Consider the following 110,019-nt stretch of genomic DNA (forward strand, 5'->3'; position numbering starts at 1 on the left):
AGTGAATATCCACAGGAGTCACACTGTCAGAAATAAATGTCTGAAACTACTTTTTCTGTAGCTGGGCTGCTACCATAAGTTTCTGTTTTGTACCATTACACATTTTGGGTAGATTATTGTGTACCTTTAAAGGTACAGTTAAATGTTTTGTACCCTTAACCTTTAACTGATAGGTTTTTATAGTATAATATTGCACTCCAAAAGGTATAACATTTCGATGTGTTGTATACCAAGGTACAAAAAAGGGTACCACAGAAGAGGTTAAAACCTTTTTTTTTTTGACAGTACTCTTAAAACTAAAGGTCCAAAAAGGGTTCCATAGAAGAACCCTTAAGGAACTTTATATTTAACAATTCCCTTTCACACATACAGTCTTTACTGGTAATTTACTGGTAAATTGCAGTTAAAAGATCATGTGTGAACAGAACCTTTCCGATAAATCAGTGCTCCCAATTTACCAGTAAGACAGGTTGTAAGATTACCAGTAATTTTCCGGTAAGCGCTATGTGTGAACGAAAATTATAGGATTACCGGCATTTAGAACGGACGACGTCAGACCGTGCTGACAGCTTCGGGCCAATCATAGCGTTTTAATACAGATGACGCGTTTACCCCCGCACTGTTTACTGATGTTTCCACACACATGCTGCTTGAAAGTTGAGCACACCTGAAGTTTATGTCCACATTTCTTCACCAAAGTTGTTTAAAACAGCTTACCGCCGAATTGCCGACGTCCTTAGCACGCCCTCTGTGAAGCAGTAGTGTTGTTAAAAACGCATTTTCGGTTTGACGTCGTCTCATTCAATGTTGTTTGGTCATGAGCAACTTCGCGACTGTTTACCACAGACGTGAAAACAGCAAAATACGGACCGTTGATATGAACGACGTGGATTGTTTACAAATACAACACTGAGCTCGCTGCGTGCTACAGGTACTTCCGCTTTCTCAACGAATTTACCGGTATTTTGATACTGATGTGTGAATGATGTCTTACTGGTAAAATAACGGAACGCCACTGCGTGTGTGAACAGCACATTTTTGTATTTACTGGTAAATTCATTCTGGTAAATTCATGGTAATTTACCAGAATTACTGTGTGAAAGGGTCATCTTTTGTATGGGGTCTCGACAATACTCTCCTTAATGCTGTGTGTAGTAAAGGTAAAGCAACTTTCCTGGTTTACTGTCACTCAGCAAGAGAGATTAAATGACTGGGAAAATTTGCCATTACAGCACCGGATGACGCTGAATAAATCTGTGCACCAGGGGTTAATAGCACAGTAAATCACCAGAAACATTGTTCAGGTTGCTTGACTTTATTTCTTTCTAATTTTGTTTTTCCCCCCTTTGTTTCCCGATTCTTTGCTCGGTTCCGCCGAAGATCCCCCCTCCCGTCTTAAACCGATGCTTTGTTGCATTCCAAGAGGTTGATAAATCAATCCATCAAAAAATTCTTTGCGGTGAAACTCAATCAAGAAAGGTCATGTCGCCGGGAAAAGAACAGATTAAATTAGCATTGAATTAGACATGGAAAGTGAGCTCTGTCAAAACCATCACAGAGCTCAGCACAATTAGAATATGTTAATTATGCATTTCATTAAGGGCCCAGGCGCTCTTTGAATGTGCGATGAAATGTCACTGGTGTAGGCAGCCGAAAAATGGAAGATTGCCAGGCACAACTTTCTTTGTGCAGTGTGTGACACCTTCATTAACATCAGGGATTGCTTCTCTGATTAGACTTTTTGTGTTAGTCAAAGTCTTAGGCCTTCGAGTGCTCCGGCTTTTTTACGCCCTGACTGCGGAAAGGCCATTGTCTACGGACGCTCGAATTTACCCACCACGACACCCGTCGCAACAATGCCATTCCTGCGCTTTAATGGCCACGGCCGTTCCTTCATCCGGACCAGTTTCTTATGATTAGCTTGCCGTGCTTTTGTCACGACTGATTTTAAGCTTTCCACGTGAAATTAAAGGTGCATTCATTTGGACAGCTGGAGGTTGCCGAGTCCCTGTTGGTGGCGTTCCTACTCGATGGCTGACTGTATCTGGATTGTGTGAGCTTCACTTCTCAAACATTATTAGATTTTTATTTTGCATCTATTTTAGGAATATCCTCAAAATTACAACCCCAGAAATGATTATTTCACTTTAAAGTCTTTTTAAGAAAACAATTTGTCTGTGATGATTCATACTGTATCCAGAAGAGTCATTTGAGTCAATACCTTTTCTTGAGCAACCAAGTTTTTGAAAGGCTAAAAAACATGTTGCTCGTTTTATTAAAGGTGATGTTTATTTCTTTTTAATTTATAAATGCTTTCTATCCCAGTATGAGTTACACTATAGGTAGTCATACTGTAGACTGTAAAATTATTTCATGCAAGTTGTTGTGCTGTCTGTTTCTTTAAGCATCCAGACTACACAAAAACACTCAATGCCATAGATCAGGGGTCTTCAACAAGGGGTCCAGGCCCTTTGGGGGTCCGCGGTGGTATTACAGGGGGTTCTCCAAATATTGTTTGAATTCAAAATAATTTTTATTTTGTAAAATGAAATTAGGCATCAAGCAAAAATGCATTATTATGCTATAATGAAAAGTAAGTATGTAAATCCAGTTTTAATTTGATACATGGGGTCTCCTCTTCTCCTCTCTATTTATGATAAGGGGCTCTTGGCCTGAAAAATGTTGAAGACCTCTGCAAACCATTTAAGGTTCCTTAAAGAACCGGTTAAAAATCTGAAAAGCTCAGATGCAAGTGCATCTGAAATGGGTTTTTTTTTTTTTGTAAATGAGCATTTTTTTCAGACTCTTAAAGGGGACATATCATGAAAATCTGACTTTTTCCATGTTTAAGTGCTAAAATTGGGTCCCCAATGCTTCTATCAACCTAGACAAAAAATCAACTCAGTGTGAAAAAATATGTCATTCAAATGTGGATCCCCTTGTGATGTCAGAAGGGGATAATAGCGCCCCTTAATCTGCACTATCCAACCACGACACTGCTTTTTAGTGCAGAGATCAGCTCATTTGCATTTTAAAGGACACACCCAAAAACGGCACATTTTTTTCACACCTACATAGTGGCAATTTTAACATGTTATAATAAATTATATGGTATTTTGAGCTAAAATTTTACGTGCCTTTTATAGGGACACCAAAGATTTATTTGACATCTTACAAAAGTCTTGTGAAATGTCCCTTTTAATGGATTCTGCCAACAACTGGTATTTCTGAATGGCATGATTCCAAGATTAAGCAGATTTGAAACAAACATATTTGATGAACGTATAATGCCGACAGCATTCAATCAATATCATTATCTAATTTTTTTATTTTTAAGAGTGAATGTTATCCTACCTGTTGTCATGACTTTGATGTGGGACCCTCTTGTTGGGCCAACGTGATCTCACAAAGTTACATGGGATAGTCACATTTGCACATTTTTCCGTGGCGTTCTCACGGATTGGTTACTCAAATGCTTTTACCTATTTTCAAACCATTTTCGCTTCGGTTTAGGGTTAGATTTGGTGTTTGTGTCACTTTAACTATTGGTTTATACTATTTTTTCTTTTATATTTTCTAAACTTTAAACAATTGTCACCTGGCGTTGGGGTTAGAGTTGGGTTTGGGTAAGGATATCATTTTATGTAAATCTAACCCTAAACCGAAGTGACAATGGTAAGAAAATAGGACAAAACAGTTGAGTAACCAATCCGTGAGAATGCCATGGAAAAAGACAGTCCACAGGGCCACAGAAAAATGCGGAGGTCCGTGAGAATGCCACGGAAAATTGAACAAAAAATTCCATGACTATTCCACGGAAATTCTTGAGATCAGATTGGTTGGGCAATATGTTCTGCAAAGTTTCCCCATCTGTCATGGGACTGCATTGAAATACTTAAAAGAAAAAAAATGTGTCATTTTTAAAAGCTAGTGGCAAAAAAAATAAAATGCTTTACCTTTAAAAATGATATCTAATAAACTCGACCTCTTTAATAATTTCAAAATATAATATAAATCTATTGACCCCTTTAAAAAAGAGGCGTATGGGTGAGCCTAAAAATCTGCTGTGAGGAAAAGCCAACAGCACGATAGACGCTCTGACCGTGAACACCTTTCTCCATCCTTCATCACAAAATGGCAGAGAGGCACAGAAAAACGTAACAGAGAGAGAGAGAGAGAGAGAGAGATAATGAAAAAAGAGTGAGAACCTGGAGCAAATGGTCCGGCAATCTAGATGACTTACACTCAATATCAGTCAAACTTTAACTTTTAAAAACTTCATTAAAGCAAAATGAAAGTGCTCCATGGCACATAGAAATTTAATAGAAGATGCTTTGAAATGGGAACAGCCTGCCAATTACAGCTTTCACAGCCTTTTCTCAGGGTTTCAATGACTGTCTGGGTTCACAGAAGGAAATAAGCATGCAAGCGTGTTTGTTCGTTCCTCACTCGGCACATTTAAGCTGATGTTCATAACACCGCTCGATCACCGCTGGTTAATCTTATTCATGCTAAGATCTGGAGGGAGAGCTGGTAATATCAACCCCATTATTTAAAAATATATAATTCTGTGTTTTGCGTTGGTTTAAGGATGTTGGATGTCTCTCATCTGTTTTGCTCATGTATCTTGATATCACATCGAGTCAGTTTGTGCCAAGCGGTGCTTGCGTTCTGTTGTCTGATACAACATGTAATGAATGAGAAGCTGCATTTGCCAAAATGAACCTACGGATGAAAACGAATTTGAGCTGAACCCTGTGAAAAGAACATATAAACATATATGTTTTAATATAGGTTTTGATATAGGTTTTTAATATATGTGACATATGTAATTTTCCTATATTATATGTACATATATGCACCTATATGTTCACCTTTATATTAGTAAAATTATTTAAATCCATAGCTGCTAGGCAACATAAATAAAAGTCAAACCAATGACAGTCTGCACCTGCAGGAGCCGGGATTCAAACCCCCGACCTTCCAATCATGAGACAACTCGCTATAAGAGATATTTTGTCTCTTATCTTGTATGTATTGGTCTTATATGTGGATATATATATATAAGCAATACAGGAGACCTATATGGCCTGTATATGCACATATATGCATCTCATATATATGCAGATATGCAGCATACATAGTATCATATAGGGGCATATCTGCTGTATATATGTAGAATATATGTCCAAATAAGCTGCATATAGGTTTCATATATGCGCATATATATTATCGTATATGGGCATGCTGTATATATGCAGCATATATGTTCATATAAGCTGCATATATTTGATCATATATGGGCATATGCTGTATATATGCAGCATATAAGCTGCATATAAGTTTCATATATGTGCATATATCCTCAAAGGTTCTCATAGGTTCTTTCCATGTGGGCAGCATTCTTAGGCACACTTGTAAAACATGTCCCTAAATGGTACATTACATTGAAATTTATGCATTTTTCTTTAGTACTTCTTAAAGGTGCAGTGTGCAGATTTTAGTGGCATCTATTGGTGAGATTGTAAATTGCAACCAACGGCTCAGTCCACAGCTCACTCCTTCCTTTCGAAAGGCATAGAGAAGCTACAGTAACCAGCACTGGACAAACATGTCGTCATCTGAGACAACATAGAAAACACGCTCTGTCAACCAATTTGTCTGTTTAGGGCTACTGTAGAAACATGGTGGCGCAAAATGGCGACTTGGGGACCTGCGGTGTATAGCTCATTCTAAGGTAATAAAAACATAATGGTTGATTATATTTTTTATAGACCACAGATAATATAGTTATGTATATTATATTATATTGCATTTCTGTCAAAAGACCCTCCTCAAATTTACACACTGCGCCTTTAAAGGATTAAAAAAATCCAGATAATTTACTCACCACCATGTCATCCAAAATGTTGACGTCTTTCTTTGTTCAGTCGAGAAGAAATTATGTTTTTTGAGGAAAACATTTCAGGATTTTTCTCATTTTAATGGACTTTAATGGACCCCAACACGTAACAGTTTTAATGCAGTTTAAAATTGCAGTTTCAACTGAGTTTCAAAGGACTCTAAATGATCCCAAACAAGGCATAAGGGTCTTATCTAGCAAAACGATTGTCATTTTTGACCACAAAAAATAAAAAATATGCACTTTTAAACAACAACTTCTCATCTATCTCCGGTCCTGTGACGCGCCAACGTGACCTCACGTAATTGCGTAATGCAGTGGAAAGGTCACATGTTACATATATGAAACACCCATTTGCGGACCATTTTAAACAATAAAATGACACAAAGACATTAATTAGTATCATTCCACATACAACAAAGTCGGAACGGTCCTCTTTCTCCACACTTGTAAACACTGGGGCGGAGTTTCACATACATCATCCGTGACCTCTTGACGTGATGACGTATTGCGTGAGGTTGCGCTGGCGCGTCACATGACCGGAGATAGACGAGAAGTTGTGGTTTAAAAGTGCATATTTTTTATTTTTCTAGTCAAAAATGACAATCGTTTCGCTAGATAAGACCCGTCCTGTATGCCTCGTTTGGGATCGTTTAGAGTCCTTTGAAGCTGCTATTTTAAACTGCATTAAAACTGTTACATGTTGGGGTCCATTAAAGTCCATTGAAATGAGAAAAATCCTGGAATTTTTTCCTCAAAAAAAACAAAAAAACAATTTCTTCTCGACTGAACAAAGAAAGACATCAACATTTTGGATGACGTGGTGGTGAGTAAATTATCGGGATTTTTTTTTATTTTTTTTTTAAAGAAAATTTACTAATCCTTTTGATACACCATTAATTTGAATACACTAAAATCAGTATTATTGGTATTTAATATGCTTTTTTCAAGTGCAAGGTACTACTGAAGTAGAACTACACTTTTTTAGTATATTGTATAACCTTAACACTTTTATTTAGCACAAAAATAACAATGTACTTGCTGACATTTAAGTACATTCCAGTATTTTTACCCTTGGATCCTCTTAGTTTTTAATGCATGTCAATGGGCATTAGCTGCCTGTTTAGGTTGCATGCTTATAAGTTTATGCTTTTTTCCCTTAGTAGTATTAATATAAAACCTGACCCCCTAAAGATTTCAGACGGTCCATTCATCAAAGAGATTCATGCTTTGCTTTTCCTTCAAAAAAAAAACGACATTACTTGAGACCTCCATTAAGCGATACAAAGACTCACTGTGTATGATACGGTACATCTGACCACAATAAATATCAAACAAATGCACTGCTGTAAAATCATTTACATACATCTACAGGAAACAGCCAATCGGAGGAGAAATATAGAGGTCTTGGTCTGTTGTAAATGTATTCAGTGGCCTGAGGATGAACTCGGAGGCCATGTGACGTATGATTTACACACAACAGACCACTGACTCTTTACAATGATATATGGTTGCCTCTGACATATAATCTTTCTCTTTAAACGCTGATATAGAGATAGATAACAGAGTGTTCTATTGATTCAACTGTTTTAGGTTTTTTTCACTGTCAGCTATCCACCCCAGGCCCTGACTGCTTTTTTAAACAGTTATGCTTCTTTCTGTATCTTTTTTGTTTATAGGATTCAAAGCAAAGTTTATGTCCTATTTTACGCATGATATGTCAAATCAACATATATTTCAACCCATTCTCATGACTTGCGTATAAATAACACGCATTTTGAAAAGCCGTGCAATACAGGCCAAAGTCCAATTTTGCGTGCATATGAAAAATTACTTCAATTGGTTACCTCCCAAAATATATATATTTTTTTCAAATTAAATTTTTCACCTAAAGTGAAACAAAAAATTTTACTTCAAAAATATAAGTACGTTTTTTAAGTTGATTCAACTTTTTACAGTGTGCCAGTCCTTACCCTTTACTTAGATTACGCATCTTTTTGTGTCATTTTATATATTGGTTTTATTTTTTTTGTCTAATTTTAAACCATGATCACTTGCAGTTGGGTTACAAAAATTAGGGTTTGGGTAAGGATGTCATTTAAAGGGGCCACGGCACAAGACTTTTTTAAGATGTCAAATAAATCTTTGGTCTCCCAAGAGCACATATGTGAAGTTTTAGCTCAAAATACCATATAAATTATTTATTATAGCATGTTAAAATTGCCACTTTATATGTGTGTGCAAAAATGTGCCGTATTGGGTGTGTCCTTTAAAATGGAAATGAGCTGATGAAATTCAAACACTGATCACAATGATGGTGGTTTGTTGCAATTAAAACTCAATTGTGCTTTTCTCTGCACTAAATGGCAGTGCTGTGGTTGGAAAGTGCAGATTTATTATATAAGAGCTCCTTATGACATCATAAGGAGAGCCAAATTTCAACGACCTATTTTTTCATGTGCTTGTAGAGAATGGTTTACCAAAACTAAGTTACTGGGTTGATCTTTTTCACATTTTCTAGGTTGATAGAAGCACTGGGGACCCAATCATAGCACTTAAACATGGAAAAAGTCAGATTTTCATGCCATGGCCCCTTTAACAGAAAGTTGCTCTAACCCCAACCCCAAGTGAAAAAATTTAAAAAAGAGAAACCATTACATAAAACGACACAAAAAGATGCATGGTACTAAGTACACGGGAAGGACTGGCATATCACATGCACACAAAATTGGACTTTGGCATATGTATTGCAAAACTTTTTAACTCATTCCCAAACAGCCTGTTTTTTTAAAAGTTGCCCGCCAGCATTTTTTGTAATTTTTTACAAAAGTTTCACAAAATGCCTTCCAGGAAAATTTTCATCTAAAAATATATAAACCAACAAATATATCAAATGAAAAGAGCAGACCCTCTGCTTTCAAACAAACAAACAAACAAACATTTCATTTTATCTATATTTTTTCTCTGCTTATAAACTCTTAAATATGGGTATTTTTTAGCAAAAAGCTGTAATAATTGCACTTTTCCGAAGAAATTTTGTTAGAGATCAGATTCAGTACGATTATCAAAACAAACACGGAGTGTAAAATTAATAAAAAAAATTGCTTCAGTTTTTAAAAAAATTGGTAAGTTGGCCATCTTGTGGATAATCACAGTATTACAGATAACAATAAAAACTCACAAGGAACACGTTTTTTATGCAAATGTTTTCTCTTAATTGACGAGATAACTCGTCAATGGCGGGAAAAGACTTAAAAGACTATTAATGAGAATGGGCTGTATTTTTTCATGTTACAATTTCGACTTGTTTTTCTAAGTTATTTCAACTTATCACAGGTCAAAACTTTAACTATTAGTTTGAATTGACTTGCAAAACCAAGTTGCTTTTACTTCATGTTGCATTTTTTTTACTGTGTGGATCAGTTGCGACCGGTGACCCGTCACGTGTGTGTGCTCGTCATTTCACAATTCTGCACCATGTGAACCTATGTGCATCATACGTGATGTCAAAATACGAGCCTGCTGCAGACATTTCGAAGAGGTTTATGATAAAAGAGACCCTCACATTTGCCAGATACTCACTTAATTTCATGTGTAATCAGAGTTAACTGTTAAGTAAGTGTCTTGCGATTATTTTGTGAATGTGAGCGTATCTTTTATCATAAATCCTTTTGACGTGTGTGCAGCAAGCACGATTTTGACAAGACACGTGATGCACATGGTTAACATGATGCAACAAACACATATTTTGAATTCGCGCCCCTTGGAAGAGAAGTCACCGGCCGCCACTCGTGTGGATGTAATTATAACATGATCCAGTGTTCCTATAGCTATTGAATTCAGGTAAGTTGCTTTGGATAAAAGCATCTGCATAATGCATAAATGTAAATGTTATCATATACCAGGGTACTTTTGTGTCCCGGTTATTTGCCAATGTTGCGATTATCATCGTCATGATTAATAAGTCTGTTTTAAAAATAATTATCATCATCAACACAGGCCATCACGAATCTTACTTTGCTGTCTGTCTGAAGATCTGGCAAGCAATTTATCTCCAGCTTCATGTTTATTCATTTCAAGTGTTTCCATATTAATACAGTTAATCTAATATCTAACATGTCCACCTTAATTACAGCCTTTCTTCTTGTGAACCCTGATCTGCAACGTTATGCGCAAAGAGCATGATTAAAGGAATCCTGCATCTCATTTGCACATTCGCTCTGTAGGGTGCACACGAGTCGGGCGCTACCTCCGCAGCCTCCTGAATCAAAATGATGTGCCGAAATGGCAGAGAGTTTAAGACAGATCTGTAGATACAGTACTGTATGTCAACCCTTTCATAGGGAGGTTTTAACATTAGGGCCACAAATTACTTGGTCACGTTGCTTGATGATTTTGCGAATGATCAAAGCCAGCAGCTCGGCCGTACTTTTTCTGACTCTCTGTGAAATTGTTTTGAAGCATTTACACCACTTTAAGCCTCCTAAATGTCATAATTCTTATTATTCATCGTCTGATGGGTTCAAAACATCAGAGCGTCTTAGATTCACCATGCACGGGGCGTGGAGTTTCTTTTTATAAAAACGTACTAATAAATCCACTGCAAAATCGAATTATACACGTAAGTATGCTTGCATCAGTACAAACCCAGCTCTGCGAAATCGACGTCAGCTCGCATTTGCAAATCCTCTGTCAATCTGTCATTAGACATGTTATGAAATAATGATAAGTGTACGCTTCTCGCATGCTTCAGAGTGCCGCTCGCTGATGTTGATTCGGCGTAATGGGGGAAATGTGCATTGAAATTTGTCTGCTTGAATACACACGAAACAATTTTTATCTGTCTCTCTTTGTATTTTCCTGATGAGGATGTGTTCTCTGGATCATAGACTCAATGAGAACATAAAAGGGTCAGCGAGCTCGAAATGATAACGTGGGTGCCGTTCCATTAGGAAATGCTAATAGAAATGTGTGGTATCAATACTGAAACTACTTAGAAAAAGTGCCTACATCTGATTTGGTTTCTATTGCATTTTCAATCTCAGTTTTTTCAATCTCAGGATTTTGTGTTTTACTTTCGTTTCGGGGGGTCTGGGTGTGGATCGGCCAGGTTTAAATGAATCATCGTCGGTTGAGGACCACACAAATGTTGTTGAAGATGTTATCATCTGAGCAGATGTTTACTGGGCTGACGAATGCTTGACGGCTCAGCTTTTCCTGTGAACTTTAAGACACAAACTGCCATGTTGATCATCCAGCTGTCTGATTTCCACCTACGGGACTTTAGAATTGAGGTCAAAGTTGAAATGAGCCTGGTGTTTATCATGGGAATAACCAGAATAAAACATATTAAAGGAATGTTCCAGGTTCAAAACTAGTTTGTATCAACAGCATTTATGGTATAATGTTTTAATTTGTCTTTCAGTGGTGAAACATTGTGTTTGCGGTGCAAAAGGTTATAAGCTCGAACTCAAGGAGCATGCTGCACTTTGGATAAATGTGTCTGCCTAAATGTTAATTTAAAAAAATGAACAAACACAAAGGGTGCTAATGCATTTATGCAATGGAGATAAATGGGGACAACATACACAAAGGGTATAAAAGCATAACATATGGTGGGTAAATAGTTAACAATAAGTTAATATAAGTATTTAATTATGTTTCTAAAGAGCATGTGGTAGAGCATTGCATCAGCAGCACAAAGCTCATGCGTTGAATCCCAAGAAAACACACAAACTGATAAAAATGTATGCACAGTAATTTACTTATAATCCTCTGCTTTACTTAGAAAAAGTGAGGAAACCAATTGCCTTACAAATTCTAAGTTACGTTAACTTATTGTACAGTAAATGTAAAAAACATTCAGTAAAAAATGAAGAGTTTGGTTCCAAAACGCAATAAATCCATTTTGACAAATTTTGGTAAAAACGTGTTTTCTATACCAAGAAAGTGACAAGATGAAAACAACTATTTTCTGTTACAAACTTTCACATAGCATCTTTAGGTTATAAAAACATAAAAAATTCAAATCCATAAGTTGATTTTCAAAGATTTATTATAAAAACGGATAATTTTTTCCACAAAATGCAATAAATCCATGACAAGTTTTTATTCAAAATGCTATAAATCTATTGAATCAATAGCCTATATAAATGTGCATTCATCTTTGCCATGTTATATTCATTTAGTTGACTAGTTGTACACACTAATTAAAAATATAAACATTAATGTCATTAATCAAAACACTTACTTTGTCATATTAAGATCACTGTCATTGCGGTTACTTGACGTCTTCGCTTAACGTCTTTCACAGAGATCAGCTGTAAAATGTTTTTGGTCCTGCTCGATTTTCGTTGACTTTGAGTAAAATTATGGAAAGTTTTTCATAGGATCCTCTGGGGTCAATGTGTTAGCATGAGAAGCTTGATGCTGTCGGGAGAAAAGATGACAGAATAACACGGCGGATATTGGATTTTGCGTAAAATTAATTATTTACTTTTAACTACTGACCTGATATAATACTGATTTTGGCAGTAACTCATTTTTTTCAAAAATGGCGTTTATCGCGTTTTGGAACCAAACTCTTCAAATATATAAATATAAAACATAACCTTTATATCTTTATTACTAACTGAGTAAGATCATGTCAAAGATTAAAATCAATGTGAAATCAGTTATTGAAATCAAAATTTGATGCTGATCATTAGATTATGAGACTTAAGTCTGGATTTCAAAAACGGGAACACATATATGTGACCCTGCACCAAAAAAATAAAGTTTAATTGAGATTTCAAATGTATGGTTTGTAAGGATAGGACAACATTTGGCCGAGATATTATATATTTGAAAATCTGGAATCTGAGGTTGCAAAAAATCGAAATATTGAGAAAATCACCTAAAGTTGTCTAAATGAAGTCCTTACTAACACATATTACTTATGATAAATACATTTTTTATTTATTTCCGGTAGAACATTTACAAAATATCTTCATGGAACATGATCTTTAGTTAATATCCTAATGATTTTTGGCAATACAAATCTATCATTTTTGACCAATACAATGTATTGTTGGCTACACTGAAAAAAAGTGCTGTAACATTAAAGACTGTTTCAACGGACGCACTTGCGATGACACGACTACTCGTCTGGTCCAAACGTTACTTCCGTTTTCAGTTTCTTTAATGGTCTGACTAGTTGCTAAACCGAACTCCTGAACAAATACCTTGTCGGAAATAACAAATGTTTTGGCTTCCTATAATCTATGTGTTGTTTATTTTGCTTGTTATATAAATAAACTACTTTAAAAGGACTTAAACTGTTATTTATTCTTAGTGGAGTTTAACGGAAATTACGTGTTGACCACGAAAGCCGCTTGTTTACGTTGTTACTACTGAAACTGTCTATAACATAAATGTAAATTTACAGGAAGTTACTGGCAAACAGCTGCATAACTATCCAAATGATAGATAACTATGAAGCTGTTTGCCAGTAACTTACTGTAAATTTAAATTTATGTTATGCTTTGCGTGAGGCTGTTATTTTAGTTTTATTCTGTAAAGATAAAGACTCGTTAATGTTTAATGTTCCTTTAACTTTGAACGAATTGTGGCCAATAAATATCATCAATTTAAATCTACAGTAAGTTACTGGCAAACAGCTGTCAGTAATACTGTAATTTCTACAGAAATGTTTATGAGACTTTAGACTGGATTTTAGAGACAGTATCATATATATATATATATATATATATATATATATATATATATATATATATATATATATATATATATATATATATATATATATATATATATATATATATATATATATATATATATATATATATATATACATAAATGTATGGTTTGATGTATGGTTTATAGAATAGGACAATATTTGGCCGAAATATCATATATTTGAAAATCTGGAACCTGGGTGTGCAAAAAATCTAAATATTAAGAAAACCACAAAGTCGTCCAAATAAAGTCCTTAGCAACAGGGTCATTCTACGGAAATGTCCATTTTTCTATCCCTAGCTTTTACGAAATATTACACTTTAAAAACACTTTAGGGTTAAATTTTTTATACTTTAAAATGAAACAATGTTATTTGAACAATTACACCTCCTTGAGCCATCAATATGCCAATATTTGATTTTTATTAATTCATTAGAATTCCACAGTCGTGTACAGAGGGAAAATGCTTTATTTTCAGGTCAAAAACAGTGTTTTCTTCCATTTAATGTACCATAATATGTCCATAACTTTCAAACATAATGATTTAAATTACATAAAAAAAACAAAATGCTAAATAAATATTATAAAATATATAATGAAAGTAGTGGTCCCCTGGAGTTGTGTCACTGGTGTTACCATTTAACAAAAGCTCTTATTTTGAAATGAAAATTGCACTGATGACATCACTTGACTTCCTTCTTTCAATTTCCTGGAGATCTATGAAGAGAAGCCAATGGTAAGTCTCTTTTCAGAAAAATCTTCTCATTTATCTCATGATTTCATATGAAGCTTTTAGTTTAAGTCACTGGTATGACCTCCTTTATTGTTTGGGAATTGTAAAAAACTAGAATACAAATGGATTAAACGACTTAATTTAGTGAGTATACAATGATTGACAACATGTGGTTTAATTGCAGCAGCCATTTTGTCAAATGAAAATTGTCACTGGTGTTACTGTCATCGGTGTCACCTTCCTTATGGGTAAAACCAGTAAAGATCAGTAACACCAGTCACTGGTGTTACTGTGTTTTTTTTTTATATTTCACATTAAATAAAATCTGTCACATGTGACATGATGATCATTTTAAATTCATTGAATTCTGCTACACTTAAGAATTAAGGTTAAAAGAATTGTATCATTGCTTGTTAATAACTGTTTTTCAAATATTTTAATTGTTATAGCAAATACATGGTTGCGAAATTGAACTAACATCATTCATTCACACTTTTAATAAACATGATTAAAATACATAAAACATTATCTCCTTATTAGTTAGATTATCATTAATTTTCTCTACCTCTGACTGCATGTACTGAAAAAAATAAAAAATAATATTTCATAAACACTTTAGCTAAAAAAGTAAGGTAACACCAGTGACAAAAAAATGTGTATACGGTCTTTAAGTACATGCACACAAAAAAATAAAAAATTACTAAGCTGCCATTTATGTATACTCATAAAGTCAAAGGGATCTAATAATGTGGTCTAAGTTTAAATGTTAGAAAAAGAAATACATTTTACAACATCTTGCCATACCAAAAGTGGACGTTTCTGTAGAATGACCCAACACATATTAGGCTACTAATGATAAATACACTTTTTATATTTTTACAGTAGGAAATGTACAAAATATATTCATGAAACAAGATCTTCACTGTAAAAAAATGCCGTAGAAATGGCAGCTGGGTTGCCGGTAACTTACCGTAGATTTAAATTGATGTTTTTTACTGGCAATATTTTGTTCAAAGTTTACAAATTTACAAGTCTTTGTCTTTACATAGTAAAACTAAAAAAACAGCATCAAGCAAAACATTCCGGGAAACAAAATCTGAAGCAAAAAAACAGAAAAAGGTTGATGATGATTTCTGGTTCCCAGAATGCTTTGCATGAAGCTGTTATTGTATAGTTTTATTCTGTAAAGATAAAGACTTGTTAATATCTAAAATTTATTCAACGTTGAACAAACTCTTGCCAGTAAATAATATACATTTAAATCTACGGTAAATTACCGGCAACCCAGCTGCAATAACATTGTAATTTCTACGGAATTAATACTGGTTTAGTGGTCCAGGTTCACAAATATTGATGATTCACTTTTAAATGTATCTGCTATTATAAGTATACTGTACAATTAAACATAGACGGCCTCAAATCTAAAAACAGTAAAAGCCACCAAACTCCGCTTTTTTATAGTCTCCCGCACTTCAAAGCTCCTACAAATGCATTTCTAAAAGCTCTCACAACATTTGAACTATAGACGGCTCGTTTAAAAAACAAAACTGACAGAGCTGACAATCTGAAATCTCACTTTATAAAAGTTTCAGGTAAAGGAACTCGCACACTTTAAATAGCTCTTTGGCAGACTGCGGTATCTAGAACAGCCCTCCATCAAACTACACACCTCAGACCAACAGACACCGTCATCGTTTTCAGGCCAGTCGCTATTTTCCTCCCTTCCTTTCCATTTCTCTGTCTTCCTTGTGGCAAGCTCAACTTGTAATGGCTGTCTTTAAATATTCATTCTGTTTCATTTTTATGTTTGACGTCGGGTCGGCCCTGGAAAGACATGCTCGGTGATTGAGCAGCATCTCTTTTCTACCTGCGAGAGAACGTTTTGAAAGGTTTTAGCAAAGCGTCACTCACTTTCAGTCACCGTTTCAAAAGGCCGGCTGAAATAAAGTGTTGCACAGTCAGCGATACAGAGAAACGCACGGGAGAGACAGACGCGCTTTCAAGGATAGATGAAGTGTCGCTCTTCCAAAAAAGAAAGAAAGAGTATCTTAGCAACTCAGCATTACCCATCAATACATGTTACAGTACATATACAAATATGCAGCATACAAAACTATGTGTAATATTTAACATTTTATTTGTAGTGATATGCAGTTCCTTTGAATTTGAAATGAGGTAGCAAGCAGGACACAAAATTTTAAAGGAACATGCCGACTTTTTGGGACTTATTCACCTTATCCCCCAGAGTTAGATAAGTCCTTACATACCCTTTTCATCTCTGTGCGTCCCGTAGCAGTGCTTCACCTTCTCAGAATATAGTTCCCAGTATACACAGTAAATAGATGTCTGTGTCTCATATGACCTTGTTATTTGTACACACTGTGACTATACAAATCACAACATATAAATAGGAAAATGTTGGCATTATTTTGTCACTTATTTGGAGCAGTATGCTAGATGAAGCCATTTACTTCCAGTCTTTGTGCTAAGCTAAGCTAGCGGTGGGTGCGTCAGACAGAGTTATGGCTGTGTCGCATATGACCTTGTTGTTTGTACACACTGTGACTATACAAATCACAACATATAAATAGGAAAATGTTGGCATTATTTTGTCACTTATTGGGAGCAGTATGCTAGCTGGAGCCATTTACTTCCAGTCTTTGTGCTAAGCTAGGCTAGCGGTGGGTGCGTCAGACAGAGTTATGGCTGTGTCTCATATGAACTTGTTATTTGTACACGCTGTGACTATACAAATCACAACATATAAATAGAAATATGTTGGCATTATTTTGTCACTTTTTGGGAGCAGTATGCTAGCTGGAGCCATTTACTTCCAGTCTTTGTGCTAAGCTAGCGGTGGGTGAGTCAGACAGAGTGTATGTAGATAAAAACGTCTCATTCAAAGGTAATAAATACATAACAATACATTATGAAAGGTCTTTATGCACCACTAATAATATAGTTATTTATATTATACTGCATTTCTGTCAAGAGATCCTTTTAAAAGTTACACACTGCACTTTTAAAAGGTCAAATGTGTTGTAATGCACTACAAGAAGCTTTCAATTAAAGCATCTGCTAGTGCTAAATGCATAATGTTAATCAATCGTTTAACTATTAACAAAAAAACCTTTCATTTTGTTTTAGCGTAATTCGTAGGGTGGTTTAACCATATCTTCTTCATTTGAGATATATATCAGTAGAATTGCAGGTCAGTCGATTCCTAATTGAAACATCCAAAAGCTATATCTTTAACAAAGATGTGTATAGATTAAAAACAAACTAAGCTAATCTCAAATGAACCTGAAGATATCTTTTATTACACTTTTATCTGTATCGCTGACAATTTTAGTAGTTATTGCGGATTTCGAAATATCCACTAAAATACTCATCTTTATTTATCTTTATGTAAATATCCTCTTATGTTAACAGTGTTGTGCCATTGTTTGTGCCTCAAAAACTATCATCAACATCTAGAGGCACTTGTTATCACTTCGGCATTGTTCGGACGCCCTTAAATTTCTCTCTTGAGAAGTAACTGGAGTGGATGGGAATGAGTGTGCAATGGTTTAAAACACTTCTCCGGTGTCAGTGTTGTGACACAGCGAAAGCCCAGAGTCCGTAGAGTTGCTTCAAACTAGAGCTGACATCACCAAAATATAAAAGCAACAAATCACACATTTTCATTGAGTACTGATCTCCTGGCCAGGCCCTTTGCAGCCGTCAGCACAATCCCAGCCGCCACGCTGATACTCGATGACTGTCCGACCGCTCGCCCCAGCTGTTCCTAACCAGCAAAGCAGAAACGTGATGAACCGTTGCCATAGATGGCGGTCCCGCCCCAGTATGCACTCTCGACACGACTATACCCAGCGATGCAATGATGAGAATTATGTTAGGAGTGGATGCCACCCTTGTTGGTTCATTTGGCTGCCATCTTGGTAATGTTCCCAGGCAAGCAAAGATGCTGTAAGTTTTAAAGGAGAAAGAGAAAATCGTCAAATGTGTTTTGCAAAATTACATTTCAATATGTTCAATTAGCTCTCAATTGCAGAGATGTGAGTAATGTTTACCTTTGCAAAAATCACTGCCATTGGATGGGTGGTTGCCAGGTTGTGGCTCTGAGGTTGCTCGGGTGTCCTGTGTGTCTGTTAGCATGCTATACAATAATAATATATATCATTTTTTCTCCTTTGCCGAGATAATCCATCCACCTCACAGGTGTAGCATATCAAGATTATTATTACACAGGTGTGCCTTAGGCTGGCCACAATAAAATAATGTACAGCACAAATGCAAGCATGCATCTATAGGTTATGAATGGCTTTAATCAGTGACATCCTACTGCAAAGAGGAAAAATTAAAGTTATGTTTCCATTTAATGAAACATCATCTAACTCTATAGTGATGAAAAGCATGCTACTGTAGGCTACATACACTGACCAAAATTATAAACGCAACACTTTTGATTTTACCCCATTTTTCACGGGCTGAACACAAAATGCCCATTTCTCTCAAATATTGTTCACAAATCTGTCTAAATCTGTGTTAGTGAGCACTTCTCCATTCCCGAGATAATCCACCAACCTCACAGATGTAGCATATCAAGATGATTATTACACAGGTGTGCCTTAGGCTTGCCACAATAAAATAATGTACCGCACAAATGCAAGCATGCATCTATAGGTTATGAATGGCCTTAATCAGTGACATCCCACTGCTAAGAGGAAAAATGAAAGTTACGTTTCCATTTAATGAAACTCAAAAGCCTCAGGTCTCTGTGGTTGGTACATCTCAATCTATTTCGACAGTCATGTCTATTGGCATACGTGCGCGTATTAGCATGTGTGCCGGCCACGTGCAGCCCATCTGTGAGCTTCCTGGATGATGTTGATCCGTGCTGTGTGAGGCTGTAATGGGTCCTGCTGTCAGACCGGTAGCCCTCAGGTTATCTGTCACTCACACAGATATGAATTAGTCGCGACTCCATCAGGATTCAACTTTCTCTCTCCTCCTGTAAACATAGCCGGGTTCACTGACACAACGCTCAAAACACAGGCCATATGCCCTGGCCAAACGCTTTCTGCGTATCAAGTCTGCATGCAACTATACAAGCCTTTAGAGATACAGTATATACAGTACAGCCTTGTTGCTCTTTTTCATTTAAGGATCCCAGCTTTCTTTTTTAGGCGTTCGCTTTGTCTCGGATGTTAGGAGAAATAAAAAAACACTCGACAGTTTGAGATGCAATCATTGATTTAGAAAACTTTTTTTTCATTTATGTCAAATAATTTTTATCTGTATAGGTAATGTTTCATATCATTATGCAATTCATGGTACTATTTTAATGTTTGTATGTCCAGAGTACATATGTGAAGTTTTAGCTCAAAATACCATATAGATCATTTATTATAACATGTTAAAATTGCCACTTTGTAGGTGTGATCAAAAAATGGCGTTTTTGGGTGTGTCCTTTTGAATGCAAATGAGCTGATCTAAATGGCAGTGGTGTGTTTGGATAGTGCAGATTAAGGAGCGGTATTATCCCCTTCTGACATCACAAGGGGAGCCAAATTTCATTTTTTTCACATGCTTGCAGGTTTACCAAAACAAAGTACTGATGTTTTTCACATTTTCTAGATTGATAGAAGCACTGGGGACCCAAACATGGGCAAAGTCAGATTTTCATGATATGTCCCCTTTAAAGAGATTATTTTTATTTGGGAACACTTTACAATAAGGTTGTATTTGTTAATATAAGTTAAAGCAATGGCCAACATAAACTAACATGATTAATACTTCAACAGCATTTATTAATCTTACTTCATGTTTTAGCAATTATTAATACATTTATAAAATCGTAAAGTTGTTAACATTGGTATGTATTGCTATTAACTAGTATTGAAGTACTCGAGATCGGTCTTGGCCTCAAGACCACTTTTTAAAGGTCTTGGTCTTGTCTCTGAATCGACCGCATTCGATCTCAGACAAAGAGGACTTGGAATAAAAAAAAAAAAGAAAATGATGGCATATCATGAAATTATTTTTAGTCATTAATTATTAAGTAATTATTATAAATTACAGATTTTTACGGTGCCAATATATATTTTTTTATTTTATCAACATCTCTCATGGCATACACACACACGAGAAGTTCACAAAAAATAAAAAAGCTAAAAAGTATGTTGCTCATTGTTAGTTCATGTTAGCTAATGCTAACAAATTCAACCTTAACCCCTTCAGACCCTGTGTCCAATGGAATGGACATCACATGTTTTGTGGTTCAAATCAATCAAAATGGCAATCAATCAAAATAAGGCACACTGGTTAAACATCTGAAAATCAGGTCTGAAGGGTTAATGTCTGTTTTATTGCAAAATCTTAGTCGTGACACAAAACCAATTATGAACCAACTGGAAAATAATCGCAATCTAGAAAAACAATTTAGATTGTATGCTAAACGATGTGACGACATTTTAACCCATCTTTCAGATTCCGAAACAATGAAAACGTTCCAAAGCACTAGTCATTTTCCGAACATTTCACTCCAGGCTTTCCCATTATTTTGCTGCTCATTTGACATGTGACACTTAACCACTCGCTGGCATTTTTGCCCACAAATTTGAGTTTATTTTCAGTCCAGTTAGTGCACTTTAAATGTTTTATTTCGGTGCGGTTTAAAATCAGTGTCTGGATGCGCACGACTCTTTTCCACGGCTGTGACTTAATTAGGCAGACGAGTGACACATCTCAAGTGTCTGTCTGACAACCCCATCCACACGGGCCTGAGAAAGACACAAGCACATTTGCTGGATTAAGCATTCAGAGGGAAGTTTTATGTAGATGTGTTTTCTAAAAAACCTAAGATTTTAAATGGTTTTGGACCCCTAAACTCTTTGTCATGTGCGGTGCCAGATCTCTGCAGCGCAATGAAACATTTGTTAGGCCCTTGCCGGTGCCTAAATTTGTGTTTACCCTGCGCTTATTGACATCGCAGGGGACTGTGCTGTAAAACGAGACACACCCCGAGGTCTTCGAAAGATGTTATGTGCAAATTACCCAGCAATATTTATCAGGACAATAACATCATAATCAACATAATCGTTCGTTCATTTGCTCGCCGCTTATTGTTCTTTTAGCATGCGGTTTTAATTTTTTCTCTTTTTTTCCCGCCATCCTGTATAAACACAGCAGACACAGTTAATTAATTGCGAGGTTGTTTAAAGCCCTGATTGTGTATCCGATTTCAGCCTTCCTTTAATGTGGCAATAAATCTCAAATGACTTTGAATTATTGTTCTGAATTAATATTAGAAACAGCTAATTTCCTCCCCCTGATTACATTGAAGAAAAGTACCCAGGTCCTTAATGTGAATCTCTGACATTGAGGCGCTACCTCGAAAACCATTTCAGATGTTCCCCCGTCATACGTGCCCATCCGGTGGCAGGGTCATTTCAAAACCTCGCCATTAACCGCAAAGGCTAAATGACTCAATTGTGAGTTACCGCGGCCACGGCACGCTTCAATTTGACGAGCCTCGATTTGACTTTAGAGGCACGCTCTCAATTTTAATTAAGAAACACAAATGACCGGAATATTGCGTTCGTTTTGTCATATTGTTCGGCCTATCTTAAATCATCCTCGGGCTTCCATTTAAAGGAAGTTGGTATTCCGAGGTTTAATGGCTCGGCGGAGGGAATCAAGAATCCATCGGTGAGGCAAGACGCTAAATAATTTATGACTTTAATCTGTGCACTGAGGTGTGAGCTCTATGGCTGTAATTATAAATGCAAGGAGGAATTATTGCAGAATACTTTAACTGCATTAGGAGTCATCCGATGAGCAATCGTGATTGCCTGCTCGTTTCCAACAAAGGAGGGCACGTCCGTGTCAGGATGCACAAATCAACGGACGCTTTCTCCGGTTTACAATCAAATGTCAGTTTGCTGTTGTAAAACAGATATGATGGGGAGGGGTAATTGCTGACTTGATTGCTAAAAAATAAGGAAATGGCAATAAATTGTGCTTAGTTCAAAGGTTGATATTTTTAGGATAGTTTTAAAAATGAAGGTCGATGTTTATGTAGCGCAGGTGCATCATACGGAAGGACATGTATTGTAGATACAATTTAAGTTGCATGAATTGGTAGAGCATTGCATCAGCTGCATAAAAGGTCAAGGGTTGGATCTCAGGGATCACACTGATAAAATGCATAGCTTGAATGCAATTTGGATAAAAACGTAAAATGCATAAATGTAAATGCATCTGTTGATTAGTAATAGTGGCACTTGTCAACTGAATACAGAGCATTCGGATATGAATTTGAGAAATGGAGATTGCATGTTTGGACCAGCAAATTTTTGTCGCCCCTACGAAAGAGTCTTCCAGTAGAAATATATAATGTAGGCATGGGCCGGTATGAGATTTTGGAGGTATGATAACCTTAAGCAAAAATACCACGCTTTCACAGTATTGTGGTTAGTGCTGCCTCACGATTAGTCGCGACTAATCGTTTGCAGAATAAAAGTTTTTGTTTACATAATATATGTGGGTGTATTGTGTATAATAATTATGTATAAATACACATACACACATGCATGTATATAATTAAGAAACATTTGCATGTGTATATACATGTTTATATTTATATATAATCTATATCATATATAAATATAAATATTTATTATATAAATATATTTTTTTCTTAAAATTATACATTTATGTGTGTGTATTTATATAAACATAATTATTATACACAGTACACACACATTATTATGTAAACAAAAACTTTTATTCTGCAAACGATTAGTCGCGACCAATCGTGAGACAGCACTAATTGTGGTTTTGCCATTTGCAAAAATGTGTTAATTTCAGACGTATACAAACAACAACTTTTTAACTGGAACCAACACATTTCATTTTTAGGCAACATACATGTATGCTGGGTGAAAAAAACTTTAAATTATAATTTTCATTCAAATGTCAAATGTTTTTTGTAATATATATTAAATGTAAATTACATGACTTAATGATTTAATTGATTTTGTGTAAACCCAGCTCATACCTTGCAAACGGCATTACAGAAAATGTTAGTGGTTTTGAAACTTCGAATGTTTAAAACTTTGGTATACCTTGAAACTGGTAACCAGCCCATGCCTAATATAATGTAATTTTTTTAATCACTGGTAAGGAGTGGTTTTCAGAGTAAGAAAACCTTAGATAGATTACTTTATAAAAAAGTAAAAACGGGGTTTCGTGATATAGTCACATCATTTTTTTATTATTTTTCGTGATATTATCACGAATTTCCATATTTTTTGTGATCGTATAACGAATTCCTGTTATTGTGTGATTATCACGTATTGGTTACTCAACTGCTTTTTCGTATTTTTTAAACCATTGCCGATTTGGTGCTTTCATTAGAATGTCACTTTATATATTGGTTTATACAATTTTTTTCTGATTTATTTTTTTTATGTCGCCTGGCGTTGGGGAGGGATGTCATTTTATGTAAATCTAACCCTAAACCGAAGCAACAATGGTAAGAAAATAGGACAATACAGTTGAGTAACCAATACGTGATAATCATACGGAATCAGGAATACGTTATATGATCACGGAAAACGTGGAAATTCGTGATATCATGAAAAAGAATAAAAAATTACGTGACTATATAATGAAATTTCGTGGGCTGGGCTGAAATAGGGTAGAGCAAAGTCTATTATCATATGCAATACCTAATATCAGGTTGACATCATGGTGAAATAACGTACATAAAAATATAAAATTCTTTCATTTTTTTTCAGACAATGATGTAATTACAGCCCAAACTGATTTTGCCAAGTGAGAAAACATATTGTGTTGATTCAAGGACAACATTTTTGTAAATCAAACCTAAACCCACCCCAACCCTAACCAAACCCTAAAATCAGGCAAACAATGGTCTAGAAGCAGCTAATCCTGGTTGTAAGCTTAAACTTTAAACAAACTGTAAACTTATTTCTGAAATCTGATTGGTTGATTGAATAGTTGTCAACTTAATGTTGCCCTGAGGACATCAACCACTTGGCAAAATCAGCTGTATTCCATTCATAACAACAGATCTGAAGTAAAGACTTGTAGACGGATAGAAAATGTTAATGCTTTATTTGTATTGGTATAAAAGGTGCAGTGTTTCTTTGTCCCACAACGCATTTTCCAATGAGACCCTTATTTTCTGCAATGCTAAATATACATTAACGTGAGACATCCTTGGGTCAAATCAGTCGGGATCTGTAAGCCCACACACTGAACCTGCGCCTAAACGTGTGATTAAACTTTTATTAAAGTGCTTTTCTGTTCTATCGTCGCGACACAAACATTTTACAGAGCAAATATACTGTACATTTCAGTAAATGTTTTTAATGCGTGTCTGGCCACCTGTCCGAGCGCCCGCGTGTTCACGCGAGGACATTTTGCCAATTACAGTTAATGCATCGATCAAATTGTTTTTAAACGTAATACAGTTAAAACTTGCCATATCATACAAATAAATAGTAGTCATAGCCAGAGCTATTGCATGCAAACATCAGCATTTATGTCTCAAGCAGTAATACATTTCCTTACTGGTGTGGTGCATTTGAACAGGGTGCATGTATTTATCTTTTATGATTATTTATTTTCTAACAGCACGCTTCATTCTATCCCAGCCACAGTGCACCCCTTTAGTCTTGAGTATGATGAAATGTTGATTCTGAAGTTGAAATTTAAGCATACTACATAATGTAAAACTTTAAACATTATGGAAAAAAGGGTAAAACAAAACAAATTAGACAATCTGACCCGTGTTTTATAAAAGCAGAGCAATTACAGTTATTTATCAACAAGATTACTACAGGTATTAAAAATCATCAAATCTACTCTTTGTCCATTTCGACAAACTGCGAATGATTCTCCGGTGATTTACTGTGAGTTTTACTCAAGTGAAGTTTGACGGCGTGATTGCTGGCAAATGTCCGACTGCAAAGCTTGCATTTGAACTTGGAGTCGGTTTCCTCTTCTGTGATCTGCGAGTCCGTCGGCCTGACGGTGAGAGCTTTTGAAAGTTCAGGTTCCGTTACTTTAGTCGGATGTTCTATGGGCAGTTTGTTCATATCCTTGATCTGAAACCCGAGATGGTTCTCGAGGTGGGATATAAATGCAGTGGGCGTTCTGAATTGTGAAGCACAGTCATTGCAGTAGAAGACCGGATGGCCCGTGTCCATGTTCTTCAAAAATTTGGTCCCTCCTGTTTTTCTAAGTTGGTATTTTACATTGGCCAGCCAGTGGCTGATGGTGGTCATTGAAAGCCCTGTGAATTTTGAGATGTGCATCCTCTCCTGAGGACCAAGGTCCGACAGAAGATACTTGCCTTCGGAAGTCAGAAAAAGGCTGGAGGCGAACTGAGCTTGAAGGATGAGCAGATGCTGGGGATTCCAGTTAGACTGTCGACCTTTACGTTTGTGGACCGAGTACAACTCGTTGGACACGTCTTCGAAACGCCGCACGTCCGTCTCCAGCTTCATGACGGGCACTCTCGTCGGCATGGAAGGCTTTGGCGTCGTGGCTTTCGGAAGAACCTTCACCATATCCGCGATGTCAGAGAGTGCATGTTTCTGCGGGACTGGGGTGGATGTCCGCATTGAGAGAGAGGGGGTCGTTTTGTTGTGTCTGTACTTTGTCAGGTCTATCGGCTGGTCGTTGTTTGTGTACATGAAACTATTGCTGGCCCTGATGGCAGCGGCTGTTGAGAGCGCCGATATGGGTTTCTCTAAACCTCTACTCAGTTCGGAAAATATAGATTGCGTGCGGTGGGAAAGAACACTTTCCGGCCTGGGCTTGTTTGCTTTACCCAAATGATTGTTCAAGACAGACTGCAGTGCGCTGAGAGGGTTTATGCTAAGTACTTCCTGGGAGTCGTTGACAAGTTCTGAAGAACCGCTGTGACCGTTGCTGGCAGGGGGGCTGGGTGACGGGTTCCCTCTGTCAGAGAAAGCCGGGCTCAACTTTCCTTTGATTGTGTCATTCTCATCACTTACACAGTCTGCATCCAGCTTTGAAGAGAAAGAGGAGTCATCCTGACAATCACTGTCGTCATTCTCCGCCAGATCAAACCTGCTGCTCTCGCTCTCTTTGCCTTCGATTGCGACGCCCCTCTCCTTTTTGATGTCCGAATTGTGATGTCCCTGGAAACTTTCAAGTGCGTGAAGGCCCTGATAGAACTTCCCCTTGGGAGTGATAGATCTGTGCTTGTGGTGGAGACTTTGCTTCAGTTGGATGGGAGGAGAAGAGGAAAATGATGTGGACTTGATCACTCCTGAGAGTTGGTATGCTGCATGAATGCTAGGATAAGCGCTCCAGCTGGGGGTTCCTGTTTGAGCTTTATTAATCGCAGATGCCACCGTGTTTGCTAAAGACTTAAGAATGTCCCCCCCTCCGCTGGACCCTTGCTCAAGGTCCTCTTCTCTCAAATATGGATACTTAAAATCACCCTCAGTTGACTTCTGATCCTCATCCTCTTGCTTGTCCTCCTTGTCTCCATCTTTCTCTGCTTTTTCCGGTGACCTTTCTCTCGGAGTTACCCTATCTGAGTCACCTGATGCTGTGCTCTTTGGAGAAACTTTCTCTCCTTCCAGTTCGTTCATTGCTGGTTCAGCTAATGTCTGCATTTTCTCTATAGCCAGAGGGTCTAGGGCTAGCTGTTTGCCTTTCTTGGAAGCTGAATTTGTGACTTTAATGAAGTGGCCGGTGACCATCATGTGAGTGGTGAGCTGTTGAAGTGTATCGTGTGAGCTTCCGCATTCCATGCACTTTAGGATCTGAGACTTGCATGTTTCAAACTGCCACGTGTAGCTTGCACCGTTCTGATAGCCGTAGCGGTTGTTGGGAGCACTGGCGGCCCCTGATGCTCTTTGGGCCTCGCTGTAACCCGGGACCCCTGTGGTGGAGTCTGGCGAACAAGGCCTTGTGGCCTCAAATGCACGTTTCTTTGATGGTGGGACTAATTTGGGGGTAAGTACTGGAATAGGTTCCTTCAAAGGCACTTTCTGGTAATGCTTCGTTTTGATCATGTGGACACTTAGATCTTGCAGCGAATCAAAAGAGTGGCCGCAGAACATGCATTTGAGCACTTTTTGGGCATCTTCCTTGCCCTCCATGTCTTGAAGATTCCTCTTCCTGTTCTTGGATGATGAAGTGGAGGCAATGTTTTGCCTGCTGTGGTTGTCATCCTGGTAGTGGCCGCTCTTGTTCATGTGCACCGTCAGTTCTACCAGTGTGTCGTATGCCGCGCTGCAATCTTTGCAGCGGAACCTGCTGGCTCCGGTGAAGACCGCCCCGCACGCCTTGCTGCTTTGTCTGTACAGGTGCACGGAGCTGAATAGATTAGGCTTCGACACAGGTTTCGGGGACAGCGTTTGCTGCAGGGTTTTTGAAAGTGCGTCCTGGTGCCAGTCAAACTCACTCTTGGCACTCCCGTTGGTGCTGTCACAGTTTGTTTTACTGCCTGTGTTACCAACCTTCAAATCTAGTCCAATTTTGGACCAATAGGAGTCTGACAGGAAGTTGGCATAGGCGGCCCTCATTTTCTCCAGGCTACTGTGCATGTCATCCTTCAGTTTCGGGCCGTTGCTCTCCGTGTCCTTTTGACTTCCTGGTGGTGAGGTTTTAAAGTCAGACAGTCTTTCGCTGCCATCGCTCAAACGGGATTCAAGCTCGACCTCCTGGTTGGACACAACACTGAGTGGAGAGTTCTGGATGCTGTAGCTGCTTTTATTGTCTGTCTCTTTGTCGTCTTTGTCCTTGGACGTGGGTTTCTCTGAGTTCTCATCCTCTGCCTGCATGTCATTGTCACCCTCTTCTTCTGCGATCGAATCCTGGGCACCGGCATCCTCATCCTGCTCATATGCTGAAGAACAGAGGAACGAGAAATAAAGACTTAAAATCTTGCATGTATTTAATGTATAGTTTTTAAATGCACTGTGAAATTTACTCAGATGTAATTAAAGAAAAAACACCAGTTATATTAATTACAATTTATTATTATAAACCATTACATGTATCTTCTACTGCAATCCTTCTTTAAGAATAGCACTGTTATCTTTTACTCAAGTCTGTGTGTCTTGTTATTGATACGTAACAACCCACTACATTTCATCTGTTTACATAAACTGAATATGTGCAAAGTAACAAGTTTTTTATCTAGGCTGGTCTAAGTGTTATCGCAATAGTCCCACTGTAAATCTATTACAAGTGTAGGTGACCCCTGCACCCACACACACCCTCTGAATTATACAAACCTAAAGATGGCAAAGTTGATCTGAAGATATGTTTTGCTTTTTAAGATACAACGTAAGTTCACAATGTCAAAAAAGTTCTCATTTACTGTCAATCATTTTCATCTGAAAGGAAGCACGCTCGGAAGATTCAGATACTGTGGCATAAATTCAGTTCAAATAAATACAAGCAACTTGACATCCTTTTGATCGCATACTGTATCTTGGTTACAGATTAACTGTTATTAACTACATTAAGAATCATTTCCTAAATCTTTCATGGCTTCTTAAACCTTACTTTATTATTCACTTAATAAAACATGCCGTAGTCAGTCAATTACATCAATCGTTGCGGTTAGGAAAAATCATGATTATCTATATTTCATAACCACATATTTGGATGGCACTTTGAATTTCAAGAGCTGTTACGGCAGATGTGCTCGGTTAAATATACATAGGACCTAACAGCCCGGACCAGGCACTTGCTTTTCATGTGGTTAATATTTCTTTTTTCGAGCTAGTAATGCTCAATGAGGGGAACTCTGGCTAAAAGTGCTGCACTATGTAGCTCTTACTTTGTCCTGAGACTTTGGATGCTGAAAATAAGACTTTTTTTATCAATATTTAAGAGGTGCCTCGAGAGCAAACCTGGAGGTGAACTGCTGCCAGCAAATGGATAAAGATGGAGCTGGGATTTAACCTCTCCAAACAAACCCGGAAAATGCGGTCCTTTAAACAAGGGGCCATGCCGTGACCTTGATCTTCAGCAATGATGATCTTTCATATATCATGTATTTCAGAATGTGCTTATGCACTCGTAGTGATGGGGGACAATCATGTTGCATGTACTGAGATGTTTATACATAGTTTGGCCATACAAGAAGTGATCCCGATGATTTGTATGTTTGGAGCGAAAACTTGAAATTGAACTTCTTGCACAAACGATTAAGTCATTGCAATGTATTTTTTTCGTCAACCGGCATGTTTTTGCCCGTCTCGTTGTTTACAAGACTTTTACGATAGTTGCTAATGGTGCTCCGTGAAAGTATTTACTATATAAGCAAGCAAAGTTACCATGACACCCTACACCTGGAGGGATCAATCGGGTGCTATTTGTACTGCGGAGGAAAGACAGACGGCTAAATGCGAAATGCATTAGTCAACCGCATTGCATCTTAGTGAACACGTAATACTTTTCAACCTAATAAAAGATTACGGCAGGTCTGAGGAGCGTCTCATTCAAAGCAATTAAAATGTTTTAATGCAAGTTTTATTACTTTGACATTCTGTTGGATCTGCTAAGCAATCTTACACTTTAAGAGACTCTAAAGAAATACTTTCTAGTTTTGCTGTATTTTGTATCCTACCATATTATTTTTTTCTAGAGATGAGGTTGGGATAGCAGCACACACATTCGTTCCTCCCTGAGCTCCAGTATAGCTCCTCCAAGCACCCAGGATAGACATTAATACAACCACATGTTCGCCCTCTAGGCCCAAATCTCTCCAAAATCCTTTCATGAATGGTTACATTTCCTTTCCTCACCCATTTGTAACAGGGAGCTTGTTGTTAGCCAACATGATGATCCTTGCCAAGTGCCGAGACTCAGAAGCATGAGATCAAACACAAAGACGCCACTCCTCCAGACATGAGATCTTACCCATAATACACTGCAGTAGCCACACGAGCATGACTTGTGCCCTACCCCCTGCTTTCGTTATTAATCTTTTAGCCAATACAACAACCAAAGCATAACTTGATCTTCGACGTGCATGGGCCATTTCAGTAATATACATTATTTTGATTGGGTCTAAGCAGTGCATTCAAGAATGATCTTTTTGTAATCGCACCTCATTTATTTAAACTCCGAAAGAAACGAGGAACGCTTAGCAAACTCTTACTGTACCACTGTGGATGTCGGGCACTTTGCGTTATATCAGAGCAATGAAAACAGCTGTCCGGCCAACTAGACTTACGAAATAAGGTGCTGGCACGCTTGCGCTGAGATTTAGCATGTCATAAACTTCTGTAAACCCTCCAATCTGTGTCACAACAAATTTATATCTTCAGACAGGGATATTCAAAGGTCAAAAAACCAAAGCTGTCCATCATAAATCAGGCACTAAGTGTTTCGAACATTAATCCGCTGGGAAAGACTCCTGGCATAACACAGAAGCAGCTGGATTTCAAAGAAGTGCCTGATTCTCAGCCAAACGCCTGCTGAAGAGCGAAGAGAAATCGTGTGCATTAAATGCGCTTTTCACATCTGATTCATATATACAGTAGCGGCATTATTACCGTTTTTCTTACGAGTCGGTTCATATTACTGTAAACGTGATCAAAGGCTTGGAACAAAGACACTTTTAAATGGTAAAAGAAACAGTGATATATTTCCTTTTTTTTGTCAGACGTTTTGATGAGCCGTATTCTAAACCTACAACAATTGTAATGAGTTAAAGATTTCGCACTTTGACGGATCAAAGTGAGAGTAATCTGTATCATTTCTTCTGGCGCCGTCATTTTAATGTAGTCATGTAAAAATGTGCTGGTTGGAAATTTCACGCAGCTAAAATTAAGTTACGCTGTACTTTTTATGGAGTTTTAAAAAGACAGTTGAAAGTGTGATATTAAAAAAGATGGCAAAAAAGTTGAGCCTTACAAAAAAGCAATGAAAATGTAATGTGCGTGTGCAATTTAATACAGCACTTCAAAGATGAGGGTACATCAGACGTCTCTCTTCAACTCTAGCTTTAAAAATCAACCCTGAAATATAGTAATGACACAGGAAACACATCATAAATGTAATGTCTTTTCATTTCAAATAGGCCTTAAAATTATATTTTATATATACATATCACTAGACAGACATGAACCTACATCACCCACGTGAGCTGGTGGGTCAGGCCTATTCAAAAAGACCAAAGACAAAAACCTATATAACTGAACATAAGTACACTCTTAGGGGGTGTTTAGACGTGTAACACATCCATATGGATCAATACATCGATTTTATTTTTAACGATCCGATGCATCGATGCCACACGTTAAAAAACAATTTGAGGTACCTTTATTTTAACACTGTTCATGTCTTCATTCCTTAATGTAATGTCCATCTATGCATTTCCGCATTTAGCAATGAAATGCTTTTTACAGCTTTATTAATAAATTTTTTTCATTTAATAAAATTTTGATTGGGAATGTTCATGCTATACTGTATATTATGGTTGCATTTGTAAGTAAAATGTAACTGCTTAACTTAGCATGTAATATAAAAATATCGATAAATTAATTGAATTGGATCGAATCGTAATCGCATCAAAAAAGCGTTTGATCGTATTTGCATTGCTGGCGGAGAAAACCGAATTTTTGTACTACTGCTTTGTTTATCAGTCGTTGAACTATGCACAAGTTGGTTATTGTGGCATTTGTCCCACCCCTCCTCCACTGTGATTGGACGGCCGAGTGAAAAGTGACATTCACATGCTGAGGGTTTCACCCAAAGTTGAAAATTGTTCGCGAAAAAAAAACGCTAGCTGCTGGCATTTTTGAAAAGCACAGCACTTCCATTGGAAACAATTTAAAACATACGCTGGCATAAACGTCTTGGTGACACGCCCCCTAATAATAAAAAATGTGCTACATGATGGCATAATTAAAGCATTTTAGTATAGTTCCTTAAAGAACCGTTAACATCCAAATAACCTTTCTGTTTCACTTAAGACTCTCTGTAGTGGAAAAGTGTTCTTCTTCTTTACACAACAAATAGGTAATAAAGAATTTTTTTTAAGAACCTTTGACTAATGCTACAAGAGGTTCTACACAGCGATGCCATAGAAGAACTGATTTTGGTTCCTTGAAGAACCATTTAGTCAAAGGTTCTTAAAACATTTATTTTTCTAGTCTAAAGAAGAAGAACCCTTTTCCACTACAAAGAGTCTTTAGTTAAACCAAAAATGTTCTTTGTATGTTAACGGTTCTTAGAAGAACCATTTGTTTCATGCCTTTTTAATAATCTAATGAACCTTTTTTACTTCAAAGAACATTTTTTAAACAGGTGTTAAATGTTCTTTATGGAGCTATTCAGTAGGGGTGTGACGAGACACTTAATCCACGAGACGAAACACGAGATAAGGTTAACAAGAACGAGACGAGACAATATTTTTACACTTTTTAAGAAACCCTCAATGATAAAATAAATGAATAAGAAACTGAAAACGAATCAAGGACTGGCCCTAACAATTACTTTTCTAACTGATAATGAAGTAATTTGTTATTTTGGGGTAATAAAAATAGACCCAAGTGTGCAGTAGCATTTAAAATTACATAATAACGAAGATGCAATAATAATTGGTTCAAATAAAGTATTAAAACCAAGTTACATTAAACAACATTAACAAACACATTACATTTGTGCCCTATAAAAGCATTATGTATGTATTATAACAAATGCCTGCAAGGGGCGATAGTGGACTCGTCTCGCGGACGCCATCTTCGCTTTCACTTTAGACGGAGAGAAACGCTTATTTTTAGCCAAACAATGTTTAAATCCATATTAATATTTAAAATATGTTCATTTCTTTACACTAGAAATGATACAGCTACTGTCATTTTTTGAGCAAGAACATGCGGACATTAAATCATGTAAACTCTGTGTGAGGGTTTAATCTGCTGAGACTTCACATCTGACACTGATTAACATACAAATACAACGCGTCTCAGACTTCACATGAGTTCCCAAACGAACATTATTGAAAACCCAAACAAAAAAAGCAAACGCAGTAAAAGACAAATATAATGCATCCACTGTAAAAGGTTCAAACAGAAAGCTGCATCCCCGGAGGTCGCATATGCAGGCTGCATACGTCATCAAGGTTTATTTCAGATCATTAACTGAGCATTACATTCGCAAGTCGTGAGCATATTACAACAATTTGCAATTAACTAAATAATTAGTAAACTTTATAATTGTTAATAGTCTCTGATAAGACAGTGATGAAGTAAATGCAGTTTAAAAATGCGACCTCCGAAGGATGCAGTCTTTTATTTGAGAAACGGCCAGCACCTCCACAAGAAATCTCACGAGACACATGTAATCTTGCAAAGCACATTTAATTTCGCGAAATCTCGTCGCACGAGATCTTGTAACACCCCTACTATTCAGACAAAAATGGTTCTTCTACGACATCATAAAGCACCTTTATTTTTAAGTGTGTTCTATGAGATCGCTGTAAAGAACCTTTCATAGCATTTTTAAGAGTGTAGGAGAAAAAAAGACTTTTCGTCACCATAATTTATGATTCCTGTTCTTTGTTGTTTGTTCTAAAGTTATTTTGCAATGGTGAATCGGCTACTTTTCTTCACCTGTCATATTTTTTAATGTACTGTAAATGTTGCAAATCATTGCTGCCCTGATGGCCTGGAAGAGTAATAATTTGAATAGGACATCATTTTGTATTGCATATGTGTCAAACACGGCCATCCGCACATAGACGCAGTGAGTATACACTTTGAAAACTCAGCGGATGTGTGCGCAAGCCGAACCCGGAAGCGGAAAATAGGTATACCTGGCCCTTAACTCGCCTTCATGTAGCGCGCGCCTTGTTGCGTACTTGATGTAGGCACGAATCACGATACAACAATTTTTCCAAAAAAGTGGATCGTTGAGACATTTTAATAGTTCACAATCAAATATCGATATATCGCACACCCCTAGTCGGAGGTTCTTTGTAGTGGAGAAGGTTTTACAAACTACGAAAAGGTTGGAAAGAAACTTTTCCTTTAACTTTTAACTAAAGTTTTTGGGGAAGCAAAAAAAGCATTGAAAAGAACCCTTTAAAGCACCTTAATTTATGAGTATACCTCACATAATAAAAATTATTCATTCAAAATCTGGGTCTTACACTGTACATGTACATCAGGTCAAAAAAATTGCCACAGGTTCGGGTTGGACACACGGGTCTAATTTTATCGTGTTTGGTCTTAAAAAAAACAAACCAAAAAAAAAAAACAAATGATATATGCATGTCCGGTTTGGGTAAAAACTGATTTGGGTCATTTCGAGTCAGGTAAATATCTTTGGACCTGAGAAGACCTCTTGGTCAATGGTACATACCTGTACCTAATGGTACTGTACATATTAGGACCTTTTTAAAGGGTACCATCCCAGTGACAGCTTTTGTACCTTTATTTCTGACGGCGTAGAACAGCTAGTCAAGAACCACAGGTTCTAGATCATGTGCTCTAACAAAATGATTTGGTTTTAAAACAAGCTGAAACGGCTCTAATATAATACACAGAGCAATGGTAATGATAGCGCTTAAAAATGTGGCGAATGAGACATTTGAGTTTTCTCGGTGGACGTGTCCTTTCAGCGTGCCACTGCAGTGGGCTAATAACCCCCTTTGAGACGTGTGAGCTTCTGTTGGGGGTAAATCTGTCAGTCAGCATTCAGTCAGGGGTGTGATTTGCATTAGTTCAGAGCCACTATGAACTAACGTAACATTCAGGCAGTCCTGCTGAAAAAACTTTTCCTGTCACTCTCGAATTTTCCGTGCCACTGAATTGTTTTCAGTCCAGCGCCAGCCTTCCCGTCTGCCCTTCAACCGCTAATGCTAATATTTCTATCAGCACATCATCAAACATTTACCCTCGTAGCGGTAACATTTCTATCATTGATCGGTTGGCGGGCCGACCGCCGGCTGGCAGGAGTTGGACGAGAAGACAGCCGTAACGCGTTCAACCCTTCGCAGATACGCTAAAGGTAACGTTGGCGTCGCGGGAGACCCTGTAATTCTGAGACGTTGTTGACAGGTCCAGCGGCTTGTGCCACTTTCTCCACACGTCTTCTCGGCGTCTCAGGCTACAGTTTTTCGCCGGACGCGGATCGATAGCTCTTTTTACTTCTCATTGATTGTCTAGCAGCAGGAGAGACCTAAGCAGAGGCTGTTATGACATTTCTAGATTTCCCCCTGTCCTTGGAACAATCAATTACACGCGCATGGCAATCAAAACCTCTTTGCAAAATAAACCTGCTCCGTGACATTTTCATCTGCCGGATTTATGCCACGCTTTAAAAAAAGAGAGAGGGAGAGAGAAACAAGGGAAAGGCAAGATTTTCGTGTCCCATATAAAACGGCTGTGCGCACACACAAGCGCTAATGAAGCAGGTCATGCGAGTGCTGTAATCTCCACTGCAGTCAGCATTACACAGACGGGCCTTTGTTGGACACACTGGTTTGGCTATTGATTTTTGTCATAAGTTATGACAGCCGAGATCACTGTGGGTTTACCTAACTGTGCCCTAAATAGAGTTCAAGAGTCTTGCGGCATGCAGAGACGTTGATAAATCGCATGCAACAGAAAGACGTTCTCATTTACCAGCAACAATGCCGAGCAGGAAATACGGAAAACGGAAATGTGCTTCAGACTGTTCAGACTTTTGAAGTTCTGGTTTAGAATATAATTTGCCCACTTTAAACAAATAAGCACAGACACGTTGTAAATTTTAAAGAGTTATTTTGCAGACAGCATTAGATAGATAGCCACTCAGCTTCTGCAGAGCAAGAAATTATTTTATTATGGTTTTACATTTAAATAAGCATGTTTAATATCATTATAGATGGCTGTAATAAGCATGCCATAATCTGATGTTCGGTAAATCAGTTTAACGGATTGCGATGCGCCAATAATACTGTAGGTTCTACTGATGTGACGTCAATTAATACTTAACAGGCCCAATTAAATCATTTCCCATGCGGTGCTGAGCCCGAGGCGCACAGAGAGCGGTGTTAACATGCTCAAACATCGAAATTTACATTGACCTGCAGTGAGAAATACCAGATTTCAGCATTAAGCACAAGTAGTCTACTGTTTTGCCTCTGCTAAATATTATTTAGAAAGATTTAAAGAAAAAATGTATCCTTAAAAAAGAAACATTAATTATTCAGACAAATTCTGTGATCTATCTGACTGTACAGTAAGTAGATATTACAGTATTTTGCTGTTTGCATCTACGCATCTATAGCATTAACTATTATTGTAAAATACACATTACAGTATTGTGTTGTTTGCATCTGCATGTGTGATATTAGCTATTGCTATAAACCAGACAAAACATTACTGTGTAGTTTGCACCTATGCATCATGACATTAGCTATTACTGTAAAATAGATATTACAGTATTGTGTTGTTTGCATCTATGCATGCATGATATAAGCCATTGCTATAAAACAGACACAACATTATTGTGTAGTTTGCATCTATGCATCATGACATTAGCTATTACTGTAAAATAGATATTACAGTAGTGTGTTGTTTGCATCTATGCATGCATGGTATTAGCCATTGCTATAAAACAGACAAAACATTACTGTGTAGTTTGCACCTATGCATCATGACATTAGCTATTACTGTAAAATAGATATTACAGTATTGTGTTGGGTGCATCTATAGGATTAACTATTATTGTAAAATAGATATTACAGTATTGTGTTGTTTGCATCTATGCATGTGTGATATTAGCTATTGCTATAAAACAGACAAAACAGTGTTGTGTAGTTTGCATCTATGCATCAATAACAATTGCTGTTACTGTAAAAATACATATTACAGTATTGTGCTGTATGCATTTATGCATTTATGACATTAGCCATTACTGTAAAATAGATATTAAATTATTGTTTTGTGTGCATCCAAGCATGCATGACATTAATTATTACTGTAAAATATACATTACAGTATTGTGTTGTTTGCTTATATGCATCAATGAAAATAGTTATTACTGTAAAATATACATAACAGTATTGTGTTGTTTGCATCTATGCATGCATGGTATTAGCTATTGCTATAAAACAGACAAAACAGTATTGTGTAGTTTGCATTTATGCATCCTGACAATAGCTATTACTGTAAAATATATATTTCAGTATTATGCTGTTTGCTTATATGCATCAATGACAATAGCTATTACTGTAAAATAGATATTACATTATTGTGTTGTTTGCATCTATGCATGTGTGGTATTAGCTATTGCTATAAAACAGACACAACAGTATTGTGTAGTTTGCATCTATGCATCATGACATTTAGCTATTACTGTAAAATATATATTGTTCAGTATTTTGTTAAGTGCATCTATGCATGAACATTAGCTGTTACTGTAAAAATACATACAGTATTGTGCTGTTTGCATTTATGCATTTATGACGTTAGCCATTACTGTAAAAAATATATTAAATTATTGTTTTGTGTGCATCTAAGCATGCATAACATTATTACTGTAAAATATACATTACAGTATTGTGTTGTGTGCCTCTATAGCATGAATTTTTATTGTAAAATACACATTACAGTACTGTGTTGTTTGCATCTATGCATGCATGGTATTAGCTTTTACTGTAAAATATATATATATTACAGTATTGTGCTGTTTGCTTGTATGCATTAATGACAATAGCTAATACTGTAAAATAGATATTGCAGTATTGTGCTGTTTGCAACTAAAGCATGAACTATTATTGTAAAATACACATTATTGTGTATTTGCCTCTATGCATGCATGGTATTAGCTATTGTTATAAAACAGACATAACAGTATTGTGTAGTTTGCATCTATGCATAATGACATTAGCTATTACTGTAAAATATATATAACAGTATTGTGTTGTTTGCAACTATATTATTAAGTATTATTGTAAAATACACATAACAGTATTGTGTAGTTTACATCTATGCATCAATGACAATAGCTATTACGGTACTGTAAAATATATATTACAGTATTGTGTTGTGTGCATCTATGCATTATGACATTAGCTATTACTGTAAAATAGATATTACAATATTGTGCTGTTTGCATCTATGCATGTATTACATTAGCCCTTACTGTATAATATACATTATTACAGTATTATGTTGTGTGCATCTATGCATCCATATTCATAATGCAGTATTGTGGTGTTTGCATCTATGCATCATGACATTATTACTGTAAATATATATTGTGCTGTTTGCATCTACAGTATGCATCCAAATACATATTACAGCATTGTGTTGTTTGTTTACATGCATCCATGACATTAGCCGTTACTGTAAAATATAGAATTGTTTTGTGTGCATGTATGCATAACATAAAAATTAAAAATTATCATCTGTAACATTAAAATAGATTTTACAACATAACAGTAAAGTATTTTGTGTTGTCTGCATGCTCAAGTAACTCTGCAGGGCTCTAGCTGTAAAACAGGCAGCGGAGAGATTAGCGTTAATTTCTGTATGCATGACAGAGATGTTACTTCAAGCACATTACTTCCTTGACTAAACCGGAGCTATTCATGCAGATAAATGCCTTGCTTCATAAAGCAGGGTGTTTAATATTTAATGCTATAATATAATCAAATAGAGTTTTACAATTCGGCAGGAGAGGGGAAAAGTTGTGTCAAGTTCAAATCATGCTTCCCAAACTCAGAAGGGCATCAAAACCTAAACTAAGATGCAAATAATTGCACAGTGCACACGCGTCAAATTTTTGAAATCTAAAAATAAAATGTGCTTACTAAAGGCTTGTGTGTTATATACACTGAACATTTAAGTCAAACATTTGTGGTCATCAGACTGATGTTTGATCTTCAGTGCTCCTCTGAGACTTCACGACCTCAAACATACAGATTCAGACCGGCTTTAACCTTCTGCACCACCACACAAGACCTAATACTTCTGTGGTCACAGTGAACAATATCACTTTACAAGGCAATCATCCATGAAGCCAGACAATGACAGTCTTATGAAGTTAGCTACAAGCTACTAGGGCTCAGCCTGCTAACAGTGGCAAATACTGTGAGATCTTTTCAACTTCTCCATCACTGATGATCCACATTTCATTCAAAAGATACACGATCTAAAGATCGCCTCCATACTGTATATCTTAATAAAAGCAGAAAATGTATGAATTCCTCGGTAGCAAAAGTCCTGCCACTGATGAGGATACATCGTCATGCTTTCAGTAAAAAAGCCCTGAACATTCTTATAAAGCAGTATATGTCATATAAAAAAGATGTGTTGTTTTCAGAGAATGAATCTCTTTTCAAATATGTCACCCTGGACCACAAAACCAGTCTTAAGTCGCACTGGTTTAGTTATAGCAATAGCCAACAATACATAGTATGGATCAAAATTAAAGTTTTTTTATGCCAAAAAAACATTGTTATTCCATTTAAGATATTTTGTAAATTTCGTTTATTGGTAATATGTGTTGCTAGATTTGGACAACTTTAAAAGTGATTTCTCAATATTTTGATTTTTTTTTGCATCCTCCGATTTCAGATTTTCAAATAGTTGTATCCCGGCCAAATATTGTCTTATCCGAACAGCTGAAAAGCTTACTTATTTAGCTTTCAGACGATGCATAAATCTTAATTTAAAAAAAATGTACCTTTATGACTGATTTTGTGGTCCAGGGTTACATTAACTTTAATTCAGCATATTTTTGGTTTAAGAAATCAACCACAATTACAACCCTTAAGGCATTTCATGGTATAGTCACAAAATATTTGATTTATTTATTTGTGTGTGTGTGTGTGTGTGTGTGTGTGTGTCATTGAGCAAAATTTTTTTCGCGTCATTTTATGTATCTTTTTTTCATTTTTATTTTCTATTTTTAAATAATTGTTGCTTGGGGTTGAGGTTACATTTCGTGTTAGGGTGTAATTTTATGTTTTTAAAGTCGAGATTTTTATTTGTCACATGCATGGTGCATATGACCAGCAGTCAGGTCCACTCCATGGACCATGCAATTATTAAAGAATACAAACAAAAGAAAATGATACAAAAAATAAGATACAGGAAAAATTAAGACAAAAATAAAAAGTTTATAATATAAATGGGCAGGACAGTATACTGTACACTTAATAAATATTAAGATGAGCAGGAATGTACAAGAGAATGTGCAAACAGGTTGTACAGGGTATGTACATAGTATATACATAGCAGCAATAGAGTTCGAAAAAAGTAAATAAATAAAAATTAAATAAAAAATGTATATATGTATCGCTTTCTACTAGATTTTCTTCAGATATTTTAACTATTTTTGGTCGGGGTTACATCTGGGGTTAAAAAAGAGAAAATAAATGAGGTCAAAACAATATAAAATGACACGATAAAGAAAGTAGTGCTAGAGACACGAAAAACTATTTATAGAAATTCGTTCTGAGTGACATGAAAAAGACATTCATGCTCAATGACACAAAAAAGCAGAAAATCGTGTCCAAGAACACAAATAAATCCATCAAATATTTCGTGACTATACCACGGCTTGCCTTGAGATTGTGTTGACACTTAATACATTCTGTTATAAAGATGTTTATATGGTTCCTCAAAAATGTATAAGAATTTGAATCTGAATAAAAAAATGTTTTACTTTGCAATGGATTGTTAAAATGATTATCAGGTGAGAACCAAAAACAGTTTTTTTAAGTGTACACTTCACATTTACACGAAACAATATAATAAATGTCATGCGCCTATAAGCCATGTTTTACTGTGTGATACAGTGAGGTACAGTAAGAGATGCATACTTTATGTACAATAATGGCAGAGACAACAATAAGATATCCAGCTTCAAATTCTGGGCTTGGAAGTTAAAGATGAGATGCCATTAAAAAATCATCTTAAATAATCAAGACCACCCTGTCTTCATTAACACTGCTTGATTTGGGGTCACATCAATACGAAACATTTTTATCTCTTTGTTTTTTGCTCTTGGGTATTTAAAGGTTGATCAAATTTGTCATTCTCAATAAACTAAGCACCCTGGACATTAGAGGTCACTCTCAGCATCTGTCTCTCTCTCACTTTCTCTAATATCTGTCACTCACCCCTTAGTGGGTCCTGTGACACAGTAAGAATGTGATGAGGTCTGATGAAGAGGCACTGGCCCTCGTCGCCCCCTCGTACCTCACACTGATCCAAACCTAAGCAGTCAAGCAGGCTGGGTGTTGCTAATGAAAGAGGCTTTGCTTCAACTTTTTGTGACTGTGTGTCAGGAATGTTTGAGAGAGAGAGAGAGAGAGAGAGAGAGAGAGAGAGAGAGAGAGAAACACCTGTGCTCCAAAAATTAGTCTCTTTGGTCAGACAGTCAAATATTATAAGTGCTAAAGAGAAGACAAGGGAGTATGGGTAATTTATGTGAACCACCCAGAGTTTACAGCAGATGGTTAAGTCAATCAACTCTCAAATTCAAAACAATTTTTTTTTATAGTTTGTCAGGTTTACTTATCTGTTAAAGATTGTGTTGACACTTTATGTCAACTGCTAGCCACCAACCATGGCTACAATTTAAGTATTTTTAACCATGTTTTTCACACATTATTTACAAAGAAAGCGTTACTGTGGGTTCACACCAAACGCGTTTGAGGTGTCAAATTCGTGGCTACCGCGTGTAGTTGGACGCTTGAACATTTTGAGTGTACTCACGTCATTCGCGTGTGAAACCGCGCGTGAAATTCTAGTCATCAAGACTTTCACTCGGAAATTTGTGTCATGGGAGGGGCTTCTGCGACTCTGCTCGCTTTCTGTAATCACGTCACTACTAGAGCAAGCTCCTGATTGGTTGGTGCGGTTTCCAGTGGCATCGCTCAATTCGCGTTATTTGCGGGAATGAGGTGTTTAGTGCGGCGTAGTAGACGCGATTCCGCCTCATTCACGCGTCTAGTTTGCGTGAATTGGGCTTTGCTGCAGGAAACGCGCGAGTTAAAAAATTTGAACTTTGGCGGAAAAACGTTCCGCGTTAACCAATCACAAGCTTACTCTAGTAGTGATGTGATTACAGGAAGTGAGCAGAGTCACAGAAGCCCCACCCATGACGCAAATTTCCACGAAAATGTCTCTCTGACTAGAATTTCACGCGCGGCTTTCATGCACAAATGAAGCGAGTAAACTCAAAATGTTCGAGCGGCAAACTAGACGCGAATTTGACGCCTCAAACGCGGCTGGTGTGAACCCACGATTTGGGATGAGAATGAGATTTGAACTCACATTGCCCCACTGCTCAATGCACTAACCATAAAATCAGAACTCAATTTCCTCAATTAATGTTTTTGTATTACATCTAACTTTAAAGAAGTAGCAATAAAGTATTGCACATGCATAATACTAATAGGTAAATATCCCTACGCCTAAAACAAAGTAGAGCATTTAAAGGGATAGTTCACCAAAAAATACAAATTCTGTCATCATTTTCTCACTCTCATGTTGTTACAAACCTGAATCAATTTCTTTGTTTTGATGAACACGAATGAAGATATTTTGAGGAATGTTTGTAACCAAACCGATCATAAGCCCCATTCACTTCTATAGTAGGATAAAAGAATACTATGGAAGTCAATGGGGCCTCTTATCGGTTTGGTTACGAACATTCCTCAAAATATCTTCCTTCGTGTTCATCAAAACAAAGAAATGTATACAGGTTTGTAACAACATGAGAGACATAATTTTCATTTTTGGGTGCACTATCCCTTTAACTAATGTAACAGGACACAATGAGTCGCAATCGTGTGGAACAGCAAGTCTATATTGTTCCTCCAAAGGTACTGAAGCAATTTCCACTGTGCTAAAAGAAAGTGGAGTGGACATACTGGTGTAAAAAAAGTAAATCTACTGGGACCCACAGCTCCGTCCTCTGTGTTTCGTACTAACAAAGCCCATGTGTGGCCTTTATCTCAGTCACCTTGTCTGACACATATAAATAGAACTGGATGTAGAGACGGATCATCAGAAAGACAAAGAAGTGGAGTGTTGGATAAGAGGACACGTAACTCATCATTATCTATTTGGGGATTTAAGGCAATTCAGAAGCTGTAATTGATTTTGTAGTTTTACACTTAGGGAACATGCAAATTGGTAAAGAAGTGATGATAGCGACCTGCACATCTTTAAAGTAACATTTTAAACCTCTCACGCAGGCTCACATCTACGACTAACATTGCAAGTGGCAGAATGAAATGTTTTTTTTTATAAAACTTTCACACGCGTTGTACAATGTCAAGAGATCTCAGGCATTTCTTTTTAAAGAGCACCTATTGTCCGATTCACGTTTTTACATTTCCTTAGGTGTGTAAGTGTGTCTTAGTACATGCTAACGATATGCAAAAGCTACAAAGTAAATGAGGACACGAGTTATCATCTCCAACGTAAAAATCTCTTTTCTTGGACTACAACAAACACACAGATTTTGAGCAACAGTTTACTTCCTGGGACTGGCGATGCAGACAAGACCGACACCATCATACCTCCTCCCGCCTGGACGGCCTGTAAGCCAACTCCTGCTAGCATTGCACTGCGAGCGAATCCCCCAAACATGGCAAGGAGCGCCACATCTCCGGCTGACATCAGAGGTATACAGGCCAATCACAACGTACAGAAAAGCTGGAAAAGAGGGAAATCTGGGGCTACAAAAATTTATGGTATGCACTCAGCAAAATATATGGTATGTTTTCAGCAAAATATAAAAAAATTCTTAAATTAAGATGCTTTTTCTTGATGAGCAAAACGACCCAAGAAAATAAGTCTAGTTTTTAGACAAAAATATCAAATTTTTGTGATTTTGTGCATAAAACGATCTGCCAATGGGGTAAGCAAAAAATCTTGAACATTTTTAAGCAAAATATCTTGAACAAACACTAAAATCAAGAAAAATTTTAAGAAAAAATTGCTTACTCCATTGGCAGTTTTTTTGCTTGTTTTATGCAAAAAATCACTTAAATTTGACATTTTTGGTCTAAAAACTAGACTTTTTTTCTTGGGTCGTTTTGCTCGTCAAGAAAAAGCATCTTAATTTTAAGATTTTTTTTATTTTTTGCTGAAAACAAGACAAAAATACTAAGATTTTTTTTTCTTGAAAATCTTATTTTGCAGTGTGCGGAAATAATGTGTTTCTACATAAACAACGTGAACATTGTTTTTAGCAATAAAATAGGTGCACTTCAAGGTTAAAACTATTAAACTGAACTCTGATCTCTTTAAATTTGCAAGAAAAGTAAATAGTAAATCATTTAACAAAACTAAATTTCAAACAATATATGTATTTATAAAACATATTATGGCAGCTCTTACAGTACCGCACATTATAGTACAGTAGTTTAAAGGGGCCATGGCATGAAAATCTGACTTTTTCCATGTTTAAGTGCTATAATTTAGTTCCCAGTGCTTCTATTAACCTAGAAAATGTGAAAAAGATCAACCCAGTAACTTAGTTTTGGCAAACCATTCCCTGCAAGCTTGTGAAAAAATAGGTCATTGAAATTTGGCTCTCCTTATGATGTCATAAGTGGATCTTATTATAATAATACAGCCCCTTAATCTGCCCATCCAACCACGGCACAGCCATTTATTGCAGAGAGAGAGAGAGAGAAATAATTGACAGGACAATTGAGTTTCAATTGCATCAAACCACCATTATGGCGATCAGTGTTTGATCCGCTTAATCCGCTCATTTGCATTTTAAAGGACACACCCAAAATGGCACATTTTTGCTCAAACCTACAAAATGGGAATGTTATAATAAATTATCTATACGGAATTTTGAGCTAAAACTACATACTCTAGGGACACCAAAGATTTATTTGACATCTTAAAGTCTTGTGACATGGCCCCTTTAATCCTATGAAAATTCTTACATGAGTTTTACAGAACAAAAAGAGTTAAATAGGTTTAAAACAGCCTGTTGGTTAGTTACATCAGAACTTAGTTTTTACTTTAAAACTACTTGCATTTTCATGTACGTCCCATCGCAGTTAGTTTCATTAGATTCTGGCCCTGTTCCCGTTGCCACTTTCGCCTTATACAAGCAGTTTTGTATGGTTTTCAGCAAAGGATGCATTTTTATATTCCAAGTTCATTAATAGCAGATAGCCAGTTTTCCCCTTCATTAAATACAATGAGACCTCCCACTGTATCTGCAATAGACGCATGATGCTGTCAGCGTCTTGTGGGACCAAAGCCTGTTTGGTGGCCCAAATAAAGCGAGGAAAGAAACTCTCATGCCAAAACCTGCGAAACACCAAAGGGAGAGAGCGAGCGAGCAAGAGAGAGGCGACCCTCTGTTCACAATTACTATTCATTTTAATGGCGATTTGTCAGGAGCTGTTGTCAAACTTCCTCGACGTAACGATTAGAGACCGTCGTTTGCTTAAAAACGCAAACTTCAGGATGCGCAGGGAGAGCGCACAATGTCTGCCTAAACTGTGAGATGTGTTGGCAAAGACATTGCCTGAAAAGTTTTCCCCCTTAACGCCGCTTTTCTGCCGTTGGTGGATGTTCTGTTGATATCGAGTTGTTGATTAGAATGAAAAAGGGAAGCCGTTCAATTGAAAGGCCAAAAGCTCCCCGCAGAGAAGTGTCAGCCAGCCAGAAAGATTGACACTTCTCTTTTGAGTCAACTTTCTTTCCACTTCATAAAAGAATGTTGCTGTATGTGCTGTCAAAGGAGTAAAGTTGGCGTTTGCGGGCAGTGGGATTTCAAACCAAACAGACAATTTAGCTGAAAGGCGGCAGGGAAACCAAAACAGAGCGTGGAGCGTCGAACACTTTTACTGCTGCATGAACCGTGAATGGCCGATGAAACGGCATGAGTCACTTCCTCAAGTTTCATATTGACATGCTAGATAAATCAGTTCCCGCATTTGAATGACTAATGTACTTCTATCGTGTTTTAGTGGCAGAAAAACAAATTCTTTGTTGCATGGCTATAAAAGGAAGAATGCCGGCACTGAGTAAATGATGGCATACAAAACATTTATTACATTAATCTTACATAATCCTGGACTTAGACAACTTTCAGAACAAATTATATATGAATAATAATAATAAAAATAATAATAAATACACTCAGAAAATGCTGGGTTATTTTAACCCAGTGTTAGGTCAAAAAACGGACAACCCAGCTGTTGGGTTAAATTAACCTAAATGTTTACAACCCCCTTATGCTGTAGGTTTGGCCTTTTTTGACCCAATGCTGGGTTGAAAATAACCCAGCCCTTTTTACAGTGTAATAATAAAATAATCTCAAATTAAATGTGAGGTAATAAAAAAGGGCATGCAAACTGTTATGAAATAATAAGAAAATGCTGTTTAAAATAGGTTTGATGCAAGGTATGGGACACTGCTGTCACGTTATGTCAACTGCCCACTTACTAAAGACTGACTGACATTATAACCTATCAACAACAGAGTAGGGGTGGGCAATATGACCAAAATCTTATATCATGATAGGATTCATTTTATATCATGATAACGATATGTATCACAGTAGAGTTTTCTTTCTCTTTATATGGTTTTTATGTTAATAAAATCTTTAATGCCATAAAATTTTCATAATTCTCACAAAAAACTTATGCAAGCATAAAAAAGATAAAAAACAAACAAAACTCAAGCGCACTGAAATGATGATATAATGATAATAATAGGGATAATAAAATGTTTTATTAAAGGTAGAAAAGTGATTATGTCAAGAGTAGTAGGGTGATTCTCACAAAACCATTGAAACACAACGGCACTAATGATTTTAGCTTTAAAATGTGTAATATAGTAACATTAAAAAGCAACAGAATTAACACAATACTGTGTTCTACCTTGCACAATGTTTGATTTCAACATAAGAATTTATAATTGTAAATTTTATCTCATTTTCTGCTAAAATTCTCATTACCGCAATGTGTCCGGCTGTGTTTGAACATGCGTTATGTTGTAATTTAATCAAATTAACACTAAAATATTAAGAAAAAAAATAAATGGATGTTTTGCTAGACTACTTTAGATGACAGAAAAAATATTTACTGAATATTCATGTATAATAATAATGAAGAAAAATTAGGAAAATGATGTGTCCATGCCTGATGTTCTCATCCTCCGCAACACTTTTTGAGAACAGTTTAAGCACACATACACAATTTTAATAAAGTTTGATTTTGAGTGACCAAGCACATGGACCAGTTACTTCAAGATGGCTACCAGGTAAGATCATTTTTTACGTTAATTTGAAATATTGTCTTGTCAGAATGCTTACACGACATTTTGATTATCATTACCGCAACAGATGCTTATTAAATGTTAATTTAATTAATAGAAGCATAATACTTTGATTTTAAATGCATGTGCAGAATCTCCAAATTATGTTCTTTCAGGTTTGTCATGTCATTTTGAAAATATGTCAGTGTTGATGTTTTCTGACTGTTGCGGTAATGAGATTTTTTAGGACTAATTTTTAAAATTATGTTACAAAGTGTTAAATGATAAGTAAAAGTTTTTAAATTAATGTTCCCATTTACTCCAGGCTTTGTTTTTCAATGTCTGGTGGGAAAAAAAAGTAAATTTAAGCAATTTTTACATTTTCATGCTTGACATTTTTAAAACCAAGTTTTCGTGAGAATCACCCAGTAAGAGATTTTCTCTCAATGCTGTTTGATTAAAGAGCACCTATTTCAGTGCTAAAACAACGTTATTTTGTGTATTTGGTATAATACATGTTCGCGTGGTTTATGGTTAAAAAAAACACAGTATTTTCAACATACCGTAAATTTTTGTAGCTCCAGATTTTCATCTCTTCCTGAAACGCACAGATTTTGTACAAAACTCATTGATTTGAAAAGCGCTGTGTCCCTGATTTGCCAGCTAATCTGTACGTTGTGATTGTGAGATTTGCTTGCAATGCTAACAGGAGTTAACTTGCAGGCTGTGAGTCCTAAGCGGGAGGAATTATGATAATGTCGGTCTTTACTACATCACCAATCCCAGGGCGTAAACTGTTTCCTACAATCCGTGTGTTTGTTGTAGTCCAAGAAAAGATATTTACGTTGGAAACGATAACTCGTGTCATCGTTTACTTTGGGGTTTGTCCCTTTTGCATATCATTAACATGTACTAATACACACTTACACACCAAAGGAAATATAAAAATGTGAATCGGACAAAAGGTGCCCTTTATGAGTGACAGGAGCAAAATTAGGTAACTTCCCCTTTAAGACCAAAGTCCAGATCTAATATACTGTTACAAACATGCGTTTTCTCTTTCAGCCATTTACTTTCTCTTAAGACCTAAATTGTAGTGTTTATGAGGATACTTGCAAAGTAGGGCTCTAACGATTAATCGTGCAAATGCGCATTTTCTCAATGAATGAATTATAACTATATTATGGTGAAATCCCAGCACATCCCAAAGCCAGGGGGCGCTCTCATGCAGAAACTCCCTTTGTGCCACAGAAGAAGTAGCATTGCAAACGCAATTCCAGGAAATGTCTGCAGCAAAATATTTAGATCGCTGTTCTTCAAATAGAATGTTTTTGTTTAACAAGTGTTGCTTTTTTAAATGCACGTTATAAATGACTCAGACTTATAATGATTTTAGATTGATAAGAACTTCGTACTGACCAAAACACCATAGTACACGCAAAAGCTGTGCATAAGACACACGATTCTGAACGGGACATGCGATTAATCGTTACAGCCCTATTGCAAAGACAGGAATTTTGAAGCATGTCTGCAATTAAGGCCAATAAAGCGTCGTAAATGCTTACAAGCTCAATGAGCAGGGGATGCGTGGCTTGCGCATTTATCACTGTTGACTGTGTTTTAATTACTTGATTTAAAACTGCAGCTCTTAAATATGTGAACAAACGTTAAGTTTTGGTGACCATGCGCACAGCAACATGACATGGTTGCGTAACGTCGATAGAGATGACAGTCCAAAATCTCTACCGGTCGACAAATTTCTTTCCGGTTTATCACACCTATTGGTTTATCGCCCACCCTTTAACAAGAGTAGCACAAAATATAGGTTACTTATATCTAAAAACTGCTTAAGATAAGTAACAGATCTATTAAAAAATAACAATTACCTTAACTGAAACCCTGGACCTTTGAAATGATTCTTATTCCGATCGTTTTTAAAGTTGTTCTTCCTCGCACAGTTCAGACGGACCACTTTTAATGCTATTGGTATTAAGTTTCAAGGTAAATTATCATAATGATCACATCCACCCTTCTGCCTTTTAGAGACTCGGGGCTGCGGAGGATCTTAACCATTAATGAAGTGGGTGGGGGGCTCGGCTCACTTGATCGAAATGGCATGGCCCTTTTCTCCACAGCACGTCTGAAAGTGTTTAATTTATGAAAAAAGAAAGCGGACGAAAGGCGTTGAGACGGAACACGTAACCCCGCATGACAAGGTTGTGTACCAGCAGGGGGAAGAGAGAGAAAGAGAGAAAGAATGAGAGAGTCGGAAAGCGAAAGACAGAAACAGGAGGAGAGAGACAGACGGGAAAAGAAAGAAAGGCACAGACACAGAAACTGGAGGAAAGAGAGAGACAGTAAGAAAAAGAGGAAAAATGAGACAGGCCCATGGCCTAGAGAGAGAGAGAAAAAGTGAGAAAGAAAGAGTGAGACAGAAACACAGACTGTAGAAGAGACAGACAAGAAAAGAAAAAAGGAAAGAGAGAAACAAACCCAGAGACCGAATGAGAGAGGAAGAGAGGTGAGGGAGGCGGGGACCAAAGCGACAGAAGAACGGTTAATGGAAATGAGTGACAGGCTTTCAGAATGATTTACAACGGGCGGCCGGCGGCAAAGCCCGGTGCTTTGATGGATGATCCTGAAAGACGGCGAGCGACCATAAATCATGTCTTTGAATCATTGACAGAGATAAAAGAGGGGGCGAAAAAGCAATGGCATTGACGTTCATTCTTCCAATAATGTACATTGACGAGTTACACTACCGAGCCTTAATTAAAAAGTGAACACGGACTCTGCTCTCTCCGTGTCTCTCTCTCTCTCTTTCTTTCTCGCTCGTCCCTCTCTTCTCCACAGTGATATCAGTGGTAATTAAAGATGCAGCGAGGCCTCGTCCCCGGCTCCGCTCTCACTTCCGCCCGTGGCTCACTGTGGCCAGATTAGATAGACGCCCGGCGAGGAGATAACGTCACTCCCCCTCCTTTCCTCTCAGCGAGGGGCTTCATTGCTCAATGGCTTTCCACTTCACGAAACACACACAAACACACACCTGCTTTCCCCCCACTGCCGACACAAGCGCTTGCTACATCCCTAAGACTGTACAGGTGTCCGACCGGCGCTGTGTCTGTAAATATATCAAATATCCTGGCACAGCATGTGTCGCGGCTTTGTAAAACCAATAAAAATGCTATTTATTACTTTGCAATTGTGGCGCACATTAGCCGTAATGGACGAAGAGTCTCGTTTTGTTTTGTTTTTAAGTGACGAAGTGATGGATGTCAGAAGTAGAAAGACAGCAAGATAGGAGAGAGGGAAAGATAAAGAACCAAAGACCCGGCGGCGATAGAAACCGAACCGAAGGAGCAGCATTCCACATCGGACGTAATCCTCCAAAGTGCCAACAACGAAGCAGCGAGGTGTTAGTAATCCCGAACATCTGTCCTGGGCGGCACGTGCACCCGCCTGTTTGTTCCGTTTGAGGAAAGAGGCATTAAAGAGGGAGGATGAGATCAATTCATGCACTACTTCTCTGAGGGGATCCAAGCGAGAAAGGTGCCGTTATGCATAGCCAGAATAAAATGGAGAGAAAAGTTGGAATACATTTGACCCCGATGACCCCAAAGTAATAAGCGCCGGCACTAAACAGTTTTTTCCACGCCCAGCGCTGAGTGCCAAGAGTGGAAAAATGTTCATCTTTGTCCGAAACGCTCAGCTCGTCAATGTCACTTTTCACTCAGCCGTCCAATCACAGTGAAAGAGAGGCGGGATAAACATCACAACAACCAATCGGCGCTTTGTTCAACGACTGATAAACAAAGCAGAAGTATCATTGCAACCCAAGCGCACAGCTAAAAAAAGCTGCCAAGCACCTATAGTCGGCGTCCACCTGGCATTTTCAGCCGCGTTTAAGCGTTTTGGTGGGCACACCCCCTAAAGCTTACACATCCAGCCACATTTGAGGCGTCAAATTCGCGTCTAGTAGTCATCGAGACATTCACGCGGAAATTTGCGTCATGGAAGGGGCTTCTGCGACTCCGCCTGCATCCTGTAATCACTTCACTACTGGAGCCAGCTCCTGATTGGTTAAAGCGGCGTGTTTTTCCGCCAAAGTTTAAATTTTCAACTTGCGCGTTTCCTGCAACAACGCTCAATTAGACGCGTGAATGAGGCGGTATCGTGTCTACCGAGCAACGCTTTATGCCTCATTCGCGCCGCAAGACCTCCAGACGCACGTCAACGCATCTTCACATTGACTTAACATTGAAATCACTTGCGCTTGACGCCTCTACCACGGCTGGTGTAAACGCAGCATTAGAGTCGAAGTGATGCTACGTACAGCGTAACTGGTAAAGCATTATATTGGGAGCGCAAGGGTCATGGGTTTGATCCCCAGGAAAAACACACATATACTGATAAAGTGTACAGTGTGAAATGCATAAAAAGTATATTTGGACTCGGTTTAATGAAAGTAATCAAGACAAAGACACTTTGAGATGCTTCTTTTACGACGGCTGCCCTGTTTCTTATGTCACCGTCCTCAGCTGTCAGCCCTTCAAAAGAAACAGACGTGGGCCTTGCGTCAGAGGGCAGACCTCCTCCTGATGTGGCCACTTAGTGCAAGTCGTGCCTCAGACTGTAACCTTAAACCACGGCTCTGTGGGAATCTGTGTGTGTGTCCGCATTAACAGACACAAAATCTCCCTCCAGCTGGACGATGACATTTTGGCGGTTCAGAAAGAAATGGAGGCAACAATAGTTCTCCTGTGGTGCATTACTGTGACACACACACACTGCTGAGGCCCAAAAATCTGAAAGAAACCTTAAACCAACCGCACGGTCACTTCTTCACTTTCTCATCCGGAAACGCATCGGTATTCAATCTGGTAATTATTTTCCTCTAGATTTTGAAGTTGTAAATCTATCATGTCTCGTATCCCGCGCTGACATTTTCAAACACGGTTTGATGGACAACTGAAGTAATTACATGTCACTCTTCTGTTTGAGGGTTTCCACGTTTTAGTGGCACATCTTTTATATCTGCACCCACCCTTGACATTTGATTCCATCCAAAATATATAGGAAGTTGACAAAATCAACATAGACTTGAATTATTTTTATAATAAAAAATTCATATTTTAGATATGAAAATAAACTTGTTGGTATAACTGTTTACTATTAATTATTATTAATGAAAACTTATTACACTAATATCACAATTAATATGAGGACTACACATAAAATACTTCAAATACAATCTGAAAGATGCTGTTTAGTGTAGTGTAGGCAACCTTTCGATCTCTCTGATGAAGCCAATACGAAAGTGATTTAAACTGCAATTCATTGACTGGCCACTAGAGGCAGGCTCCAAAAGGGAGTCAATCCCCAGAGACCCCCATGTTAAAATGCCCAACTTTACAGTAGAAAATAATTTGTTTACAGCCTGGTACAAAAATTACAGAGCCCCTAAGGGGACATGGAGCAAAAATTAAATAAAGTTTAGTGCGCACGTGAAACTTTGAGCTAGGGGGTGTGGTTTCAGCAACCAGCCACCTCGGCTTCACCCACATCCCGCCTCTTTACCCATTGTCAGATACAGTATCTGCGAGTGACACGCGATGACATGCGGCCAAAATGGCGACGGCAGGCACCGCCTAATTTAAGCTTCAAAAACGATCTTCAGAAACCTATGGGTGATGTCACGGACACTATGTCTGTCTTTTAACAGTCTATTTTTAAACTCAGTTTAGCGTGTCGCAAAGCAGCTTTAACTCTTAAAGTGCCTTGTTGTATTTTCTACATAAAGTCAATACATTCACGTAAAACTTTGTTAAAATGGACGCAATACCACTGTCACACAACAGGACAATAAAACGAACAGATTTTTTTACTGGTATAGGCAACGCTATCTCATTGCAATTCGTATGTATTTTACGAGGTGGCTAATTTGTACGACCACATTCAGATATTTTTGCAAGATTTGTCTTGATCCCTTTGATGTTAGGGTTAGGGGTTTCGTAAGATCAGGTTGGTATAGGATACAAAAAACATTTTTTACAAGAAAATCCTGGACTTCTTGCCTTTGTTATTGAGTCAAATTCAAAAGGTGTGCTTTTTTAAAACTTATTTTACATGAACTAATATAATTACTCCTATATACACGTTAAAACATAAAAAAAACTATTTTCCATGCAACACGTCAAATTCCTATGTAAAGATAAAGATTCAACGCGCGCAGAAGAACATATGAGGAATTACGTTCTGTGATCCAGATGAACCAAGAAGCTCAATAAACTTCGGTGAGTCTCTTTGTCTTGGAGTATTTACTCGACTCGGGGCCCAGTGATCTTAAATGGTCTTAAAAGATGATCCATACAGTAATGAAGTCCGCTCTCCTGCTGGCCGGCCTCCCGAACGCACAACATAATCAAAGTCAACTCACCGGGGGATTTAGCAGAGCAGCTCTGTGTTTGACTAGCAAACATTACTTTTATTTGTTTGTCATAGACCTCTCGGCAACCGAGTCCACCAACGACAGCAGAATATTAATTGATGTGTCTAGAATGTAAATACGATTCTGGAAGGTAAAAGTGCCTTGACGACAGTAACGGACTAATGCTGTAAAATGACGAGCTGTCCGTATCAGAACCGATCTAAAAAGCTGACCGTTCATCGAGGGTCCCACCAAAGCAGGATCTTCCCGTGTGCTGGGTCAGACCACCCTGTTCGCTGCGGTGGCGTGGGGGGCGGCCGTTCGGCCCCGGGACTCGCGTCTTGTTGTTCTTGGAATGCAGTGAAAGCAAATAGCTGCTTAAATGGCCCCCTTCGTTCCCAGACAAAACCGAAAGGCTGTAGAGACATTCATCAAAACAGCCGACAACCTGCTCCTCTGCCTCCCCCCCAGGCACGACCATATCCCCTCTCTGGGTTTTAACTAGGACTCCATATCATTCCAGAAATGACAAATGATACTTATATCTGTGGCCTGTGCCGAATCAATAGGCATGCAGAATGGCTATCCATCTTAAGAGCTATCGACAGCTGCTGCCTGACATCAGGGGAAGAAGCGCCTGGTGGCTTTATTCAACACTGAGACAAAGCTAATGGCAGCATATATTTTCCCTGAAGTTTGTAAACCTAATGTCTCAGCCTGCGCGCTTTGATTTTTATAGCTTTTAATCTTTTTTTGTCGCATCTTTTTTAGTAGGCTATACTGCGCTACTACTGCGCACCTTGTGCACTCGGGGCTTTTTTACAGTACGAAAGTTTTCATGCATTTTCATCCAGCCCCAGGATTGAATTTAGCATCTTCCTGCAGCCATTTATCAGCCTCCTATAAATCCAAACCACATGTTTAGCATATCGCAACTTGTACCCGATGCCAGATCACCGGCGTTAAAAACCGAGCGCTACTATTACGACCTTCTGTAAGGGTACGAGCGAGGCTAGCACCTGCCCGTGTTTACATGGCAGTTTGTGCTGCCGTGAGCTGATGTTGGAGCGATACGGGCCCGGTCTGCACAGCGCCGTCTGTATCGCACCAGCTGACAGATAGCACTTCAGTCCAGTTTTAGCTGCAGCTCCTCTTGGGGGAACATGATTGATGAGTAGCACCGCCACCTATATCCATTTACCTCCGATCTGCTCCAGAAAGAAGCTGCCCAGGAAATGCATTTCACAAAGCACCTTTGTGGGCTTTTAATGTGAGCAAAGTTAGTTTATAAATGCACGACTCTAAATCCTACGAACGATTAGCATACCACCGCTTTTTAAACCTCACTCATTGTTAAGCTTTTTTAAAAGGAACAAACATAAAAACAAATGATTGCTTGAAAAATGTGGCATCAAATCCACAGCTTGGATGCAAACCTGGAGAGAAAACAACACCGCAGCTAAGACAAAAGACAGCGTTTTGTGTTTTTGTTACAATCTTAACTGTTTGGACGACAGTCTGCCGTACTACATCTTTTGAAAAGCGAGCATCCGAGCCATCAATTTTAACAATGCCACCATAAACGTGTTAACGAACACTTAGCCTAGCCATCTGGAAGACAATTACATAGGAACAAACATACCAGCTCAGCAACTAAAGGTTGGGTCATCAATCACAGACATTGGTCACAATCTAGATGACTGTTTGTGCTGAGACCCAGCCTAATAACCCAATGAACTGCTGTGTCCAAAAGAAATACGCTTCGGGCCTCGGTATGCTAAAGCACATAACAATAAAATAGTCCAACCCTGCGTTTTATCATTGCATTCGAATAAAACCTCATTAATTGGTGCGTTTTTCCCAGCAACAGCACCAAATGAAAATATATATCTTGCACTCTTTCCCGTATGCTATAAAGTAGCCTTATACTGCAGGTGTATGCATATTATGAGATTTTGCTTTAGTGTGTCAGCTACATTTCCAAACATTTTTTACTATAATAAGTAAGATTTTGTATGAACAAGGTCCTAAGACTCACTGTACGGGTCCCAGACAGACTATAAATCAATCAAGTCTGTTGCAACATGCTGGGGAAAATCTTCCTTTGGAAACTAAAGTACTGTAAAACATTTTAGGCATGTGTGGAAATGTTTTCAAATGTGTCATGCATAGATTTTATTTATTAAATGACCTAAATTATTGGGTGTGACCATTGGTCTCAAAATCGCCTTTGTGCTTGGTGCAGTACACAGTTTCTCGGGTAAATTTGCAGATACTTTGATCCATACATCTCAGAGATGGTTTCACAGTTCTTACAGATTTAGGGCTGTCTCAATTTTTTTTCAATGTAGTCTCAGACTAAACTGATGATGGTGAGGTCAGATCTCTGTGTAGGTCATAAAATCTCATTTTTGGACCTTCATACAAAAATTTCACATGATAATTTCAGTGCATGGCAAATTTTTGTTAAAAATATATATAAATATATATTAAAGATTATTAAAATATTAAAATTCTGTTATGATTTTCTCACCCAGATCTTGTTCTAATCCTGTATGAATTTCTTTTTTCTGATAAACACAAAAAATATATTTTGATAAATGATTGTAAGACCACAGCTGATTGTAACCATTGACTTCCATAGTAGGAAAAAAATATTATGGAAGTATTGTGATAAATAATGAAGATATTCTGATAAATGATGGTAAGGACCCAGTTGACAATACACATTAAATTCCATCGTATTCGTTTTTCCTACTATGGAAGTCAATGGTTTCAATCGACCGTGTGCTTACCATCATTTACTAAAATATTATCTTTTGTGTTTATCAGAAAAATTCATTCTTACAGGTTTAGAAAAACATGAGGATAAGAAAATGGTGACAGAATTTTCATTTTTGAGTGAACTATTCCTTTAATCCGCTAAAGCATTACTATTAAAAAAAAAAGATTCAGACGGGCATTTAATGTGCGCAAGACTTTGCACAGTACTGTATGTATAAGAGAATTAATACCACTGTTAACATTAGGGGTGTATTGGACATTTCGTTTATTCTTTCGGCCAGCAATACAATGTTTAATGTTGATGATACCTCAAAAATTTGTGATGCGGTTTGGGTTCGATTCAGAGGGAATGTTGATCGATTTACGTCTGTCTTTTTGTTACTACCACTGCTTTATTGTTGCATCAATATCTCATATATTGTTAATTAACGAAAATGCACATTTTGTTGAAAATGCATAGATGGACGTTACATGTGGAGAGTGTCAAAGTAAAGATACCTCATATTGATATTTTACGTGTGGCATTGATACATTGTATCATTAGACATTCAATCGATTGACCCGTATCTTATATAATCCATACTTAAATATTTTTTAGGACACAGTAGTTCTCTCCATGTAAACAGTGGTGCTTATCCTCCAAGGTGTCCTTCGGTCAAACGTCCACAATTAAACCACCGCTGCACTTCTTTTTGAGGAGCTTAATTAATTAAGATTTTCTCTTTCTAATTGTAATCACGCACCCCTTAGGGAGTCTTCAAGGGACTGTAATTGCAATTACACATTTGGATGAGTTGGTAAAACAATGTCCATGTACATACCAAATCTGAAGAGATACAAAGCTTAAAGTGGGTTAATAACCAGTGTATAAATTTAGGGGCGGCCCTAAGGGCTAAAAAATGTTCCTGTGGGTCTCCTCGTTTTTCATTAAAACTAATACTGGAAACATAAAACAATATTTTCGTATCTTATTATTATTTTGATTTTTTAGTGGCTTTTTGGTGTATTTTTTATTGTGCTGACACAAAGTAATTTTGTTCAATACTTTATTATTTTATGAGATAAAAATATAAAAAATATAAAAAAATGCGAACCCGCTGAAGTGCGAACAGTTTATCGGATGCACGCACATTGTCACGGTTACACGTCTGGGCGGAACTTAACTCCCAGTCTCTGTTTGTTTAACTAGTGGCTAAACTGGAACAAATATCTCGTCGAAAATAACAAATATTTTGGTTTTACTTTAGACGAGGGAAGACGGCAATCTTGGATCACTGCTATATAAAGGGAGGTTTGGCAGCCGATTTATAGTTAACATTGTATACATTCATGTTATACAGTAACGTTAGCTCAGTGTAGTTTTTGCTACGCGTTAGCTATGATTTGAACTAAGGTAATCTCCTTGTGGTTTATTTTGCTTGTTATTCAGAAATAAACAACTCTGTTGTTGTTGATTCTTTGTGGAGTTTACCAGAAGTTACGTTTGTTCCACAAAAACTGTTTGTTTACTGCTGAAACCGTCTATAGGTTATTATGTAAATCTCGTAACTTAATCACATTGTTAATTTCATTAACAACAATTTCTGTCTAAATTGTTAGATAAAGAAAAACTTTATTTAAATCATTTTGATAATGACATTAATACAAAAATAAAATTGGACCATATAAGATGCTGCATTTGTTAACAACAGAAATCATACCATACAATGTTAGATTAGTAACTTGTAGATTTACTTATCTTTTGTCATTTCATCACTTACTATATTACTTTCTTGCCAGTCGAACTTTTTATCATAACATCAAAAAGACATATGGAAATTTAGTAGCTAAACTCATCTATTGTTGATTTTAAAGGAAGTGAATAAAAAGCGTCCTCACTAAATCCCTACAGAAGATCTTAAACCGCCATATGAGCTTATCAAGCATTTATTTCAAACAGGATGACAACCTGCAACCCATTTTTAAACAAATCCTCACCTGCTACTCTTTGATTCTCTTTTGATGTCTCTCTTATTCTGTAACACCCAGCTGTGTACATATCAGACATGTGAAGGTCTGGCAACAATCTAACCTCTCCATAATAACACACATCTGATTGTGAAAGGACAATATTCACACGTGACAGTACACGAGAGTTCATACACACTTTCAGCAAAATCTCTGAGTAAGTCATGCTGGCTTTTCTCCCCCGATCACATGACATGAATGAGATGGTGAGAAGAAAGCCTGACAAGGGTAAGCAGACCCCTGCTGCGTGTGATTTGTTTGTGTGATCACAAGACTCTTGGGTTTACACTTGTACGCCACAATGGGAGGTGGAGGTGATGTCTTGTCTCATGTGGGTACAAAAAAAGCACGACACCGTGTTCTTTCACAACAGCGTCTTTGAAGATCACTTTGTGTGATCAGCGAGAATAAAACATCAAAAATGAGATTCGTTGCGAATGTTTATTTGACATGCAAAGACGGTTATGTTCAACCGATGGATAGCTGAAAGAACTGAACAACTAAAAGAAGAGTATGAGAGTGATGCTTGCATGTGTTAAAGTGGTTGCTGTGGTCTTTTGGGTCACTACAGGTACTAAGGTTAACCTAACCCTAACCTAACCTAACCCTAACCCAAAAGAGCAAACCCTATAGCTACATGCAATACTAAAAAAGTACAGACAGCAATGTTTAGCTCAATACACACAACCAATAAAACTAACAAAACGCTGATGCACATTCATGACGGACAGATTAAAGATGATTCGAAGAGTTGTTTCTAAACCCGCACGCGGCTCTGAGATACCGATCACATGAAAAGCGTTTCTACCCATCACGACCGGAATTTCTGCACCGGAGTGCCTTAAATCCTCAGTTTAAGACAGTGAAGGATTGACGCAGCCGGTTCTTAAGCACACGGGAAAAAAGCTCCCGGAGTCACTCAAACCCCCGCTGAAAAAAGCCTCCATTTAATGATCCCACACTAAGGAGAATCTACACACCTCCGAAAGAATTCAAATCCCTTTTCCCACAGCCTCTTTCAGTCCGTATGATAAATGACACCCGTCATTCCGCCGTTGCCAAACAGCACAGAGGGGAATTGTACTGATATATGATTCACAAGAACAGGAAATAAACTCTCCCTCTCTATCGCTCGTTTTTTTGCCAACTAGGGCGGACCTGGACAGTGTCAAGGCACGGTCACAAAAAGGAAGAGACGGCAGTGGACCCAAAAAGGAAAAAGACGGCGGTTTTCAAGAGCGACCCGCGAACAGATGTTGGACCTTCGAGGGACAACACATGCGTGGGATAGTGAATGTTAAAAAAAGGAAACCCGTACTATACCAGATCTTGAGTGATGTATGAAATTACAGGGGGGGATCTCTATATATGAATGAATGAATAACCCCCCTTTGCCCCCAATTAAAACCAAGCAACTGGGGCTAATTACTGGTTATTATTTTCATCACAATGTCTGTGTATGAGAAAGAGAAAAGATTGGGAGCGGGAGTAAATGAGAAAAAGCCATGTTTAAAACATCTGACCCTGTGCTGTATTTTTATTAATACGTTTTCTTTCAAATAAAATTTTTTCTTCTTGTTTGGTCTACTACTTCTACAATATCAGTTTTTCTCAACTTCCTCCGCTGAATGCAAATAACTCAACCAGCCATATGATCATGCACGGTTTGGATCACTAAATAAACAAAGGGTAAAAAAAATCTTATCTTTTGTTGTTAATGTGTCCGGTAAAACTCAACAGTGTTTTGCTTGGTAGACGTTACTGTAGCCAAATTAGACATGGGCAGGTTGTGTGACATCATGATAAAACTACTACACAATAATATTTAAGTTTGCATACAGCAAAAAGTAACGTCACACCTTCAAAATTTCCAAATGCTTGGCTTATGTAATATTAATCATTTGTATTTAGTAGTACATTTCCAACTCAAAAATTTTTATTGATATTTTGTTTATTCGTAGAATAAAGTATTTAGGTTGCCACATGTACTACCACCGTACTGTATAATATCAAACCATTAAACTAAACATTGAGGAACCTTCAAAAGTTTTCAGTAAAATGAAACATGACAGAGGTTTTCATAGTAACAAAGCATGTGTGTTTTTGCATTATTGTGCATCGGTTGCGCTATTATCAACCCCCCCCCCCATTCGGATCTCAGCGGGGGTCCGCCCAGCAAACGAGGGGTTGTGTCGAGAGCCGGGACAAGGAGCCTTCAATCACTTCGACAGCGGCATCCTTTTGCCTTCATCGCAGCGGCCCCTACGGGGGGGCGGGGACGGAGATATTTATGAGCGGCGCATATGCACACACGCCCATGCGGCTGCCATCATCGTGATATACAACACGCTGGACGCAGGAGTTCATCTCCTTCTCATTTTCAGGCCAGACCCATTGAAACGCTCCTGTGAGCTTAATACAGTGCGGTGAGTCTAATGCGGACAGCAGACACTACCCATCGTACTCATCTGCTGATCCTGGAACCACCTGGCCATATATTTAAAAAAAACAAACTTTTAAAGGTGATATGGGATGTTGTTATTAAAATGCACTGCTTGTTTCCTATGAGACAGTGGGATTGTTTCTGGACAGATTCAAGTGGTGATGGTGCTCTGTATATTTACAGTGATTCACTGACCCTTCAACCAAATTGGCCTGAAACTGTTAAAAGAAAACGTTTTTGTTTCTTACTCGGCTCTACTCTGGGACTGTAAGGGCCTCGGCATCTGTGTTTATAATTTGGTAAATAAAAACGGAAACGGGGCACACGTGCGTCATCTCGGGAACACGCATCCGAAAGATTACAATAAATTTACCTGAACCAAGTTCCGCTTTACGGCCTCTTTCGTCTCTGAAAAGATAATAATTGCAAAGGAAGCCTGGCGAAGCCTCGTGGCAGATTAGGAAATGAATTGGAAATGGCTTCAAATTGTCGCTCTAAAGCAAAGAGGCTGCTTTGCACCACAAGGGGTTCCTTTCCTCAGGCGAGTGGAAGGATTAAAAGAAGCCATAAAAGCGCCCGGTAATGGCATCAGTAATGTTTCACTGCCATTAAAAAAATGGCTAAAAAACATCTGCTTTGCATTTTTCACTCCCTCGCTGCTCATTTGTCTTGTAAAGTCTCAGTGTGTCCCTGCGTCTGAGGAATCTCACCTTTCTTCTGCACGAGGAGCTTAATGTTAAATGTTCACATTCTCCTCCCATACTGAATTATAAATCTGAATCATCTGACCCGGCCCAGTGATTTAATGAATAAACTGTTTTTAACTCAACCTGAATTATTGTTCGTGTGTTTAAAAGTCGTTTCCAGACTACTTTAAGGTTTTAGACTTACAGCTAGGACTGGGCGATATAATTTTTTTGGTACATTTGTTGCCAAGTGCATCAAGTAAAATCCATTACATAAAACAATCAGTATTTTTGCAGTTTTTTACTTAATGAACATTTAAATAAACCAATATAATTATAAATATTTTGTGCAAGTTTACATTGTTTATTTTAATAGTAAAACTTGGGGTGTTGGTGCAAACAAATCACTGAATTATCTTTTACAAAACTTAACTATGGTTTTACTACAGTTTAAACAACAACAAAAAACATGGTTACTGTAGTAAAACCATGGTTACTACAAAATATCCAAGGTTTTGTAAACCATGATTTATAATAACCATAGTTAAGCCAATGGTTAGAGTAGTAAAACCATGGTTACTACAAAATAAACAAGGTTTTGTTAACCATGGTTTATAATAACCATAGTTAAACCAATGGTTACTCACTAAAACCATGGTTACAACAAAATAACCAAAGTTTGGTATACCATGGTTTATAATAACCATAGTTAAACCAATGGTTACTGTAGTAAACCAATGGTTACTGTAGTAAACCATGGTTACTACAAAATAACCTTGGTTTGTAAATCGTGATTTATAATAACCATAGTTAAACCAATGGTTAGAGTAGTAAAACCATGTTTACTACAAAATAACCAATGTTTTGTAAACCATGATTTATAATAACCATAGTTAAACCAATGGTTAGAGTAGTAAAACCATGGTTACTACAAAATAACCAAGGTTTTGTAAACCATAATTCATAATAACCATAGTTAAACCAATGGTTAGAGTAGTAAAACCATGGTTACTACAAAATAACCATGGTTTTGTAAACCGTATTTTATAATAACCATAGTTAAACCAATGGTTAGAGAAGTAAAACCATGGTTACCACAAAATAACCATGGATTTATAAATCGTGATTTATAATAAACATAGTTAAACCAATGCTTAGAGTAGTAAAACAATGGTTACTACAAAATCACCATGGTTTTGTAAACCATCATTTATAATAACCATAGTTAAACCAAAGGTTAGAGTAGTAAAACCATGGTTACAACAAAATAACCATGGATTTGTAAATCGTGATTTATAATATAATCATAGTTAAACCAATGGTTACACAATAAAATCATGGTTACTACAAAATAACCAAGGTTTTGTAAACCATGGATTATAATAACTATAGTTAAACCAATGGTTACTGTTGTAAACCAGTGGTTACCACAAAATAACAATGGTTTTGTAAACCATGATTTATAATAACCATAGTTAAACCAATGGTTACTGTAGTAAACCCATGGTTACCACAAAATAACCATGGTTTTGTAAACCATGATTTATAATAACCACAGTTAAACCATGGTTACTGCAGTAAAACCATGGTTTTGCTAATAGTAATAAATACACCAAAAAAACATGGTTACTGCACTTTTACCACAAAAAAACATGGTTCATTTTCATAAGGGATGTAGTAACTAATTTGAACCCATTCGAAACCAACAATAATGGCCAATTTAGCATGTGTGCAAACAAACAGCTGTAACCAAATATCGTAAACTAAAGTTTGTTAAAGAGACGGTACATGAAAAACATGTTTTTTATGTTATTTGGTTATTGACAGCCTCAGTCCCCATTCACTTTCATTATATGAAAAACATTCAAAATGTCACCTGTTTGAAACAACACAAGGATTAGTCAATGCATTTTACTACTTTGCATGTTTTTTTTCAATCGTAAACATACAAACTTTATAAATGGGTCACATTCACGCCCGTCTTTCCTAATGGTCGGCAGTGTTAGGTAAACGTTTTGTAGCTTTACAGTCAAGAGCCTGTCTGCTTGTTTGTGTGTATTCACAGCTCAACCCCAGGCCTGCAGTAATATCTTTCCCACCAGTCCTTTAATAAACTATGGTCTTCTTCATTAGCCGGATTCTGCTTTATGATTGATTGCTGCCAGTCAACAGAGCTCATTCCCAGCCCGCAACCTTTCAGCCATGCAGAATAAGGAAGGTTTTCAGTCGACGCAGATCACGGCACTAAAGGCGAGTATTCATCGGGAGCCAAGAAGGGAGTGGTCCAAGGTTTTGTGGGATCAGAGCTGGATGGCATCGCAACAGTGATTCTTTTGTCCGCATCTATTTAAAGGGATGCATTATAAAGACGCTGTACATCGTGACCGTACGCTTTATAGGCTGCCCCTGGGGTTTCGTGTAGGGGTTATAAACCTGATCCAGGAACCGAGAGAAGGATGTGTGTGAATTAAAAACAAAATTACCCTTGGTTTTCTCTTTGAGGATAACACTGATGCTCATAAAACAAATCAAATTAACATCTGATTATACCAATTTACCAAAAGGCCGTGACAATTTATGAAAAAAACAGGCAGCGGATCAGGTTTTCTGTTTGAAATACCGTAGATATACCGTGCAAAACAACATAAAAAAAGATAAAAAAACAGCAATTAATTCGGCACACCTACAGTAACACGATTAGCAACGTTTAATATAATGCATCGAGCTGCGGCACCCGAATGCAGCTTTTCCAATACAAAGATTACAAAGCACTTGCTGTATCTGACAGCACTGAGAGAAAGAGAGAAACGGGCGTACAAAAAGGCCAAGGTGCCGAATGATGTTCGGCTGGAGTAATAAAGTCAGTAATATCACTATCTCGCCCTCCTCTCTCTCTCAAGGATTGCTATAAACCTATTTCGAAAATTGCACCCATATATTTGAGCGAGACAGTTAGCTCATCCCATTGACAGTGCAAACTTTTAGGGTGAATTATGCCGGTGTCATTCAGAGGCGTTTATCAAAACGGGTCAATTACTCACGGGGCGAAATTTCGCCGAGTGCCAGCAGGCTTAGCGCTGACGTTCAGGGTGGTGAAACCTACTTAAAAACACGTGTATGGTGTTCATCGTATGTAAACATATACAGTAGCCTTCGATATGCATTAAACACAAGAATATTATTCAAAGATAACTATGAAAGTGTAACAAAGATGCATGAAACCCACATAAGCATTTAGGGTCACATAAGCCCGATTGAAATCCATCATGGTATCACATTTTCACATAAAAAGGCAGGAAGTTCATATGACTGTCTTTTATGAATAATGATCGATGTGGGCTGTTTGCAAACCGCAGTCGCTGTCTGTTCAATATGCCTGTGGGTGGATGAACATTCCTAACACTCATGATGTGAGCCTTAGGTGACTCGACCCTCGCGCGTGACTATTTTATGTCGAAAATTGAGACTAATGTGTATCTTACAACTATTTCAGGAGAGTTTGCGTTCTCTGAACACCTAATGGTAGGATTAATCTTAACTGGTAAGCGGCAGTCTTCTGAGGCTTAGCTCTTAAATAGGATACGGGATCATGAAAACAGGCCGGTAATTACAGAGTTAAGTCATCTGACTTCTTTTTTATTACAGTCAATTTCCTCCCCCCTGGAAGAACAAAAAGCTACACCCACCGCTGTAATCACGGGGTTTGATTCTTGTGTGTGCGGCTAATGTAACGATATCATCCCGTCCAACAATGGCTCAGTGCATCACCTCTTTGTTTAAGATGACAGACACACAGAAGAGCACACATCAAAGCCAAACCCATGACGAAAAACTGGTTGAATGTACACTGCAACAGCACATTATCGTAGTGTACTATCGGCAGTAAAATCTGCATTTTAATTCTTTAAAACGATTTGAAATTCAATTTCACACAGTTATACAAGCATAGTACAAATACATTTGCATAACTGTACAGGCTGTGCAAAGCATTTAAAGTAGAAGTAGAAGATAAAACGTACAATATAAAACGTAATTTAAAACAAAACAATTTAAAACTAAAGAATAAGTGTACTGTACAAGGATTGTGCGGAAATTAAAATGAATAGATGAACGAACTAACAAACAAACAAACAAACGAAAGGCACATCACAATAAATATTTGGTAAACAAATTTTCCATTATACTTTAATAAAATGCATAATTGGTGTGCCTAAACAACACTAAACAATTATACGTAATTTATTATAATAATCCTTTTTTATTCAATAGTTTTGAAAATGCTTAAACATTGCTAAAGCGCTCCAACAGCACAACGCGCAAACGGCGAATCTCGCGGTGATCTCACAAATAGGTATTTGACCCAGGTCGTGTATACTATCATACTAATCCAACGCCCTTACAGTGTATTGTCACGCGGGGCAGCGGGAGGGAGGACGGGCGGGGGGCGAGAGAGAAGCCAGCTTGCTTTCTTCATTGGGTCTAAATCAGTACAGGAAATGAATATGGATGGCCCGAGGCAAGAGGGGAAGGAAATTCAGAGGCTGATGAGGTCCCTGATGGAGGGATTTGGACACCGTGTGCTACCTCATGCCTGGACTGCTGCCACATACTGCCAATGTAGAGAGCACACGTATGCAACAAAGAAACGTGATCATACAAAACAAGCTTCTAAGGAGTAACACATGGATAGCGGATGCTTAAAATACCAGCAAAGTGATTATGTGGATGTATTTGAATTGCATAAATGTAATCTTTTTATTTTTTCCGCTATATAAAATTTAAAGCTCATAAAACTCCAATGCACAACAATTATTGATAAATAAGCAAAGCAATAAAATATAACATCACATTGCAAAGCTTGCGCAACTATTGCACGTCAACTACCCGTACAAAAAAAGATGACGATAAAAGCAGAATTGTTACAACGACACATCCTCACGACGACAAGTTTAATGACCCTTAGCCCAAACAAACGCTAGCAGAGCCGTGCGCACGCACAGACACATTTTGAAGTAGGGAACATCTGTCAGGAGCCGCTAAGATGGCAGTGTTTCAGCGGGCGGGTATCGAGCAGGTGCGGCGACGGCCACGTGTGCGATGACAGGCACATTCGTCTCCGTGATTGATCAGCTCAAGGAAAGCAGACAGGAAGCAATGAGACTTGAATCAGGGTTCCAGGAAGCTCCCATGGGCCCCTGCAAAACAGGGCCACGGGGGCCAGCGGCGGGTCAAACGTAACACGAGCGCTCTGCGAACAATCAGCAGTGAATCAAATCCACGCGGCGAGATTTATATTTTAATAAAAAATCGCAGACTAATTCGCCGCAGCTAATTGCGGCATAAAATCGGATATTTATAAATCCATCACACGTGTTATGTGCGCCTGAACATCTGCAACGTTATAAAATCCGCTGGAAGCCGAATTAATCAGATCTCTGGTCTGGTTACATCAGCTTGGAGTATCAGACGGTAAATGGATCTACTGTAAGTAGACCACGAGGGCGACGTCACTCTCGTGCCATCTGCTAGCAGGTTGGCACACAGTTTTGTGTATCTGCACGATCACCAGGAAGTCCCCCTCTAAAATAGAACACATTTCTGCCATCCTCTCCCGCATGCCAGCTGATGCCAACACAAAGCGTTACATTTTTACTGATATCTGAATGTGAAACTGATCACAGGAGGACACTGTAGTGGATTGTAATCCATATAGAGGGGTACTATGTTAGGGGTCTTTAACCACAGATATGATCGATGTGACTGCTACGCCATACTTGTGTAAGCTCTTAACCAATCAGATGAGAGGATCATGTTAGACAACATAGTTAGCATTTGATATTTTTGACACGTATGCATTTGGCAGACGCTTTAATCCGAAGCATTCAAACATGCATTCAGTATGTGTGTTAGCTGGGATCGAACACATGACCTTTATGCTGCATATGCAATGCAGTATTGAGCTATTGTATCACTATTGCTGTATAATGCTAAGCAATTTTTAAACATCACTATTACTATTTTGCTTATAGTTAAATATACTCTAAGTATTAAGCATGCCGTACACATACCTGTGTTCTCAAACTTTTCAGCAGCCCCCCTTGCATCCCCCCACAAAAAAACTTATGACACAAAACAATCTCAAACTAAGAATTTGAATTAAATAAAAGATCATTAAATGATACAATAGTATCTGTTGGTTAGTAGCCTTATTTTTCTGAGGATTAATTTTATATTAATTTTGTATTTTATAAAATGTCATAAACCAGGGGCCCCCTGGCACCATCCTGTGCCCCCCAGTTTGAGAACCACTGCTGATTATAAAGAGACGAAAAGTGATATTAAGTGACAGAAACTAGTCAAATAAAATCGTATAGACTTATACTGAAGAAGAGACATGAGCCGTGTTTGTGGACCTGGAGAGACTTACTGTAAAGTTGGGCTTGTAAGAAACCATCCAGAACCCACTAACAACTTTACTGCAACTCCCTCAACGTTCTGACAGTGAGCGAGCGTCGCTAACGTTTTCTTCTGAAGAGATAAAAATCTAATATTTTCAATATAACTGACATGGAGCTTCAAAAAGGGAGAAAATTAAAAAGAACTTAAAGTTTCACTATCATGACAAATGGGAGCAATTTTAGCAGAAGACTATTAAGCTTCCCATTCAGACGCGCCAATAAATTTCCAAAACACACGACAAAAAAATTCCCAAATCATAAATCATGACTAACAAATTACACGGCTACAATAACGGAGAACTAGGAGCGAGAATGAGCGGCGGGGCGTTTTGGAAGAGGAGGCGGAGCGCGGGCGCACGCTGCTCTTGAGGGTCATTGGGTCTCATTGCCGGTCTGATGGGACTCGTCCGGAGCACAATGAGGGCCGGCGTTCATTTGACTGTGGATCCGCCGGTTCCTAATGACTCCCTCTGGCAGCGTAATGGCAGGTATTAAAGCTCTTATCCCAGCGAGGACCTCAGCCTCCAAGACCAAGGCACACATGTCTCCACTCATGCAGACCCGGCCGCTGACGGACTAACTACAGGCCTCCACGGTGGCCGTCCTGGCTCTCTGTGAGGCAGCTGCACATCTGTAACAGCGAGCCTCGGAGGGGAAAGTCAAACGAGTAGGCCGAAGGGCGGGGAGACGGATGTAAGCCCCCTGTGAGAGACCTCTGGAAACACTGAAGTGAAAAATGAGGGAAGGATTCGGGCATAGACGCATCCGTTTGTAATTTGATGCTGACCTGATTGCATGGTCGTCCGAGCAGGTTGCTTTTTGACATACTAGAGACAATTAAATATTAAATTAATTTCATTTCAGATAAAGTTAAGTGTGTGACCCACTGAGTTCTTAATGCACATTTTAATTTAATCTGTGCTTGTTACGCCAAAGTAGGGCTGCTTGATTATAGGCAAAATCATAATCATGATTATTTAACACGATTACTTACTTTGAAAACATGCATTTATTTAACCCTTTCATTAAGTAAGTGTTGCAATAGTCTACACGTCACACTTCACACACTTCACACTTTCAACGACAATCGATTCATATTTTAATCGCACCATAATTGTTTTACCTCAATTAACTTTGTTTGAATAAAAAATTGGAAATCCAAAAACAATTAATTGCACAGGCCTACACCAAAGGAGAAATATTTACATTTTTGCATTCGGCAGATGATTTTATCAAAAGTAACTTGAAGTGCATTCAAGGGGTGGGCGATAAACCAGCAGACATTATAGACTATCGTCTCTATCAAGGTTACGCGCCCATGTCACGCAACTCTGCAGGTGGTCATGAAAACGTAACGTTTGGCACGAATTGAGCGGTGACACTGCAAATGCGCGAGTTGAAAAATTTGAACTTTGGCGGAAAAACGCAACGCGTTAACCAATCAGGAGCTTGCTCTAGTAGTGGCATGATTACAGGAAGGGAGTGGAGTCGCAGAAGCCTATGGAAGGCCCTCCCATGACGCAAATTTTCACGTGAATGTCTCGATGACTAGAATTTCACAGTTTGACGCGTCAAACACGGCTGGATATTTATTTATTTATTTATATATATTATTTATTATCATTCCTTTATCATTGACCGTTTATCATCAGAGAGCTTGATTTTGTTTGTTTTTATTTTCTTTTTATGCTTGTATAAGGTTTTTGTGAGAATTATGAACATTTCTATGGTATTAAAGATTTTAATAACAGAAAAACCTTATTAAAACATAAAAAACTCTACCGTGATACATATTGTTATCATGATATAAAATTAATCCTATCGTGATATTTTGGTCATATCCCCCAACCCTAATTCAAGCTATAATTTTTTTGTTTGTTTTTATCATTATGTGTGTTACATAAGGATTGAACCCAGGACCTTTGCATTGCTAGTGCAATGCTCTATCACTTAAACGACATTGGGTTGCCTCTCAGACAACTTTCCTGTTTAGCTAACATCACAAATCTTTTTCACGCATCTATTTACAATGGATGAAATAAAGTTTTTCCTTTCAAAATAAGTGTCGTTCAAAAACTAAAAGGATTCTGACAGCCACTTTATACCGACTAAAACAAATCTGTACCATTTCCAAACCACTGAAACATGATAACTTTACAAGTCTAAAGAACGTAGTAAAAGTTTTGAAACTTGCTACTGAAACTTTTCTTTGCCGAAAATCCCAAAACGTTTCACACCCCTATAATTTAATAACTGGAAACACCAACATTTCCAAACAAGTAGAAAAACAACCACTTCACAGGATGTATAAACCAAAGAAACCACTCATGAGTCAAATCACGGCGAATCGAAATAAACGTTCACATCCTTCGCTGACTAACGGTAAAAGCAGCCGATCAGCGTTTTTCTCCCGAAAGCAGCATTAACACTGTTTTACATCCAACACTTCACCCACAGGGAGGTTACTGGAACCTTCCCATCATGACTCAAGACGCTGTGTGTTCAGGACGGCCTGGCATCATGTTTTGTTTCATACAGATACAGTTGGCCCACAGTAAGGCATGAGTCTGTCTTTCTGTACAAAGGCTCCACTGTGCGCTATCAATCATGTGAAGCCGACATGAAGCTATAAATCCCTTCTTTGAGGAAATCCCCCCTTGCAGATTTACAAAATGGTGAGGGGTAGTGTGTGCCTGTCCAAATGTTGAATATATATACAGTACAAGTGAGATAACACCAGATGAACTGGTTTATTTTCCAGCTGAAAACAGGTGGAATGTTAAAAGTTTTTATGGCAGAAATATATATTGTAATATTTGCTGCCTGGTAGGTAGTATATAATTCAGCCGTCCTGGGGATTTCAGTCAGACAGATTTTGTCAAAATTCATAGAGGACACAAGTGGAAAAGTTTAACTCTGAAATACAGTCAACGTTGCAGTTTAAATAAAAAAAAAAAAATTCTTCAGATATCATTCAATACAATATAAAGTGAGATTTAAGAACTGTTACAGACGGATTAACCAAAAATAATTACCCCTCATTTTCGTCTCCTCCTCATACAATCATCTGATAATCATATGACTTCAAATGATGTATGGTCTGGTTTTATGTAGTTTGACCTTTATGGGGCTTGACAAAGAAAACGCCTAAAAAAATCCTCCATGAAATCCAGGAACTGTCCCTTTAAATGTAAGAACAAAGTGTGCAAATCCTAGCAGAGATGCTTGTGTCGATCACAGTGGACAGTGGAGAACTGCAAGTCTCAGCAACTTTCTATCACATAAAGTTTGACTTTTTATATGAGTTGAAGTCTTATAAGAAAAGAGGAGATAACAGTTACTCCAACATGCTCATTTGAGGCCTCGCCGAAATGATTGAGGCTTTTTCAAAGTTGAAACGGGCTTCAAGAGGGCACGGCAATTAACAGGAGAAATTACATTTAGTGGAGATACTTCGTCTTCGCTGCAGATTGTAATGCTGCACGATTTCAATGGTTTGCTCAGATTTATTTTATTTTGCTAAATTGCAATATTAGTCATGCACTCATTATAGGGCCCATCAGTTCTTGGCAAATTTCGTTTTCAGCATAGACGACGCAGGATGTGTGTTTTCACATGCTGATGTCAAGTACTGACATAACTGTTGAGGCCGGTACATTTTTTTTATATATCCTTAAAAGTGCTTTGAAAGAATATAGATGATTTCTTTTTTCTGCATAAGGTGGAGTGTTTAATATTCTGGCAAATACGGAAGTCATTCATTAGATGGAAAAATCAAATATTCACTGTATATTATTCGGTATTATGTTGTTGTCATTACGATACGATTAAAAATAAGCAATACCGTATTTTTCGGTCTATAAGCCACGTTTTTTTTATATCTTGGCTGGAGCTGTGTCTTATAGTCAGGTGCGCCTTGTAAGTCAGTATGAATTAATTTTGACATGCAAGAGATATCATTACCATCTACAGCCGCGAGAGTCCGCTATATGCTGCTCCTGTATTTATGTAATTCAATGGATTCTGTAATGTGGAATGACGAGTATGCAAACTTCATGCCAGTTGGTTTGTTTGGTTAATGTAGACTCCTCAACCTTCCAGGTAAGTTCTGTATGCTATGGTTTATCGTTTAAATAACTGATAATATTACTTTAACGTATAGACATCTTTTCAGCCTGCTGTTCTGACTGCTATTGTTTAGTTGAATAACTTGCCTTTCCAGATTAAATGTCTGTTCTTCGGCTTGGATTTTGTGAAAATATTTTCTAAACAAATGCGACGTATAGTCCACTGGGACTTAAATATCTTATTTCGTCTTGATGCATTTTTGAATGATGCGACTTATACTCCGGTGCGGCTTATAGTCCGGAAAATACGGTAATGAAGCTCCACTACTAAACCAAACCTACGTTACTGGGGCGAAAGCATATCATATGAATTCCTAGACATTAACCACCTTGCAAAACAATGATATATTGCAGTGACATTGCATTGCATTTAAATCAAACCAATTACTTTTATACAACTGAGTATTAATATGAAGAGCTCAGATGCAAAAGCCGTCAAAATGATATAATGATATGGACCAAATGGTCTCTCCGCACATATTATACGTTAATCAAATCCTTTCCCTTTAGATCAGCATTATCCCAGCATCAGGCCATTCAGAAATACAGCTTTGTTGGTAGAATCCGTTAAACGCAAATTTTCCAGCAAAGTCCTCTAGTTGCACGAAAGAAGAATTGGATGAACGATCTGCAAGAGTTTTTCACCTGGTTAAAGGAGGTTTACAGTATATATTAGGATATTGACTGAATTTTTTAAACTTTTACACCTTTAGGGGCGGTTCACATATCACGTCTTTTGCGCGCTCAAGTTCGTAATTTCAAATGTGGGCGGGCAGTATGCGCTCTCATAACAGAAGCAACGTGGTAATTTTTCCAGGCACGTCCGCACTGCATCGAGTTAAAAACATTTGAACTTTTTAGAATGCCACAAGCGCACCGCAGGTCATGTGACAAGAACCAACCAATGGTCGTGTTTTCAGCGCGGTTTTAGACGTGAAATGTGAACCGCCCCTTATTCAGAAAGGACAGTAAAGAGTGACTGGACACTTTTGTAGAAGTGGAGATACTTGCCAAAAAGCTTGCATGCACTTAGAGGGTTTTGCCACAAAAAACAACCAAATGTGTTAAATACCAATTCACTTACTAGCTAATAACCCAAGAGCCTGATAAATGCTCATTTACAAATAAACATGTCCGACACACGTAAAGGGTTTTGCATCTGAACTCTTTATATATACTTTATATATCTCATTAACGCATAAAATTGAGTTTGGGTTTGGACTCATCAGCCAAATAAAGCCCACTGCATTTTTGCATTGTCAAGTCCTGTATCCCGTTCAATGCCTTTAACCATTAATATGTTCACCCAGTTCTCTTAATCAAGTTGTAAGCACAACTGAATTATTCTATATCCTGCAAGGACACCTACGCTGTCACGGCTGTTTAATGAGTTTCAATTAAGCTGTTAGCTTCAGAAGAACGGCACGGCTCACGCGGCCGTCTACTCGCAACTCTGCAAGGACACAAACAAGACGTTTTATTATGGCAGATTTACTCCATCAAAAACTGCTCCGCAATTCCAATCAGAGCGTTAAAATACACCAGCATGGTTTGTTATGAAACTTTACTATTAAACGTAGACATTCATTTGTTAGATGGCTCTATTGCAGAATATTTGTTCGGTCGATGCGTAATTGAACAGTGAAGGAGCTTTGCTTTAAAGGATCGTGTTGTGATCTACTGTACTGTATGTGTGCTTGCGATCCTTGGGTCTATGACATATAGTATGTACATAATAAAACATACATGCATGTAACAGACTCGTGAATGTCGAGTCCAAGGAAACATATGGATGACAATTAAACTAGCAAGACTCTCCTGCAGTTCAATAAAAGAGAGAGATGAAACACAGTATACAAACGTTTACAGCTGATATCTATTATGTTCACTAAAGAGCACAAATATGTAAATGATTCACTTTAAAAGTACTTCAAAACATGCAAAAATATGCAAACGATCTACTCCAAATTGGTCCTCCAACATAGTGAAGTATGCATAACAAACATGTTTGCATTCTGAATCTCACGCTCTCCTGATCTTTCTCTACAACAAGATCCCGATTCATACAACATAACATAAGTTATTATAACCGCACACCGATGAATCTGGAGAAACTCTGTGGGCCGGGGTCCCGTGACCTCTAGGTAGAAAATGAATCCCCTCGGACTGAAAGGCCAGCCAGGACGGGGGAATATCGAGTTGATTCATCAAATTAGTTCTCGTGTAATTGCACGGCATGACGTGCCATGAAACCTGTCAGCTATAAAGCTGTCGGAAAGCCATCAGCGGCCATGCTTAATGAAGACACAAAGAAAAGCAAGCCTGAGGTTTATGACTCCGTGTTTTTGGGCACCTGCCAGTGTAGATGCTGACAATATCACTTTCCTTAAGACTTTACACATTTGCTAATCTGTGAGCAATGCATTTATTTCATGCATTAATAAAATCGATTTCCACAGATGCTTTAATAAAATATTGCCTCTTAGTCAAGGCCAGCGTCAAATACTAAGTGAAATTTAAATCTTTTTTACATGCATTTATTTCAAGTCAATATTTATGCATGCACTTTGGACTTACTTTGGTAATCAAGCTTATAATTGTTTATATTTTGTAAAGAAAATAATTCATAACACTATTTTTCACCATCTAAAAAATTATGGTTTATAAGCCGTTGGGTTAAATACATTTAGAAAATGTTTATATTTAACCTAACAATGGGTTAAAACAACCTAGCATAGGTTAATTACTGTCAATCCCAAGGGTCTGGGCTCATCCCAATGCTGGGTTGAAAATAACCAAACTTTTTTGTACCTCTTACCAAATAAATAGCTGCGAGATTTCTACAGAAACGCTTGGTACATGTATATGCTTTTTATATGTACATTAAATCTATATAAACAAATGTTTATTTTACAGCCCATGTAATATGTCAAGTTAATCTGTAAATTGATTTTAACATTATAAACGCTTCACATTACCGGTGGACCATCCTCCTGCCAACACTAAACCTTATATTGTGAAAGTTTGCCTTTTATAATTATTACAGATTGCACCATTAGCAAAATATTGTCATAGCTCCTGGCCCATAGACTGTAGCAGGCCAGGGTTAATTTGCATAATAAATCTTAATTGAGACTCATTAAGCACTTGATTGGAAGCAAATCGGGAACACTGTGGACAATTTGTAGATTAATGAAGTTTCTGTCTTTTAAAGCCATAATGTAATCTCTATTTTCTCATAAACTATAGGACAAAATAAAGAGAAGATATGGGTTTCATAGGAAGAAAAGAAACAAGAGGTTGAGTAACAGAGATAAAAACATTTAAAAAATAAAATAAACAAACTTTAAACATATAAATACTAGACTACACATGCACCAAGTGTTTCTGGAACAAAGGTGTTAAAAGTAATAGTGTCAATTTTGCACCGAATCCATTATATTAAAAAACCTGGAGCTATTTTATAAAAATCAGTCAATTGCAACTGTAAAATAAAATAAAACTATTTAAATAAAAAAAATATTATTGTAATTATAATAAAAATGCGAAGCAGATGTGCAAGTATCAAATATGTACCCATTTATATACATAATAAAAGTCCTGCATCAATGCTTAATGAGTTATGCTGCCATGTGTCACAGAGCAACAGTGTTTATACTTTTATAGTTATCGCTGCATTTAAAGCTGAGACATGAAAAAGTATCCTAACATTGGACGCAATGACAGACTTCACCATTAAACAACACTAAACAGACCAATCTCATGTACTAAGTAATGGGAACAGCGTGTCCCCTTTGCTTTCTTTGTCATCTTGACACCTTTAAAACAGAATAAAGCTTTGTGTTCATATCAACAGGATCCTATCGCAGGGACGAGGGGTAAATACGACGACAAGATCTGAAATCCGATCCCGAACCGCAGCTCTCGCCCGGACGCAGCACCCTGTCTGAAATCCATCTGGACCGGGTAACCTGAACCCACAGTGATTGTTCTGAACAACTTTAACCATATGGCGGTAAGTCGACAATTACTGAAATGAGTCCATTCACAATCTTTGTGTTCTCATTGATAAGATGAACAAATGGTTTGTGGTATTCGCATAGCATCCCGCACCCCATCCCAACAATTCACATGTAAAACCTGTCCACTGTATTTATCTTATATAAAGTCATGTGATAGTTTATGTGAGAAACAAGCTGAAATTTAAGACATTATTCACTGACAATATGCTCACCGCTGTGACCAGATTATTAAAATGAGGACAGGTTGAGTCAAATTAGAGAACGAATCATTCAAACCATGATTAATCGACTCTCCTGTTAACTCATGAAAAAATGTGATACTTTGAAGTACTAAATTTACTAAAATTTTTATCTGTTTTTCACAGAATTCGGCATCAGAAGACTTAGTATATGGCACATGGGTTGTACGAAATAGTTTTATGATACGTTTTTAAAACAGACCTCATTGACCTTTAAGGTTGGGTATCGTTTTATCGATTCCGATTCTTTTCGATTCGTTTCAATTCCAACGTGTTAAAAAAATAAGTCAATATTTAAATACTAAACCATATGGTTATTAGTCTACTTACAGATGACTGTTGTGCAAACAATACATTTATGAGCAGTAAACATGTAGTAACTAATCTGATTGATTGCCATTTGTATTACCAAAGTTTTAGTATAAGGGTGATTCTCACGAAACCATTGAAACACCACGGCACTAATGATTTTAGCTTTAAAATGTGTAATATAGTAACATTAAAAAGCATCAGAATTAACACAATACTGTGTTCTACCTTGCACAATGTGTGATTTCAACATAAGAATTTATAATTGTAAATTTTATCTCATTTTCTGCTGAAATTCTCATTACCGCAATGTGTCCGGCTGTGTTTGAACATGCGTTATGATGTAATTTAATCAAATTAACACAAAAATATTAAGAAAAAAAATAAATGGATGTTTTGCTAGACTACTTTAGATGACAGAAAAAATATTTACTGAATATTCATGTATAATAATAATGAAGAAAAATTAGGAAAATGATGTGTCCATGCCTGATTTTCTTGTCCTCCGCAACACTTTTTGAGAACAGTTTAAGCACACATACAGAATTTTAATAAAGTTTGATTTTGAGTGACCAAGCACATGGACCAGTTACTTCAAGATGGCTACCAGGTAAGATCATTTTTTACAGTTAATTTGAAATATTGTCTTGTCAGAATGCTTACACGACATTTTGATTATCATTACCGCAACATATGCTTATCAAATGATAATTTAATTAATAGAAGCATAATACTTTGATTTTAAATGCATGTGCAGAATCTCCAAATTATGTTCTTTCAGGTTTGTCATGTCATTTTGAAAATATGTCAGTGTTGATGTTTTCTGACTGTTGCGGTAATGAGATTTTTTAGGACAAATTTTTTAAATTATGTTACAAAAAGTGTTAAATGATAAGTAAAAGTTTTTAAATTAATGTTCCCATTTACTCCAGACTTTGTTTTTCAATGTCTGGTGGGAAAAAAAGTAAATTTAAGCAATTTTTACATTTTCATGCTTGACATTTTTAAAACCAACATAAATATTATGGTTAAACTGTGGTTGCTATACGATGGTTAATTTTATTAGAACTGTTTTAATCAAATAAGATATTAGTTACCAAACACAGAGGTCACACAAAGGCAATTTTACTTGATTCAGGCAACGTGAAATAAAAAAAAAACTGATGTGAATACAAAGGTCTTTGATTAAACTGTCAAAGGTCAATTCTTCACAGATGACGTTAATAAAAGACCTTGATTATCTTAAAATGTGCATGCAGGAATTGATAAGAGGAACTGAAATTTTATTTGTACAAGATCTGATTCCAACCCTACTTTTTTATACACAAAATTCTTGCCTTGTCAACAAAGAGTTAACTATTTCTTTAAAAGATTATAATACTATATTTGGCAAGGTACACCTGGCATGTAGTGCGATCAGTTTAACAGCATGGCAACATTGCAACACCATCAAAATTCCTGGCGGTAATCAAATACGGTGCACACAAAAGGTGTTTTGTGTTGTCATTAGGCCTTTCCCTCGTCTGACTTTCACTCGAGAAATTGACACAGATCATCTCCCGCTCTCTCTCTTCCTCCTCGCCGTTTTCCCGACCTCAATCTCCCAGACCTGCTATCTGCTGAGACCGAGTACAAAATGCCATTTTGTAATTTCTTTTATACTCAGATGTCTGGCAGGAGTAATGAGTTTTAGCCCGAGAGCAATAAAGTCTCTCCATAACCTCATCATTGTTGTGTTTAATGAAGAAAAAAAAATCATCACAAAGAAATAGAAATAGCTTTTTTGCCACCGTGATCGCGTAAAAACATTATCCTGCCCGACTGTCCCGCCAGCGTATCAAATTGTGTCATTTGCCTGGAAACTAGCGCAGGTCTCGGAGGAAAGACAAGGTGAATGTGCGGTGGTGCTCGGGTCCAATCGGCACACGAGTGGCTTCGGGGCACAAAAGGAGGCTTCTCCTCTCTCACCTACATGTAGCACCACCCTACTGTATATGTGACTCCTGGAGCAAAGCCTGACAAAATGATACTGCCAGATCCACCTGCCAGTGCCGGGGCAAGCTGGCGGAAATATCATGACATCATCGCCACTGAGACAGGATAAACGTTGTTGTGGTTTAACTGCTATAGTCATATAAACAAACATTGGGCACAATACAAGAGAATGGCTGTATCACATAGCTACTTGTTAACGGTGCCACTGTTTTCTGCCATGCACAGTATTGATAATATCATAAAACAAACAGGTGCTTTCACACGCCTGAATAATCTGATTCAAAAATAAGAATTAGCGTAATGCAAAGACCCAAATTCAGCCGCTACTACTACCATACACCACAACGACTATTTCTTTTGTCAATTTTCATGCAAATGTCTAGGTAGAGAGATCGTCCAGCACAAGACAAACAACATCTGCCTTGATCCTCCGATGTTTCCAGAACAGGCCACTTAAGAGGACTTTGAGCTAGCCAATTCCCAGAAGCCCCTGTCACTCATGTATTGGCACTGCAACACTTAATGCCTTTGTCTGTACTCCAATTTATCTTGTTAACAACAAATTGGGCTAACCGTTTGAAGCACGGCCATTCAGAAACTGATTAGAAACATAAGCTGCTAAGAAATATCACAGGTCTCCACTGACGCTATGCTAATAAATACTAGACATGCAGATCCCTTTATGGGCCTAAGATGGGTAATATACTGTATGACGTACATGTGGAGCTTTTATGCATACAACTTTATGTGACCCTGTCTGTAAAATTTCAATCGTTGATTTAAATTTTGACATGATCTTACTAAGTCAGTATTTAGGATATCAAGGTTATATTTTCTCAGAATGTTCTTTGCATGAAGGATGATTTTATGCAAAAAACAATAAATCACAAAAAAAGGCTTTAGATGGGTTTTCACAGGCAGGGTCAGAATTTTTTTAATATTTCCCAGGCTCAGTGTGGACTATTTCAAATCAATCCCATCACTGTTTAAATTTTTTGAGAGCTGCTCAGACGTGCACCAATTCTTGCACTATAAATTGTTGTTCTTTAATTTATTTGTTACCATAAAATTCTTCTGTGCCAATTTGTGTTCATTTAATAACTACTTCAAATCTACTTAAAAAATTATTTTGCGACTTAAATAAGGTTAATACAACCCCATTTTTTTAATTTTATCCACTTACATTTTTAAAAATTACATTTTCATCATAACTTAAAAACTACTTAATCATTTTATGTTGAGACACATGAATGATTTTTGTTGATATTACTAAATGGGCCGTGGATCTGTTTTTCCCAGCATGCTTTGCATGCATCTCGCTTTGGAGAGTCATGTTTAAAATTAAGTGTTATTTTATGCATTTTTAACTAAAGGGAAAGAATTTATACTGTTTAATGTTTGTTTATCTTATTGATTTAGAAGAGTTTATTTTTTCGAATTGATCGCACAGAACAGTGGCGCTTGTGGTTAAGTTGTGGATGTGAGGTATTTCTCTCAATAAGCACTAACTTTGTTAATGCCTGTCTGGATATCATATGCTCATCCTATAAACATCATATGTTATTATTATTATTATTAGCATGCTAACATGAGCTTATGCTAATTAGTATTAGCATAACGAGGCATTATTTGTTTGAATTAACTTGTTTTGTGCTTGTTGAACAGACCAGAACTAATTTCGTGGAAAAGTTTTCCTTAATTAAATTAAGCTGATTGAACAAACTATTTTTTCAAAAATTCAATCCATTTGACCTTCCGGTGACTGCAAACCGTCTCAAAGTCACACGAGCAGTATTAATTGCGTAATTCTGCGAGGATGCGTCCTCCTTACACTAAATGGCTGCGTTTCCACGGCGAAGAAAGATAACCTGCGCATAACGCTGCCACATAACGAAATGAAAGCCATTTCATACCCTGAAACCTCTACATCCGTAGGAAATATGGAAAAGAGGGGTGGAGCAAAAAATAAAAAATATTCCCATTCCTCGCATCTTCTCCGGTCTTATTTTAATACCTCTCTCTCTCTCTCTCTCTCTCTCTCTCTCTCCTTGTTCACCCCTCCACACATCATTAAACATATTATTATAACATGACTGTCAGCTTGCGTCTCTCTCGCCGCTCCATTCTTGCTCTGCCAGGTAATCAATTTGTCGTCACTCTCCGTAACCCCAGTAAAGTCATCAAGGGGAAATGAGTTACAGCTGCAAAAAGCCTTCAAGAATATAGGTGGTGGGGGGGTTGCGGGGGGAGACAAATGACAACACGGGCCTGGAATATTCGGCACGCTGATAGCACATCCCAGGCCTCGAAGATGAAATATTAATGCACAATTTGTTTATCTGCGGGCCCACATCTCTCCTGCGCCGAGCTGTTAATTTTCTATCTGCGCAGACAACGGATCAGTCAGTCATGAACTCTTCACAGCCATTACCGGGAGACATTTTGATTAAGTATTCCTAATGTAGTGGATAGAAAGAATGAAAACACTCTGCCTGCCAACTTTTGATTGACCATTAAGCCACTGATGAATGTGCCTGTCAAAGAGGAGACAATTACCTCAACAATGAAGAAACTCTTCTGGAAAGCTTATTTCTCCATAGGGCTGACACATTTACCAGATTACAGGCGAGCAGGCCCAGAGCGTGTAAAGGGATCGCTCAGGAATCTTCGCAAAAGTTCACCCAATAATTGCGCCGCCTTTTGTTAGAGGGAAGGGGCTTTCGGGGGGAGCCGCGACCGTGTGTGAGAACTGGAAAGTGACAGGCAAAATAGAAACCAGGAAGAAGGGACTCGCCGTCTTCAGGAGGTTTTAAGATTCGCCATTGCTGGCACAGTACGACGACCATCTGTGGGGTTTGTCTACTGTTATTATAAAGAGTGATCATCCGTAAGCATCTGGCGTCAACGTACACAAAACACACTAACTGACTGTTATGAAGAAATTTTTTTTATGTTTTGCTTCAAAATAATACAAAGATGTGCACCTTAACCTGTGGCGTCTGAAATTTGAATAGAATAATCTATTAAATATTTTCATTTAAAAGCCAAATAATCGGGTTAAAACTATTTCAGTAGGCCTAAAAACGTATTGTGGCGATTCTCCCTTAAACAACATTTATGTTTGGAAATTGTTTAATAACCGCAACAGCCACCACCTGGGGTCATGGGTAGGCTAACAAAGAACCTGTGATAAATGAATCTATTAGAAATTAATCTATCAATAAATCCAACGTGACACGTGATCAATCATATGCCAAATGAAAGCCTGGGGCCGGGGATAAAAGAAAAAATGTTACAGTGAATGTTGCAAAGCTTTCTGATATACAGCCAATTGCATTGCCGTGCATGACAAAATTATCATAATGCCTTAAAAACTAGTACACTACCCTCCTAGCCAGCATTTTTGGGAATCTTTATTGTTTACAAGAGCTTGCTAGATTTTAACCTTCTGATACTGACAGTATAGTAGGCTAGTAAAAGAACAATATGAAAGATTATATATGTATAATCTTATATTTATTTCAGTTTGCTAAACAAATAGTATTCCTGCTTTCACAACATTTATCAAACGCGCATGTGGTGCCCCAAAATGCTTTAGGTAGGCAGCTAACTAGATTAAAAAAAAACAAAGTGAACAGACAACACTGGCGTTAAATAAACTAGATAAACAAGAAAAATAAAGCAGCCTTTGAGGCGAAAACAAAAGCAAACGGGATTATTATTGTGTATTTCGCGCTCTCGAGCGCGCGTGCCTACAGTACGGTGTGTGTCTGCGCGCGCGTCTGCGCGTGTCCGTCCGTCTATGAGATATTACGGGTTCATAGGAAGTTCAGCCGTTTTCCGATTCAAAGCGGCACGTCAATCCGAAATCACTCCGTATTTCCTTTACGCATTCACCGAAACGCGTCGCGCGTCGCTTCCCAGCAAAATCACTCTGAAGTTTTGAAGTTTTAAAACTTTGGTCCAAAAAAATCTTAAAGTCTTAAAAATGCGAACACACTTTTAAAACTAAAACAAAACGAGATTCTGTGAATAGTTAAAACACACAGACTGAGAATTAAACCTTACCTAACCCCACTTAAACCATTTTTTTCTGACATTAAAACATCAACAATCATTTATCTCATAAAAATAAACCAAACAAAGAGATGCATTCAAACACGTTTTCGTCCATCCGTAGGCTACGCATTTATACGTACAAATGGGAATATTCATGTCGGGATAAATGTAAAGGGTGTCAGGTCTTACCCGCAGCCCGTTTGGGTGCCTGCTGTTTCCTCCTCGGCATGTTCAACTCTTTTACTTCACGTACGGTGAATTTGAGCCCAGGTGCGATTTACTATAAGAGTCCATATACGCGCTATAGCGACTGTCTAATGCGCGTGCCCTCCGTAGAATCCAGTATATCAGAACCGCTGTCCAAATCAGGTGTCTGTTTTATTTCATATACCTCTCCTTCCCAGACAGATAGATGGATCTATGGCGGATTGTTTGCTTTTATTCTTTCCCGTCTCTTCTTCTTCTTCTTCTTCTAGTGCCTCCAAAGCCAAAGGACGACTGCTGTCAATCGCTTAGTCTCGTATGAAACCCGGTAGGAAAAGAAGAGAAAAAAGGCGTGTGTGTATGAAACAGTGTATATCACACACACCAGCAGCAGCAAACATCGATCCACTGAACAAACTGAACATTAAAAACTCCTCCTCCTCCTCCCTCCTCGCCTGGACTTGATGATGGCAGCGAGACATTTGTTACACTAGATAACCACGAGTTTATTAAAGAGACAGAGACACGAGACAGCCCACCTTACACCGCTTTTCACTTTAGGCTGTACTGTAGGCTGTACCAGAGATTTACATTTATATTTATGCATTTGGCGGAAGCTTTTATCCAAAATAGAGTACTTTGTGTGTGTGCGTTCCCTGGGATCAAACCCACGACCTTTGCGTTGCTTACACCACAATGCTTTACTGATTGAGCTATACAGGACCAAAGATGCTGAATGCAAATCTGTGAAAAGAAAAAAGTGTAGTAATATTTTACATGTAAGGTGTGTAAGGTATAGGGTGATTAATGGGGAGCACGTATATAATATGTAATTATTTTAGTAGCTGCTGGAGATCACATATAATTATTGTCATTGCTGCTGTAATAAATTACATTCATGATTCATGTGTAAGAGACATAGCTAGACGTGCAGAGCTGTGTACATTGGTTATACAGGAGTTTGCTATAGTGTTCTATTATTGTTTATTAAGGCAACCAAGCATTTTTAAATACTACATGTGAAAGGTTTTATAAAAATAAAGAAAAATGCTATTAACACGGACACTGTACAATATACAGTATAATCTCTTCTGTTTTAGGATATACTGTAGTTTTTGGTTTAGAGGTGAGATTAAAGAGGTTACACTGTAAAGACACAAAGATAAAATAATGGATACTACTGTACAGAGTATGTTACAGTGTATTTATATTGATAAATAGTGCCACTGTAAAACATTACCTGTAAATTTTACAGTAAAATACTGTCCGCAGGGTTGCCAGCCTGTTACTGTAATTTTTACAGTAGTGTCGCTGTAATTCAATTTACAGACTTTTCCTGTATGTTCCGATTATTGTAAAAAACGGTATTTTTACAAAAATGCTGTCATTTAATTTACAGACTTTGCCTGTATTTTCTGATTACTGTAAAAACTGCATTTTTAAAATAATGCTGTATTTTTTACAGTAAATTAAAGAGAAAAAAGAAACGCTAGTATAATGTAAGTCTAGTATAATGTAAGGTAAAAACGAAAAGCCGTTAAAAACATAATTGTTTTAAATTATGAGAATTCGCGCTTTCTCTTGTGCTCAGCAAAAAGCGCGAATTCTCATAATTTAAAACAATTATGTTTTTAACGGCTTTTCGTTTTTATGTATAATGCTAAAACCAATATAATGTACTGTCTGAGATGCACCTTTAAAGAGCACATTATTGATTGTAATCGGTCATTGATTACTGATTGTAACAGCATTTTAGGTATTTTTAAAGTAGAGTGACCATATTAAATGTATTAAAGAGATATAATTAGTTAAAATTCTGTCATCATTTAATTGTCTTTAAGTTGTTACAAACTTGCACAAATTTCTTTGTTAGGCTAAACATAAATAAGGATATTTTGAAAAATGTTTGTAACCAATCGGATCTGGGGCACCATTGACTTCTATAATAGAAAAAAGATTACTGTGGAACTCAATGGTGCCCCAGATCTGGGGTGCGTTTCCCGAACAACGATGTAACTCGCTGCTGAACCAACATAGTATGATGCATAGTTGGAGAAACTTACTACCTTGTCCCGAAAGCATAGTAACTTTGTCGCACATTCGTCGTTTGAACCATGTTGGTTTAACAACATAGTTGATGATGTCATTTGGGAGGTGGAGTACTAATTAATCTGTGCAAATCGGTTTAATGTCAGATTATTGCTGTAAGTAACATAAATTGCATCGGAACATGCGCAATAATTCATGCGCAAGTTCCCTCTTACGTCACTTCTCCCAGGGATTCCCCAGGGTCTTAAAGCTCATAGGACTGCAGTTTTCAAATGCAGCACTTTAATTCTGTTTACAAACTGAAAGACGTAAAATAACATACATTTTATATATTTTTAATGATTGATATAGAATGTACTACATGTTTTTTTGCTTATTTTGTTCAAAAGCATGATCAACTTAAGTTTATATTATAATAACAAGGAACTATGCTTCTAATGACAGGTGAAGAGCTGTCGTTCAAACCGCACAAGTTTGCGATGCAGCTTGCGAATGTTCATTTATGGTTTCGAGAAACACCAAATAATTGAATTTTGTCAGTAACGACGAAACTTACGACAGTAGTTGGCTAACGATGCTTTTGGGAAACGCACCCCTGTTTGGTTACAAATTTCTTACAATTTAGTCATTTAAAATATTTTGAGCATTTGTATATCAAACAAATGTTTATAACAACATGAGGGTGAGGGTAAACTATCCCTTTAAATGTTACTATAATTAATTTTCCAGTGATAAATGCAAAATATACAAAATTACTAAGTTTAAAAAAGCATCTTTTCCATTCGTATTGCTCTGTAGCCTACAATACTTATGTAAATAAATAGCAATATTAACACTAATTTATTTTGACCGGGTTTTTAAAAGACTCACTAAAACTACGACATATTTAGCCATATTGTATTAAAGGGATAGTTCATACGAAAATAAAAATTCTGTCATCATTTACTCACTCTCATGTTGGTACAAACCGGTATAAATTTCTTTGTTCTGTTGAACACAAAGGAAGATATTTTGAGAAATGATTGTAACCAAATAACTACAATGGAAGTGAATGGGGTTGGTAAACGGTTTGGTTACAAACATTTCTCAAAATATCTTAATTTGTGTTCATCAGAACAAAGAAATTTATGCTGGTTTGTAACAACATGAGAGTGAGTAAATGATGACAGAATTTTCACTTTTGGGTCAACTATCCCTTTAAAACTAAAATAGTAAAGTGAATGTAGGTAAACTGGGTCATATTTTAAAAGTCAAAAATATCCCCTCTTCACCTGAATGTACCTGACGTAATCATTTCTATGATCAAACTATCTGCTTTGATTTAAACAGTAGCCATAGAAACATTAAAGTCTTTCGGCTGAAAAACCTTTATGATGTCATAGTAACCGCAACAATAAATGGCACATAATCAGTCACCACACATTGTTCTGTACGGCTTCATAACAGTGTAACTGTATTCTCACAAGGTAAAAAAACATCCAGAAAAGAAAGGCACGGTTTTCTATTCTGAAGCGATCTCCAGTGTCTCACCATTTGTGTCCCAACCTCTCACCATCTCTGATTATTGAGGTCACAGATAAACAAATGAGTGGCCATTACTCACGGAGTACAGATGACCTCAGTGCACACGCCCCCTCCCACCATTGCTGTGTGATAAATGATCCTGCTGTCATACAGAGAGATGATTCTCCCTTTGTTAATCTGTTATGTGGTGACGTTACCCGATCCTCCTGTTCACCAACCCGCTTTTCTCCCCCCCTCTCTCTCTCTCTTTCTCCCTCTCACTCTGAGCTGATGTACAGATGCCAGTCAACATGTTATGATGGCAGAGACCTCCCTTGAACTTGACATGAACTTCACCGATCAATCAGTGTTCAGCTTCTGCTCTGTCCATACCTGTCTGACAGCTTTGAACCGTCCCCGTGTGTATAAAAACCTAACACACATACTGTAGACAAATACAAAGAGGTAGGGCCGTCACTCAAATGTAAGTGGACTGGGACAAAATTATAAGGGTCTTTTGCACCCGCTTTTATACTCAACAGTGTAAGGGCACATTTAGTGTGCCCACTTGGATGATGCCTGTCGATTTATTTCCATCACACGGACATGTCACCCTATCACCGTTGCCTAAAACAACCCATAACATTTGTGCATGTTTCACTAAGTGATTGCATGTGTGTGCACATTACAGAATTAAAGAACCACAAGCTGTAACAGAGGTCTATAAGCTGTAACATTGTCTGGTATGTTTAGATAGCAGTGCACAAGTGTATGAAAGCAGTCTTAATATTTATCACTTTTAGTACATTGTCTAAGTGGCGCTGTCCCGCTCACGGGACACCTAAGTTTACGTCAATATTTTCCATATAAATTTTATGTATATCACAACAAACTATATATTGTTGGAAAGGTCTAAGCCTCTAGAATACATATATCAACAGTGTTTTATAAAATAAATGATGTAGGGAGAGTAATTGATTCAATTTTAAAGAGAGTGCGCCTCAAAACATTTAAGATTGTGTCCCTGAATATTGTTCATATTTAAAGTTATGAATCAGAGCAAACCACTAACCCTGAGCATTAAAAGTTACTAAATCAGGTGGCAAATCAGATTTACAAGGCTTTTTGACTTAAACTACTAAGCAACCACCCACAGTAGCAACTGCCTGATGACACTTAGCAACACACTGTAAACCACTCAGAAAACCTAGGCAACCACCTAGCAACACCCTGGCAGAAACATAACAACACACTGTAAACCATTTAAACACATTAACAAACACCTAGCAACTCCCTGGCACAAACATCACAACACACTGTAAAGCCACTTGGAACACCTTAACAACCACCCAGCAACACATTGCCAGATGCATAGCAACACACTGTAAAGCCACTTGGAACACCTTAACAACCACCCAGCAACACATTGCCAGATGCATAGCAACACACTGTAAACCACTTTGAACATCTCAACAACCACCAAGAAACATCTTGGCAGATGCAAAGCAAAACACTGTAAACCATTCAAAACCCCCTAGCAACCACATAGCAACCCCCTGGAAGATTCATAACAACACACTGTAAAGCCACTTGGAACACCTTAACAACCACCCAGCAACACATTGCCAGATGCATAGCAACACACTGTAAACCACTTTGAACATCTCAACAACCACCAAGAAACATCTTGGCAGATGCAAAGCAAAACACTGTAAACCATTCAAAACACCTTAGCAACCACATAGCAACCCCCTGGAAGATTCATAGCAACACACTGTAAAGCCACTTGGAACACCTTAACAACCACCCAGCAACACATTGCCAGATGCATAGCAACACACTGTAAACCACTTTGAACATCTTTACAACCACCAAGAAACATCTTGGCAGATGCAAAGCAAAACACTGCAAACCATTCTGAACACCTTAGCAACCACATAGCAACACCCTGGAAGATGCATCGCAACACACTGTAAAGCCACTTGGAACACCTTAACAACCACCCAGCAACACATTGCCAGATGCATAGCAACACACTGTAAACCACTTTGAACATCTTAACAACCACCAAGAAACATCTTGGCAGATGCAAAGCAATACACTGTAAACCATTCTGAACACCTTAGCAACCACATAGCAACACCCTGGAAGATGCATCGCAACACACTGTAAAGCCACTTGGAACACCTTAACAACCACCCAGCAGCACCATGCCAGATGCATAGCAACACACTGTAAACCACTTTGAACATCTTAACAACCACCAAGAAACATCTTGGCAGATGCAAAGCAAAACACTGTAAACCATTCTGAGCACCTTAGCAACCACATAGCAACACCCTGTCAATGCACAGCAACACATTGTAAACCATTCTGGACAACTTACCAATCACATAGCAACACCCTGGAAGATGCATAGCACCACACTGTAAACCATTCTGGACAACTTACCAATCACATAGCAACACCCTGGAAGATGCATAGCAACACACTGTTAACCATTCGGAACACCTCCGCAACCACATGGCGACACCCTGACAACACGCTGTAAACCATTGTGAAAACTTCATCGACCACATAGCAACACCCTGGCAACACACTGTCAACCAAACAGAGCACCTTAGCGACCATAGCAAAAACATGGAGATGGATAGCAAACACTGTAAACCATTCAAAACACCTTAGGGACCACACAGCAACACCCTGTCAGATGCAAAGCAAAACACTGTAAACAATTCGGAACACCTTAGCAACCACATAGCAACACTCTGGCAACACGCTGTAAACTTTGGAACACCTTAGCAACTACCTACTGTAGCACCCATTCAGAACACCTTAGCAAACACACAGCAACACCCTGGCAGATGCATATCAACACAATGTAAACCAGTCAGGACACCTTAGCGACCATAGCAACAACATTGAGATGGATAGCAAACACTGTAAACCATTCAAAACACCTTAGGGATTACACAGCAACACCCTGGTAGATGCATATCAACACACTGTAAACCAGTCAGAACACCTTAGCAACCACATAGCAACACTCTGGCAACAAACGTAAACTTTGGAACACCATAGCAACTACCTACTGTAGCATCCATTCAGAACACCTTAGCAACCACACAGCAACACCCTGGCAGATGCATATCAGCACAATGTAAACCAGTCAGGACACCTTAGCGACCATAGCAACAACATTGAGATGGATAGCAAACACTGTAAACCATTCAAAACACCTTAGGGATTACACAGCAACACCCTGGTAGATGCATATCAACACACTGTAAACCAGTCAGAACACCTTAGCAACCACATAGCAACACTCTGGCAACAAACGTAAACTTTGGAACACCTTAGCAACTACCTACTGTAGCATCCATTCAGAACACCTTAGCAACCACACAGCAACACCCTGGCAGATGCATATCAACACAATGTAAACCAGACAGAACACCTTAGTGACCATAACAACGACCTGGAGATGCATAGCGACTCACTGTAAACCACTCAGAACACCTTAGCAACAACATTGGGAAAACCCTGACAACACGCTGTAAACCATTGTGATCACCTTATCAACCAAATACCAACACCCTGGCAACACACTGTCAACCTGACAGAGCACCTTAGCGACCATAGCAACGACCTGGATATGCATAGCAACACACTGTACATCGCTCAGAACCCCTTAGCAACCACATAGCAACACTCTGGCAACACACTGTAAACTTTGTAACACCTTAGCAACTACCTACTGTAGCACCCATTCAGAACACCTTAGCAAACACACAGCAACACCCTGGCAGATGCATATCAGCACAATGTAAACCAGTCAGGACACCTTAGCAACCATAGCAACAACATTGAGATGGATAGCAAACACTGTAAACCATTCAAAACACCTTAGGGACCACACAGCAACACCCTAGCAGATGCATATCAACACACTGTAAACCAGTCAGAACACCTTAGCAACCACATAGCAACACTCTGGCAACACACTGTAAACTTTGGAACACCATAGCAACTACCTACTGTAGCATCCATTCAGAACACCTTAGCAACCACACAGCAACACCCTGGCAGATGCATATCAACACAATGTAAACCAGACAGAACACCTTAGCGACCATAACAACGACCTGGAGATGCATAGCGACTCACTGTAAACCACTCAGAACACCTTAGCAACAACATTGGGAAAACCCTGACAACACGCTGTAAACCATTGTGATCACCTTATCAACCAAATACCAACACCCTGGCAACACACTGTCAACCCGACAGAGCACCTTAGCGACCATAGCAACAACCTGGATATGCATAGCAACACACTGTACACCACTCAGAACACCTTAGCAACCACATAGCAACACTCTGGCAACACACTGTAAACTTTGGAACACCTTAGCAACTACCTACTGTAGCACTCATTTAGTTAGAACACCTTAGCAACCACACAGCAACACCCTAGCAGATGCATATCAACACACTGTAAACCAGTCAGAACACCTTAGCGACCATAGCAACAACATTGAGATGGATAGCAAACACTGTAAACCATTCAAAACACCTTAGGGACCACACAGCAACACCCTAGCAGATGCATATCAACACACTGTAAACCAGTCAGAACACCTTAGCAACCACATAGCAACACTCTGGCAACACACTGTAAACTTTGGAACACCATAGCAACTACCTACTGTAGCATCCATTCAGAACACCTTAGCATCCACACAGCAACACCCTGGCAGATGCATATCAACACAATGTAAACCAGACAGAACACCTTAGCGACCATAACAACGACCTGGAGATGCATAGCGACACACTGTAAACCACTTTGAACATCTTAACAACCACCAAGAAACATCTTGGCAGATGCAAAGCAAAACACTGTAAACCATTCTGAACACCTCAGCAACCACATAGCAACACCCTGGAAGATGCATAGCAACACACTGTAAAGCCTCTTGGAACTCCTTAACAACCACCCAGCAACACATTGCCAGATGCATAGCAACACACTGTAAACCACTTTGGACATCTTAACAACCACCAAGAAACATCTTGGCAGATGCAAAGCAAAACACTGTAAACCATTCTGAACACCTCATCGACCACATAGCAACACCCTGGCAACACACTGTCAACCAAACAGAGCACCTTAGCGACCATAGCAAAAACATGGAGATGGATAGCAAACACTGTAAACCATTCAAAACACCTTTGAGACCACACAGCAACACCCTGGCAGATGCAAATCAAAACACTGTAAACAATTCGGAACACCTTAGCAACCACATAGCAACACTCTGGCAACACACTGTAAACTTTGGAACACCTTAGCAATCACCTACTGTAGCACCCATTCAGAACACCTTAGCAAACACACAGCAACACCCTGGCAGATGCATATCAACACAATGTAAACCAGTCAGGACACCTTAGCGACCATAGCAACAACATTGGGATGGATAGCAAACACTGTAAACCATTCAAAACACCTTAGGGACCACACAGCAACACCCTGGCAGATGCAAAGCAAAATACTGTAAACCTAACCCTAACTGTAACACCTTAGCAACCACATAGCAAGACACTGGCATCACACTGTAAACTTTGGAACACCTTAACAACTACCTACTGTAGCACCCATTCAGAACACCTTAGCATCCACACAGCAACACCCTGGCAGATGCATATCAACACACTATAAACCAGACAGAACACCTTAGCGACCATAACAACAACATTGAGATGGACAGCAAACACTGTAAATCATTCAAAACACATTAGGGACCACACAGCAACACCCTGGTAGATGCATATCAACACACTGTAAACCAGTCAGAACACCTTAGCAACCACATAGCAACACTCTGGCAACACACTGTAAACTTTGAAACACCATAGCAACTACCTACTGTAGCATCCATTCAGAACACCTTTGCAACCACACAGCAACACCCTGGCAGATGCATATCAACACAATGTAAACCAGACAGAACACCTTAGCGAGCATAACAACGACCTGGAGATGCATAGCGACACACTGTAAACCACTCAGAACACCTTAACAACATTGGGAAAACCCTGACAACACGCTGTAAACCATTGTGATCACCTTATCAACCAAATACCAACACCCTGGCAACACACTGTCAACCCGACAGAGCACCTTAGCGACCATAGCAATGATCTGGAGATGCATAGTAACACACTGTAAACCACTCAAAACACCTTAGCAACTACATAGGAACACTCCGGCAACACACTGTAAACTTTGGAACACCTTAGCAACCACCTACTGTAGCACTCATTTAGAACACCTTAGCAACCACACAGCGACACAATGAATGGCACATAATCAACACCCTGGCAGATTCATATCAATACATTGTAAACCAGTCAGAACACCTTAGCAACCACCTTGCAATACAATGATTTGCAGAGACAAGCACCACTGAAGTTTCCAAAACAATGAAAAACAATTAATTATGTTTTATAGAAAACAGTGTAAAAGGGCAATAACTGACAATATTTCATGCAGAAAACAAATATAAGATCTCGCCACTCAAATCAGAAGTGTTGGCACTGTAGATAATAATGCTTTTCATAATAATACACTATAAACCGTTTCCATTCTGCAGTCCCTGTTAAGTTTTGGTTTACAGGCTGACTGACATAGCAAAATATTTGTAACTGTTGCCAATGAACGCGCGACACAGTGTTAATTTGCATGGTAGGGGTTTTTCAATGTTTTGTTCGGCAGCCCTGGTGCAAATCTCGAGTTCTGCGGCGAGCCGAGGCGAGCTAATTAAAATGCACTCCCCATGATGAAAGAGTCAAGGCCTGGGGAATCCAAACCTGCTTCTGATTCAAAGCTGAAATTTCACGTGATACGGACAGGCGGTGATTGAAGTCTTGAGAGCTGTAATTTTCAAAGTAGAACAACAACATATGCATACTGTTAACAGCAGATGCTTAATTTGAAAATCTAATGCATATAACCCAATTAAAAGACGAGGAAAAGAACCGCATGTGAAACTTAACTGGCTGCCGTGTTGCTTTAAACCTTTCAAGACGAAAATATTTCGCCTGTTATTTTAATCAAAGATCTTAGCGAGGTAATCAATATTATTGTGCCGCCGTAATTAACACCTGGCCATCATATGCATGACAAAAAATGTTTTTCATTTTTTTATTTTGAGTAAATATAACAATATTACAAGTATTTACAAAATATAGGACATGTAAAATAACCACAAGCAGCACCTAAAACCTGTAACTGCTACTGCAGACAACTAATAGGACTCTACTTGTCAAGACAGTACAGCAGAAACAGTGACCTTTACATGTGAATATGCAAACATATTGTTTGTGTATGTAAAGATGCGTGTTTTTACAAGATGCTGAATTACCTGAATGCACAATGGTGTGTTTTCATACTGGAACTGAAGTTTTCCTGCCCTTATACAAACAAATAAAAAACAGTTCAGCTGAATAGTGCGGGGTAATGCTATATTGTTATCTTCATACTTTTGAGTGACAGCTCCAGTTACACAAAAACAGACTGTAGCAAAAGACGATGAACACAATTAGACAAATAACCCTGCATGTTATTGTCAATAACGTAAACAAACATTGTATATTAAAATATTTATAGAGAAAGTTTTAATTCTGCTAAAAGAAATATTGACATATTCATCTTTTACAGCGCTGTATATTGTGCAAAAGATTTAGGCCACCACCAGCTTTGTTTTATTTAGTTTCACTACTAGCACTACTAGAACAACATGATGCTGACCAAAGTGCTGTACAATAATAAAAATCTTCCTCTTCAAAAAAAAAAAAAAAAAAAAAAAAAAAATATATATATATATATATATATATATATATATATATATATATATATATATATATATATATATATATATATATATATATATATACACATATAATATTATATACAAATATATATATGTAAATAATAATAGTAAGTTACACTGCAAAAAATTACTTTCTTACACATTTTTGTCTTGTTTTAAGTACAAATATGTAAAATTTATTAAATCAAGATGCACTTTGTTAATGAGCAAAGAAAATAAATTTAGTTTTTAGCTAAAAATATGAAATTTAATGCATAAAATAAGCCTGCCAGTAGGGTAACTTTTTCTCACTGCAAAAATTACTTTCTTACCTAGTAGTTTTGTTATGTTTCTGTAAAAATGTCAAAAAATTATTAAATTAAGATTTATTTTCTTGATATGCAAAATGACCTAGGAAAATAAGTCTAGTTTTTAGACAAAAAAATATATATTTTATATATATTTATATATATAAACTTTAAGCAAATTTGTGCTTAAAACAAGAAAAAAATTCTTGAATTAAGTGTTTAAAAAAGTTAACTTATTTCAAGAATTTTTTTTATTCCATTGGCAGTTTTTTTTGCTCGTTTTAAGCACAAATTCACTTAAATTGTATATTTTTGTCTGAAAACTAGACTTATTTTCAAGAAAATACATCTTGATTAAAGATTTTTTACATATTTGTACTAAAACGAGACAAAAATGCTAAGTAAGAAAGTCGTTTTTTTTGCAATGTACACTGCAAAAAATTATTTTCAAGAAAATAAATTAGTATTTTTGTCTTGTTTTCAGTAAAAATATCTAAATATCTTAAATTAAGATGCTTTGTCCTGATGAGCAAAATTACCCAAGAAAATAAGTCTAGTTTTTAGACCAAAAATATCAAATTGTGATTTTGTGCATAAAACAAGCTAAAAAATCTGTCAATTTTTTTTTTTTTTGAATTTAGTGTTTAAGAAAAATGTTCAAGATTTTTTTGCTTATACCATTGGCGGATTTGTTTGCTTTTTTATGCACATAATCACTTAAATTTTATATTTTTGGTCTAAAATCTAGACTTATTTTCTTGGGTCATTTTGCTCATCAAGACAAAGCATCTTAATTTAAGAAATTTTAGATATTTTTACTGAAAACAAGACAAAAATACTAAGAATTTTTTTCCTTGAAATTCATGTTTTGCAGTGTAATACAAAAAATAACATCATGACATCAAAATACAAGCAAAACTAATGACTCAACCAACACACAACTAGTTTCGAAAGACAATAGTTTTACTCAGTTTTATTCACCATCCATGTTTATGTTGAAAAATTTGAAAATTCCCTTAAGCAAGCCTGAAAAAATGTAACACCAAATTCAAATTCCTTAAAACAGGTTCTGATTTTGAGTCATCAGTGTTTGTTGTACATGTAAACACACACACACAATATTAATAGATAACAGATACCGGCCTGACTGTTGTTGAACTCTACAGCCTGCAGAGATGATAAACGTTCACTGCCATTTAATACAAACAACTTCATTTGCACCAATATTTTGAACATGAAGTGTGATGGCACGGCACAATTTTTTTATCATTTATCTCATGATAAACAAAACCAATAATAGCACGACTAATAATACGTTTACATAATCATAGCAGCTGCTGCTAGTTGGGGGTAGAATGAAAGTTGCTTATATTGCCACAACATAAAACATTTCTTTCCACCACTTAAGTATCCATGCTGGCAGTCTTTCCAACACCACCACTTGACCTATTTCCTCTCGTGTAATGTATCGTTAAAGCAGCGATGAAATGACTTAATTATTCATGCCTGATTTCAAAGTGTGGTGCTTAAGCAACGTTCTCCACGGGAGGACTGACATACGCAACGGTGTTCGTACAAGCACACACACTGCGCGGCGCGCGGACGGGGGGCCTGTTCACCAACACAACCTCCGCTGAGTTCAGTCTGTAGTCTGCATTAAGGTATTAACCCCGCTTGGAAGATAAATGCTCCTGTCACGCACACACACATAACTCTCAGCCTATGGAGCAGAATTTGTTTTTGAAGAACTGGAAAATTTGATATAGTGTGACACATCTGAAGCGCATTTGAGGATTGACTGATACTTTCTTTTAAGAGGAATAGCTGACTAAAAAAATTAAGATTAGGCTGCATGTTATAGTTGCTGTATAACTTAGCGTTGGTAGAGCATTGTGTTAGCAGCGCAAGGATGGGTACGATTCTCAGAGACGACACATGCATATAATGTATCAGCTTGTTAAGTCATGACGTAAGGAATACTGTTTCTAGGTCCAAGCCTATACTCATTTCAATAGAGGATATTATTTAAACAGATGTATATGAGCAGCATTTATTCATATTGCACATTTAACTCTTTCCCCGCCATTGATGAGTTTTTACGGCAATCCATATTTCCGCTACTATCCACTAGGTGGCGCGTATAAAACCCGGATGGATCCCCTAAGACCAAACAGTTTAAACTCCATGTATGTTTTGATCATCGCTCTGAATCTGATCTCTATCATAAGTCCTTCACAAAAACGCAATTATCTCAGCTTTTTTTCAAAATGTGGTATTTTTGGAGAGACCTACCCATATTTGAGAGGTGATAAAAAGAGAACAAGAACATGTTCTTTCATTTGATATATTGTATGTTTATATATTTCAAGAAGAAACTTTTTTGGAAGGCATTAAACTTTTGTGAAAATCATAACAAATATCACACATATCAAAAAATTCTTAAATTAAGATGTATTTTCTTGATGAGCAAAATGAACTAGGAAAATAAGTCTAGTTTTTAGACAAAAAATATAAAAAATTAAGTGAATTCGTGGTTAAAACAAGCAAAAAAAAAATATTTTTTCAAGTGTTTATGAAAAACTTATACACTTATTTCAAGAATTTTTTTCTTATTCCATTGGCAGATTTTTTTGCTTGTTTTAAGCACTAACTTACTAAAAGTTTAAAATGTTTGTCTAAAAACAAGACTTATTTTCCTAGGTCATTTTGCGCATCAAGAAAATGCATCTTAATTTAAGAATTTTTAGATATTTTTACTAAAAACAAGACAAAAATTCTAAGAAAGTCTGCCAATGGGGTAAACTAATTTTTCTTGTATTTTTCTTGAATTTAGTGTTTAAGAAAAATGTTAAAGATATTTTTGCTTACCCCATTGGCAGATTTATTTATTTTTTGCTTGTTTTATGCATAAAATCACTTAAATTTGATATTTTTGTTCTAAAAACTAGACTTATTTTGGATCGTTTTGCACATCAAGAAAAAGCATCTTAATTTAAGAATTTTTAGATATTTTTACTGGAAACAAGACAAAAATACTTAGATTTTTTTTCTTGAAAATCATTTTTTGCATTGTATACTAAAACTGAGATCATTCGCCAGAATAAAAGACGTCATGCATCATGTCATGCGCTAGTTTAAGATAAAAAAAAATGCACATGCCATCGATCATAAGCAAACTTAAGATGCTGCAGAAAAATCCACCAAGTGCACTGTTACAAATACAAAACACATCGCGTTTCCTTACGAGATTTTTACGGGATGTGTATGAACGCATGCATAGATTCCAGAAAATCATTGGCAGTCTTAATTTAAGAATTTTTAGATATTTTTACTAAAAACAAGACAAAAATTCTAAGAAAGTCTGCCAATGGGGTTAGCTAATTTTTCTTGAATTTTTCTTGAATTTATTGTTTAAGAAAAATGTTAAAGATTTTTTTGCTTACCCCATTGGCAGATTTTTTTGCTTGTTTTATGCACAAAATCAATTAAATTTGATATTTTTGGTCTAAAAACTAGACTTATTTTCTTGGGTCGTTTTGCTCATCATGAAAAAGCATCTTAATTTAAGAATTGTTTGATATTTTTACTGAAAACAAGACAAAAATACTAAGATTTTTTTTCTTGAAAATCATTTTTTGCAGTGTGTACTAAATAATTTGAGATAATTCGCCAGAATAAAAGACGTCATGTATCACGTCATGCGCTAGTTAATACAAGTCACAAATACAAAACACATCACATGTCCTTACAAGATTTTTACAGGATGTGCATGAATGCATGCATAGATTCCAGAAAATCATTGGCAGTGCGAATGAACCAAAATCAACGATCCTCTGAACACAATTTCGGTGTATTTTCTGTATTTTGTGGGACATACGTTGCTTTGAAGAAAGGCATCTGGCAAATACATAAAAGTCAAATGTCATAATTTACTCACCCTCCTGTGGTTCAAAACCTATGTGGTTTCTTCTAAAACAGAAAAGATAGTTAGAGATAGTTAGAAAGTTGACAAATGGATCACCATACAGTAAACGTAGCCCAAACAATCTGTATTTCTGAATTCATCTGATGCAGTCAATCAAAATTGTCCACTGTGATGTCTAGCAATGTTTTGACAAATCAAATACGATATAGATCAAGTGAGAAATGTCAAGTATCAAGCATTTGATTTCTAACAGACATTCAGATCTTTGCTCTGTCACGTTGGGTCACCAACACTCCCTGACTGCTCATCATCTCAGAATGATGGATGCTTGTTTGTGTATTCAAATGAGGCCACCGGCACACATCCGAGTTTCGGCCCTCTTCGTAAGATAAGGTCCGAGCCCGTCCTGTCACTTCCATCCCACCGCAGCTATAGTCTAGGGCGACAGCGCGTCCAAGCCAGGTTTGTCAGCGTCTGTCCAGACCTGACCTGTCAGCTTCCGTGCGTGAATGCGAATGGTGATGGATGTTTCCAGAACCGTTCCTCGGCGTCCATCAAAAGCTGTAATATGTCACTAACGCTCCCGAGTCCGAGCTTTGAGCTTTTGAAATCTGTTGACAGCTGCAGAGGGTGGTCTGCAGTTCTGCCAAACCGGATCAAGAGGGTTCTGATCTGACAGAAAGCCTTCAGAACGCTCGCTGTGCAGAGAGGGCCGGGTTGTGCTCAGTCCATTGCATGCCAATTACAGTTTTTACGGTTTGGCTGGAAGCGAAATGTCTTGAAGATCATCTGTTGTTAGTTCTGCTGGGGGAAACAGTGAAAACAAATTGAAGGAACCTGAGACGCATGTGGTATCGAGATATTATGGTGGGTGAACATTACGGAGAGTGAAAACATTACATGACGTGGTAAAGTTCACGTTTCTGTGCCAGATATCAAACCGTTGTAATCGGAGAGAGCAGGAAACCGCCATCTCAGGAAAAGCTTTCTTACATGACAAGACATTACTGGCTTAATAACTGCGTATGAAGCTGAATATGGTGTTAAATTTGATTGATCCACTTTAACTACGGTGCCATGTTTCCAGCTTCTGTTTCCCATATGTAAGTTTCCCTGTGAACATGTAAAATGATTGACAGGACGAAAGAGCCTCAAAGTCTCTGACAGATCAGTTTAGATTGCTCAGTGCTGTCAGAGAGACATGTGTGATATTTCAGAAGACCTGATTAAGTCATATCTGTCAAATTATTGTCATATACATTGTACAGTATATATATACAAGCTATATTCGAATGAAAGCAATACTTCAATATCCTTAAAGAAATATTCCACTTTAATAAAAAAATCTGGATTATTTACTCACCCCCATGACATCCAAGATGTTTATGTCTTTCTTTCTTCAGTTGAGAATAGTTTTTTTAAGGAAAACAGTTCAGGATTTTTCTCCATAATGCAGCTTCAAAGGGCTCTAGACAATCCCAACAGAGACATAGGGGTCTTAATCTAGTGAAACGATCGTCATTTTCACAAAAAAAGTACTTTTAAACCACAACTTTTCGTCTTGGACTAGCCGTGTCACGAGCTAGCGTGACCTTACATATTACGTATCATGTGGACTGGTCACGCATGAAGTATGCGAAACTACCGCTCCAGTGTTTACAATTGTATGTGTTATGATACTAATTAATGTCTTTGTGTCAGATTATTGTTTAGAATGGTCCACAAGTGTGTGTTTCACATATGTAATGCATGACCTTTCGATGATTAAGTCATATCTATCAAATTATTATCATATACATTGTACAGTGTATACAAGCTATATTTGAATGAAAGCAATACTTCAATATTCTTGAAGTAATATTCCACTTTCATAAAAAATATCAATAATTTACTCACCCCCATGTCATCCAACATGTTTATGTCTTTCTTTGTTCAGTTGAGGAGAAATGGAGTTTTTTGAGGAGATCATTCCGGGATTTTTTTTCATGTAGTGGACTTAACAGTTTGCAGTTTCAATGCAGCTTTAAAGGACTCTAAACGATCCCAACCAAGGCATAAGGGTCTTATCTAGTGAAACGACCATCATTTTCGCAAAAAAGTACTTTCAACCACAACTTCTCGTTTTGGACTAGCTGTGTGACGCGCCAGCGTGACCTTACGTATTATGTATCATGTCGCGCGGTCATGCTAAACGTATGCAAAACTACCGCTCCAGTGTTTACAAGTGTGGAGAACGTTGTTGTATTTGAAATAATGCTAATTAATGTCTTTGTGTCAATTTAATGTTTAAAATGGTCTGCAAGTGTGCGTTTCACATATGTAACGCATGACCTTTCGATGTGATTACGTAATACATAAGGTCGCGCTGGCGCATCACACGGCTAGTGCATATTTTTTATTTGTTTCTGCGAAAATGATGATAGTTTCACTAAATAAGACACTTATGCCTCGGATTAGGATCGTTAAGAGCCATTTGAAGCTGCATTAAAACTGTGAACTTTTGAGGTCCAAAGTTCACTATATGGAGAAAAATCCTGAAAGGTTTTCTTTAAAAAGCATAATTTCTTCTCGACTGAACAAAGAAAGACATCAACATTTTGGATGACATGGTGGTGAGTAAATTATCTAGATTTTTTTAAGAAAATTGACTAATCCTTTAATGTCTTTGTGTCAGTTTATTGTAACCCTAGCCTTTCGATGTGATAACGTAATACATAAGGTCGCGCTTGCGCATCACACGGCTAGTGCAAGACGAGAAGTTGTGGTTTAAAAGTACATATTTTTTATTTGTTTCGGCAAAAATGATGATCGTTTCACTAGATTAAGACCCTTGTGCCTCGGTTAGGATCATTTATAGTCCTTTGAAGCTGCATTAAAACTGTGAACTTTTGAGGTCCAAAGTTCACTATATGGAGAAAAATCCTGAAAGGTTTTCATCAAAAAGCATAATTTCTTCTCGACTGAACAAAGAAAGACATCAACATTTTGGATGACATGGGGGTGAGTAAATTATCTGGATTTTTTTTTTAAAAATTGACTAATCCTTTAATGTCTTTGTGTCAGTTTATTGTTTAAAATAGTCCGCAAATTTGCGTTTCATATATGTAACGCGTGACCTTTCAATGTGATTACGTAATACATAAGGTCGCGCTGGCACATCACACGGCTAGTGCAAGACAAGAGGTTGTGGTTTAAAAGTACTTTTTTTGCAAAATTATAGTTTCACTAGATAAGACCCTTATGCCTCGGTTGAGATGGTTTTGGGAGTCCTTTGAAGCTGTGTTAAAACTGTGAATTGTTGAGGTCCACTAAAGTCCACCATATGGAGAAAAATCCTGGAAGGTTTTTTTCAAAAAGCATAATTTCTTCTTGACTGAACAAAGAAAGACATCAACATTTTGGATGACATGGTGGTGAGAAAATTATCTGGATTTTTTAAGAAAATGGACTAATCCTTTAATGTCTTTGTGTCAGTTTATTGTTTAAAATGGTCCGCAAGTGTGCGTTTCACATATGTAATGCATGGCCTTTCGATGTGATTTCGTAATACATAAGGTCGCGCTGGCGCATCACATTGCTAATGCAAGATGAGAAGTTGTGGTTTAAAAGTACATATTTTTTATTTGTTTTGGTGAAAATGATGATCGTTTCACTTGATAAGACCCTTATGCCTCGGTTAGGATCGTTTAGAGCCATTTGAAGCTGCATTAAAACTGTGAACTTTTGAGGTCCAAAGTTCACTATATGGAGAAAAATCCTGAAAGGTTTTCTTCAAAAAGCATAGCTGAACAAAGAAAGACATCAACATTTTGAATGACATGGGGGTGAGTAAATTATCAGATTTTTTATAATCCTTTAAAGCAATACTATTACACTGAAAAAATGGCTGTCACTGGGGAAGTACCCTTTCAAAAAGTACCAAATGTACACATATCTGTATCTAAATGGTATATGTAAGGGTTCTGCCCCAGTGACCAATTTCTGACCATTAGTGTATAAAATGCTGTGCTTAAAACAAACACTTGGTCTAAAAAAACTAAAGCCCATTTTTGACAGTATCACGGGTGTGCACAAATTATTAGTGTTTTACCAGGCATTTCATTTCCTAATAGGATAAATCACCATTTCTTTCCAGTGTTTTAGTTGCAAAATCTGTTGTTTATATTCTGCTGACACACATTATCCCGACAGCAGTTGGAAAAAGTCTGAAAGCCACTTCCTCTTAATGGCGATGGTGTAGATTGCCACCCGTGTTCTCTGCGTTTTTTAGGAGGACAACTCTGGCTTTTAATAAACATGTAATAAGAAGGAAAACAGCTGGTAGCCGTATCACAGATGGTGCTGTTCTTTGCATCTCAGAGGAGGCGACCACACATGCAGATGGCTCATTATTCCAGCATTTGGTTATGCATATTGCGCAAAATCTTATTCCAGTGCTTAACAACTAGTATAAGCAATACAGGTGTGAGTTTTTTAACTGCACAGTTATTCCTTCACGACATGCTTTTGTGAATAATTCTCCAATTCTTCCCCACATGACACATACATCGCTTTATCTTTCACGAATAGATGAACCGTTACTGTATGTGGGTTTAAAAAAAAGATTTTAGACTACCTTACCTTTTATACACAAAAAATTCTGGGGTATTCTAAAAAAGAAACAAACTCAACCATTGTGATAAATAACCCAGAAAATGTTTATATTTGACCGAACAATGGTCTGAAAAAAGAAGAGTACTAAGGTATTACCATGGTTTTGGGACATGCACCATATTTTTACCACGGTATTCTTTGAACCACCTATATAATATTCAAATTTGGTCATTTAATATTATGGTATATATTAAAATACCATAGCATCAATTATAATAGCATGAAGCTACATTGCAAAAAAATGACTTTCTTACTTTGCATTGTTCTTAAATTCCTTAAATCAGGATGCATTTTCATTTTCTAGTTTTTAGACAAAATATATTAAATTTAAGTGAATTTATAATTAAAACAGGCAAAAAATGTGCCAATGGGGTAAGCAAATTGCTCTTGAATTTTTCTTAAATTAAGTGTTTAAGATTTTTTTTTTTTGCTTACCCCATTGGCAGCTTGTTTTATGCACAAATTCACTTAAATTTGATATATTTTGTCTAAGAATTAGACTTATTTTCTTACACTGCAAAAAGTGATTTTCAAGAAAAAATATCCTAGTATTTTGGTCTTGTTTTCAGTAAAAATATAAAAAAATTCTTAAATTAAGATGATTTTTCTTGATGAGCAAAATGACCCAAGAAAATAAGTCTAGTTTTTAGACCAAAAATATTGAATTTAAGTGAATTTAAGTGATTTTGTGCAAAAAATCTGCCAATGGGGTAAGCAAACAAAATCTTGAAAATTTTCCTTAAACACTAAATTCAAGAAAAATTCAAGAACAATTTGCTTACCCCATTGGCAGATTTTTTGCTTGTTTTATGCACAAAGTCACTTAAATTTGATATTTTTGGTTTAAAAACTAGACTTATTTTCTTGGGTCGTTTTGCGCATAAAGAAAAATCATCTTAATTTAAGATTTTTTTTATATTTTTACTGAAAACAAGACAAAAATACTAAGTAATTTTTTTTTACAAAATATTTTCTTCTATCTGAACTTTAAGTTCACCTCATATCCACATTGGCATTTATTTTGTGACCTTAATGCGATACATACACATGTTGCTGTGGTACATTGCTCAATGATAGCTCTTAACCATAGATAAGGTGTTAAAGTTTAATGTGCAATAACATTAACATGCTTGTTTCAGGTAATACTACATAACTGAGATCATTAATGCTTGACTGGGACTCAAAGACTGACAAAGCAAGATATTACAGCAAGCTTTGCTTTTTGTTGTTGCCAAGTGTTTCACAGTCACATTTCTGTACTGTTTGTTGTTTTTTCCCACTGAATCATTGAATCTGTAGATCTACTTTAAGAAGGTCAAATAAGGTGGAACAACCATTCATTGCAAGTGTGTCATCAGAATATAAACAAATGATTTTGTAACTAAAACACTCGGTGGTTAATGCGGTATTGGATGATTACAGTAAATGCTGGTAAAACACAGATAAAAATCTGAGTGATCAGTGTTGTAATCCTCAACTGTATATCATTTACAGTAACATCCAGTGACACAATCATTTTTAGCTTCTTTTTTTCACAGAATCTTAGATAATTGTACATGCATTTTAAGCGAAATACAACCACATTAATGAGACACACTGTAAAAAATGTGCTGTAATTATGCAGCTGGTTGCCAGTAACTTACTGTAGAAGATAAAGACTGAAAATGTTTCATGTTTATTTAACTTTGAACAAACTTTTGCAAGTCAATAACATAAATGTAAAATCTACAGTAAGTTACTGGCAGCTAGTTGCCATTAACACCCAGTAATACTGTAATTTCTATACAGAAATGTTTTAAAGTGCATTTAATTCAGTAGCTTACATAAAAAGTCTTCTTTCTTTGCGATTCAAACCAGAAGTGCTATTATAACTCCAGTCTGTGTTTTCAGGCCTTTTAAAGGGATAGTTCACCCAAAAACAAAAATCCTGTCATCATGTACTCTTCCACAGTCTTTTTATCCTAAAAAGTTGTGCTACAGGCACACTGCAAAAAAAAAAGATTTTCAAGAAAAATTCTTAGTATTTTTGTCTTGTTTTCAGTAAAAATATCAAAAAATTCTTAAATTGCTTTTTCTTGATGAGCAAAACGACCCAAGAAAATAAGTCTAGTTTTTAGAACAAACATTTCAAATTTAAGTGATTTTGTGCATAAAATGAGCAAAAAAAATTGACAATGGGGTAAGTAAAAAAATCTTGAACATTGAACACTAAATTCAAGAACAATTCAAGAAAAATGTGCTTACCACATTGGCACATATTTTGCTTGTTTTATGCACAAAATCACTTAAATTAGATTATTATTATTATTTTCTTAGATTGTTTTGCTCATCAAGAAATAAAAAGAAAATTTTGAATTAAACATTTTTTAAACATTTAAAATCAAAGCTTATTACAATTAAGCTTTAAAGCCATTGTTATATAATATATGTCTATATGTTAACATCATAAGGATTTAAATACAGCAGTCTTTTTCTCCTTGAAAACTGGACCAAAAATATTGATGACTCGTCCTGCACTATGGAGTTTTGGCCAATCAGAGGCTTTCTGTAATGAAAACGTCGCTGTTAAAACAGCCAGAAACCAACCAGAAAGTAGCTAATTTTATTTCCCCAAAACATAAAAATTCCAGATGCTGTATTTCCAGGTACAACTGCCCCATTTAGACAAACACAGTCTACATCCTTAGTGATTTTATCCTTCCCTTAACACATTTCTATTCATCAGTTTCACATTTCACCCAGAGAGCATCAGGTACTGTTATCTGATGAACAGAGATGTTCCTCTGATGATTAACTCTGTATAAATCAGAAGAAGTCCTGAAAGATCTGCTGGGATTTTTGCCTTCACTGCGAGTCACACTCGACACCGCATGACTGCCGGAGCTGTCCTCTCTCGTTTATAACACACAACAATGTGACCTTTATTCCAGCAATAACCATAATGTGCTTTAGCACATGCCACTCGCGGGCCGACGCCGCTCTTCGTGTCATATGCTGGATCTTCTGCTGAATTCAGACACGAAGACGAGCCGAGGAGTTTTTTTAACGCGTTAAACGTCGTAAGAAACTCAGCGTAGTCTACAGAGTGCCATTTTCTGGCTCTTAACCTTAGATGACTCTAGATGCTTGATTACAGAGACATATGGCAGATTCAAGGCTCCTCGCAGGAGTTTTTGGCAAAGCGTCATTTAAGAGCTAGAGGCTGATAGTGATAATAATGACTTGATAAGATGATGATACTTAAGAAGATATTGAGGAAGATGATAATTAAAGTTATTGTTATTGTGAAGATGATACAGATATTGTTATGGTAGCCTTATGGTTAAGTAGATTTGCATTTCCTAAAGGCAATAAACATTGCTTGCTAAGTAGAAAAAAGTTTTGGTAAAACTGCCGTTTAATAAGTTGGTAAAGCAAATCTAGATTGAGGGGGAGATATTAATTAAGACCCTCCAATTATGTTTTGTTTTCCATTAACAAACTACATAAACCACATGTTTAATGAATACTAATCACAATTAGTATGCAAATTTACAAATGACATCATTGCTGAAAGATTTTGAATTATAAACATCTGTACTAGTACGTCAGCATGAGATTGAAAATAATTTCGATATGCAATAACTTGCTAAATAATGTGATGCACAATATTTAATATGATAATGCTGTACGTTTGTAAAAGCAGTTAAATTATGAATTATATTTAAATTATATTCAAATTATATCCAAATATCTTTGTCTCCTACCAGTCTCCGTGTAACAAACTCTGAAAAAATATATAATTCAGATATTGAATTTGCAATATGCATTATTAGTGATATGCACGTTCTGATCTTTTTTGGGGGGGGGAGAAGTTCGACACATCTTCCATATCTTCAAAATACCTAGCAATTTCTTTAAGACTACTATCTAGTTTTCTAGAAAAATCCTAGGAGGTAAAAAAAATTCTCCTGGGGGGGTTTTCAACCCCTGGGGAGTCAGCTGACATTGGCTTAAAGGCGGAGTCCACGATGTTTGAAAAACGCTTTGGAACAGGAGACGGGCCGACTACCAAAACACACTTATAGCCAATCAGCAGTAAGGAGCGCGTCTACTAACCGTCATCGTTGCCTGGGTTGCGTATGTGTGGGGCGGGTCTATCAACATAAGGTCCAGATTCTATTGGGGTAGGGGCGTGTTTGTTTAGGTGATTTTTAAATATCAACATTGGCTTTCAAACATCGTGGACTCCGCCTTTAACTTAGCACCCTCTTCTATATGTTACATTATTACTACGCTCGCTATTACGATTTAATCTTAGCCACTGTATTCTGCCAACGTAATCTCATGAGAACATGTGTATTTTTACGTTTCAGTGTGGTTGTACCATACGTACATTTACTTACGTTTAAAACACACTGAAATGTATAATATCAACGTTTTGACATAACTAATACATAAATACTTACGTATTTACAGCTTTACAAACATACAAATTTGTACGTAAGTTATTCCTATTCATAAATATTAAAATCGCGGGCATTGGCGTTTCTTATTCGTATTAATGACATGTTTTCAGTCATATTTTCTGACTTATTTAAGACAGTTTACCAATTTACCTAATGAAATGATTATGATATTCAGAGAATTTCACAACATTGAACATTTTAAAACTTTAAAATGAATAACATTTCTGTATTTATTTAACTATCTTTTATATTTAGTTTGTTTGCCATGACACACAAAAACCAGTTTTCTCCTACGCTGTCTTCTATGCAATACGTTATTGTTACTACTAAGCAATAATTACAACAAAATACAACATAAATTCACAAAAGATGTTACTTTTATTTATTTGCTGTAATCCACATCTTTAAAATCCATACGATTGCGAGGAACAGATCCAAATTCAGCCCTTTGTCCAGCGATCTTGATCTGAGTTCTCATTAGCAACCGTAAAGTGAGATCGCACGTTTGTTATAAATTTGAATTCAAATATTGCGCCTCAAGAAGCTTTACGACACATTGCTTTACAGGAGTGATGTCAAAAGCTCATTGGCTCTTTGCGTGCCACGTGACATATTTGCGTCATTTCCATTTCCGTTGGTGAACGCTTGAAATTAAAAAAGCGTGGCGTGAAATATACATAAATGTTTTACGTTTTTAGCTGTAAAAACGCAATAATGCTACGTTTAAATGTTGTAAATACGTATACATTGTGCGGTTTAGCATCTATTTAAACACACAAAAAATGCGTTTTTTTGTTTTTAAAGTTACGTGTAGGCATAAATACTACGTATTAACAGTGAGACCAGGGCTGGGTTTCCCGATAACGATTGAACTTGGCACTTAAAAGCGCTTTCTACGAACTACTTAACAAACATTCGTTGTTCATTTACGTGCGTTTCCCAAAGATGCACGTAAAACGATCATTCGCAGCTGTGTTTTAAGTGCTACTTACGAGTCGCTATCCATTTGTCAAGTGCTGAAATGTCACCAATAGAATGACTCGAATTTGTAGCAGAAGCTTGTTTAGGCTAATGATCTTCAGCCGATGTGCACTAATATTTTTAATAATATATTTTCATTATTGTTCAATTACTTTTTAAATGATTTAATAATTTATTAAATATTATTTTCCGTATTTAGTTAGGACTGGTCCCACTGCGAAATGCCTTCTGCGTTTCTATTATAGTTTAGATTATTATTATTATTATTTTTGTTTATTATCTATGTTTATTTATTATTATGGATTATTGCATTGTACCGTAAATATTTATTTGGTTTCTTTAATTAGATGCAATTTCCCTTCAAAACAATGTTTAGATGAATTATAGCAACAATCGGTATGAACCATTTATCAATTTGCTATACCAACTTTTACCAAAATACAAAAAACTTTTACCAACTTGTACAAAATACGTTTTCCTTCTTTATTAATTTATGTTTAGTCATTTAAATTTGATTTCTCATTTGAATTTTAAATATATTATATTATATATTTAATATAAAATAAACAAAGAAGAACCCAATAAATAAATAAACATTTAAAACATTACATTATCGTCATTGCAGGAGTGCAATTTGCTGGTTGTCCTGCAGGTGACCTTGTAACTGTTGTCTTACGATGCACTTATAAATGAACGATTACTCCAGAGCACTCGTAGATCTACGATGATTTTCAAGTGCAACTTAAGTTACGAAGCTTTTGGGAAACGGCCCGTAATTTTAAGATGATTCGTACAATCGTTTTTACGATCAACTTAGCCTTACGATGCTTTTGGGTAACCCGGCCCAGGCTGATTC

The 110,019-nt window shown here is 37.2% G+C and overlaps 1 protein-coding gene across 2 annotated transcripts; it reads right to left on the bottom strand.

Moving 5' to 3' along the window:
• Window positions 1-24,501: 24,501 nt before the first annotated feature.
• On the bottom strand, window positions 24,502-94,458 carry tshz2 (teashirt zinc finger homeobox 2). Of its 2 annotated transcripts, none has more exons than XM_055187580.2 (2): window positions 94,402-94,458; window positions 24,502-28,296 (listed from the first exon to the last, which is right to left on the bottom strand). In XM_055187580.2, exon 2 carries the CDS (start codon window positions 28,229-28,231, stop codon window positions 25,268-25,270), a length of 2,964 nt encoding a protein of 987 aa, XP_055043555.2. In that variant the 5' UTR covers window positions 28,232-28,296; window positions 94,402-94,458; the 3' UTR covers window positions 24,502-25,267. The 2 variants fall into 2 exon arrangements, with proteins under 2 accessions (XP_055043555.2, XP_055043554.2); XM_055187579.2 differs by lacking the exon at window positions 94,402-94,458 and adding an exon at window positions 83,405-84,034.
• Window positions 94,459-110,019: the final 15,561 nt, after the last annotated feature.

The sequence above is a fragment of the Misgurnus anguillicaudatus genome, chromosome 13 (genome assembly GCF_027580225.2).
Source record: "Misgurnus anguillicaudatus chromosome 13, ASM2758022v2, whole genome shotgun sequence".
Taxonomy (NCBI): Eukaryota; Metazoa; Chordata; class Actinopteri; order Cypriniformes; family Cobitidae; genus Misgurnus; species Misgurnus anguillicaudatus.

Bases quoted from the DNA above. Each gene is read 5' to 3' on its own strand.
- tshz2 (XM_055187579.2), bottom strand. From the start codon at position 83,444: ATGCCGAGGAGGAAACAGCAGGCACCCAAACGGGCTGCGG. The intron at 28,297-83,404 runs GTAAGACCTGAC...TCTGTTCTTCAG, and splicing joins GGCACCCAAACGGGCTGCGG to CATATGAGCAGGATGAGGAT.